This window comes from Pagrus major, chromosome 1 (genome assembly GCF_040436345.1).
Source record: "Pagrus major chromosome 1, Pma_NU_1.0".
Lineage (NCBI taxonomy): Eukaryota > Metazoa > Chordata > Actinopteri > Spariformes > Sparidae > Pagrus > Pagrus major.
In genome coordinates, this window is record NC_133215.1 from 4833112 (window position 1) to 4948555 (window position 115444).

Consider the following 115444-nt stretch of genomic DNA (forward strand, 5'->3'; position numbering starts at 1 on the left):
ATATGAACTATATATGCTGTATGTCTCTTCATAAAACAGCTATTTCTTAATTATTTGAGTTGTTTGTAGATATAATAACATGAGTCATTGTATTTACTGCTCACAAATAAAGAGGAAAAAAGAAAAAACAAAGAAAAAATGGTCATTAAAAGATTAATATTTGTATTTGTTAAAGTCATAAAATAAAATACTGAGCTTTAAATCCTTCAAATGTTTTGATTTTCATGTATTTTCTTCATATTTTCAGGATGAAGATGAAAAAAAGCAACAAAAAAAAAACCACTTGTCTGCAGTCTGCTGGCACAAACACCCGTCCAATCCCCTCTCGCTGTAATCCTGATAGACAGACAGCTGAACCAATCATAAACTACTGCCCCTACGCTCTGGACCAATCGCGTGTCGCGTTAGCTGAAGTGGGCGGGAACATTGCGGAAGCGACGGGGAAGACTCGGCGGCCATTGATGCGCTTTATCTCCAGAGGACACAGCGACATTAATTCGTGCGTATCTGCTGTTTCGTGCGGACTGAAAACATGGTGTCTCACTCTCTCGCCCTGCCGATGATCTGCTTCACCACGTTATGGGGGCTGGTGGGGGTCGTGGCTCCGTTTTTAGTGCCCAAAGGACCCAACCGGGGGTAGGTGCTCGAGCTGCCCGTTAATTGGCTGCAATTAACGGCGACTATTCTCCATTTCTTTACCTTTCATACACTCACACTCACATTCAGACATAAAGCTATTTCCTATTATTCAAATTCAGTGTTTAACTCGTGCTCAGCTGCACAGTGTCGTTATAAATACACGAGCTCAGGTGATGGAGGCCCTGCTGCACGTCCATCCCAGCATCCACACCACCCATCCATCCATCCATCCATCCATCACTGTAGTCAGGTTAAAGGGTCAATTCATCAATAGATAAGCAGGAAAAGATCATTACGTTGAATAATTTGACGACAGTTTTGTTAGTGTTTGTTTTTAATGTTGAAAAATGTCTCGTCTGTGTGATGCTGAGGCCATTAGAGTGGCTCACAGGCTGTGAAGCTAGCTGCAAAATAAAGGTTGCATTGGGTTTATAGATATATTATATCTTTAACATTGCTTTAACATTGCCCAAGTGGACCAGTTAGCCTTTACTTACTCTGCATAATAAAGCCTGTCACAGAGGGAAATATTATGTTATCTCACTGCATTTACCTTATTGTATCAGGAAACAGGCTGTAAGAGATAATCTCAAACAGTCTGTGCAATTTTATATTGAGAAAATGATTAATAAGTGTTCTGATATAGTAATTTTTTTGGGTTATTCATGGAAGTGTTTATAGATAAACTACCCAGACATAAAACATCAGTTTCGGGGGCTAATCCAGCTGAGAAAACATCTGGAAAATCAAGATACCTCATCACATTCATGTTTCGACAGTTTCTTCTAAATGCAGTATTTCCAAAACTGAACTGAAGTCTGTAAGGGTGTCACCTGATCGTCAATTGTAAATGTTGAAAAGATGTCTATAAAAGACTTCCACTCTGGCTCCTCAGGGAAAGTCTTTACAGCGTCAACAAAGATGTTGGATTGACGTCTTTTGAAGATGTTTTGCTCAGTGGGAATACAAACCCCCACAGTACAGACATACCGTGCTGCGTTATGTGCATTTATGATCATATAATACAATGAGTAATATATCTCAATATGAAAATACTGATAACATTACATGGAGATATGATTAATATTAATATTGAACTATGTGGACAGAAGTTCATAAATGTAACTCTGTTTTCTTTCACAGTGTGATTGTCACCAGTCTCATCCTCACAGCGGTCTGCTGTTACTTGTTGTAAGTACAAACTCTTCTTTTCTTCTTCTTCTTCTTCTTCTCCTTCTTCTTCTCCTCCTCCTCCTTCGTCTTCTCCTTCTTTCTTCTTCTTCTTCTCCTCCTCCTCCTCCTCCTCCTCCTCCTCATTCTCCTTCTTCTTCTTCTTCTTCTTCTCTTTCTTCTTCTTCTTCTCCTCCTCCTCCTCCTCCTCATTCTCCTTCTTCTTTTTCTTCTTCTCCTTCTTCTTCTTCTCCTCCTTCTCCTCCTCCTCCTCCTTCTCCTTCTTCTTCTTCTTCAGTGTGAAGCTGCTGTCATCTTGCATGTTGATGTGACTCTTCTATATCGACAGGCTGCTTTAAATAAACCTGCATAGTGAAACTTTTATGAACGACCTCTGAGTTGTAGACTTACATTTAAAAAAGTTTCCAGTGCTCGTGGTGAGGCCGTTGTGTCTGCCGGTAAACATTCTGTACTTACAAACTCTGCTTCAGTCAGTGTGCAGTAATGTTGTGCCTTGTGTAGAAATGAGAAATGACGATCAATAGCAAGTGAAAAGGTTTTAAAAAGGCAGTGAAATTAGCATTTTAAAAAGAGAACGGAGAGACGGAGACCTCAGAAAACAATCATTATGGGTTTCTTGCACGAGAAAATGCTGCAGGAAGACGAGGAGTGAGTTACTCCAGTATTCAACATCTCAAAGGATCTGAAAGAGTTCTGACAGGGCGTGCATACGGATCTGGCCGGATACACTGAAACAACATGTTAGTCAGAGGCTTACTGAGACTGTAACAGCCTTACAAGCTCAAGGCCGAGCTATCAGCCAAGCAAAAGAGCCGAGTATCAGAATGAAAAAAACAAAACTGAAACAACTAACTGAGAGTTAGCGACAGATCTGGACAGCGGAGGCACCAGAGCATACACAAGTTTTTTTTTATGCTTATGTGGTATAAATATCACTAAGTTCTGACTTCAGCAGACAGAAACACCGGGTCAGAACACAGAGATTTCAATGTTCGCATCATCCTTAATTAATGTGGAACAAGATGTATGTTGGTGACATTTTTTTTTGCGAGCGTGACCGTGCAGATAAAGGTGATGAAGAAACAGAGTGTGAGGAGAAGTAGGATGTGCTCACAGGATTATCATTTCTCCACCACTAGAGGGAGCTGCAGGTCCATCAGGGAGAGACTGAACCCTCACCAACAAACTGAAACCACAGACAAAAGATGCCCAAACTTTAAAAAGTCACCGTTGTTTTATCTTTAGTTTGAAAATGGTGAACGTAGTTGAGTTTGGGGATGCAGGGGGATGCAGAAGAAACACGTAATGTTGATAATCGGATTGATTTATTGAGCAGAATATGTGGAGTTTTAAGGATTACTGACTCTGACTAATATTAGGCTGCAAGCGACCTCATTCAAACCGTCTGCATGGTGTCTTATTATATGAGAATTGGCTGCGTTGATAGCCAGGTCCTTAAGAAAACATCTCTGCATCCAGGTCAGCCAGCAGGTTGGACTAGTATACTGTTATTATCTTGTCAAGGCAGGAGACAATCATGTTGGATTAATAGTGTAATAAAATCATGTTCACGACTGCTTTGAGAGTTGGTTAACACTGGACTTGTTTCAAAGCTGGCAGTGTCTCGTGTCCTTGGCCTCTTTGGACTTGTTGCAAAGCTGTTTCCTCGTTTGATATTTTTACAGTAATGGTGGTTGGATCGCCTAAAAGCCCCAGAATAAAAAAAAGCAGAACTTTTCTTTGAAGAGATGTATTATTGTTGCCTGTGTTGATGATCCCCCTCCCTTCTCTCTCTTTACTCAGTTGGTTGATAGCCATTCTGGCCCAGACCAACCCTCTGTTCGGCCCTCAGCTGAAGAACGAAACTATATGGTATCTGCGCTACTTCTGGGAGTAAACAAGGTGAGCAGAACATTCACTGTTTGTCTAAATCCACTAGAAACTACTACAGATATACTGTAGCTACTGAAAACATATTGAATACATTACTGTAAAGTAGTATCATGTCCCTAAAATACACAAATATCACGTCATATCGGTTCTGAATACTTCAAACGATTACAAGACTTGTTTTCCACATGATCTATCCTCTCCGACGACGACACTCACAGCGCTTTCATCTCTTCGTCACTTGTCTCATGCACTCCATTGTCTTGAGGTGCTATAGCTCATTAAAGGTGGCAAGTGCGACCGTTTTTGGTTGACAAGAGAACAGCAGGAGGGATACAAGCGTGCTTAGGTGTAAGAAATGCTACAGAGCAGAGCTAACACAACAAGTGAAGCAAAGCTCTTGACGGACCAACACGCCGACCTCCGTAAGGACTTTTTCTTCAGGTTGCTCCCTCTCAGATCTGTCAGACCTGAGGAATCGCAGAAGAGTTTCTGTTGATGGGGAAAATACTTTGATGCTGTTGTGCTGAACACACAAGCCCTGTTATATTTATGCCCTCAGTGTTGTGTACATTTTTTCCCCATGTATTTTTTAAAGTTACTATATCGAAGTTAGAAATTCCAGTACTGTGTCGACACTGCACGTAAAGCTCAACGGTCACCGCAGTGTTCCAGATCTTTAGCAGCACGAAGCCGATAATTTCATAGATTTAAAAATGAGAAGTTACAGCATCGATCCTCTCTCGCTCCTGCTTCACAGACTAATTAACTGTAACTGAGAGCCGTACGCCGTAACCTGAGAGTAACACATTTCAACACATTATATATGTGTGTAGTAGAATATGTACGATATCACAATATTTGTATCTTCATGTTGCTTTTACTCATTATGGCTCTTACACGTCTTTACAAGTCAATTAATACAAATATAATCGTACTTAAAGATAAACGTCATTTACACACACAGGACCTCCACTAAATCCTGAATATAATGACTTTTAATAAAAGGCCTGTCATCTGAATTACAGTAAATTAAGAAAAACACTTTGAAAGGCTTATCATATATAAATTAAGCTTTTCAGATGCTGCCACTTTCTGCACATTTCACCACGTTTGTGGATAAATTTATGTGATATCCCGATGAAACATCCAATTATGCCTTTATGATCAGTGTCTGACTTAATTATTGCTCATCACAGCTTTATTGCTCTTTGGTGTTATGTCAGTTTCCATAAATATTCACAGAGCAGCGAGAATAAACAAAAGGAGGCTGAATAGTGAGAGGAAACATGGAGGGATTTGAAAGGGAATGAGAACATTATACGTTTGTATATTTTCTTCTCTGCTGGCTTCTTTGTGCCAACACTTTCTGATCCTTCGAGCTGTGTACTGTACTTTGCGTATTTGCAAATTAAAAACCTCTTCATCTTCCTCTCTCAGAACTGCAGTTGGGGGGGAAAAAAAATCCCTGCCACTAAACTGCCTGCAGTGACAGAAGTGGCATTCGGGCCTGAATATTTATCAACTGCATGAAGTAAATGAGCTGGGTGAAATGCAAAGAAATGACACTTTGATGATTTTTCAAAGGCATGCTGGCTCTGAGACTCTCGTGCTTTTTGGACCACGCAGTACTCGAAATTACTGAGATGTTTTGCATCTTGCTTTGACCTCGCTTTGATTTTCCTTCCGGATACTGATTCTGATAGCTGAACTTTGTGTTGACATTATCCCTGTTTGTACAGATCTACTGTAAACTACACAGAGCCGATAAAAAAAACAAAAAAACTCGCAAATTTGACAAAGATGTGAGTCGACCGATCAGGGTTGCCAGGTCTGCGGTTTTCCCGGGGAAAAGAGCTACTTTTGAAGTGCCACATGTTGAAATGTTTGCCTGCAGGTTAGGTAGACTTATTTTTCATGCAAATACGGTACGTCAAGCACACACACACACACAGACACACACACACATTCAACAAGCAAACAACTTAACAACCAGCTAGCTTGCTAGAGACCCCTGAGAGAAATATGAATGACTGGAGAGGAGTTTCTCTTTTTCCTTTGTTCACTCTGAAGGGTTCACCTTCTGCAATTTAAACAGGAAACTAAGATGATTCAGCAAATACACAACCTTATAACAGTAACACACTATATATATGTATATATATATTGTTAAAAGTTGTGAATTAACAGGTTGAAATAAAGTAAAAAGACACACACAGCCAATTTACACATGTATTTACTTCAAGGATATGATTAAAATATGTGATGCAACATTTTAGGCTCTCAGTTGAAATAAGGTCTTAACTACAGTAACATGATGATGAAGTTAGGTTTGTGTTTTATAATCAAAAAGGACAAAACACGAGGTTAGTTTATGCCTCAGTGTTCACACAGCTGTATTTTATTTATGTAAATATACTGTACGTGCTTACATGAGGCCACTAAACGCATCATTATGTAACTTTTCCACCTTAAAATAACAGCTTCAAAATCATTTAGCTAATGTGTGACATGGTGACGTAGTGTGATGTCACGAAAAAATAGGAATTAAAGGCGGGACTACTGACGAGGCGTTTCAGGAGCAGTGTTTTCTGTGGGAGAGAGGAGCTTCTGTTGGTGCGGACTTTGACCGTTTTAACTTTCAAGACCTTTCACGTGCACAGGAAGAAACGAAGATTGCATAATAGGTCTCCTTAAAGATAAATGTGCTTGTTTCTCTGTGTTTCCAGGTCTGTGTGATGTGACGCCTCTCATCATTCCTATCCTGTGGTTGGCTGGACTTTATTTCAACGTAACTCCTGACTATCAAAACATTCCCACGCACACACACACACACACACACAATCTGAAGAATATGATAAGACAACAACTGAAAAAGTCAGCGTCAGTTATCTTTGGAAATATTTATGATAATGTACAGTACCTAGAGTTTATTAAGCTACATGATGTTGGTTTTGACCCGGTACACACACACACAGTTTGAAGTTACTGTCACTGATAAGAATGAAGGTCAGTTAGGAGTAGATATAATCTTCCATCTCTGAAATGTGCAATCCTTAGATATTTTTAGTTTATTCTGTGTTTGTTTACATTTTTTTGGTTTTGCTGCCATCAGGGAACATGAATTTTGAAAAAAGAAAAGAAAAAAAAAAGCGTTTTTATTTATTTAGCCTGCGGGCGCTGATGTAAGCAAACTGTAATTACCTCAGTGTCCGCAGGGTCTTGTTATATAACTGTTATAATCTGTGATGTAATGGTGTGTGTGTGAGCGTGTGTGAGTGTGTGTGTGTGTGTGTGTGAAGAGTTCATTACTGTGAGTGCTTGGACCGCGGCCATGAGAATCTCCCAAAAACCGTAAAAGTGAAGAGCGATTCCCTCCCACTTCAGACCTCTTCAGCATGAAACTCCCTCCCACATCCCCCCCCCACCCCTCTCGCTCTGCACCGCGGAGGTCCTCGTTGCCATGGTGATCTCATCGCTCAATTCAGTCCATTTCCACTCGACCCCCTTTTGATGAAATCCTGCCCATTCTCGCCTGCTTGTGTACAGATGTACCGTAGGTCGTACTGTAGGGACACGTTTTATTCGATTGAAGCTGCTGATGATATTCACTATCCGAACATTTAATTTCTTGCCAAAACTTCCTTTCTCCAGTATTTCTTCCTTTTAAAATCAGCCTTTTAAACAGGCGTGACACCAAACGCCTCCATTTAAACTTCAGCTAATTAATTCTATCAGGGTTAGGGGCTCTTCGAGGCGGAGTGATCCCTCACATCTCTTCAGTAGTAGATGAAAAGAGGACATTTAACACGAGAAAATTACATTTTCCAGACATTTTTAATGGCTGTAATCTGTTAGAAACCCTGGAAAGAGTCATATCAGTGAAGTCTATCTCTGCCTATTTAATGAAAGGCAGATCACAGTGCAGGAAACGCTGGTTTGAAGTTTGTTGTTTATTGGGCTGATTTGCCGTAGAGAAAAAAAAGTTGCAGGAAATGATGAATATGTCGGCTTCAAAAATCCCAAAATGCTGTAAATTAATCTTCCTAACCTGACGCGCCAGATGGTCCGTTAACACAGAACCATCTGGGAAGGAGCGGCTAGAAACTTTTTGGGAAAAGGGCAGGCACTTTCAAAAAAATACTTGGCAGGTGATTGGACGAACCATCTGTCTATCGCTTCAACCAATCAGAGCAACAGTAGAGGAGCGTTACCACCAGTGGAACCAAGTTGCAAAATCAAACTTTCAGTGAAGTCAGTTGAAAGAAAAGGCCTTCAACAGTCACTTTTCTTGCTGGTCTGCGATTAATCTTCTATTTAGATCTGGATACGATGGCACAGCTCAACCTAGCTTCCAATTTACCCAGTGGTCACTCGGAGTATTGCAGCTAAAGATTCCCATATTGTTTTTACCTCTGCGCCATCTTTGCCTTCAGTATCTACTTATATCGCTAACATCGATGGCCGCTTGTCACATCTAACCCACTGCTGTTGCTGCCAGTCATTCTGCAGTACACTAATTGGTTCAGCGCCACGAGCACATAGCCTGAAGTCTGACAAGATGGATGCGAAATCACGTGATCGCGATAGAGTACGCAGGTCAATCTGTACACATGCATTTGATCATGGAGCGAGCAACCTACTGGAAAAATCAAGTCGCCAAAGGTCAACAGGTTAAAGTTATTTCTGTTGACTGGTCCGCTCCAGCTGATCACCCACTGATAGCCAACAATATACTGCTGTCTTCGCGGCATGAGCCAGCTTGAAACAGTCAGTGGGCAGAGACACAGTATGGTTATGTGATACAGTTTTCATGATCAGAGGAAGTCGCCAACACCAACAAACAGTGTGGTTGTTTCTTGGCTACGTACGTACATCCGCATACCAGCATATATTAAGTTCCTTCTCTCAGCAGTCAGGCTTACATAACCCGGCAGAAAGATTGCCTGTTTTATTATTTTTAACATGTGTTTTTAAACATTTTCTGTGACTAAGATGCTGGTGTGTCTCACCTGCCTCTTCCTGATGCTTTAAGAGTCTGAGCTGCCAGCCACCACCATAACTACGTCTCCCCCCTTTCCACTCTCCACTCTCCCATCTCCAGCCCCTCCCTCCCTCCCTCCCTCCCTCCTTCCTTCCTTAACGCCGTCCCTGACCCCCAGTCCTCTTCCTCTCTCTAAAACCACTTTGCTTCAGCCAAAAAGAATCAAAATCAATATACAGCTACTTTTTAGAAAGACCAAATTGCGTTGTATCTTTTCCTCCAGCCCTCTTCGGTAGTTGTGGTGGTGGCGCCGTGCGTCTAAGAGTGGATACACAGCAGTGTGCTGTACAGGCAGTTACAGTGCGATCACACCTGAGCTCACCCAAAAAAAAAAAGTAAAAAGTGTGGCTGTCCTCGCCAGAATGCTGGTATTTAGTTTCTCTCTGTGCCAAGTTCCAAGTGAACCAGAGTCTGTAAACAAAAGTCACAGTTATTTTGGAGTTTGGTCACCTGTCAACCTGCCAACTCAGAGATGAATTTGCTGGTAGGGAGTCAAAACAAATCCTGTAACTTCAGCTCAGTGGTGTGTTTAGGTCCCTGTTGTTCATGCCAGCTGAGAAAAAAAAATAGCTGAATATGAGCATCAGTCCAGACTGCGGTTTGCTCTCACTTCATCTTCTTCTGTCAGGCTTTCCAACCATTAGCTTGCTTGGCTATCACACGTACCCATAAACCCTTGTGTTTTTGGGTTTGTTTTTCCGTCGATTGGTTTTGGATTACATCCTCTGATCCCACTCGTGATGAAATGTGCTACACTTAGCTCGCAAACAGGACAGAGGAACATTCTCAGTGTCAGTGAATCATCGGACAACAAATGGCATCGCTCTCACCCCGGCCGAACAAACTGAACCAAAGTAGTAAAACATTTCACACTTTCATTAAACCCCCTCCACACAAAGCCGGCTGTGAACCGGCCCGGAAAATGTCAAATTCTTTCTCTTTTCTTCTCCTTTTACTTGTGAATCTGTTCAGTTTCTTTTTAACTGGCTGCTGTCTATCTGTTAAATATTCTTGGCAACATGAATGGAGATAAAGATGGATTTTTTTTTTTTTTTTTTAAGTGTGTGAAGAGTCACCATGGTTACATAAATCTTCTTAATGGCATATCTGATTGTTGAAAGGAAATGAGATCCTACATGTGACCTTGTGTTAGTGTGAAGTAAATGCTTCTATGTGAGTGATGTTGTGTGTGAAACACCTAATAAAAAGATATATGTCTAGTGCTCTGTTGACATTATTAACGTTCCTCCTGAAAGTGGTAATGCTGTTTCCATTGTGAATGAAGGACACACACACACACACACACACACACAAACACTTAAATGAGCTAGATTCTCTGCGTGACTCAGCTCTCCACATATCTTAACCTTTTACCCGTAGCTCACAAGGATACAGCAACACACCCGACACAAACACATGCATCACCACAGTACCAAAACGACCTTCCCTGTTGCACGTGTGCCCGTGTTTCACTTCCCCGGTGAAATAATGAGGCGGTTTGTTCAAGTTACCTTGGCGATTCAAGGACAAGGATGACTCTCGCATAAGATTCTCACAGTGACAGGGAGGCGTGCACACATGATTCACATGTAATCATTTCAGCCACTTCATCAGGTGCAAGAGCCTTCAACACTGCAAGAAAGGACCTGAAAATAAATCCTCTGCACAGGGAACAAACTCAAAAACCAGTAAGGAGCTACGGGAAGATGTTCCCTAAATAAATGTACTTATTTCTGGATGGCAAACCCAGAGAGGCCGGAGAGTAGAAGACTAAAAGGTAGGGTACGTTTACCTACTTGTAAATACGATTATTTTATTTGAAGGCTGGCGCTGATGATGGGTGTTGCTGCTGGAGTGGAGAAGCCAATAAAAGCTGATAATTTGAGCAAATATTCATCAATGAATTTGACTGTTTCCATGACGAAACAAAACAAGGATTCAGTGTTTCATGTAGAAATTCTGAGAGAATCATTGCCGTCGTATGACACGAGGTCCTCACTGAAACTGTGAGCTGCATTTACATGAAAAACAGATCAGCCCACAGATGAAGAGTGAAAATCTTCTAAAGGAAAAATTAGCAGTTCTTCTCTGAGATATAGACGGATGACACTAACTTATTGGTATCAAATATTTAACAATGATACACTGTCAGTGCAAAGTACTCGAAACCAGGCCCACACAATGTTTTTTTCCAGTTGCAAAGCTCCAGTTCTGGACTAGTTCCAGTCCAACTTGCGCCACCTACAGGCAAAAAAAACCAAATATATGTATGATTTTACTTTTACTTGTACTGTTGATACTGAAGTACATTAATCTAATTTCATTTTAATTTCTACTTATCACATGATATCTGTACTTTAACTCAAGTATGACTTTTGGGCACTAAGTACAAAACACTGGTTTTGACGCAGTACTAAGTCAAAATTGTGTTGGTGAGAGTTGATATATCAATATGTCAGTTTTATTATCTACGGACTGGTTTACAGTTAACACTTTGGTTCAGCTGTCAGTCTGTGTGGTTTTCATTTATACAGTTACTATGCGTTAAAATGTGGTGTTTTCTGGTAGCGAGGTTGTTGTAATACCGCTACCAGCCACCGGTGGCAGCACTGAGCGCAGTGCAGCCGAGCAGAACTCCAGTCGCTAAACGAGGAAGAAATAACGCGGGCTCTTGAAATGTTTACCTTCAACATGATTACCCTTCACTTTATCAAAGTAAGTTGTGTGTTTTTTCTGTTGTTTCACTCGCTTACTGTCGACTTTATTTCTCCTAATTTGTCGCTGATAAGTTTCCTCATTTTCCATTAAATAACTTCTGAGCGCTGAACACTTGATATAGGACAGACAGCGCAACAGGACCATATTAGCTAACGTTGCTAACTAGCATGAGGAGTCCTCACCTGACATCATTTTTAACCCACAGGAGGACAAAACAGTGATTTTAAGGGTGTTAACTTTTATTTAAAATGCTCATTTTATCAGAGTGGATGGCTACATTGAATGAATGTCAAGTGCAGCCAGCAGCTGATGAATAAAGTTCAGAAAATGTTCCCTTAATGTCCCGGCAGTATTATGATTAGGTTATATGAAATGCATCTTATTTTCTTACCACCCAAGAGGACGAGCATTTATCTATAATTCACAGCTGTAAATAAATGAGTGCCGTGCTGCCGTCTCATTATGGATGCAGATTAATGAGTAAACAAACCGTTGTAATCTATGTGACATTTTGAGAAAAGCAGCAGTGTTATGTGACTGATTGACCGACAGAGTGACTGGTGTCACATCTGAGAAACAAAGATAAAGGAGTGAGCGAGTGAGGAGGACACTAATGTATTCACTCAGCTCCTCTTCAAGAGCTGCACAGAGCAACAACAAAAAAATGGCAGCATCGTCCTTTAAGTATGATATATCCATGCATTGGCCTACATTTCTGTTTGAGCGGATGCAAGCCAAATTAATATGCATTATTTCAGGGCACACACACACACAGAGCCTACAGGCCTACACATATGGGCTTTAACTGACAGATGCAGATAAACACAGACACCCCACAGCTTATCCTCTGTAATATTCATAAACTGTGGCTTAATGTGTTCGTGTACAACCTACTTTTCCTCCAACGGGACATAAAGATTTAACAATCCTCATGCGAACAGCTACACGAGCTGGCCTAAATAACGATATAGGCGGTTGTTACTTTTCATCACAAAGGAGCAGCTGAGAGGCTGTTAATGCATATTTTATTACTACATACAGACAAAGACAATGTTTTGTGTTTTTTTTTGGGTAAACAAATTACAAACATTCTGATCGGGTCCCTTAAATTTGGTTATTAAAGGATTGTGTCAAAGAAAAACAGTTGAAAAATGAACTTAAAAAGCAAAACGGCAAATATAACGACACTGGAAATATTGTGAATAACAACAAGGAGTGAGGAGGCACGTATAATTTCATGATGTATAAAATATGGAGCCTGAGTTATGCTAGATTTTTGGCGCCAATGCTGATACCGCTACTGGCGAAAAAATAAAATGTTGTATATAATGTATGTAATCAAATGCAACATCCAGTTAGACTTTCAGAATGAAGCTTTCTAACAAACAGTTCACATATTATGACATATTCTGACTTTTGCACTGTTATTAATGTTGTCAAACAGCTGCGGTTTGGTTAGGTTTAGGAAAACATTGTACTTTGGGTCAAAAGAACAAGTTACTACGGTAACGTATGATACTTATGTGATGTAACTCACATCACGTTACGTTTAACAATACAATGTATTGTCTACAATGACATCAGTGCACTGAAATGAGAATTGAATAGTTATAAATTACCCCAAGCATCTTCTTCTGTGTTATAATCAGTTATGAAATGTTTTCATACCGGTGTGTATCGGACTACACATCGCCAATAATGGCTGATAATGTCGATAACATTGTCAAAAATGGAAACTTGAAATATGGAATAATCGTTACTTAAGTCAAGATGAAATAAGATGAAGGCTGCCGTTAGTGATCCCCCAAAGGAAAAATTCAATTTGGGGGACCGAACAGTGTGCAAACAATACAAAAAGTGGCGGTGCGAGGTAGGAATTGATAAATAAATGAATAAATAGAATAAAAATATAATCAAATAAATAGACTAAGTAGAATAAATAATAAAATAATAAAAAAATACAAAAAAAATATAATCAAATTAAAAGATTAAGTAGAATAAATAATAATAAAAAATAAATAGAATAAAAATATGATCAAATAAATAGATTAAGTAGAATAAATATAAATAAATAAATATAATTCAAATATAATCAAATAAATAGATTAAGTTAAATAAACAAAAAAATACATCGAATAAAAATATAATAAAATAAATAGATTAAGTAGAATAAATAAAAAATAAAAAAAATAAAAATATAGTCAAATGAATAGATTAGGTAGAGTAGACATGGACAATGAAGTTAAAATGTTTAGTTTCTGTTATACTGGGAGGTGTTTCTGATATTTTGTCCACCCCTTTTTTATGAATGAGAATATATACTGGTCTAAAAGTAAACATTCAGCCCCACAGTGAGTCTTCAGCGGTGAGAGCGGTTGTAAAGCGGTGGTCGGGTTGTAGTTAGCCCGCTGTGGAGGCGGCCTGCCGGGGTCTGCTCCTCCGCTCAGCACGGCGGTGATCCAGCGGGGCTCCGCTCTGAAGATGCCCGGGCCCCTGCTGGGGTCAGCGGGTTCATAGCCCCGCTCCTCCCGGTGTCCTTAAAGACGGGTCGCCTGACCCCGCCCCTCTGACGGCGCTGTGTCGTCACACAAACCATATCCGTTTTCACTGCTTCGGCACGAGTCAAGCTAACGGCAGCCAGCAGGCACCAAGAACCGGAAACACGGTACTTGGCTTTTCACAATAAATGTTACACGGACCGTAAAAAATGGTCAAAACACAATACTGTTTTATGAAAGTTTGGAAATTAAAACATACAATCACATCATAATGTGCAAAAAACAATTTGTTATTATAATTGTTTTTTGTATCCATTATTTATATTGATTATAGTTTTTTAACTTGCTATTATTACTGTATTAAATTGATGCTCTCTATTTGTGCTGTTGTAAAGAAAATCTTACAGCTAAGGGTTATTTGTTAAAGATAAGCTTTTCGGTCATGGTTTTATTTTAATTATTATCTATTTATCGTCCCTTATTCCTTTTACTGCCCATAATCTTTTTATCTGTTCTCAATTCCTTGACGTGATGTCGTCTTCTAATCCTCCTTTATTGCTTTTATTCTTTTATTTATTTCTATTTTTCCTTTCTTTCTTCTTCTCTCTCTTCCTTCTCTGAGATTTTTGCCTGGTTCATCACTTGTATTCCTTTATTCACTTGTAATAACTCATTTTTTACTTATTGCGTTTTTACCTTTTTTTGTTCTGCTGGTAATTTGGTCTTCCTGAGTTTCCTGCTATTATTATCATTATGATTATTATTATTATTATTACGATTATTACTATTTTTACTATCAGAATCATTATTGCCTTTATTGCCAAGTAAGTTAACACATATGAACAACAAACAAAACTAAAAAATACTTAAAAGACATAATAAAAATATGAAAATATAAATAGTGTGACGAATTTTAAAGTAGGTGAAGATTGTCCAGATGTATTCAGTAGTGCAAAAAGTTTGACCTGGACTGTGTAAGGTCGCAGCAGAGATGGATATTGCAATGTATTATTAATAATATAATTATTATATTAATTACATATACTATTTCCATCAAACACACAGCTTTCATTTAAAATGGATTTCTCATCAAAATGTGTAATATTGTCGTCTAATATCAATGTACAACTCAAATTTTTGATTTGCTTCTTCAGACGCTCAACCGCGACCTTTATTTTGAAGGCCCCCCCCGGCCGGAAACCCTGCACGCTAATCTCTCGAGGCTTGACTGGTCGGTGCACGGGATTATTCGTGAACTCAAGTGCCCCCCCGACCCGCCGATCACAACTGTTTTTACAGCTGACACACTTCCCACTTCGATCAGGTCAGTCACTCGCAGCTCGCTTCTTCTTCTCTACCTTTTTACGCACCGTGAAACACACTCAACGACACCGGTACACAACAACAACAACAACAACAACAACAACAGGAACAACATCAACATCAACAACAACAACAAAGAGCACACAGCACACCGAGCCGCGCGGATCCACGCCCTCCATCACTCTCTGCGCGTACAAAAAAAAAAAAAAAGTGGTTTCAACGCGGAGAAAGTGTCCTGTTGTGTTGTTGTGTGAGCCAACATGGAGGAGGAGGAGGTGGAGGCGAGGGTGCAGCTGTGCGCGCCGGTTAAACTTTACTAATAAATGATTTGCTTCTGTGGGGAGATGACTGTTTCTATTCTCCCACCCGCTCATCTCCTAAACGGTAGGCTCCTCTACCAATGGAGGGGAGGGAGAGACATGAGGAGGAGGTGGTGGAGGAGGAGGAGGAGGAGGAGGGGGGTGTTCAACAGTCCTACAACCATATTCTCTGTCCCGTTTATCCGCCATGTAGGCCAGCTCGCTCGCTACTACTGTAAACTAACTTCCTGCATGTGGCTGTAGGTTGAACGGGATCTCCGGGGGGAGCCGGAGCTGAGCTGGTCGTCTCTCCATGCGGGCTCCTCTCCTCTCCGTGGATGGTGCGTAATAATATCATCTGGAGAGGGCCGAGGCCGACATTTTACCCCCGGTCCGGAGGAGCCTTAACTCCGAGGGGACATCCGAGGACACGCGATAAGGTAAAGCACACCTCCTCCGACGCTCGCTCTCCGCCTATAGGGGCAGATTAACGCGTTTTGCATGCGAGTTGAACGACTTGGAAGTTATTCACACATATGAAGAGTGAAGACAGGGACGGATATGAAGGCTTTTAACGGTCTTCTATGATTAAAAAAATGGCTACTTTCACACGGATTTACACACAGGAGCGTGCACGGCGCAGGAGAGCCACACTTCTTCCATGCACCATATTGGAGGATTTACGCGAGCTCCATGTCAACATTTGCAACATATTCACACGTTAAAAGCTGCGTTTTTTTCTCACATTTATGTTTATTACATTATTTTTTTTTGGCACACACTTCCCGTATTGTTGCGCACACGAAGGGAGATTAAACTCCAGCTCCGAGTGTGTGTTTTTTTTTTTTCTTTGCAAACTTTCCAGTTTTATTGTAATAAAAATCTTCTTCTAAGCGACTTGAACTTGTCCGGGCCTGTGCAGTAACGTTACCCACCGAGCGACCAGGCAGCAGCACCTGCAGGTGGACAAACAGCAGCCAAAACTTGTTCTGTGATTTTTTTTTATTTTTTTTTTAATTATCAACTTTAATATTTAACCGAAGTGTGAAGCAGCGTGGACAGAAGCCGACTTCACACCTGGATGCAGGACCACCCCCCCACCCCGGACCTTGTTAGACGTGTAGCCGATCCACATGCTGCAGAAATCGGCCGTATTAACAATTAATATTGGACATCCGGTGGCACTGCCAGCTGCGCCCCATTTTTTTTTTATTGTTGTCTTGCGCTGAAACGATCCCTGTTGTCTCGGCTGGATACTCCGCGACGCGTGGTGGCCCGCTCTTTGTGGTAGGACATTTACGCTTTTATTTTGTGCACGAATAAAAGAATGCATGAATTGTGAATGTGCGGGATGTGAGAAATGGGTGATAAATGTGGGAAGTGCGGGCTCCTCGGCTCGGCCGTGCCATGCGGGACACACTGCTGGCTGCTGGCTTGCCACCATGGCACCTTCTCTTCCCCTCAGCTCTGGCTCTGCTGCGTGTGCTGCTGTTGTTCTCTCCAGCTGTGCGGACACACGGCACCGTCATGCCCCGTCAGTTCTGCTGCTGCACTGATCGGTTCATCCGCACATTGATGTTTTTTTTTTTTTTGCGGGGAGAGCGGGACGCGCACCGGATGGACATGGAGCGAGGCGAGGCGAGGGGCGGCAGACGGGGGGCCACTTTGGCTCTCCATCGTTACGGGAAACGGAGCTCCAAGGACACGGAGAGGAGAGACAGGGGGCGCATCCAGGTCGTTCAGAGTGTTTGCTCTGTATTTCCCCTCTTTGCTGTGATTCAAGTCTCTTTTTTATAATTTAATGAGAGGAGAATTGGAGATATCCCAGGCGAGACGGAGCTTTTGTCCGCCGCCCAGATTTTTGGGAGCTTTAATTTGGCAAATTGGCCTCCCAGACAGCCAGACCGTCTCTCCCCCTCCTGTCTCTCCCGTCTCCTCCTCGCTGTTTTTCGGGCACACTCTCCGCCATCACAGCCTCTTTGTGGACTCCTGCCTAATTTACTTTTTTTCTCATCCACGTTCTCGTCTCTCCGTGCGTAACCTCCATCCATCCGTAGCCGTGCTGTCCTCTAATATACTGAAAGGTTTTTTTTTTTCTTTTCTTGCTGAAGAGGCCTCCAGCTGCTAAAGGTTCATTGTCTGGTCAGACTGCTCATGCTCTATATTTGCCTCATGGTCCTCTGTCACAGTGACTTGCTCTTTCTCTTAGTTTGGCACATGTTTGGATGAAAGGGATTGTGCGTTACTATCAGCTGTGTGTCTGTAATACTTTTATTTTGAAAGTTACTATATATTTAAAAAAACAAAAAACAAGTTTCATTGATACCATGAGGGATAAAAACAGCTCCAAGTATTGAAAGGTTGTTAGAAGCTGCACACACACGTCACAACACTGATATTAAAGTATAATAACTGACTTTTATAGACCTTTAACTGTTTATAGTGATGCCATATGACACAAATACTATAATAAAGACATTTTCTATCACAAATACATTATAATACACTTTGAAGACATAATACAGCTGAAATGATGAGAAATAAATCAGCAGCTGACTGATGAATTCATTGTTTTTAAGCCATTTTTTTCAGCAAAAATGTCAAACAGTTTCTTCAATTATGAAAATTTGCTGCTTTTCTTTAGTCTTACGTGATAATAAACTGAATGTATGTGGATTGTGGACAAAACAAGCGATTTGAAGACGTCACCGTGCACCGTGTAGGAACGCTCGATTGCTTTGTTTGTACCATTTTTTGGAGATTTTGTAACAATAAAGTAATATTCAGTTGCAGACCAAGAACATACGTATGTTACGGCATGATATAAATGTATTTGAATTTCCTGCCCACAACAAGCTGTTGCAAGAACATAGGGTCCTTTTTATACCGAGCGTTTTTTAAGGACGTAAACGGGAAGTTCAAACTCAGACTAGTCGACTCCTCCAAGAAGTTAGAAAACACTCACAGCAGTCAAAATTGAGCACAATTTAATCTATAAGGTTAAAAACTGCCCCAACAAATATTCTCAGGTGCAACAGGTAACAGTGGTGTTAACATTACTGTTTTTACCAGGAAGACATTTCAGTGCAATTTATGTCAATATGTCACTTAAATCTTTACATTAATGAAATACTGACAAGTTTATCCGACTAGTCGACTCATCATGCAGATCCTCCCCTTCCGGTTTCACTCGTGGGACCTTTTTTCAGAAACATTGGACACATAAGACATTTGATTCTGTTTCAGTCGTGCAATAAATTACACCTACGATGTTTGTCAACTTAAAAGATGATTTTGAAAGTCAAGAAAATCGCTGTTGGTTGTAAAGATGGAAAAGTATCCGTTGCTCGGTATTCATCACCAGCACCAAAATGGCCGTCACCTCGGCATCGAAGAAGTATGAAAACAAAGGTGTAAATCACAGTAAATCTGACAACATTGACGGCTGCAGCGCACTAGCTAATGTGCAGGACCGGCTCTACAAGGATTCTGTTTATGGTAAACAAGATAACGTCACCTACACGAATGTCGTAAAACCTGTCTGATTATGTACTTTCACAGTCTTACACTTGATTAGTTTTTATGACAGACATCGTATTGGTTGATTCTTGGCTCGATTCTTGACATATTTCTGGAATAGAGATCCTGTGGCGGTCAGCAGAAGAGCAGGGACTTCACCTCTCTACTGCTGGAAGAGGCCAAAGTTGCTGTGAGACTGAGATGGTGTTTAAATGGCCGTTGCCGATCGGTTTATGTAACAAGGAAAAGTAACTTCTGTCATGAACAGACTGCAACTATATGATCCACAGTCTCACCACACTGAGAATGTTGGCATACGTGTTTGTGTTGTCGCTATGTATTTGCTGTAGTTGTTACATAAGCCGCAGTAGTGTTGGCATCCACTTTGCCTGCGGAGCCTTGTTTACAGAGGTCTAAAAGGATCATTGGCTGGACGTAAAGCCAATGGTTATTGGTTGTTATTGACCCAGAGTGGTTTTGAGGTAAAGCAATTTCCTTTTGTTGCCTTTTCTGTGAACTCTTGTCTGTCGAGATTGTGTTTATGAGCACGGAGACTTTGGACCGAGCCTATGTTGAACCAACACACAATAAATGATCGCTGGATTTGTTATTGTGCGGAGGCACACCTTGGCCCCCTATACGAGCCGGAGCATGAACAAATATAAATAAGAATCTGTGCGCTGTGTCGGGTTTCACTGTGTAAATTTACCTTGTAAAAAAACAGCAAATTCCTAGAAGTGCAGTGTGGTCAGAAAACAGATTAAAGGAAGTATACGTCACTGAGGTGAATGTTTGCGTGTATGAGGATCTTTTTATTATTATTATTATTCTGCGTAGGGAAACAAACTGTCATAATCGGCGCCTGGACAAGCTAAACTGTCGTACAAGCAAGCTACTGACATAAAATGTACATAATCTTAATCCTTATGTCAACTCACGGCACTTTGTATCTCAAATACTCTACTTGCCGGAGCTCCATGACAAAGATGTGTATACCTTGTACTTTTGCGAGGCTTGCTGGGTTTATTACATTTCTTCCACCAGTTTGTTATCTACTTCAAAACACTGCATGTGTCTGATAAGTGTTTGTGTACGCAGCATGTTGGTAGCTGGCTTTGCCCTGTGTGCCAAATACCAGTTTTCCATGTGGCGTGCCAAGGCAGTGTCATAACCGCCCAGCCAATCCTCATTTCCTCATTCTTGTGTGCCTGAGGTCAATCCACAGAGAGCGTATTATGGCATTGTTCTTGAATCAGTGAACCCGGGTCAGTGTGAGCCGCTTTCTCCTGGTTTTTCTACAGGTACTGAACAGTAGGTCTGCATTGTTCCCTCAGTGTGTGTGTGTGTGTGTGTGTGTGTGTGTGTTAGTGTTGCTCGGTGTTTCATCATGTCCCCGTCTGAAAGGAGCTCGGTTTGATCAGTCGTTTGCACTGTGGCCTCCTCGCTAATGGAGAATTGGGAGTTTTGGTTACACAAACATTAACTGACGCAGGCAGGCAGAAAACGATCCCATTGGTCGAGTTTAACCGTATTGGGTGGAGTCGAAGGAGCAGTTTCTTTAGAGGACAAGTTAGCTAAATTAAAAAGGACAAGATGGGCAATATTCTGTGTTTTTTTCCCTTTTGTCAAGTGTTACCATGAAAAGACCCTGAACCAACAGTAGTTGATGGCCAAAGCCAGTTAAATCTCTCTGTGCCATAGAAAAACTGAGACACACTGTTGCAATGGTGACATGATCACACACACACACACACTCAGTAGTTTATTTTGTCTCAGTCCCACACACACACCGTCCTGCTGTCTGAAATGCTCACAAGAGCACGGTGCCTGTACCAACCGAGCGCTGCAGGGAGGACGTATTGTTGTTGGCAAAACCCGGAAGTCAGCGTCGCCCCGGTTCCCCTTGACAAAAAGCCAGTGGAATTTTTTTCCTATTCGATTCTGGATTATTGCAGAAAAATAAGCTCTGTGGCAAAACACAAGTTTCCGACACTTAACAAGATTTTGTTCTGCAGGATAATCTTCACAGATGAACACCACTTCTGTGATTTTGTAAATGCAATCGTCTGAAGTAAATAGCTGACGTTAGGGTATAAATGTTGTCGCATGACTTCCCATCACCGGCACTTTAACTTCCTACTATACTATACACACTTTAGTGTAAATTGATCAATCTACAAGTTGGAAAGATCGAATTGTTCGCAAGATGATGACGTTAAATGTGCCCGACAAGCTCCGTAGTCTCGCTTAGCCACCTGCTAGCAGCTGCCTTTTTTCAACCTTCGCTTCCGTCATGCAATAAATAAAACGGCACAGTCAAGAAGTAGGGAGAACTCGAAAGAGTCTTTTGTACTGTACAACACAGTTATAATGACATATATCATGAAAAAGAAAAAAATGCAAGTTGATTTACTTGGATAATTTATCCTACAAACACTCAAACATCGTCAGCAAATAGATGTACATTTTTTTCTATGCATTCACAGGTATGAGCGATATTGGAAACATTTAATACAATGTTTAAAATGTAATTAAACAAATGTAATGTTATATTTCCAGGATCTGTCATGATGGTGCAAATGGTTTGTTTTTGGCCAAATTGTCGCACATGATTCGTACCTCTGATGATAATTTCTATTTTAACTGTTTTTGGCAACAATAAAAGGTAAACATACAGAACTTTCCAAGCTTTCGGCGTGTTGTAATGGGCTCAGAGCGTTGAGACATATAAAAGTTGACACATGCTAACTAATTTCCGGGTTGTCTTGATGGATAGGAAAGTTACAAAGTCTTGAGAGATGGATAAACACATCGTTGGCATTTGGACTTAACGCAGGGTAATTATTTTATAATAAAAAGATAAAATGGTACCAGGTTTGTTCTATGAAACTGTGTAGCAAAGAAGGAAGGGAAAGTATGAACTTTTCTTTTGGTTCAGTCATGATTGAAGCTAATGCTGCAAAATTCAACTCAGTCACTCAGCTGACCTGGTTAGCTTCCAGTTAGCTGGAGGATTGCTGATGTTTAGCCTCAAGTGTATCGGCTCCCTCCTCTCTTTTCCCCTTTAAATCGACTCCACTACAAAATGTGACATGTTATTCCCCCCATTGAGGTTTAACTTCAATAGTGACATAATGTTTGCCACTGTTTAACTCTTATCTGTTTTTATCTTCGTCCTTATCTTTTCTAAAGTCTCCTCCTCTGTCCGGCTCACTCATTGTTCGTTCATTTCCTCCTGCACAGGTTGTTTAATTTTTAACCAAAATACATCAAAGTTAGTCTTTTTGTCGCAGCTCGTGATAACACATAGTACTGAAATGACAAATGCTGGTTGGTAATTATCCACATATTCATCTACAAATGTTACATGAACACTTTTGCTACACTAGACAGTGAACATTCAACCTTTATCTGGCACATGAAAGCTCCTGCGTTTGCTATTTTAACTGCTGATGCTTGGCAGGTCTTTCTCAGGAAATGATATGTCCTACATTTCTGGAAGCAGCATGTTTTTTTTCATGTTGAATAAATAGATGTATTAATAGAAAAAAGTAGCCAGGGAATGTAAGAAACAATAGTCGGCATGGCTGAACAGACAAAAAAAAAAAGAGCTCAAGCCTCATTAATGTTTAACTTCATAAACACGGGAAACAAGAAAAAACACATCACGGTAAACAAACAAAAGACGACCGACGCTTTCTGTTGAAAGGTTAAAAAAGGTGCATTAATCTAAGGAAGATTTGCAGGTTTGCTTTTTGAAATGACACATTTAAACCTGTATTTAATCTTCTTTACTGCTGTCATCTCTTCTTATTGTGCCCAACCAGACAAACTGAATTCAATGACAGCTGACTCACTCGTGCTGTATCGTATCAAGAAAACAATAAAACTGTGAAACTCTGAATGTCCACACTGTGCTCGCTCTCAAGACTCTCCACAGACACACACTCACATCGTCATACATCTTTATGGTTTGGCTCGATGTGTTTACTTTCACTGCTTTATTGCTATATAATTTGCAGCGTGACCTCCGTTGAACTCGTGTCTGATTTCCCTCCTCGCTGTCCCTCCTTTCCTTTTCTCTTTCCCCTCTCCAGGCTGGGAGGCTGAGAGCTGCAGGGCTGCGACATGTGAAAAGAGCTCCACCCCTTGACCCTCTCAACTCTCAACCTTAGGTAAATGACATCCTCGCCTCCTCTTCCTCTTCCTGCTCTTCTTTTATTTCCGTGTTTCATTTTTGATGTTCAGATCTGAACCCGGTTTTGTTTCCCGCAGCAGAACTCACTTGAACCGACGTTGTGACCGCGACCTGACACCCTCCCGCCTTGGGCATGCCTCAGGTAAAGTAGGAGTGCCGCCGAAAAAACTGCAGTCGTTGTCACCCCGTCACCTCTGAATGATTTCTCACTTTGTGTGTGTGTTTGTGTGTGTGTGTGTTTCCTCCCTTTCAGCCGGGTATGAATGGGATGGAGCCTGCGTTTGGCGAGGCCTACGGAGGACACAGGGGTCTGCTGAGCCCCTACCCTCTGGCCATGTCGCCACAAGGGGGCAGGACCGAGTACGACCAGGTGAGACGACACGCGATGGAGAGAGCCTGAAATTTCACATGGCTGATAGTCGACTTCCGGATGGCTTTGTCTGTCCTAGAAATATTTTGAGTGAAGCAAAGAACGCCCTTCAGTGGTTCGGGGAAATGAGCTCATGCCTTTTTAATAATTATTTTAATTCACCAGCTTGAGAATAGTCTGTGTATTTCACCAAACATGACGGTAAAAGGGATTGAAAATCCAAAATGGTGCCCAGCAGATGTTTTTGCCCCAGACAACCCTGAGCTGGGTCAGAGTACAGTAACACATACAGGAAATCAGTGGCGAATATCCACCTCCTGTTCACTTCTATTCTGTGCAAACGATGGGGGAAATAAAACATTCACAATCGGTGGTGAAGCAAATTTGCATCTTGGCGTCCCGTCGAGTTTAACATTGATGAACTTGAACGGCACAGTTGTCGGCCACAAACAATAGCAAAGGTGTACAGTACGTGTGGTTGGACTACAAACAGCGATTTTTTTTTTATTTGTCTGCATTGTGACCGTGCCGTAATCCACCAGTGGTTGGCTAACTGCATTCACCGGGCATCTTAGGTTTGAATCAGTCTACAAAGGAGGAGTGAATTATTACAACATTATCTGCTTGGATCAAAGTTAATTTATAAATCCTGAGTACGTCACAAAACTGGGGGTTATAATTTTGTCACAGACTTGTTTATGATCATCGATGCAAAAGTGAGTCTAATTTTAGATCACACTTATCAAGACCTTGAATGTGACGGATATTTCAGACAGTAGATGTTTGCCACAGACTCCCCAGACTAAAGTAGGGAAAACAGATTTTTAAAAATTCAGGTGATTCTGTCTTCGCCAGCCTGCTTTTGTAAAGTCGTACTGAGCCACACATTCTTAGCGATGTCTCGATCGTATTTATTTATTTATTTAGTTGTTGTTTTTTTGATAATGAATGTGTAAAAATAAGGTGTTGTTAACACGCCGGATTTTAGCAAGAATGCTAGTTTACACCTGTAGTCCCTAGACAGGTAACAAAAACAGGATCACCAAGTAACCATATGCAGATACAACTGTTAGAGCGTATCAGGTTTCAGACAGAGCTGTCTGTGTCGACAATTAAATTATACATTAAAAGATAATGATGATTTAAAGTAAACAATTTTAAACGCCCTCCTGTGATGAAGAACAAGCTTCTGGAGTGACTGAACTGCTGCCTGGAACGACGAGTTTAATTACAAAACAGCAGGCAAATATTTTATAACTCACCTCCCTCTGTAATATTATATATAATTACGAGCACCTGCTGACACATGATACAGGAGTATCAAGCTGCCCTTGAACGTCTGCATCTATTTTTTTGTTCCTAATCAGTTCGTATTTAATCAAATCTCTATCCTCTCTTTAGAGCGTGCTCCTCATGCTGGGCTCTCCAGCATCGCCAAGGAAACGGCCCTTTGAGTTGCTAAGCGACCTGGTGGACGACGGTGGCTTTGGCGAGGACCTGCACCCCGAGCGCTGGGATGTGTCTGCGCTGGACGAGATGGCTCGCTACACCAAGCTGGGTCTCGGGGTGGGAGGGGAGCTGCTGGCCTGCTCCGAGGAGGCCGTCCTGATGGGCCGCTGGGGGAGGAGCCGGGAGGAGCAGGAGGAGGAAGAGGAAGAGGAGAGGAGGAGGAGGAACAGACACTCGGCACCGCCCGTCACCCAGGAAGTTCAGGCCACCGCCGCAGGGAGGGAGGAGGGGCGTATCTCTGTTGCCACGACAACAGAGAGGGAGTTATGTGTTGCAGGAAGAGCAGCCGGGGGAGGACAAGATGGGGGGATGTCACGGGAGCGTACGGTGGAGGTGTATCAGGTGGCGCAGGAGGAGGAGGTGGTGGCGGCAGCGGCGGCGGCAGGTTTGGCCCTGGAGCACTGCAGCGAGGAGCACAACTACTCCCTGAGCCAGGGAGAGGAGCTTGGGCCGGGGCCCGGTCACAACTCCCAGACAGAGGGGGTGCGGGTGGGGGAGACGCAGCAGGAGGCGCGGGGCAGGGAGGAGAGCCAGGCAAAGACTGAGCTAGATCCGGAGGACGAGGAGCAGGAGGAAGATGAGGACGACGAAGAGGAGGAGGAGGACGGAGAGGAGGGAGCGGAGGAGACTGCGGCGGAGGCTGAACTCTCCAGCTCCTCAGAAACTGAATGTGGTGAGTTGTGCTTTTAAAGTTTGTATCTGTGCTGCGAGGACATCTCAGCTCATCGCGGCGCTGCCAGCAGCCCGTCTGCCCACACGGAAACCATTTGAATCTGTCTCAGGTCCAGACGAGACCTCAGACTTGGTTGGCTGAGCAGAGGCACATTAAATACCAAAGTTGCGGGTGTAATTCCCGGACAGCATACCGCTTCAGTGGCTACAGTTTTTTACTGTTATGAAACCAGCTTTGAGGGATGGAGCCTCTTCATGTATTCAAAAACCATCTGTAACCGCCACGCTGCTCTGTCTTTGTCAGGGGGAGCGGGGGGCTTGTAGTTGAACTTGTTAAATAGGGTATGAAAGTTGGAACACATTGTTAAATGACCGTTACAGTTGAACTGGATTTTTTTAAAGTAGCTTCAAAGGCAACGCAAACACGACTGCAGCGTTCAGCTGGTGTCTCATTACCCAAAATATATTTATTTTCTTGCCTCATTATTTCTTTACACCTCTCAGTCACAGAAGCTGTAGGTAGGTACACAGTAGAACTGAAAACAAATGCCCGATGTGTTAAACCTGCAGCTATTTTCATAAATGATCAATCATTTTAAGCATTTTTTAGTTGTTTTAGCTTCTTAAATGTGAGGATTTGCTGCTTCCCTGCGGCTCATATCACAGTAAGCTGTTTATCTTGGAGGTTTAGACTGTTGGTCAGAATAAAACAAGACGTTTAAAGTCGTCAGCTTGGTTCATATAATTGGACAATTTCAGTATTTTTGCCATTTTATAGACGGACAATTAATCAGTTAAAATAATTTGCAAATTAATTGATAATGAACATAATCAAACACAGTTATTGTCCCGCTGCTGCTGCTGCTTTAATCTTTCACCTCTCTACATACTGTATGTTTACATGCTGCCAAAACACATTTCATTCATACGTTTGGATGGAAAGTAAAATATTGATGATTAATATTAAACAAACATAGACTGATTAATTGACTTACAGTACTTGCTGACTTTATTCCTTCCCAGAGAGACATTTGTTGAGTGCATGTGAACATGTCTGTATATCGTCATTATTTCGTGATACGTCATAATTGTTATAAATATAGAGATATATATCGTATATCATATCACAATATTATTTTAAGGCCTTATCGCCCTGGTGACTGACTACAAACTAGTAATAAAAAAAAAGGATTTACACAAAAGTGAATAATTAATTCAGCCACAATGAGAACCAAACTTTTCAGTGAGTCATGCTGTTACCTCAGACCTCTCCCTCACTCTGCCCACGCTTTGATTCACTCTCACCAAATCACATCCCAGTTTGAAAGATTTTATTTTAAATCTTAAAAACAAGGTTGATGGTAATCCGGATTATTTACACAAAGTCCTTTTAAAAATGTACAGCAACAATTCAAAACAGCAAAACTGCTAAAGAAACAAGCGTTTATTTGGATTTTTGAAGATGAGTTATTAACAGGTCTGGACAGAGTTACAACAAAGACGCTGATTTGACTGATTTCTTTCATTACCGTGACTCTGATCCACAACCTGGGTTTTTTGTTTTTTTGTGATATTTCATGGAAACCTGACTGAATTAAAAACACAGTTCAGCTCGGCTCAACTGTGTTTGGATCATCAAAACTCTTGTTATAACTACAATATACAAGATGCAATATACAGAATAATAAACGATGTATAAAAACCAATGGGAATCAATTCACCAAAGCTGACATATAAAATAAAAACGACTACCTTCCATTGAGGACTTGCTGGGAGTAGTTTGACCTTCTACGATTGCATCCCTGTATCTTTAGACTCAGTAAATCTAAAGTGTGGCTGCTTTCAAAGTGGACAAAAATAAATAAATCCTTCAGTATTTATCTACCAGAATTTAATTCTCGCCATTGTGCACAAGCTGTTTACATAATCATAACCTCTGTGTTTCTAAAATCCTGGCTGTGGCCCAGTGAATGAATGAATGGCTCCTTTTTTTAATGCTTTTTAGTCGTGGAAAATATTTAGACATTTTTAATCTGCGTAAAAAGAAAATCATTTGATTGGTATATGCTTTTTTGCACATTATTTATTTTTTCATACCAGTAAATGCAGAAATCCTTGGAAAAATTCCTGGATCTGCACCCAAAAGAACAGTTATTGCTTGAACCCATACGTACCCATCACTGTGGGCTGATTCTTAAATGGACTTGAGTTACTAGTCTGTGAATACAGTTGTATAAATCCCTCTGTGGCTCTAGAGGACTACAAACTTTTGAAAACCCTGCATTATAATGTTAGAAAGATGGGTTTTTTGCCAGGCATGTAGGGTTTAATAAAAGATGATGTTCAGTTGCATTAAGGGAACTGAAGGATCAAGTGCTTCTGCTGCTTAAAGCTCACACCAAAATCAAAAATACATATTTTTACTCCTGTCTGTAGCATTTTGGAGATATCGGCCACAGCGATGTCCGCCCTCTCTCCAATACAAGGGAACTAGATGGCACTCGGCTTGCGGTGCTCAAAGCAGCAAAAATAATTGTGGAAAAACTGGACAGCAATGTCTTATTTTAGAAATTCTGATCTGGTTACTCCAGATTATCACACAGATGTTGTTGTGAGCAGTTTCATGTAGGAATTTTGTGAACGAAGCATGCCGGTGCTCACGGATGAGAGGCTCGAGCTCGGGACAGCCCCGGGATGTAAAACATTAATGGAAGTCCTCCTCCGCTGTAACATAAGCTAGCCTTGTTAGCTGAGTTAGCTAGCCTCTCATCCATGAGTAGATGCTTCTGCGCGGTGATACAGAAAGTAAAAAAATAGTTCCCACATGAAACTGACCAGGTCATAATTTCTGGAAAGAAATTTTGTTGAGTTGAGTTGAGTATCTTTTGGCGCTTAAAGCACAACAAGCCAGGAGCCGTCTAGTTCCAGTGTACTGGAGAGAAGGCAGCTGATATCTGCAAAAAATTAGCCACTCACAACAAAACAATCTGGATGGATTAATAGCACCACAGGTCAGACGAAAAATATGTATATTTAATGTTGTGGTGAACTGTCTCTTTAACTCACAGAGCTGTAAGTCAGGATATCTCAGCCTCTGCTCCTCTTTTGAGTCTTCAAACTTTATGGGAAAACAAAAATAAATCACTGGAGTTTCCTTTAATTAAATTATGTTTAAGTTACTGTGTGATTCAACACACAGACATAAAACATGGCTTCTTGTCAGAGTTAATACAACATCCATCCGGACATTAAAGCAGCCTCCCTCCACATGAACAAACTGAACTTTGATCTTTACATGAATTTGCTGCTTGCTGTTCGGTCAGACAGCATCAGCTGGAGGGCTTAAATGTCAGGCGGTGACTTCATGTCCAGACCACAGGATACAAAATATAAACATGCATATTAGATAACATACACGTAAACTCACTTGACTTAAGATAAGCATCTTTTTCCCAGGCTCTCTCCGTCTCTGATCGTCCCTGCGTTAGATAAACAAATCTCAGGCGTCTTGTTGCAAGGTAATGGAGAGGTCGCTGGCTCGCTGTCAAAGAGCGGCCTGGCTCACATTTCCACTGTCGCGAGACAACCATTGTCGCCCTCTATTGTTGTGTCAGTGTGTGTGTGTGTGTGTGTGTGTGTGCCCGGTTGAGCTATTCTTACCATTAGCCCAATGGCGATCGCAAAGGGCTGTGTGATGTATGGAAGAAGTATGTCGCAAAGAGATGTGTAGGTCGAGTGAGTTCAGGAGATCAGATCTTTAGGAGCATTGGTGTGTATGTGCATGTGTGTGTTTGTGTGTCTATGTGTATTAAATTATAAAAACCATAAGAGCCGTGGAGCGAAAAGATCGTGTTGAGGGGAGAGTGCAGACAATGGCGCTCTCTGCACACCGGACCAGACGGCATGATGTTACATAAGCCATCTGTGAGTGTGTTAGTGTGTGTGTGAGAAACGGACAGCCCTGGCGAGGACAGGACTTCATGGTTATTAACTTTCAGTTGGATTTTAATCCGGCTACTCTTTCATTATCTGTGGCATGTTTTCTTCTTCTTTTTTTGGGTGGATTTGTAGAAGCGTCTCCTCTCTGCTCCTGCCGGTGGAGCTTTTGCATGTTGTATTATTTATGATACCATTATTCATGGCTCTGCGCGCCCGAGGCTAATCTTGTGTGACGTCTGTGTGCTGGTTGTAGGTGTCTGCCTCTGAAGCAGCATACATGTGCACAGTTCCAGCTGGTGGGGGCTTTGTCATTAGGACATACAGCATGTGGATTAGGGCTCATACCACGCAAACACAAACGTTAATACCTGTCAGTTATGATTAGGGTTCATCTGTCATATTAACTTGAAGTGCATTTCTCTTTCGATTAAATATCTTACACATGGCTGTCAATGTTGTCCACCTCCGTAATGATGGATGGGAATTAGTTTTCTTCATTATATATTAATAAAACAGCCTACAGCCTATTGAATCTTTATTTTGCATCACTGCTTCTCTGTTGCAGGTCCCAAAATTGATCCTGATGCAACATCTGAACCAGATTACATTTAATAATTGTTAACATAAGAATATATTTTGGAATCAATAATGAAGAAATTGCTTGAATTTTGGCAGATTCAGGCAAAAAAATATGGATATTAAAAGCTGTATCCTGTTGGACTGCTGTGATTGCAGCAGATGAAACAAAAAGTTGCACCAGAGTCAGGCGCTCTCTGAGGGAGAGGTTATGAAATGTGTTATCTCAGGTCAATCAGAGTTTAAAACAAACTCTTTGATGGTCAGCAGTTCTCTCACTTACATATATACTGCTGCACACAGATCATTGTGATTCAGTGCAGTGTGCTCCACTGTGAAAATATAAACAGAGGATACGATCAGACCAGAGAAATCGAGCAAAAAGAGAAACTGACATTTGTAAACTTCCTGAAAAGTCACAGGGTTCACTTAGTTTTTGTCACCTTCAATTGTGCCGACACCACAACGAAACATCTCAAACACTATTCGATAGATTTCCATTAACTTGACAGAAACATAGTGGTGGTATCCAAAGGATGAGTTCGGTGTTGATGAACACAGTTCTTAGAGGGTAAATCCTAATGAACTGGATCTCCTGCCACTTCTTCTCACCTTTCCTGACCTGACAAATTAGGGAGGACCGCCACTCGAGTCCTAGGATACTTGGCTGCTATTTTGAAAAGCTAGATAGCCATGAAGTTTATTTTTTGACGATCACAACCATTAGAAGGTAAATCTTAATGGATCTCCTGCCATTCCTTCTCACCTTTACTGACCGTCTGGACAAATTAGGGAGGAGTGCCACTGAAGTCCCAGAATACTTGGCTGTTATTATGAAAAGCCAGATAGCCATGAAGTTTTTTTTTTTTTTGACGATCACAACCATTAGAAGGTAAATCTTAATGGTTTGGATCTCCTGCCATTTCTACTCATTCCTGACTGTGTAGCTAAACGAGGGAGGACTGCCACTGAACACTTTGCTGCTCTCTTTTGTTTTGTTTCCTCTGCTTTCATCCACAGCTATCTTAAATCAGACTTCACATTGTTGACCCACTTTTGCTGAGCATCTAAGAATAGCAAAGTTGTCTACTTTTTATCCACGGAGTAATTGTTTCTTGTGAGAACTGAGATTCATGGGGCAGCTATAGACGTGTAATCTTGTTTCATTAATGTCTTACTCATGTTTTAGATGAGATTAAGGGGAGTTTCCCCTGTTTGTTGTTTGTTGTCTGAATTTATTTTCACATCATGAAATTACAGTCAATCCACAACAAATCTTCCACTTTGTTACTTGATGATAAGCGACACAACTGCAAAGCTTTTTCAAATTCTGAATTCTTTGTGCATGTGTTCATGTTTTTTCATCAGAGGTGGAGGCCGAGCCAGTGAGGCAGCCAGGCGAGCGCCCAGCGAAGCGTCGCTGTTTCTGGGAGTACCGACGAGCTCGAGAGACGGCCACGAAGAAGAAACTGGGCGGAGACGTCCACTGGTCTTTGTCCTGGAGCTCCAGCACTCTACCCAGCACACTGTACCGCAGAGAGGGTGAGAAACAACACAGGACCGACTCGTTCACTATCCTTGTGCTGAAACATTAATGGGTCAGAACACTGTTCCTTTTCGACTGTTGGTCAGACCACGAAGCTCTGTGATTTGGCATCCTGATGAACCATAAAGATAATTGATCGATTAATTGTTAGTTGCAGTCGTCATCGTGCAGAGATGAAGCTGAAAACGATAAAGACCCTCTGAGTTAAAGCCTTTTCACAGCAGGAGTCATTAACACGAACGTTCACGCTGCAGCTGAATGTGTCCCATTTCTTTTCTCTCATGTGACACGAATCGGATCGGGACCCTCAGGCGTGTGCCCTACATACAACTTTTATGTCAAAATCTAAATTTTTCAGCATTTTCCTGATAAGTGAATCTTACGTCAGGCACGACTGGAGCCGAGCAGCAGCCTGTGTTCTTCAGAAGGATGCAGCGCAACACAATGAAACCACAAAGGACGACATTAAAGTTAACATGGTCGCATATTTATATATTTTTGGCTGCTTCTCATGTCACTTCATTGAGATATTAAAAGCTAGGATGCCATTTTGGTTGCTGCTGCATCCGGATGTCTCACTGTACATCCATTTAAAAACATTTCTTGGTGACAGATCGACATTTATAACTATTTTTTTTTTCTTAACGGCTCAAAATGAAGTCTGCGGAACGAAATGGAACCGGTTTCATGTCGAGCTGTGATGAGCTGTGATCGATTAGTTGATTGAAAGAAAACTAGTTGCAATCTATTGTGATAATCAATGAATCGTCTGTCACTTCTCAAGCAGCTTCTAACTTCTTAGATGTGAAGATTTTCTGCTTTCTTTGTCATTTATGACTGTAAATGAAGAGTCTTTGGGTTCTGGACGGAAGAGGCAATTTGAAGACGTCACTTTGGGCTCTGGGAAATTGTGATGAACATTTTTTCACAATTTTTTTGCCATTTTATAGACGAAAGAATTAATTGATTAATCTGGAAAATCAGCTAATTAATCAGTGATGAAAATAATCATTAAATGAAGCTCTGTTCTTGGTGACAGAGCTTTGTTTAGATTTGGCATTTTGATAAGAATTTAAAGACAAAGTTAGGTCGATCTGATAAATGTTTGACTGCACAGCATACTTTGGATTTATGGGCCACACTGGTGGGTTTATGAGTGTCGTAAAGATGAAACCAAAGAGGTTTGAAAGACTTTAACAGGAATTGAATTCCTTCTATTTTCCTTTTGTTCAGGCAAAAAAGGGCGGCGCAAAGCTCGCAAGACCGATGCCAGCGACCTGACACCAAACCCCCAGAAGCTCCACAACATCGGGGAGCAGCTACAGAAGCTCAACGCTGCCATCGACGGCATGGGTCCGGTCAACGACCTCCCCGCCGTGGCCCGAGCCCGGTCCCGTAAAGAGAAGAACAAGCTGGCCTCCAGGTACAAGACTTCCACTTACTGCCCTCCTACATCCTCTGCACCAAGTCAGTGCCCAGGAGACCGTTCTGTATCGATCGGTCAGGCGTGTGCAGGCATTTCTGAGAGGTTTTCAGTGTTTTGTAAATCGTTTGCAGAAAAAGAAAAAAAAAATAGAGAAGAATCCTGCAGGGCTCTGTGGTTTGGTGTGTGCAATCTATAGCCTTGTCAAGATCAGGTTTTCAAACATGTGGTGCATTTCAGTAGTTGACCTTCGAGTGCTGCTTCTGGAGGACATGGAGGGAGAAGAATACGCTGAGAAAAACATCTAATCTAAGTGGAAGTTAAGGCTCGGTTGATTTGACTTGATGGAAAACGCTCTTGATTCCAGAGTGCATTCATTTTTAGTCTGAAGTGTCAGGAAGCATTTGAGCGCTTCGCCAGTGGAACACAGTGTACCACCGCACAGAAGATGACCTTTTTAAAACCCATCCTCCGAGAATACTGTACACAACACAAATGGTTTTAAAAAATGTGGGCCATGAGTGTATTTTTGACTTGATTGTCCCTTTTTTTAATGAGTTTACTTTGGACATGGAATAAATTAAGGGAAGATGGAGGGAAGCAGAGGAAAACAACAGAGGAGATGAGACGGAGGGAAGCAGGATGAAAGGCTGAATAGGAGGAAATCAGGGCAGCATTGAGGAGGCAGACGAAGAGTTAGATGTGGAGGGAGAGGAGGGTCACAGAGAGTTCATCTGTGGAGAGACGGAGGGAGGAGACGACGGAGGAAAGGACATTATTACAGGCTGTTTAAAGAGAAGAGGGACTCTGGGAATATCTTTATTATTCTAAACATACAATATATTAAACACAACACAAACACACCATCAGAGAGAAAAGTTGAGGGTATGTAGGGAGTGCACAGTTAAAGTCAGTGTGTACCTCACTCATCCTGTAATGTGACTGAGTTCATGTGTTCATTTAATATGCAGGAATTTCCTCTGAAGAGACTCTTTTTATAGTGTCATACTTGTGGCTGCCTCAGAACAGATCAGAGTTAGCAGTGGGTTTATCACAGCCGCCTCCAGTCGCTCCCATTCCTTCTCAATCCTGTCAGAAACCACCTGCCCGGGGCGGTGGTACAGGAAACACACTCGACCTAGCTGTGTTGCCTCTCCAGCTCGTCCGGATGCTCAAATACAAGCACAGTTCGTGCTTTTAGCCTCCGACCTAGTGACCAGACTTGTAAGAATGCACCATCATCGTGGAAAATATGATTGTTTACTTGCCTGCCGGGAGTTACGTGAGGTGACTGATACCAGTTTAAGCTGTGTGTGCTCAGGACAGAGTCTGATTCAAGAAGTGTTTAGCTTAGCTTCGCTCAAAGACCCTCAGACCCTGTCCACACATACAGTACGCATGGATACGTATTACTTAAAACAAAGCGTTTGCTGTGCATTTTGGCCTTTTGTACATACGTAAGCAGCATTTTAGGACGCAGACCTGATAAATGTGATTTGGTGCGATTACAGTAAAAATCTCTATATTAGCGTTGTTACACTGTATTAGCGATGTGTATACCTAAACTGGCTAATGCTTGAAATCTTGCATGCAAACACTAAGTTGGAAAAGCTGTTTTTAGAAACATATTTTACAAAATAGATTACGATTGTGCCTTTAGGTTAATTTAAAACCATGAACGCAAACTACTAACTGCGTGTACACAATATTCTGTTGTTTGTCTTCTCGTTGTAGTAAGTGTTTTTCACGACATCATTGAAAATCATTCCTCAGTGATTCCTTGAGATTTAAATAAAAGTATGACGCGGTATGTTTTCGGTCATGAGACAGGAGTTGATGGTGACAGAAGTCCGTTGGCTTATTGTCCGACTGGGAATTGAGAGTGCAAGTCGGCGCTGCGTCACCAAACTTTCAGCTCCAGTGATTTTAAAGTTGCACAAATGAGATCTGCTGGTGTAAACTCTCGTTAAGATGGCGGATAACCATGTTTCCTAAAATGTTGCTGTGCTTCTTTTAAAGTTAATGAATCAAATAGTTAGTCACAGAGCTCCTGACTGACTCATCAAATAGCTGCTGAGTCATTCCTTCCCTGAAGACACAGTTACCTCTCATCACATGATTGGTTGCCAGGTTTGATCTCAAAAACAGGTAAAACCCCAGGTTTGGATATACAGCTCCAAGTGTCTTAGAGACAAACCACAGCCGCCATTTTTCCAAACCCATCCAAACACCAGAAGCTTTTAATTTAGAGAATATGTTTTTCCTACCTTCAGGCAGCCACTGGCTTCTTCTCCTCAGCCAGCATGCCACTTGAATCAGTTTACAGCTGGAGGTGAACCTTCTCGACGAACAGCATTTCTTCCTCTGGGGCTGTTTTTGGCTTTGAATTTGAGAGCAGGAACTCTTTAAGAAAACTTGACTTTGTGTTCAGGGGCTTGTGGGAAGGTAGAGAGTTGAATAAACCTGTGGTACATATTGGAACATCCTCTGTACTTTATCAGTCCCATCCTAGCAATGATTGGGAGCAGCTAAATTGTGGTGTGGTTGTCTGCATCCTCCCCCAAACCAGCAGGGACTGTGGTACAAATTGGAGACTTGGAAGAGTAAAACGTGGCTGAGAGGCAAAATGCAACATTTCAGCTTGCAGAGAAACACCACCGGCCTGCGTGTGCTTTGTTTTCTAAAGTTTCATTCAGCTGACTCACAGCTGCAAGAAAATAAGAGATTCACTGCAAGCTGCAAGAGAATAGTCCCCCTGAGACGCATTAATATTTAACGTGCATTGATTGATTCATTCCTCGCTGCCATTTTTCAACCCCCCAAATAATCTGAAACCAAAAGCGTCCGTTTCACTTCAGAGCCGTGGTGTCAGATGGTTACTGGAGGAGTGGAGGGATGAGGGGAGATAAATCTCCCTCACAGTTTGGAAATACATCCTCCTCTCATCGCTCGCCAGCTGCTCTCAGCGTGAAACTCAGCAGACACGCTAACGGGGTCGCGTGGAGATACGGGAATACTCGGAACAGAGTTTTCTGGTTCCAGAGAATGACGACGCTCTCTTTTTTCCCGTCTGTTTCCAGGGCCTGCCGGCTGAAGAAGAAGGCCCAGCACGAAGCCAACAAGATCAAGCTGTGGGGGCTCAACCAGGAGTATGGTCAGTACTGAGCACAAAGCATACACACAGCCATACAAAGTCCTAATGTAATGATGAACATGTTGAAACTCCTGCTGACGGATGACATTCCTATTTCTTTTATTGGTTAATTGGATAAACTCAGAAAACAAAGTTGTGTTTGTTTTTTCGTTACAAGTTGGAGGTTTTCAGTGTTTTTCTTGACGGTGGTGAGGTTTATGATTCAGAGTCATCACCCTGAAGGGAAATAAGGTTAGCCATGAGAGAACAGATGCAGGTCAGAGACTAGGACCTCAATGTACACAGCCCCGACCCCCTCAAATCTCATCAAGGCCCAACAGTAAGGATTCCTCGGGGGAGGAATCCTTACTGTTGAGTAAGTCATTGAGTAAGTCATAAAAAAGATCTTTTTTTCTCCTGCTGATGATGGAAGTAGCTCCGGAGTGAGACATCTCACTATCTCTCTCATCTCTGTTGAGAGTCGCACATGTGCAGCACCCATCAGACACTCGATAGAAAATGGTGGCAGGTAAAGCAAACGTTTTAATTATCCTGGAAACGGGAGTTTAGTTGGATGGTGTTGAGGGATGTGGGCAAAACTCAAAATATGTGTTGCTCAGTCTGCTGCAAGTTTGGAAGCAAGATGGATCAGATGAAACATCAGAATTAGATAAAGTCTTTGTTGTTATTTGATAACCGCTGATAAATGAAAGAAAATGGTATAGGGTCAACTGAAAAATTTATTTCGGGCACATTTCTGGCCGACTTGCCTGATCAGACAAAAACATCAGCACAAACCCAAACCACCTGACCTTTATCTTTGTTCAGTGTATTAATTATTTCTTCATGAAGCATTTAAACTGATGTCAAAGCCGGCTGTTTTATCAGGAAGCTGGACTTTGGTTCTTTTAACTAACTTCAGCTCGACTCGGTTGCGTCCAGCAGGTGATAATCAAACAAAGTGTGGCTGCTGCAGAGCTGCTTGTGTCTCTGCTGGTTCAGTAGAAGTGTTTTATTAACTAGATGAAAATGTGATTGAGCTGTTTGTCTCTCCTTGATCTTTAACTTTAAGAGGTTTTTTCTTTCTGATCGAGTTTCACCATCATTTCCTGCACTGAGTCACACACATCCTGATGCTTTGTCTCATCGTCGGTGTAGTTACTTGATAAATATTTGAAGTTTGCTGTATGACGCAGCATTTCTGCTCTTTCCCCTTTAGGTTACTGTCATTTTCGTGTGTTTATATTTCTTCTGACAGCAGGAATGCTGCTCTTTGATTTCAGATAACACGACGTGCCTCCAATATAGAAATAAAAGAACGGGCTCTGTAGGAAGAGAGCACCCGTTTTTTTACTTACTGTGTGAATTTGTCTAAATTTTACAATTAAGCTCGTGTTCAGCTGTGGACATGTGACTTAATCCTGTACTATGCTCCTTTTACATTAGACAACAAACCCACTAACACCTGTCTGGTACGATCAGCCTTCATTATCAGGCCAAATGACTCTGCAGTAGTCAAAGTAGGAGTGTAAATCGGATCGTACCTCCGATCAACGTGACATCCGGGTGGACACACTAATTTTTGCCCCTTTTTCCGTTGCGATGCCGTAGTAGAAGTAAAAGATATTTATTGTTCCCTCACCAGAAGAAACACAGAAAGACTTGTCTACTGTTTAGCCTGTTCACGCTCATTTTGGTGTAAAAGTGACTTAATTACCCTTTAAGTTTATGTCGTGTCGTGTAGCTGTATTAATGACTTCTTCAGTGAAGGAAACTAAGTTGACTTTAACGTTTAACTGAGATTTATTTCACACACAGCAGCAGTTAAAAAATCATTGACGGCTCATTTCCACTGCGGTCCTTCTCCAACGTACAGCAGAAAAAAACCAAACCACACCGTGAAGTGGTGCAGCTGACATAAAAGAAATCAAATGCAGATGAAGCTACAAATGACTGAGAAAACATCTTCTTCAAGGCCGCTTTGAAGACGCCACCGTTTCTAGAAATCAGGTTACTGCAGAGCGCCGATGATAACAAGATCACCGAGGAGCGTGTAAACAGTCTGATCGAGGAAAAAACCCGAGAAGGGTGACTTCACCTCCTCCCCGATAATCAACACCTCTCCTCTGCCAGATCTGTCAGCCCGCTCCTGCCTCCTCCTCCTCCTCCTCCTCCTCCTCGTCTGGTTGGCTTCGACTTCTTTGAATTCAACCCCCGTGCAGCGTCCAACTTCCTTTGTCCCTTTTTTTTCCTCCCATTTTTTTACATTCCAGTCATTCCTGATCCCGAAACCGGCATTTCATTGCAAAGGCTTTAGTTGTGGCTCCCGCAAATTTTTTGTTCGAGTGGCAGGAAGCCAAAACACACAGGGCTTAACCTCACACATCGCCTCGCTTCCTCCTCTGCCTCCTCTCCCTCCTTTTCTCTTTTTTGTTTAAATTCTCTCATTCACCCACTTTCTCCGTCCTCTCTCTCTCTCTCTCTCTCTCTCTCTCCTTCACTGTCAGTAGCAGCTATACAAAATACACTTTACAGACTTGAGCAGCAGATTCAACAGAAAACTTCAAAAAAAGCAGGACTTTGGAGCCGTGCCAGTGCCGGGAAGCCTCCTGACTTCAGTTACAGTGTGTGTGTCTGTGTGTGTGTGTTTGTGTGTGTGTGTGTGTGTGTGTGTGTGTGTGTGTGTGTGTGTGTGTGTGTGTGTGACAGAGATACAGAAAATAAAAAATAGTAAAAAATGTAGTGCATCACTTCAGACCCACCGTGGTCCTTCGCCCACACACACACTCCCCGCTGAGACGAGCGCCGGACTAAAGAGGAATCAGATCCATGAGAGAATAATACACACTGACAGGAGGGGTGTCATGGCGCCATCGGGTCACATGACCCCCACGGTGGGTGGGGGAGGGGGGAGGAGCCAGAAATCACAGAAGGTGCTGATGATTCACACCATCAGCAGCAGCAGCAGAGATGAGCCTCCAGCAAATCCTGTTTCTGGAGTGAGAATAGACAGCTGATCTGGCACTACCGTACAGTAGCTGCCACGTTAGAAAATATCCCGTAAGAAGTGTTTATCAAACGTTGTGTGCTCCACATCTCAGCCCCTTAAAATGCACAATGTTAATATTTTTTTAGTATCGATTTAAAATATGAAACGACTACTAGAAAATGTCCAGCTTCCAAGAGCCGAAGGTCACGTCAGCTCCCCTCGTCCACTAGTCGAAATATATAAAGAATCGACGTTTGACTCAAATCGTTCAGCTGATATTATCGTTCGTAATGAAAGAAACAGTATTCTCACTAGCGGTCTCAGACATTTTGATGACCTCCTGTATATATAATAAAAAACAGTCCATCTTCACCGCGAGAAACTGGACCCGGAGAGCACTCAGAGCTTTGGACTGAAAAAAAGACTGAAACCATTAATCAATAAAGTTCAGCTCTGGTGTCGGAGAGTGTTGCCGGGCTTTGATGGAAGGAAATCTGCCGGAGGAGGAAGAAAGGAAGCAACACGAAGACCTGATTTTAAATCTAGATTCTTAATTATAATTGCTGCAACTCTTTTATTTCCTTGGTTGATTTTTCTATAAAATGTCAGAAAGCGGGATAGATATAGATATAAGATATTCAGTTTACTGTCATAGAGGAGAGAAACCAGAAAATATTCACATTTAAGAAGCTGGAATCAGAGAATAATGACTTTTTTTCATCGATTAAACGCAACTCTAGTTTGTAGTTTATCGGTACTTGTGCCTCTCCACCGCTCACGAGATCTTTGAATCAGAAGAACAGCAGAGAAGAAAAAGTACAGCTGATTGTCAGAAGAGCTGAACCTGCAAACCATCACGGCCGTTCACACTCGACTTCTGCGTCGACCTCGTTCTGCTCTGGTCACAAGCTCTCAGCCACGACTTCCCTCATTTCACTTTCACTACTGTTTGTTTGTTTTAACTGAAGATCACTTTTGTTTTTTCTTGTTCTTTCCCTTTTGCTCTTCAAAACAAACATCCTCTCTGTCCCACAAGGCGCCTGCTTCTTGCTGGTTATCAGACCTCATTACTTTGTGTTCTGCTTCGTCAGAATCATCTATTGAGTCATACTTGATTTAATAGAAGATTGGTTGATGATTTTTGCGTATTTTATTTTGGCAAGATTCTTGTGAGGCTGCTTTGTGTAAAGACAACAATAAACATTGATGGTTTGCCAGAAAAATGAGCCAATAATCGTCAGATTAAGCATTAATTTTGCCACAATATTGTCTAAGATCAATTAATCAGTCAGTCAGTGACTTCAACAACAGTTTTCTGTGCTGATTTGTTATTTCTGAGATGAAAATGATTGTTTTTTATTTTGTGTTCGGCTGCACAGAGAACCTGTTGGGCGCTCTGCTGCGGATCAAGGAGGTGATCCGACTGCGGGTGGAGAGCAGCGAGGAAGAGGACACGGACGAGCGAGGGATGACCCAGCGCCTGGAAGACATCCTGCGAGAGTCGAGCGGTGAGAGAACACAGAAACACAGCAACAGGCGTTATCTTAAAGAAATGCGTACGGTTACGTCTTACTCACCCTCCTTTTTTTTTTGTGGACCATTTTCGTGGTCCACAAAACATTTCTGGAGCTTCACAGCAAAAGCCGGCGACATAAAGAAACAACGGCAGAAAACAACAACATAAATAAAATGGCTCCGTACAGCCTCGAGATCCCAAATTGACTTGAACGAGACATTATTTGCACCCTCGACACGCTTTAGACGGGTGTAAATAACATCTCCGCAAATCACTTTGGATAACACTTGGACTTGGATAACACCGGAGGAGCTGTATGGAGCAGTTTTATGTATGTTTGTTTGTTTGTTTGTATGTTTATTTATGTCTTTAAAGTCACCAGCTACTTTGTGTGAAGCTCCAGAAATGTTTTGTGTACGAAAAAAAACTTTCTGTTGACATGTGGGTGAGTAGATAACGACTGAATGTTCATTTTCTTGATGTGAATCTCCAAGAACTTTAAATGAGTCAAAAAACAGAGTTTAACTTTTGGTTACGGTTTTGGTTTTCTCTTTGTGATGATCTATTTCCTGTCTTGTCCTTTTTCTTTCCGTCACACCTTCCTAATTTATCTCCATGACGGCTGCAGGTCCTTTAGTCGCTGGGCGGACCAAAGACTTTGTACAGAGGATTTTGGCGGCCAGCGCCAGCGGTCAGAACCAGCGCAAAGAGCCCCCGGAAGGAGATGATGAGGCGGCGGGCTAAACTCACCCAGCCTCGCCCCTCCTCCTCCTCCCTCCACCTTCCCCGTCCCAGCACCACCAACCAACCTGAATCGACCAAGCCTCTCTGCACCGCCGCCACTCTCACATTGTACACTTTCGAAGTAAGAGATGAAGAGGTGGGAGATGCTGGGAAAGAGGGAGAGGACGAGGAAGGAGTAGCCTAAACAAAAATGGGAGTAAATTGCCACCCTGCTCCTGCTGCTCTCCTGTCGGTCCTCCAAACAGCAGCCGCGTTCACCGCTCTGACTCTGCAGGCTGCAACACCACCACCACCACCGGGCCGGAGCTGCTGCTGCCGCTGCTGACGTCTCTGTGTTCTGTCTGTGCGTATGTGTGTGTGTGTCTGTATGTGTGTGTGTGTGCATGTCGGACATGTAACATACTGTATGAGTGTGTATAGTGTTTCCTCTCTCCCTCTGTGTGCTGTATTTGTATCCCAGTGTGCCTATGAATAGACATTGCACTGTTTTGTAGATGGTCGTAGTTGCCGGCAGGGGACCGGTAGTGAGCCGAGGGCGAGGGGGCATTTGAGGATAGAGGAAGTGCTAAAATAAGGAAGTGGGAGGAGCCCAGGCCTGGAAGACAAAGAAACTGGTGTGTGTGCGTGTGTATGTGTGTGTGTGTGTGTTTTTTTGTGTTTGGCCGGGCTCCTATAGAAGCACTGCATACCATTCGGATTGCATCGGCCGTCTGAAATGTCAGTAAATGTTGTGACACACAACAAGTGATGGAGTCCTGATGCCAGAGCAGCTGTTGATGGAAACAACAGCCTGATTGTTGTGGAAAAGTCCTTGGAGCTTTAATACCCCCCCCACACCACCACTCCTCCCCCCTCCCCTCCCTCTTTAACACTCCTTCACCCCATCAAAACGTAAGCAGAGTCAAAACTGAACGAGAAAAAAAACAAAACTGCACCTTAATTCAAACTGACCAAAGATAAGTGATACTGCTGAAAACCACTCGGACACCAAAACCGCTTCAGATGCTGCCAACCATTAACACATCGTTTTGTTCTGGGAGGTGGAGGGAAAAGTGACTGAAACATTCTGATTGTTGTCATGTTTACCCGCACGCGTCCTCAGAGGATGACGTCACCGAACGGACTTTAATCCCCCCTTTCACCTAAATGCACTATATCATGGACCTGAGAGAGCGCGAGTGGCGTGACGGACAGGAAAGGACTGACACTTTATGAATCCGTCACCCTGTTAGCTCTGCAGCCTGGTGCTCCTTCAGCTTTTCTGCAGTGGCTTTTATTTTTACCCACAAAAGGGAAGTGTCCTCAATGCCTTCCCCGAGCCCTCTCCTCAACCCCTGACCTAATTATGTAGCGCACCTTCCTGAATTGCAATGACAAATAGAGAAAAACACTTGTAGATCTAGGAAGCAAATACATTTGATTTGTTTTTTGTTTGTTTTTTTTTTATTCTGATTTTTGTTGTTATCTGGCGATGCCACAGCCCACAGAGTGGGCGTCAGTCTTGAGAAATCTGCCTTTCTTCTGCGGTCTTTGCTGAAGCTGAAGACCGATCTGTCCAAGGTCTCTAAATGTTGTTGGACATAAAAAAAAAAAAAAAATGTCAAGGACCCTTTGAATTGCACTGTGGTAAAAGCAACCAAGCACCTTTGAAGAGGGCTTCAGATCCTCCAAAAGAGAAGAGAAAAAAAAGACTCATGGCACCTTTTGTCTGAAGACAGATATTGATTGAGAGACTCGTTGTGGGCGCTCAGCGCTTCCACAGGTGGTCTCGGTTTGTCTCAGCAGTGCTGCTGTTCGATGGAAAAGTGAAAAAAAGCAATGCAAACCTGAGCGGAGGCATCAGGCGGTAACTGCTGACTGGGTTTTGGCCTGCGAGCACGAACTGTTGTAATAGGCAGTTTGTTTGCATAATGACGCCTTTCTGAAGTGCCTGGAGCTTACAGCCACAGGGACCTGTGTTATTATGCCTGATCTTGAACCCTATTACAAGGTAAAACGTAACCCATGACTACTGCTCCCAGCTTGGCCTCACTTGACTTTACTTAGTGGAAAAAAACCTGCAGGCCTGTGTCGGGTCCTATCTCACATTCAGCCAAAAAAAAAAAAAAAGTCAACCAAAATGTTTTTCTTTCAGATTAAAACCTATACGTGGATCAGTAGCTGGCACTGCTCTCTGTGAACATCATCTCTGGGAAATGTAAGCAGAGGAGTGGCTGTTAGCGAGGCATTCCTCTTTTTGTTTTTCAACCTTGACGAGCTCCTGACTGGGCTGCGTTCCAAAGCTGCTGCGATATAACATACGACTCTCCTCTTATGGAAACTCCATTTCCTGTCTGAACCAGGAGAGGAGCAGTTAACCTTCACCTCCTCGAGGTCTCGCTCGTGATCATATTGAAAGCCAGAGCAGTTTGTCTCGCTCCTGTTTAGGTTTGTGTTTCCCTCTCATTCTGGGAAATGTTGCTCGTGGTCGTATGAGTATAGACATGTACTGTAAACAGAGGATTCCTGGCGTTTAGCTGGAAAGGTTTCCTCCTGCATTTCTGCCGCCGGTGTGCAGAGCTTTTAAGCTCTGATGCTAAAGACGGATATCTTGCCTGTCGCTTTGCAAAAAAAAAATGATGCCTGATGCAGCAGCGAGAGGCTCTGATGTCACATTAAACATCACCACAGAAACCTGCTCAGGTTTCCATGTGATCATTTTACTGTAAATGAGGATCCAGGACACGGTCATCGCAGCCAGTAGAATAAAAATGATTTGTTAAAGGTGCACTCTGCACTTGCTTGTGCTGCGGAGAAGTGGTTCCTCCCTCCTCCCACTTTCTCTCGAGGCTTGGGAAGTCACAGGATCTGATGCTGGCAGCAGCTTCCTTCACATGCCCTCGCACAACAGCAAACAAAAAAAGAGGGAACGGCTGAAAACAACTGTACACACCGACAGAGTTTAAAATGTTGTGCGAACCATCTGTCGCGTCGGAGGAGGACAAGTTCTTTGGGTTTAAGAGGGATTTCCACTCTGAATGCTCAAGTTTGTCCTGATGTTTTCCTTCCTCCGAAAGTGGCGTTATGTAACGCGACGCACCATCTGTTGTGTACATTCACGTATATGCCAAAAACTGAACTGAACAGAAAACTGTTGTAACGCAGCGAATTCCTGCCACAGATCCAAACAACAAACAAGACATGACGCCGGATTTTCCACAACTAGTGAGCTCGTAGAAAAGGGCTTAAAATGACACTGTAGCATCATTCCTCTCCTGCGGAATATCCCTTTAACTGTATAGCTTTAACGCAGAGCGGCCTCTTTTTGGCAAGGCCTCTTGTCTGTGCTCACATTCCTGACTCAGTTTCCCAGAAAGCTTCTGTTTATGAGTACCTGGAAGCGGGAGGCAGATCCGCGCGGGGGGAACTGGAACGACCCAAAGATGGCTGCTGTGGGGTCACGTTTCTGTGGCTGTCTTCGTGAGCTCGGCCCGGGTCGACTCGAGGAAACAGCTGGGACCTTTAAAAAACAGAACCGATGCTCTCAGCTCACAGATATAACCGGCTGTGACCTAATATGGACAATGACTTTGCATAAATTGGGACGATTCTTATCTGAATCACTTCCTTGTTCGGTGTCACAAGAGACAGGGAGAAGTAAACAGTCCTGAAACTGTCTGTCGCTGACGTTTCTCTGCCTGAGAAAGAGAAACTTTTCTGTCCTCGTAGTGAAACAACCACCTCAGCTGTCGGGGGGGCAGCGACAGCTTGAAACCCCTCAGAGCAGATTCACACAGACAGAAGAGATCGAGCTCCTCAGATGTCGAGTCTTTAAGTGGAACTGCTAATGAAGAAATCTGTTTTTTAATGCGGGTCCGGTCGCATTAGGCTGCGATCGACTGTCAGTCACTTCTGTGAATATCTGGACTTTCTTCTATATTTGGCTGAAGTGCTGGAAGAGAGCAGTTGAATAATTAAATAGACCAGATGTCCACCGACACAACGGCTGAGTCGTGTCGCGGCTGCAGCCAGCGTCCATCAGTTCACCCCATCATTAAACAAATACAGAGGATTAACTACCATGAATTTAATATTTAAAGGAATAGTTTCAGAAATTACGCTTGTTTGCTTTCTTGCTGAGAGTCGGATGAAAAGACGCCACGCTAACGGTTGTTTACGGTAAATATGCAGCTACAGGCAGCTGTTAGTTAGCTTAGCATAAAGAGCTAATCCTGGCTCTGTCCACAGGTAACATTATCCTCCTCTACAGCTCACTGACTCACACACATATTTATGGTTCAGGGTGGTCACGTGCAGGACTTTTCTGTTGGCCGGGTCCATTGACTTCCTCGAGTCTCGGCTGGTTGCCCGGCAACCTCACAGTAATGGCTGCCGGTGGAATCAGAAGAGCTTTTGAGGTGCTGGTGGGCAGATTTAGTTAAATTTGGATAGAGCAGGCCAGATATTTCCAGCAGTTTCCAGTGAAAATGCTGAGCCCTGAGTCTTCAACAGGAGCTCCTCAAGACTTCCTCCAGCGAGGCCTCCAAACGATTGTTGATAACATCTGGAAGTTTTTGTTGTTTTAAAAACCGAATCACTTAATTCCAACATGTTACAGAAGCACAAAAACATTTAATTTATGTAACATTGATGCAACACCAGATTGTTTTGTAAGGAGGAAGAGACTCTGACATACCGTCCATCTGGAGACGGTGCAGATGGTGATGCTAACATGCTAACATTAGCCATGCTACAACTGACAACACTGTTTATACGTGTCACTACAGGCCGCCCTGCATGTTGTCGTAGGTCCAGTTTAATACGCAACAGAATTTTATACAGACATGTCGAAGGGAGTCTCTGCGCCGCCTGTCACGACACTGGTTTTAATCTCAACTCAAGGCAAGAATGAAAATAAGTGGATCCCCCAAAAATGGTGGAAATACTCCTTGAATAAATTACCTTCCTTTGCTACGATGGATACAAATTTTTAGACAATCGTCGGCTGCATTAACAATTGCTTGTCAGTAACAATAAAATGTGTTTTTCCATTATAAAACTGTTTTAACCACTGATATATGATATATGATGTAATATTTACATTAGAAGTTAGAAGAACAAATAATAAACATCAACTTGTTGAGTGACGAGTTAAATAACACAAGATAGTGACCTCATTTTAATCGCAGAGCGCCCGTCTGTCGCTATTCTACGAAATACAACCTGCACTGAGGCTCAAATACAATTTATTTTTGTGCTTCTTTAATATAAAGTGTATTTTATTTTGATGTATTTGCACAACAAGTATTTGTAATTTGTAACAAGACTCTTTGATATATTTGTGCCGTCTCTGATTGTCGATTAATGACATTTTCAATCCTTAACGGCGATTTCTCCATTTATAATCATACATGAACACCTCTATATGCTGCTGACAGTTTATTCACGTCACTGCGTCTCTAAAGTCTGTGAAGCAGGATGCAATTATTTTTCCTTCAGCTCGTTCAGTGCGATTCAATTTCAAATAACTTTATCCGTCTCTGAGGTGCGACTGCAGACGCACGTTGAGAAATTTAAAAATACATAAAAAGAAGAAAAACACAGCAGAAATAAAAGCGACTGTACACATTGTGATACTGATCTGATGCTAATAATAGTGTGATTATGGCACAATGAACTGTGCACACAGACACAAAGTAAAGGAAAACCACAAAGTATCGCTCAGCATATTGATCGTAAACGAGCTGCAGCTGTGAGCAGCTTCTTGAAACGCTTCTGATGGACGTTTGAACTGTGACGGAGACGTGACGGACACATCTGGTGGACATCTGGTGTCAGTCCATCAACTCAAAATCAAGACCAAACAACCATTTTGATAATTTGAGTGATTATTAAAGGAACTCAGAGAGAACATTAGCAGTTTCCAGCCTCTGTTGTGTGAGGATTTGCTGTATTTCTGCTTCATATCACTCTAAATTTAATATATTTTGGTATGAAACCACACCGGCAGTTCGATCTCTGGGAACGTGTGATTTCACTTTTAATTGGCTAAACTATTAAAAGATGAATTGATCATAAGTTGCACCCTCATTGGCTGTAAAGGTTTGACGCTGAAGAGCTGCTCTGTGTTAAATCCTTCTGTTTGTGCTCAGTCTGATGTAGTCCCTGTTTGGAAAAACACTAAGTCGAGTCGAGTTGAGACAAATGGAGGAGCAGCGTCGGAGTGACGAGGGCCGGGGAGAAGCCTCCTGCCTCCCTCCCTCAGCACCTCTCATGTGAGCGGAGGTGTCGTGGAGCGGCGGGCTGAATAGAGCCATCAGTAAGCCTACACTGGTGGGACGCTGCTGACCTCCGGGTGCCCGTCCCCACTCTGCCCCAGCGCTCACATTGTGGGAGACACTCAGGCTTCTCCGGTTTCAAAGGCGACTGGGGGAAGCAGCACTTAGCCGGGGCCTCAGAATAGCTTATCCCAAACTTTTTAATCCCCTCCATCACCTCCGCCCTCTTTCACACTCTGACAGCTGCGGAGGAGAAGGAGGAGGAGAGGGATTGTGGCCGCTCGCCGTGGCGACCTGCATCTTGATGCCCCCGTCTCCTTTTTTCACTGACCTGGAAACCTCCGTCTGGGATGGAGCCAGATGGAGTGAAGGTGTCAGATTAGACCTGCAGGTCAACGTGACGCCTTTTTTAAAAACTGAAGCGGAGTTGCTGGACGCCGGCTGAAAGCTAGCTCCAGTTTGTGCCTCTCAATGTCCGACATTCAAATCACAGAGCCGAGCGTCTGTTTTTATAAAAGTGTAAATCTCTGGTGATGTTTCAAAGACACAGAAGGTCGTTTAAAGACCCTGAAAACCCTGTTTCCTGCCTCAGTTTTATAACATGAGCGATGAGATTCTACATGACGACACAATGTTCTGTCAGAGTTCGAACACTTGGTGGAGCTCAGTTGGAAAAAGGTGATGTTACATACTTGCATGCATAAATCAGGACACTAACAAGAGACTTAAACTGTCTACACACACGTTTGTTTTTGCTTTAACTCATCGTTACAAAGTAGATTAACGACTGTAAAATAATGACACCAGCAGCGTTTAGATCGGTTCCCGGTAAATCCTCGTTTTCACAAAGCATACTCCTCTGCCACCAGCTCTCCCGGGGAAAGTCGAGGCTGACTGCCAACCCAGTCCACCATTTTATCTGCTTTTATGTCTCCATTTTAGACTAAATGAGTGAATGAACTCTTTTCTTTGTCCTGTATTGTTGTTAGTAGCTAAATGTGAGGAAAAACGGTAATATCACTTTAAACTTCGGTCCTCACCAAGAGGAAAATATCTCGTCTGCTGCGTCGACCTGTTTTCCAAACGTAATCTAAGAAATGACGATAGCTTGAATCGACACGTCTGCTCTGTGCGACCATAGTTCTGATCCACCTGTGTCAGCCTGAAATGAATATGGGTCTATCAGAAGTTGTTACATTTATTATTTATGAGAAAACTATTTACACGACAGCCTCAGAACTGAGCTTCAGATCAATGTTCTGATCCCAGTCCACTACCCAGCAGTGACTTTCCTTCATCACAGCGACAGATACTGACACATTTATACTCAGTCCAAGTCCTAAAAAGTACATTTTCTGTACTGAATACTCATTTCAGACGAGTACTCGCTCAACACTAATAAAATAATATTGTATCAGTACTTCAGATCAGCAGACGTCTGGGTTGAGATATCTGCAATGACACTGGCTGAGAAAACGTTGAATCTTTACAGCTTTAAAAATCTGTTTTCATACATGTATAAACTGCAGTGGACAGAAAAGCTTTAAATTCAAACAGAAGAGTTACTGACCATCAAAACACCTTAAGATCTGTGAGACGTGTTGCTCACCCTCTAACAGCCACCACTGTTTTCAGGATCGAGCTGACCCAAATCATCAGACCGTCGCATTTGCCCCTTTTAAGGACGTGTTACACTGTCGGTCCGCCTGACTGCTTTGAATTCAGGCGAGGAGATGCCCAGGTTAAAAAGGTTTAAAGGAATAGTTTGAGATATTTGGAAAAACACGTGCGCTTGCACTCATTTTGCACAGGCAGATGATTAGCTTAGCTTAGCTTAGTGTAAAGAATGGAAACGGGAGAATCAGGTAGCCTGGCTCTGTCCTTTGTGGAAGTAATGTGATTTTACACGTGTGACTCTGGACTTGTATAACTTGTATCGTACCATCAGTCTGCACGGTGAACACTCAGGAGGGTAAAAGGTTTTTAAAACATCACCAGAGATTTGAATCGCAGGCGCTGAGCTCTGCGTCTCAACGGTGACGTGTGAGCGGCACGTCGCGGCTTTAACCAAAACCAAGTCAGTCGTTTCTGTCGGGGTCGACGAGTCGAGGTCGAAGGTTCGGCTGCGGATGTGAGGGCGAAAAAAGACACGACGTCCGGATGCTTTGACATCCGACGAAAGACGTCGTTTTGTAGAGTGAAGACTGAGCGATCACATCCCTGCCGGTTCTTTAAATCCATGTGAAAACACGTTGAACGACGGGAGGAAAAGGAGGATCGAGAGACGAGCAAACATTCCACGATGCCATGTCATATACTGTACAGCAACCCTTACTTCTCTTCTTCCCTTTTTCCTCCCTCCTCCCCCCGTCTGTCTTTCAGTAATCACATTACTACAGTGATACTTCGGACCTGTTAACACATTAACACATCTTTATGTACAACTCCTTCGTCAGTAAGTAACCTTTAAGAAAATAGTACAAAAAAAAAACAACACAAAAAGAAAAAAAAAATACAAGAAGTGCCGTACAAATAGAAGCCTAATATTTTTTGTTTTTGGTTTTGTGTGAGTGTACTGTACACCTGTATAATGTATATTTTAATATTTATATGCAGCTGTTGTATTAAAGTATATTTTTAAAATAAAACTGCATCCGTGTGACTTTTTAATGTAATCAGCGGGTCTCTGAGGACGCTGAGGTTTTTCCTGCTAATTGATTTGTTTCTGGTGTTAACTGATAACGGCAGCCGGGTGTCGGTGAGTTTAATTAAAGGTGTTGTTCTTTGTCTCCTCAAAGTCAGGATGTGTTTCCACTGTGGGACCGAGCGGCTCATGGATGCTGCGCAGCACCACCAGCAGGTCGGACAGACTCACTGCTTCAGTTATGAAAGAGGGGTTGTTGCTTTTTACATAATTTGATCCTGAAGGTATAAAGAGGAGGATCGAGCCTTTTATGAGTTCTGACGTGTTCTGACAGCGACCCCGGGATCCAGCTCGTACCGCTTTAATGTTGACGAGCGCCAGCTTCTGTTTTCTTCTCATCGAAACGCACAAAACAAGTTTAGAGTTTAAATCTAAACATCTCATGATACAACATTTGAGTTCTGACCTGGAAATGTAATATTAAATAATGATGTGACTTAATATGGTGCATTTATAGTTAATTGAACTCAAGTTTTAAAGTTGTTTCACTGTCAGAACTTTTGTTACTCAGTGTGAAGGGTTAATAAACATCAGCTGCAACTTTATAATCAGAGCCGGGTCAATATAAAGGTCGGCTGATATTAAGATATCACAGATATAATCGGTATCGGCGTATATGTTATCGGTTAAACGTGGATATGGACACTTGTTTTAGAGATTATGACTCCATTACGTTCATATCTTTTCTTTTTATCTTATGTTTGTGAAGGATCATTGCAAAAGAAGTTTGTGAAAATAAACATCGCCCGATATATCAGTGTCAGAATCCTTTTACTCCCTAATATCGGTGTTGATCCGGGCCCCCAAAAACCTGTTATGTGTTGTTCATGCTCATCAGTATTTCCCAGAGCCCAAAGTGACGTCTTCAAATCACTTCTTTAATCTAAACAACAGCCCAGAAACCCAAAGACTTCTTCTTTCACTGTTAGAAATGTCAAAGAAAAGCAGGAAGTCGTCACACTGAAGCAGCTGGAACCAACAAATGTTTGACTTTTCTTTCAGAAGACTAATCAGTTAATGGCTGCAGCTCTTATACTGCCATATAAAAATATTTATATGGTAGTATAGTGGATTACTTCCTCTTGCAACACGATTATTAATTTCCACTCTGACATTTAATAATTTACTTCACGGCACTTTAAATACCTGAAGCACAAATACGTGACGTTTACTGAACACGTCTCTGCTCACAAAAGATCACATGGTTACAGTTACCTCAATTGTTTTCACAGAATATTATATTTAAATGTGTAACTGCGTATATATTTTTCTGTATCTTGACATCAGGCATAAATAAAAGGTTTGAATTCAATTAAATGTGACTATCAGAACAACTTAAAGTACTTTGATTCAGTGTAAGTCTGATATTAAGCGTGTTAAATGAATGTTGAACTTATTTTCTGTGATTTTTTGTGTCAAATTTGCGTCCAGGCACGATGAATATGTGAAATTTCATATTCTTCAGACAGATACAACATCAGATAGTTGTCATGTGATGTATTTGTTCTGGCAGAATCACTGTAGTGTGACACCATCCAGTGAATTTCTGTGATTCCCGCCCCCTAGTGTTGTTTTCACCACAAGACCCGAGAGAGATTCTGACTCGGTAACCCAGATTGTACTTGTGTCTTCAAACTGATCAGAATGACGGAACCGGACAAGTCCAAACTGTTTCATTACAAAAGGATCCTTTATTGGATTGGAAATGTTTTCTATTCAGGTACCTTAATTAAAAACATCGAAGTCAAGTTGTGAGAATTCAGTGAATTACAGTTCAACATTGCACAATACCCGGCGCTGCACACACACACACACACACACTCACACACACACACAACCACTGGTCCCGTGTCAGGAGTGAAAACACGAGCGGAGCAGCAGAAACAACATCAGGATGAATCAGAACGAGGTCAGAAGTCAAACAGAAATCACTCTGTAAGCGTTCAGGCTGACGTTTCTGACGCTCCTCTCACAGACTCGGGATTCAAAGTGTTTCTGAAGCTCAGACGAGCAGACGAAGGTTACAAACACACACTGACAGTTTGACGAGGACGTGTCACAGCTCATCTGCGTCAGGACGGATAGCACAGAAAGGAGAACGAGTGTGTACACGGCCTGTGAACAGTTTCCTCCTCTCTTTATATTCACATCAGCACCAAAACAAGCTTTTCTTCTTATACAACAATGGAGTCGTCATCGTTCACTTTGATGAATCATGTCCCACGAATCTGAGTTAAATTACAACTGAGAATTTGTGGACATGAAAGGACCTCCCACTGTGGGATCAACACGTTATTAAACTTCTCAGTGGAGTGTCACCAGATGCTGCTCAGACACATCCGCATCGTCATGGTTCGCTGCTCACCTGTGTCCGTCTGTCAGCACGTTACACACAACGCCAAGAAAAACACATAACAGTGGTTTCATGTACAGCTATGACATACAGTGGAGGTAAAACCTGGATTAAAACACACCCTCGGGGTAAGGTAAGGCTTGGCTCCTCAGAAATGGCTTTAAAGAAGTTAATTCTTGTCCTGGCATCATTATTTTGGCCAGCAGCGTTACAGTTTCGTCCCTTTTGTGGAGTTATTGCGTCAGAAATCAGATGATATCTGTTTGAATCAGGCCTCCGGGGTTGTCGTCTGCTGTCAGCGTCTTCATCCGAACACTGAGCAGATCTCGCCGCTCTTTTCAGCTAAAAACGCCTCCTGGCTCCGTCTGTCCGCCGATACAAATCTGTGCTGGACTGGACTGGGGGTCTTGGCAGGACAACAGTGGCATTCAAGTATCAAAGCACAATCTGAGCTCTGCAGCTGACATCATCGCTCTGTCAGGAATCGCTTTCAAGGAAATGGTCCCGTCGGGACGGAGAGAGGTGCGGATGAAACGGTATCTTTGATGGCAGGAAAGTTCTGCCGCACTCATGACGATAGCTGCTGTGATATCACTTCACTGAAGTGCAGAGCTGAGTCCCTCTCTGGGTGTGAACATTTTTAACATTTTAACATTTTTAGATTTAAAGTAAAACAAAAAACAGTCCCCATCTTCTTCACTTTTATGTCTCTGTGTGTGTACGTGCTAATGTCACGCTCAAATCTGTTAGCTGATATTTAAAGGTCACATGTACTCAGGGCCCAGACACACTGAACCGACATCAATGACCTAGTGGATGCCTGTTGCGTCGCCTCACGTCACCTGTGTCTCGGCCAAAAAGCTGCACATGAACAGCCCACGAAGGCGACAGCTGACGGCCCACTAGCTCACCAATCAGCTCTCACGTTTGCTTTGACGCTGCTATTGCCAAATATAGCCGCTTCTAACGAGAGCACGTCTGGTAAACAGTTGCAAACAGCACTGACGAAGAACAACGCCGATTCTATGGACTCACTGCAACAACTAGAGCCACAGACGGTCAGCGACGGTCCGACATCGGCTAACGGCCGACTGTCAGCCTGGTGTGTCAGGGTGAAATCAGATGTTAGTGGTGCAAGGTGATGTTTAGGAATTTATACAAACTCTGGCGGGTAATTAATTTCAATCCAGAGTGAAAACTTCAGATCTTCACTACTAAAAAATGTGAAGTTTGGCCTCAGCTGAAAGGTTAAGCTGATCACCTGTGCGGCGGCCATTTTGGGATATTTCAGACTCTGCTTGTCAGGCTCAGCTCTACATGATCAGATTCAGCTCAGCTTGCTCCATTTTGACATCGATGCAGCTTATTGTCTCGGTAACAAGCTAATAATCAGCATATCCGATATCACAGATGATCGACATCGATAGATATATCTGTCAGAAGTTGATAAGTTACGCCTCGTGTCAGCCAGAGTTGTCACATTAATGAGTGTGATACTGTCGGTGTTGTATTCTTAACCTTCAAACGATCGACTGTAATTATACAAACAGGACTCAGGAGCCAAATGCTGATAAAAAATGCAAGTGGCTGGTAGATTTGTCTGACCAGCAGAAACAATGATAATCTAATGAGCGGCTCGTTGACACTCACGGACGCAGAGAGGTTTTAAAGTACAGCTGATGAGAGCGTGATTAGTTTTGGAGGCATCCTGTTATGAACTGAGTTGCAGGACAGGTGTAAGGTCCTGGGTCATTAGGATTCACTCTCCTGTGAAGATGATTGGCTGTTGGATTGGTTCTGACATAGTTTCACTGTGGACAGACAGACGGACAGATGTTTACTGCCTTCAGTAGAGCCGAGCTGCGAGCGTTTCCTTCTTCTCTCTCTTTTGTTGCTTTCACACAGCTCCTCCTAAATAGATCTCCAATGATCTTCAAAGTCTTCGACAAATCCATAATCCCGCGTTAAATATCCTCTGCTGGAGATCATCACCACCTCTGTCTTCTCTCTCTGACAGTGATCAACCCACCGGATCAAGGCCGGCTGTCCAGACTGCCTTTCAGAATAAGCTGAAACACGGGGCTTTTGGATCTTTGGAGAAATGGGGGCAAACTAATGATAGTTGTTCAATCCTGTTATGTCGAGTTGATTCTTTTCTTCCAAAATAAAGAGGTGAACTCAGAGAACATATTTCCAGTCTCTCTGTTTGAAGCTGCACGATCAAAGTTTATACAGCGCAGTTTGATTCCAGGCTCATTAAACCGTCTCTGTGCTGTGATGTCTTTCCACAAAATAAAATCTCGGCTCTTCTCTTTCATCCTCACTGGCCAAGTCGCACCCTTTGGCTGGTTTGAGCAGCGTCCAGGTTCCCTTATCTGTCCTCCACACTCACATTGTTTAGTCGCGGTTTGGTTTCCAATAAGTCAAACATGTGGCAGAGGACACGAAACCCTGCAGGTCATCGGGACGCGTCCCTCAGGGGAGGAGGGCCTCTCCCTCTTCGACCCAGAGGAGGTTCAGGGCCTCGGCCTGCCGCTGCTCCCGCTGGTGGATCCTCCTCAGGCGCAGGATGTAGAGCAGGATGGCGAGCACCACGACCAGGATGCAGAGCGAGAACAGGTGGTGGTTGTAGACGAAGGAGGAGCGCAGCCAGCTGGAGTGGCTCTGACGCAGCGTTTCCTGCTGCAGATCCCTGGAGACGACAGCAACATCACACGTTACACAAAAGTTGCTGTCTTTAAGATCAACTGTTGTCTTTGGAAAGCAACGAGTTATGCTTTTAATAATTCAATAGTGGTGGAAGTAGCTCTGAAACTGTCCAATTTAAGAAATACGTTTTACAATTTTTTTGTCCAATACAAAGAAAAACAAAATTCGAATCCCTGAATCCCTCCTGGTTCACAGAACAGTGCAGCGCTGCTCTGTGTGTTTGTGTGAGTTTACCTGAGAGGCAGGAAGCGGGTTTTAAACAGGATGGCTCCCAGAGTCCACTGGACCTCCTTGTCGTAAACCAGCTGGGCTGTTTTCAGACTCGGGTAGTCGGCGGGGAAACGGAAGCCGGAGTGCAGTACCTCGTACATCCAGGCTGACTTGAAGCACTGATATCTGTGTGAACGAGAGCAGGATGACGAGTCAGGGCGGGACAAATGACCAGGTGTTAACTCTGCGGTCAGTTGCACCTCAAGCAGTTTCAGTTTCAAAAATAATAACATGGACACCTGCCTCATGCAGGAGCTGAGCGTTACATGTTGTCCTTTCCCCCAAGCTGCTGTTTGTGTTTGATGATAAAATTCTCATTTTTAAGGCTGTAGACTGTTAAAATATTAACCAGAGCACGTTTTCTGATGAACACCGAGACGTTTGCTCTGTCAGGTGTCGATTCATGCAGCTCTGCCTCTGGTGCTAAACATCTGAGCTGTAAACTCGACTGTTACTGAAACCATTTACATTTCTTTGTTCGTTAGTGGAACAGTTGGCTCCGACTGCCTCTCCAGATAATTAACACGTTGGCTCAGTTGTCAGCCTCAGTGTTAATTGTCTAAAAGTCAAGTCTCTGCTGAAGCTTTCTGTCAGGCTGGTTTATATTTAGAGGGAGGAAGAAATTATAAATCCATTTACAAAATCCTCAATCATCATCTTCAGTGTTTTAAAGTCACGAGCTAAAATGAATTTCTGAGTATTTCACATCTAGTGGAGGTTTGAGAGTCCATTTTTTTACTTCTGTTTTTTGCTGACAGGAGACACACGAACATTAACATAAATCATTTGTATACAAAAAAAGCTGCAGCTACACAAAAAGCTTTCTTTGCATGTAGGTGGTGAAATTAACATGTCTTCATGTGCAGGTCTGAACTGCTGACGCTACATTCCCCTCATGTTGGTGGTGCAGGTGAAGAAAAAGTCCAACAGTGACTGAACAGCACCTCCTTCTGGATAATCTGCAGCCTCCTAAATGTGTGTGTGTGAGTGTGTGACTAAATTACATATTTAACATCTGAAAACAAATGTGTATACACATCATATATATATATACATATACATATATACATATATACATACATACATACATACATATACATATATATATACATACATACATACATACATATACATATATATATACATATATATATACATATATATATACATACATATATATATACATACATATATACATACATATATACATACATACATACATACATACATACATATATATATATATATATATATATATATATATATATATATATATATATATATATATGCAGAGGATAGAGGATAGAGGGATCAAGGGCCAGTTGCACAAAAATTAACAACACCCTGACCTAAATCTAACTTTAAGTCAGACATGCTAAAGAAGCTTAAATTTGACCTGTTGTATAAATAATACACTTAATAATAATACACTTTATGTATAGAGCACTTATCAGACCAAAGTACAAAGTGCTTTACACGGATAAACTGAAATAAAATACCAAAAGTATACAAGAAAAACTAAATTAAAATCTAACATCAAAGCCAATTAAATGCACCTGCAAATAAGATAAAAACAGGATACACTTTCCGATAAAAGTCTGTTTTTAAAAAGAGATTTAAAGACGCAGACTTATTTTTCTCAGGCAGGTTGTTCATGAGCCTCTGGGCCCTGAGAGCTAAAGCTCTGTCCAGACAGGAGACTACAGCCCGAAGATCTCAAACCGTGCACAGGTTCATAAGGAGTTAAAAGGTCTGAAATATAATCTGGAGCCAAGTAATCAATACGATCTTCAGATCAACAAACATGGAGCCAGTGTAAAGAGGCTTCAACAGGTGTGGTGTGATCGTACTTCTTCGCTCTGGTTAAAAGTTACAGCCTGTAATGTTTTTTGAGTGTGGTGAGATAAAAACATGTACAACAGAGCTGAACTCACTTGAGTCTGCTGATGTCTGCCTGCTGAGAGAACAGCTTGTTGTCCAGACGCTGTTTCAGTGTCGACCACTTGGTGGAGCAGTAGTCCTGCAGAGAAAACCAAAACAAACACAACCCGTCAGCTTTCTACGAACAAAAATAAATTGTATTATTCTTCCGGCTTACTAATGAAGAGACTGTATCTGGATACCATAGCAGCTCGGGAGTACTTCCCGCTGTCGTACTGTCCTCCCAACCTCAGCACGTCCTCGGTGCAGTAAAAGAACTCGGAGAAACCGTAGAACTCGCTGTTGCTGAAGTTGATGGGAGCCTGAAAAAAAACAAGGAATTAAAAGTTATCTCAGCTCCTCTTTCACGACAGGATATTAAATCGTAATGAACCAGTGTCGTGTTGACTGAAGTTACCTGATAGACGCCCCCTGGCGACATGGTGCCGTTGTGGAGGCCCAGGAAGGGTCGGACGGCCTCTTGACAGCGAGTCCAGTCACCCTGACCCCTCAGGTACAGAGTGCGGTTGTCCCTCACGACAGTGTCTGACAGACCGCCCGGCAGACAGGGGTCCAGCCACGGTTTGTCTTCACTCAGGCCCGTCTGTGTGGTCAGAAACCTGGAAAACAATATCTCTAATTATACGAGCACTGTGAAGGACGAGGCTCAGCATTTAAATCTTCAACAGTTTTGCATCTCTACAATGTTTAATAGCCAAATTAATCCAGAGATATTAGCATAATTACAGCATAAACAACAGACTGCCACGACTGACCAGCTTGTAAACTGTATTTTACATCATGTACCACCTGGTTGGATCTCACAGAAAATATGCAGTGTGCTTCATGGCAGAAGCAATATTCACTGCAAAAACACAGCTAAAGGCTCGAGGTGTTGGGAGACGTAAACGTTTTCAAATGCTTCATTAAAGCCTGAAAGAAAGGTTCTGACTGGAAACGTAAATACTGACAGCAGTTGTGAGAAATGTGGTGTCGATATTGAATAATAAATAATAAGAATTAGAATAAAAGGGAGATAAAGAGGCTACCAGTCATTGATACAATTGCTTCTCCTTTGATAAATTGTGAGACAATAATTGCAGGACGTTTTGGTAAAACAAGCAGTTTGGATGAACTTTGAGCATCAGAGATCAGTTTTCAGGACTTTTTTAGAAACATATTATTTATTATCATTTATTAGTCCGTATTATATATAACTGTATATATTCAATAAACATTTTGCCATTGTTATTATCTATTTAGTTGTTTAACCTGCATACTGTTTCAACGCAGGACAAGTCAGAAAGGCAGAAAGTGAAGTGACGGCTCTGTGACGATAGTTTGTTTTCAGTTCTTCACACTGCCTTTATCTGGTGAGAGTTTTTCTATAGTTCAATGTTCAATAATAATCTTAACTTTAAAAATAATTTCATTTAGTTTTGTTCACAGACATGAATGCAATGACTGGATCTAGGCCTTTTTTTTTTTTTTCACCTGTTAAAATCAAGCGGCCAGTGAAGGTTTGGTGACCCTCGGGGGGATTCAGGACCCAAAACACTGGGATCCACTGATCTAAGTAGTCGTTTAAAAAAAACATTTATAGCAACTATAACACATATTAAGTATACATAGCAGCCCCAAAGTCCTGATGTGAACAGGGACTTCTCAATATCTAGGTTACCACAGGTAATCAGAAGCTATTGGGTGCACCTGTGACGTTCTCCCTCAGCTGGCTGCAGTCAGACTATATAAGAGGGCTGCAGTTCCTCTGCTCAGTTGGTTGTGTGTCTTCAGGGAGTCAACACCTTCAGTTGGCTCTCTGTGTTTTCTGTTTGGGTGAAAATCTGAGTTGAGTGTGTTTGAGATTTCTTTCTTTTGGGCGGCTGTGGGTTTTATTCCACCGCCACCTTTTAGACACCATGGAACCAGTTTGCTTTGACCCTTTTGTGATTTGTGCAGTGCTTTGTTAGTCTCCCAACTTGCGACTCTGGTCCTTCAGGTTTTGTTTTCTGGGGAAACGTAACACAGCCCCCCGAAAAAATACACCATTGTGTGTGAATGTGCAAGTCCGAACCTGTTCTTGGACAGCGTGTTGTTGACCAGCTGGTCCTCGTAGCGCTGCCTGGCCATGTTTCCTCCGAAGCCAAGGAAGGTGGTGACGTAGACTCTGTAAACGTGTTGCGTGTGCTCGACATCACAGCCCAGATTAAACTCTGCGAGGACAGTCTTCCCTGCCTCCTCCTGAAAGACACAGAAACATCAGATTACTGCAGATCAACACACAGGCAACACATGAACAAGGATGTTTTTTAATGTTAATAATAGAGCCTTAGTTGTTATAATTATTACTTCATCTTGCCCTTACTCTTCTGCGCTGATAATTGATGGTTCCTAGCACTCAAATGTGAATATTTGCTGCTTCTCTTGGTCTTACATCACCATAAACTGAGTATTTGGGGAGATTAACTGAGAATGAAACCAAGTGTTTAACTGCACTTCCTTACTTCTTCTGGTGAAGTGAAGGTGATGGAGCTGGGAACCTCATAGGCAATCTGCAGTGAAGCTCCACCCATATCCATGATGCCCACTGTGCGCCGCCTGCTGATTGGCCGCTGGTTCTGTGACCCTGTTGTCACCTCGACTGTGGCGTCCTCTGAGAAAACATGAAGGAATTACAGTTTTATTCTCTCCGTCCAAAGAAAGATGAATCAAACAAACCCGAAGAAACATTAGTGACAGTTTCAGACACGTCTTCTTCACACTCACCCTCATCAGCATGATCAAAGCGGCCCAACACAAAATTAATGCCAATCCATGCATACACTCCTTCAGGGTTGAGTCAACAGGAACACGTCATCACAAGCACGATGGGGAGAAAAACAGGCAGGCGGCAGTTAGAAAGAAATGTCTTCATTCAGTAAATATACACTCGAACCAGTAATTGTAAGTAACAGCGTCACCGTAGGCGGCTTGTCATCTCACCTTCCTGTTTCCCAGAGATGACCTCAGCATGGGAACGGGAAAACAGGAAGTCAAACTCCAGGGGAACGTCAGTGACCAGGTCCTCCAAGATGGCCGCCTGCACACTACACACACACAGAGACGAGAGATGTGATTATTTTTGTTTAGACCAAATAAAGTTTAACAATAACGCTGTAGTGAATTGTTTATTTTATTAAAATTATAAAATAGCAAGACAGACGACTTTTCAGCAGTGAACCAAATCGACATGTCAGAGTGTCTGTAGTGAGCTGACTGTATTTAATTCAATGTTTCAAAACCACAAAAAAATGCTACGTTGTAAACTTTAGCAGTGCTAACAAAGAACTTACATTAGTGCTAACCAAACATAAACAAAGTCTACGGCCGTTACTGTTTCTGTCCTAGTGTTGTATTAGACTTTGTAAGTTTTCTCTGGCTATTGAGTGTATATATTGTAGAATCATTGGAATTTATTTGTATGTTATTGGAGCAATTAAAGACAAATTAAAAGACTGAAAATGATCAAAAACTGATTAAAATGTTACCATGCAGGATCACAGAATAGTTTAATCACACCATGATTTAGTTGAAAAATAAAAAACACGATCGGATGCCGTTTGGTGCGTCTACCTCTCGGGCAGCAGCCTCATGCCGGCAGTACAGAGGATGTAGAGTGGCGTCTCTTTGTGTTTGTTCTTCGGGACGTGAGCGGCAGCGAAGCTGAGGAGAGGGTGGAGGTAGTCGCTGGCCTGAACTGGTGTCTTCGCCAGGGTGGAGATACCTGAGAGAAACCATCAAAACACACATTTTAGCACAAATCAGGTACAAAACTAAACAGAATTATAACATCCACACGGAAATGACTTCTCTCTTTAATGCTGTCAAGATAGGATGATGCTGATAAAGATGTCATTAAGTATTTTAGGTCATAAACTGACTCACTGAGCTTGATTGTTCAGTGAGGCAAAGTGCCTCACTGAAGTGTCTGTGCAGAGACACCAGCACACACTTCTATTGGTTCACAAGTGATGATGAGAGGGATTACTTTTGCATGAGTTTATACATTGTTGTTTTTTTTTTTGGAAAATCCTGCATAGTATACCTTTTTAAAGATTTGGAAATATCAACTTATAGCTGCTCTCTGGTGGACAAACTGCTGAACTATTTAAATGAACTTAAACATGTATAATATATTGTACACTTGGCTGACTCAGAAATATCTGTTATTACACAGCAGGTAGCTCTGATCAAGCAATGTGACCGGTCACCTAGACATTGTTTTTTAAATGTTTTATTCATGAAGATAAATCATGAACTACAGTGATCCTATAGAGACCACGGCATCATGTTATACCGGCTATTTTCTGGCAGCTGCACAATCGTCTCACCCCTGACCACATCACTGTCATGCCTATAGTAACAGAAAAACACACTCTCTCTTGTAATATTGATTAATTGAGTTAATATATTAGGCAATACCATCAGCCAGGCCAATTTATCGATTGGGCTCTGCTTGAAATAAAAAGGGCAAAATGTACAGTAAATAATTATAAATGAATTCAGATTCTTAAATTAAGAAAACAATGACCATGATTTGAATATATCTGATTAATGAGGTTCACACATGTGCAGCACACAGTGTCATTCCTGACATACAGGCTGTTGCATCATGTCCTAGTGTTCAAAGTGCCACGTAGCCTTTAGCTGCAGCTCCTGGAACAAACCCAGCGTATCTAATCTGTCGACTGTAACTGAGATAAAACAAAGCAGTGAATGGCCTTTTCTGCTGGAATAACTAACGTCATCAGAAATACTCAATCTGACACACTCCTCAGCTCACGTGTTAGTTTACAATGCAAGGAAAACCAGCTTCACAGTAATGTTTTCTCTTGTTTTAAACTTCCAATATTTTTCTTTCCTTCTACGTTCTACTTTCCATGGACGCCGTCTTCTATCTCTTTCACACACTCCGTCTTACACTTTTTTGACCGCGAGCCAAAAGACAGACGATGTGAGTAACGATCCTCAAGCTGGCGCCAAAATGCTCAACAACACTGGATGAACCAGTCTGCGGCCCAATGGCACCATTGTGAAATCAGAGAAATAGGAGATTGTTCCAACAAGTTCAGGAGATGATGTTTGACCAAATATCTGGAGATTTTTTTGTCCCTCTCTCCACCACTTTTGCTGCATTTGCACCACATATAGATATGGTTTTAGCTTGCTTTTAAATGATTAAAAACACTGAAATTAAATAGAGACACTGAGATTTACAGCTTTTGACTTGGCTGATTCCTGATGAAAAACTGTTCCCATAATGCACTGGAAAGAGTCTGCAATGCACAAAGGAACTACAGTTGTCCATGAAACACAGTAGAAACATTCATGCATGAATATACAGACTCAAGCCCGCACCAAGCAGCTTCGTCTGCGTACTGGTTTGTTGGTGTGCATGACTTTTTTAAATCAGCTATAGCTGGACTCCACTTCCTCACCGGGTTTGATCTTCTTGACGACTGGTTTGCGATCACGGTCCTTCATCTGCCTGATGTCGAGCAGCGTGTGAGGGTTCCCGTTGTGAGGCGGCCAGTAGTACACAAAGACCCGGGAACCACTGCTGCCACAGTCCACCACGATCCCATAATTCAGAGCAGGGTTGAGGACGTCAGTGGCCTCCATGGACTCTGCGATGGAGAGGTACCTGGGGGGAAAGGACACAGAAACATTATGAGGAACAGTGTTTATATCCTGTATTTATAAGAAGCATGGGAATTCATGTTTTATTGGAAATACATGTTCACAGAAATATTTACACACATTCATCAACAACAAACAAAACATTCCAGCATGTAAACTGACCAGCATCGAACAACACAACATAAGTGACCATATACAAACATGAACAGCTTACACATAACGTCCCAGGAGACATTAAATACATATATACACTAAGGTTATCTATGAGAACTTTTTTTTTTGCTCAGTCACATTCATCTTTAACTTGTGTGTTTTGTCTTTGTTTTCCTTGTTTTTGGCACTCAAGTGCTGGGAGGTGGACAGAGTCTGTAACCACTGCTGTGAAAAAGTGTACCAAGCACCTGCAGTCAGTCTCACACAGTGAGCTCACATCTCCTCAAAAACAAGTGTGATAACTGTTCTCACAGCTGGTTATCAGCTGGGACTGTTTGCCAAGAATTTTCCAGTCTTGATACAAACTGTCACATGTGAGAGGGGAGGCTTGTATCAATCAGCCAATCACATGCAAAGAAGAAAATCTGACCTGTATTAGAGTTAAAACAGCACACGTCAACATGCTTATGTTTTTTTAATCGATGAGGAATATTTCTTGAATATAAAAATGTGTAATTAGTATTTGGATCAGTATTTTGATGCATCTCCTGTGTTTTCCCATCATAGGTCTTATGGTTGATTATGAAATGCGATTACAGTTACATCAAGTTAAAGACATCACAATCCTTTGAGGTGACATTAGCCCTGGAGTTAGTCCTTTCCTTTTACCTGGCTTTAAAAAATATATATAACCAGTAGACAGATATGTTTTGATTTGCAACATTAACTTGCTGGCCTCATCCTCTTGTTGATATTACACAAAACCTCTGTGTTCAGCTCCAGTGCCACAGGGCCTACGGATCATGTCTGTGCAGAACCCCTCCAGCTCGTCCTAACATTGTTCACCTCTAAATAAACCGCGTATGTGTCTACTCACATGTTGACTCGGGCCCCGGGCCGCCGCTGCGGGCCCCACAGCTGCCTCTGGTAGGTTCCCAGGAGGAGGATGGCAGAAGTGATGAAGAGCAGCACCAGCAGCAGCAGCCTCTGCCTGGAAGCACAGCCCAGAGACAGCAGGGACACGCTGCAGTACCAGGAGGCCGGCAGGCAGGAGAACGTGATCCTGCGGAGGAAACGAAATAACCATCTTAATACCTGTATCTTATATTCTGTACAAACAGCTCAGGGGCATATTTAAAGCAAAGACTTGAATCTTGAAACACTGCTTTAAAAACTGTGCAGTGTGACTGAGTAAAATCAGTTATAAACATGTTATAGTGCACGTTATGAGGCACCAAACATCTCCTCAAGTGTACTCTCATACAGGCTGTTATCAGTGTGTTACCTTGCCATATGTCCACGTAGGCAAAAATACAAGTTGTCACAGTCGTCACCTCATGGTGCCCGCAGTCTGATCAGGATCCTGTCCAGAGCCCTCTGCCTGGAGGAAATAAGGGAGAAGAAGAGGCTCATTACTGCTTAATAAAGCTGACATCTCTCTGAAATGCTGTTTATTCTAGTATTAACCCAACTGTTTTCCATCAGAAGAGGAGTAACTGGCTTGTTCCCCCAGTTATATAAGATCAACTGTTGCATAAAAAAACAGAACAGCTCGTAAAAACAAACAACACACACAGAATACATTAAATATGCTCCAATGTTTAGCTAAGACATGCTATTATTGTTACATTTAAGCTAGCTGTGCAGATACGAGCCGGCTAACGCTACAGATAACGTTACAGTTCATCCATAACTCCGGTTCAAACTCACTTAGCTAAATGTTCCGACCGCCGCCATGACAGCGCGGCTACAGTCCGTTAGAGAAATGTCTCTTCCTTCGACGGACGCGATTATAAAACGATTTCTTCTCTCGCTGGACTTCACGGAGATTAGTTTTAAAACGGGACGACGAGCCGAAGAAGAGGAAATGACCGAAAAACCCCAGGAGACTTCCGGTCGGCCCGCGTGATACGTCATCACATACGTAACTGGGAGGCGGACAACTGCTGCGTTCACGGGCTGTGGGAAATATCACAACTTCGCATAAGAGCTGCATAACGAAGTGGTGACCGAGAACGGAGGGAGAATAAAATACACGACTTTTCAAGCTTTTGTTTAAAGTATTAATCCAGATTGTATTCCACTGACTTCTGATTATTTTTATTATTTTTATATTAAGTGTCATTTCTTTTCCTGTGCCCTTCTTATTGTAAAGCGTCCTTGGGTCTCTTGATAGGCACTATATAAAACCAAGATATTATTATGGTTATTATCATCATCATCATTGCTGATAAAGGTGGCATTTTTTTTTAAAGCTTTTCAGAGGCTACAACTAGTGAGATTGGGGGGATTTTGGGAAAATGTGGACATTTGTTGGATCAGGTGTGATGAGACATCTAAATAAACCCCACATTTTAAATGGGTAAATATTAATTTACATCATATTAAGCGGTAGCCTAAGCATTGTTAAAAAACAACATAGCAAGCATATATGAACTGCCACATATGACCAACAGCTTACATAATAGCCTGTATAGACATTCCAAGAATTCGGAGGGATATTGAAGGCAACATATGCCACCACGTCCACATGTGAACATGCTGTAGATAAAAATAAACCAAAACAAAACATGCTGTAGATAATTTGCCAACTTGTAGAGTTTATGATTGTCAGCATTCCCTTCTTTCAGCCCGACCCTCAGTCTGCTTTTGTTATTGTAGGTTTACCGGGTACTAGTTTGTTTTGGACTGAACCAGACAGATTGAAATGTCTTTAGGTCTTGTGGGCTAATGATGAAATATTAGCTCATTGTCAGAAAATATTTTTCTCTTAGCAGATTAAGAGTATTCTGGCTAAAACTTCATGATAAAAACAATAAAATAAAGAAAAAGACATATGCTATTTACCGTTCTGTCAAATGTACATCACAAATTTAAATAACTACGCTCTTGTCTCTGCTATTGATGCATTTCTATTTTAATTTATTTGAAATGTACTTCCTTATTCGAAAAAATTGCAGCTCGTCCTTAAATCTCGTCTTGATTTTTGTTTAACACAAAGATTTATACTGTGCGTCACGTTCTCATAATTAAGCGGCCACTGCAGGTTATATGCTCACCCTTACAAAACCCGTCACCGCCCACTTGACTCCGAAACTCCGCCCACTGTCATGCGCCCGCCTCGTTTTAGGACCGTATCGGCCAATTGGAAGGACTTGACGGTGATTGACAGCCGACCTGTCGAATCAGCTTCGACTTCTAGCGTGACTCACTGACAAACCCACCGAGGTCCCATCCGGCTGGACTCCCGGTTCCCGGACTCGCCACAGCTGCTTACCGCGCAGTACCAGCGACCCGCCAAGACTCTCTCTCTCTCTCTCCGGGCCGGCTGGGACACACATCAAACTGCCGAGGAGACTTCACCAACGAGGCGGGTCGCTAGGAGTCGTCGATCTGAGCAGACGCAGCGGACTCAACTCTTTTCCCATCTTGAATGGAAGCGGACGGTTTCGTGTCCCGGCGAACGTCCGTGGAAACACCGGGCGTGGAGAGCCGATGGCTGGGCGGCAGGCTGATGGACGCCACGGGGGGATTCGTCGGGTCCCTGTCACCGCGGATGTCCGGGGAGCAGGACTTTGCCCCGATGTTGCATCGAGCGCCTCCGGAGCCCTCGACCTCCGCGGAGCCCGAAATAGACTACGAGGGGCTGCCTCAGGGAGCAGCCACCAGCACACACATGCTGGCAGGATCCGTGGCTGGAATCATGGAGCACTGCCTCATGTACCCCATCGACTGCGTCAAGGTATCAAAAGCGAATGAATTGGGGGGGGGAAAAAGATGCTTTCGGGCCCCAGTTTCTGTCACACTGGTTGCGTAAAACCTCGAGCTAACGTAGGCCTCAACACAAGCCTGAGCTCGAGTTACGTCAGGCTAGCCGGGGTCCTGCTCGCAGAGGTCAGCTAACTAACGTCGTATAAGCAGGAAATAAGGAAACGCGAGGTGTGCCAGTTGAAAATATAAACGCGAATGGGTGTGTTTGACTGAGTTCAGCTTCTGTTTTGGATATTTGTGCGAGAACAGACGGTTTGTTTTGACAGTTGCGTCTCCTCTCGCCTAGCTAGCACGCTACACACACACTAGCCTACTAGCTTAAAGCAGCAATTGCCCTTCCCTGCTAGCGTGATTCCATTATCGGACGCATCTTAAAATGACCATTTCTCCCTTTTTTTATTTAAGTGGCATTAATCAATGTTATGCCTCGTCACGTCCCGTTTTATAACTCAAAAGTTCTAATTGAATAAGTCCAGTAATTTTAACACGACAGCGTGTTAGCGACGTTGTCATTGCTTGTGTTATTAACTTCCTGTTGATCGCTGTAAGCTAGCTCACTCTTGGAGACAATCAACGCTGGCTAGTTGATGAGGAGCACAGAACAAAGGCTGAAATAAACAATCATTTAGCACAGCTGCGTGTCCGAAAGTGGTAGAAAAAGTTCGTCAGTGGTCCAACCCAGCAAACCAATTAGCATGTGTTACATAACCCAAAGATGGAAACTTGGTTTGAAACTCGTGTAGGAGGTCGTGGAGACACTATAGAGGATTTAATGCAGACTGCACTGTGTGAGGAGGTCATGTGAAGAGATAGTAGTAGTAGATTATTAACACAGGTGGGTCATCAGTCACTAGACCAACGGTCGATAGATTAAACAATCAGTCATCTTTTTTTTATTAAAGATTATATTGGTTTATTTATTATAAACCCATATGATAGTAGGTTACATAACTGGACAGGTTTATGATTACCCAACCACCTCAGAGCACGTAAAGGTAAAATGACACTTGGACTCATACCAACAGTGGAGTAGACACAGTCATAAGTCACATTAACGCCTCTGTAGTTTCTCTGATCTCTGAAACTTGACCTCAACCTCTCCCTATATTCCCGTTACACATGGTATACTAGTTCTAACCAGGTAGTATGAAGCGCGCGTAAACAGGAAACGAGACTCAAGAAAGTGCGTTCAAAGATGCTGCTTTGCATTTGAATTCACTTTATTCAGAGTCGACAGAAACTGCGGAGCTAATGTCTCATGCCAGTGCTGAGAACAGGAACATCCACACGGGGGGAAAAAAGAGGTTTGCTTACATCTATTGGTTTATGTTTATTATTTCCTGCCGAACAAAACAAAATGGAAACGAACATTAATTTCCTGTTATGAAAGCAGTTTACTGTGGAGATAAGCCTCAAAGCACAGACTGTACAGTATTAGGTTTTTGTTTGAACATTCAACACAGATTCTCTGTATCAAAAGAGGAAACATGAACCGGGTCTGAAAACGAGCAGACCGAACTAACCACACGCTCTTCCCAGACCAAACCCATAAATTAAAATGAGAAATATCTTGTCAGAACGATCAACTTGACTAGATAAGTGGCAGTTGTTGACATCAAGAGCAAATGAGTCCTGATGTCTGTGGCCGGTCATTGTTTATGTCTGTCGTTAAGTTCTTCGTGTTGTATAAGAAGATAAAGAACAAACAGTTCTCCGCTCAATCAAACAAACTCTTGTTCATGACAAATTCCTGGATGATTAACTCCTCCAGTTCGTGGCATTTCTTGGTAAATCGGCCTCGACTTGAACTTTCTTGTTTACAAGATCCATTTCAAAGCGTTGCATCAGATTCACATGGTGCTCAGTAGACGGACTTGTTAGGAATCAGATGTCAGAAATAACTAAAATTATATCCTGTTGAGTCGAGAAAATATTTATACCTTTCATCCACAGTTCCTTTGCCTCATAATGTTTTGACGAGCAGCAGCGTGAATGTTTTGTATATAAAGAAACATTGAATTGTTGTTATTTGTGATATTATAGTAGGCAGATAGTTATTTTAATTAGGCACACTGCTCTCATAACTTGTAAAAGCATGAATGCTTATTAAAGATGGTCAAGAAAGTTCGTCATTGTTCTTTCTAAGAATGAGGAACAAAAAATGATGCAAGATTAAATAATCTGACACTGATTAGCTTTGTTTGTAAGTCCTGTTGACCTTACAACCCGGGTACCATGGACCTGAATGAGATGAGGTACAAGATGAGAGTAAAATGTAGGTGTGATTGTAACTTAAAAGAAGATGTTCTTGGTACTTTTGTACCTTTTCTGTTCTGACCGTGGCCGACTGTTTCAGCCTCAACATCGACGCAGAAGGAGGAAGTGTGTTACACATTTTTGTGGCTGAAAATCTTTGAGCTCAAGGAAGTCGGGTTGGTTTTACATGACAGTAATGTTTTGCGTACGACTTCCTCAATCCCAAGATTTCTCTCTTTTCACAATCTTAGTTTCCTGTTACCGTCACTGCAGGTCGGCCTTTGAGTTCATTCTGTCATGATTGTCTGACTCTGTTTCCTCATTGCTGGAAGGTCTTAAACCAAGCACAGTCTTCCCGATCGGCAGGACTTCAACCACTTCATGAAAGCAAACTGATTCTCAGCTGGTGTTAAGTTGCCCTTTAAAGTAGTCCACTGATTCGGCTTTGCTCTCCTATAACATTGTCATTGTTGCACAAAAATAATAATAATAAAACTAATCTATGCAGCAGAGTCAGAGATATGATGCTCTGACCTGTTGTTTACAGAGCTTGAGAGTCCATTTCGTTTACGGTTTAAGTAGTGTGCTTGCATTTTTATCTTATTTTTTATATTTACCAAGGAGGTGATGTTTTCACCCGTGTCCGTTTGTTATTTGGTTGGTTTGTCGGCGGGATTACACAAAGTGTAATAAGGCTTCTAAAGCCTTAAAAGTCCATCGCTCTTTGAAAGGGTGGACATGTGTCATTATGCTGTTATCTCATCAATGTATCGGTGGCAGATAATGGTCATAAAATGAGAGTAGATAGTGTGACAGACCTTATAGTAGATGTAAACAAGCACTCCTGTCACATTTGAAGCTGCAGTTAAAACGCAACCATGTATGTTTAACCTGTCCTCCTCCACTTCCCCTTACATCCTTATGAGTAATACACAACACCATACGTCAGGAGTGAGTCAGTGACTGTCTCGATGTCGTTAGGTGGCTGTTTGTATGACTGAGGTCCTCATGATTTTCATTTCTTGACAAATGCAGCTTTAAAATAGAACTAGTTGTCTTGTTTGCACTCAAGCTTCAACTGCTGTACTTCCCCAGAGCCCAGATAAGGTCCAGTACATGTCAAGATACTCAGGTCCACCACATGAACTATTGTTTGTAGTATCTACATTCAGAACAGTCATAGTGGCTTCATTCAGCCACTCTGTTGGGAAACTTTGTGAGAAAGTGACATGAACACAAAGCTCTTTATTGTTTTTTTGTTCACTGACACCTGATTCTGTGTGTGGTCAACCTGCCTGGTGCTGTCTCAGTCGTGGGTTGGGCAGTTGCCAATTTGCGCTCCGAAAACTAAAAAGGGAAAACCCACCAGACTTGAATAAACTGGATGACTGGGCACATTCCTTGTGAGTTACCATTTCCCAGAAACCGGGAGCGGGAATGTCCGTGTCAAGCCTCCAGGAGGCGGCCGTGTTCCTTCCCAGCCTCTTGTAAATATTTACCCCTGAGGGAAAGGCGTCAACCGAGGCATTTCTCTTATTGCACGTTATGAGAACATTGAGGATTTCACCATCTTGGTCTGAAACTTTGGAATTTGTTCGTTGGTGCTTTATTGACCCGTGTCCACAGACGGCAGCAGAGCAAACAGTGCTGCTTATCTGAGCTGCGAGTGGAAGGCTGAGGGTTTGTTTGCACCACTTCCTGAGCTGCATGCTCTACTGATTGGTGGTTTGTGGTTGGTGATTTGAACGCAGCCGTTTCCGTCTGATATCAAAGTCGAGGCGCAGCCATGAACATTTTAACTGAAGAAATGTAGACCCCGCGAGGACATACATGAACACACACTGCTGTGAAACTGCTGCCTGTCTCGCCAACCCACGCTTGTTTTGGCTCAGTGTTTTATTGCAATATGAGTTCTGTATGTCTCAGGACCGGAAACCTGCACCGTCAGTACTTGCAAGTGGAGCCTTTTTAAAATAAGAAAAGTTCAAGTTGAAGGCTTCGACAACGTGTGAGATTATCTCTCGTCATGTTTGCTTTCCCACACACGTTTACAGCAAGTGTGTGAGCCCAGGTAGCTCACCGGGTTGAATCGGTTGGTCCACGTATGAATGCTGAGTCCTCGGCAGCGGCCCGGGTTCATCCCCCCTCTCACTCCCCCCTTCCCTGTGCTACTCTACAAGCTGTCGTGCCTAAATAAAGATGAAACGGCCTCAAAATAAACCCTAAAATAAAATCCCTGTGCAGAAGTAGACCTTTCAAATTTATCTTACAATATCACTGTCTTGTGATTTTAAAATTGAGGCATAATTTTTACTAATCAGTTTGTGTTTCATTTAAAATGTCTACCTCTTTTCTGACACTAAATACAAAAGTGTTTTTTGGACCCCTCTCTCAGGTGGCGTCTCAAATCGGTTTGACTTTGGACTCTAAGGTCACGATTTGTTTTTTTGTTTTCAGCACATTTTCTTTTCGGCTCTGACGGTTGTGCCATTTGACCATCACATCTGGATTTGTAAAGATCAACAGTTCATTGGTTTAAAGCGCTGACAACATTTCAGATTCTTCTTTTAAAAGGAAAAGGGGTATTTTACAACTGCTTGACTTTATCCCGTTGGCTTCTTGCAGGTTTGGTTAGGGAAATTCAAAATACAACCACTAACAGTTAAACAAGAAATACCAACCTTCAGTGATTCAGCAGTAAAGAACAAAAGATAGAAATTCAGTTTGTGACAACGTTCAAGTTAATGCTCACCCCAAACAAATCGATCTCTGACAAACCTCTGGGAAATAAGAACAAAATAATTTGGACTGATATCTAAATTATCCACGTTTGTTCCTCTCACTCCAGACTCGTATGCAGAGCCTGCACCCCGAGCCGGGAGCGCGCTACAGGAACGTGATGGACGCCCTGAGACAGATTGTGCGGACCGAGGGCCTGTGGCGGCCAATCAGAGGCGTGAACGTGCTGGCGGTGGGGGCGGGGCCTGCCCACGCTCTCTACTTCGCCTGCTACGAGAAGATCAAGTTCACGCTCAGTGACGCCATTCATCCTGGCACCAACAGCCACTTCGCTAATGGTGAGATGAATGAAAATATTAGTTTTCAGTCATGATGATCGAATTTATTTTAAGTACCACAATTTAACCTAATAGAAAATGAATAAAAAGCGAGAGGGAACTGGACAGATGGGAGCAAGCTAAAGGGTAAAATACCAACAGATATGAATGTTAATTAAGTGTTCCTTAATGCTGTCACATAATAACGGAAATTATTTTGGCTCATGGCAAATAAACGCCTCATTTCAAGGCATTTGCTTTAAACAAAGATGTCAGTGTGGTGATAATGAAGGAAGGAGGAAACTGCATCTCCTCTAACTTCCTCCTCACTCTTTTCTCTGCAGGAGTGGCGGGCTGCATGGCCACGGTGCTGCACGACGCCATCATGAACCCAGCCGAAGGTAAAACCCACTTCTTAAATCAGCTCACCTGACTCACACACACACACACACCTGTGCTGTACCTTCTCCACAGTGAAGACTTACTCTTGGTCTAATTATAGAAGCTCTGCACCTCCTTCTAAGACCTTTATAGAAATGCCTCTGATGGTGTAATTCACCATCAGGACACTTGGGGGAGCTACAGACTCAGCTGTGTTACTTAAGAAACGCTGTGAACTGAGAGCAGAAATGACACTGCGACAAACTTCTTGTTTGTTTTGAGTCACATAATAATAATCAGTTCTTCTTCTCTGTCTCATTATGACATCATCTAAAATGTGCTCCCGGTGTTTTTCCTTGCTGATTTCCTCTTTCTCCCCTCTACAGTTGTGAAACAGCGAATGCAGATGTTCAACTCTCCTTACCGTGGCGTGGTTGACTGCATGGGCTCCTTGTTGAGGCAGGAAGGCACTGCTGCTTTCTACCGCAGCTACACCACCCAGCTGACCATGAACGTGCCCTTCCAGGCGCTCCACTTCATGACATACGAGTACCTCCAGGAGCTCCTCAACCCCCACAGACAGTACAACCCTTCCTCCCACGTTGTGTCTGGTGCTCTGGCCGGAGCCCTGGCCGCCGCTGCCACCACCCCCCTCGACGTCTGCAAGACCCTCCTGAACACGCAGGAGGCTCAGGCCATACATGTGATCCAGGCCGAAGCAACGACGGCAGCCGGAGCGGTTGGAGCGGCCTCAGCCGCAGGCAGCCGCCACATCTCCGGCCTTGGCGAGGCGTTTCGGACTGTGTACAGGATGGGAGGCATGCCGGCCTTCTTTAAAGGCGTCCAAGCTCGGGTCATCTACCAGATGCCCTCCACAGCCATCAGCTGGTCCGTCTACGAGTTCTTCAAATACATCATCACCAAGCGCCAGCACGAGAGACGGCTGCGTGGAGATCGTGACGGAGACAAATAAACACCCGGCAGTAGGATTGGGTATCAGCAACACAAAGGTTTATCGCACCGTACCGATCACTGTCGTCGGTATTGAATTCTAAACATCTGACGGGTTGAACGGCTCAAGAATCTTCGATTCTTCGAGCAAAATGTCAACTTTTATTTTGTTTACCGAGATGTATTAAGCGCAGGCGGTCTGATCTAGTTCATAGCAGGTGAGAAAACGTACAACTGTTAGGAGACAACTTGTCCTTAAAACTGTAATAATACATTATTACTGACGGAAAAGGACGTGAAAGTTACAGACAGGAAGTCGTAGTTCCCTAAACTCGCCCCACTAAATTCAGATGCTTTAACTATTTTTCATGTTAGTGTTCAACTTGACAAACTCTTGTATTGGCTTTCAAAAAGCTCATTATTTATGGAGGGTAACGCACAGTCGAAGTAAAGTTGAATCTAAAAAGAAAACCTCACTTCCCCTTCAGCCGCCTACAGAGCAGTTTTGTTTCGGCCCAGAACTAAAAAAAGAGCTATGACTCCGAGGTTGAAGTGCTGACTTTGAGCTTTAATTCGAAGGTGTTTACACTCACTTCCACTGAACTGTGTAGAAATTGTAGCATTTTTTTATATTAACTTACCTCCCAGAAGGATTAAACAGGCTAGAAGTTCTACACTAATGACAAAGCTGTTAGTCAGCACTTTAGCCTCCGTAGTTACAACCCAGTGTGTCTGAGAAAATGTCATTCTTTCAAGTACTTCAGAACTGCTCTGTAAACCGGGTGCACAGCCCCTCTCTCAACCGCACATGTTGCACTTCTTGAAAGTATTACTACCATATTTACCTTTTGACCACAGGGGGGCGCACAGCTCAGCTGCTCCTCTCGAGGAAAAACAACTGGAGGTAACAGATTGAGCAGAATAAAGTTAGTTTGAATACCTGTGCTGGTGTACAGAAAAATAGATCATGAAAAAAACAAAACAGTGAAGACAGCCGGTTTTAAATGAAACTCAAAGCCGTCTGTCTCGAAGGTGACAGCCTGTCATTCATTCAGTCTTTTTAGAAAATCAGATTTGGGTTTGGATGGAAAATACTGAAATGTTCAACCCTTGAGTGAAGCAGGCGTATGAGTGAGTGTGTGTTTGAGAGTGCGTGTGTGTGTGTGTTGTGACCAGATTTGATCTCTGCACATCATAACTGAGCTCGATCTACTTTGTGTTGCCCTTCAAAGGGAAATGCAGTAACATAAAAGTAAAGGTTGAGCTTTGACCACAGTGAGCTCACTATGAATGACGTTATGAAACAGGTTGTAGCATTAACGGCTTCTCTTGGTCACTTCAGTCTCTTTGTACCGAACGCTTTCAAATCCACGCACACCCGAAGGCTGCAGATCGTCTCCGGACGGAGCCGGATGCTAGAACATTTTGACATTTTTGAGATACTGCAGCTTAAAAACATTCAGTGCTGCAAGAAACAAAAGGATTTTTGTTTTTCTCTCCATAGTTCATATGTAGACTGTTGGAACAAGCATCTTTTATTACAGACAGAACTAAAACTGCATTCAGCCGTATTCACCTTAGACAATCACTCTTTTGTTTAGTTTTCTTGTGTCCGAGCACTTAAAAGTAGCCTCTTTTATTAATGTTAGGACAATAATAGCAACTTTGACGTTAAAACGAGTGCAGAGAATAAAGTTAAGTAACTTCTACACATGCCTTCAGTTAGCCGCCATATATCCAACGCACAACTACTACGAAGAGTTCCTCAGATAAATATATAATATTGTGTTATGAAGCCATAAAACAGGATGAAATTGTACATAATATATATATAAATATGGACAAATATAGATAAACCCAGACTCTCTAACCAGCTGAGTTTCAAAGCTAACATGTATGTTGAATTATACGAATATGAAACCATAAGTTTTATCAAGATAGCGCTGTAAAAGTTCAGGTTTTTGTAGAAAGCGCACAAAAGGAAGCAACAAAGGAAAAACCTGGATTATTTTAAATTCAGAATTATGTGTGAGGAAACAATTGAATGGGTCAAGAATATTTAAAAAAAAACTGATTGTAGGAGTGGTCCTCACGCGAAGCCAAGTTTCAAGATTGGGAAACCAAAGACTGAGAGCAATAGAGGAAGAGGAAGTGGTGGTTTTGTCGGCAGACGACACTAATGTGAAATGCTTAAACACTGTTTTGAGAGCGACACCTGTATTTTGTGAAATTGTAAATAAACTTGCTAAGGCAGCTCCTCGCAGAAGCAGGGTCTTCTCTTGGTGCTGGCTCTCCAAGCGCTCTGAGAACTTCAACACGTCTCCGTGTCTTGTTTTCTTCTTTCCTTCCTTTATGTCAGAATGATGCAAACAAACCCCAAGTCACAAGAGATTTAAGCTGGAACTTTTGTCATTAGACGGTTTTTATTTTAACACACGAGTCCAAATCATCAGTGTTGGTTCACCTTTTAATATGGAATAATGAAGGCGATCTGCAGGGCTGTACCTGGACGTTTATGTGTATTTTTTCTTTCCAAGCCTTCTAGTTTTGTTTTGACTTTTTCAAAATCTCAGAGGTAACTCACTAGCTTAGCTTGCCGTTATTTGTCTGCACGAGAAGCTGTAATATGGGACAAATTAAAGTTATAAATGACAGTAGTGGTGTTTTGAATAATAATGCTGTTAAAGGCTGAAAGCGTTAGTCAATTAATCGGCAGCCATTTTAGAGAAGGTTTAATATTTATCAAGGAAAAAATGCCAAACGTTACAAAGCCGTGTTGCAAAAGTGTATGGACTGAATGATCCATCGGTGTCCAAACTAAAATGACACCTTTTTAGATACCGTGCAGAACGTGATGCTAAAATGATTCACAAAACCTGTTTTCTCCATTTATAGTTTAATATGAAAAACCATCAGCTGTACACAAACATTCATAACTGTCTAAAATGTTTGATTTAAAGGTGCTATTTGTAAGAAAAGTTGATTTTTGAGTCTCATTCCCACCTCGTCAAATACTGACGCAGTGGGATGAGACTCAAAAATCAACTTTTCTTACAAATAGCACCTTTAAATCGAACATTAAACTGTGTGATGTAATAAAAGGTAAACACTGATACAAGTCTGACCAGAGCTGTCACGCCAGCTGTCAGTACTTTAGTATAATCGTGAAAAACATCTACAGATGTTTAACAGACAATGTGCAGGATGCACATGTACAACAACCAACCAGCAGGTGTCGCTAACACACAGAAGACCCTCACTGGACACAAACACAAACCTGTTAGCTTGTATGCAAAGATCTCAGCAATGTTAAGACAACTAATATGAGTGATGGCCAGTACTAAAAAGATAAGAAACAAAAACACTTAGCTTTTCTATGAAGACGTACAGTAGCTGAGGCCGCTGTGAAAAGTGTGTGTGTGTTTTGCTAAAGACAGAAAAAGAAGGAACTACGGAGAGCCAGACGTGACATTTAATTATTATTATTTGGCAGAGAGTTGACAACACTTTTGATAATTGTTCAGTTGTTTAAGGTGTCCATTGAGCAAAAATCCTTAAAAAAAAAATAATCAAATGTGATCTGTTTTGTATAAATGTTTACTGAATATCTTCTCAACTGTTGTTCAGACATAAATAAGTTTGAGACGTCATTTTCAGCTTCGAACTGAATTTTTTAAATAATTTCATTGGCCAAAGTAATAAATTGATGGCTGAAAATAAACGCTAGATTAAAATAATGTAACAAAAGTCATTAGTTTTGTCCTTAAAAACAAAAACAAAATGTTTTACATGCTTATTGCTTAACATATTGCGATTATTTTTGAATACGAGTCACAATTTTAGTGGAAATGGTCATTTTTATGTTTTATTTTCACTGTAAAATATATAAGAAATTATGAAGATGTAATTTTTGCAGGCGTTTGTACCAAACAAGCGTGTTTCTTTACGTCTGGAGATCATGATGTGTAGGCCGGGACGTCTCAGTATCACCAGTGTTTCATTTATAACCATCATGTTGTGACACAAAAAAAAAATCAGCTCCTGCGATATATTTGGATATCGCAAGTGATTCCGATAATATATCGATTAATAGCGAAGCCCTAGATGCTGTTGCTCAAAAGCTTTAGTTTTTTGAAATACAATATAATTATTTAATGTCCTCTGTGGCTCTCCATAGTTAACCTGGCTGGCAGACATTGAGCTGCCTGGTTGAAAGCCGACAGGCCGACTGACAGAAAGCAGCACCTCCACCTTCCCTCCGCAGCGGATCCTGTTTCACTCGAGGCCCCGTGTTTGTTGTCATTCCCCGCGGCCTACAAGCTAAAATGTTGTCTTTCATGTCTCTCGTCTAACTTTACCCCCCCCTGCCATCCCTTCTTTCCTCCCCTCTGTTGTTCCCTTTTCAGCGTCCGTGCTCTGAAACGTAAGATGATCCATTTAGTCCGACAGGAAGGGTCTTGGCACGAGAGGTCAGGCCTCCTTCGGCTGGAGGGCACACGGCAGCAGGTCTGGTCAGAGCCAAGGTCAACATCAGGCGTGTGCGTGTCGATGAAACACAAAGACAAATGAGACGACGGAAACCCGACTGACACTCTGCTCATCTGTCTAACAACTACCCAGAGATTATACGTGTGTGTGTGTGTGTGTTTAGCTGGAAAAGACAGAAGAAGAGATTTGAAACCAACACTCTCCCCTGCTGTCCTCTCCGTTTGATAAATGGTGTTTCTTGGTGTTTAAATGTGGGATGAGTTTCTAATCTCTACATCGGTGACGCTTCGCCTGCAGGCCACACAAATATAGACGATACCGCACTTCATAAAACTGTAGAGATTAGTATAAACAGCATTAATCATAATTCAGTTTAGTCACGTGGCATGTGGCAGCGTTAGTGCCCCCACGTGCCAGCATGTTTTACAGTCGGACCACTCCAGAGGAACACACCCTGAACCCCACCGAGGATGATGAATGTGTTCCTGTGCAGTGATATATTTCACTCCACAGACAACGTCCACCATGAAAAACTAGAGTACAACTTACACAAGTTTTTATTTTGTACTTTTAGCCCCATTATTGATCTGTAAGTCTGTGATTCATTGGTCGATCCGTCCGGAGCAAAAATATGCCACCAATTACTGTCTTTATGAAATGTACTGTTAATATTCGTGATCCCCAGAGGAACGAATCCCAACACTTTTGGGTCTGCTGCCATCAGACCAAAATGGTTTCACGTGTACACGAGATATATTAAAATTTAATGGTTCAGTAAGGATATCTGACTCTCCAGAGGATGAACACTTTTGATTTTATTTCCTCCTACCGACACCCGCCGGTAAAACATTACATTTTTGACTTTTCGCCCCACCTGCAGGATGCCATTATTGATTGGTCAGTCTGGGGTTCACTGGTCGATCTGTCCAGTGCAAAATACCCCACCAGTTACTGGCCACCTCTTTATGAGATTGAGTGTGGATATTCATGATCCCCAGAGGACGAATCCCAATAATTTTTGGTCATTCCCGCTCTGTCTGTCACCATCAGACCAAAATAGTTTCACGTGTACACGAGATCTAAAAAAATCAAATAGTTCAATTGCACTCTGACTCTCCAGAGGATGGACACTTTTGATTTGTTCGCTCTACCAAAAAAAACGTTGTTAGCATGTTGAAGTTTACCATCTTTAGCCGAATTATGTAGTTTAGTGTTTTGGTAAAGCAACATTTGCTCATTAGTATTTAATAAAATGTACAAGATAAATGTTTGTTGAGGGAGTTTGTTAGGAACACCAAAGTCATCGGGATTCATCCTCTGGGGACCTTAAATATCTTAACTGTTAAAGGTAATTCGTCCAATAAGTGTTGAGATATTTCAGTCCGGACCAAAGTGGTAGCTAGCTTTCAAGTTCACAACTTGTGAACTTGAAAGCTTCCCAAGCCTACAAAGAAAATACAATTGAGCAGCAGCGGCCTCCAACAACCGCACCTACTGGATGTTTTTTCCTTTGATCTGTTGTGTTGATTGCTGTCGAGACGTTTCCACAAATACGTGATCAACAACAGCTTTAATCAGATCGTGATGTTGTGTTTCTGGCCTGATCGCACATTCCCTTATAAGTAGTATCGGATAAGACGTGGATCTGCGTGCACGAGATTGTGATTCTTGAATACGAACCAGATGTGTACAACAAGGTGCTTCAGTGCCAGCCTGTTATGAGAGGAAAGAATGGTTCCATGTATTTGGGTGTGGCATTAAAAATCCAGGCACTCAACTGGATGGAAGCAGGCTATTAATCAATTTGAGCTACAATATAAAAAAACGAGATCGCATTGTCTCCTCAGAGCGTCTGTCAGCACGTATTTACTAAAGGCTTTTTATTCTTAACCAACCACTTGAGCGCCATGAGGTGGATTTTTATGCCACACCCTGCCCGTGGACGACGGCCCGATTATTTCCTCTTAAAAGCGGCTAGAAGCACCATTCTTCTTCATACCACAGTTGAGTTTTTCCTTGTAAGAACCGTGATCTTACTGTAAGTTAATCAGCTTCATCAGCTTTATTTTTAAGTGCCTTGCTCAAGAGCACGTGGATATCAACTGCTGATAGAAGCAAAAAAGCCTTACTCATTCACCTCTCCTGCCCAGATTTTCCCAGCTGGTGCAGGACTCAAATTAATGATGCTAATGATTTTTAGTGAGACACACACCACAATTTATGGGTGTTATTGTAAACCCTGACAGTTTAGGATAAATCTCTGTGGGTAGCATCGGATAAACACTGTACGCTCGTGTATCTTCCCAGAAACATAACGTTTTCGACCCAGAAAGCTGCACCAGTGAATGGATAAATGTGGATCACCGGATAAATATTTAGATATCCGGGGCTGATGGACGAGCTGGAGTCGTCCTCTTGGCTGGCCTTCCTCCCGTCTCCCATCCCTGGACACGGGAAACCAGTTAAAAAGACATTTCCAAACATCCACGTCCATTGCAAAATCTATTACGCTGACGTCAGGGAGCATTACATGTGAGCTGACCAAGAAGACACTGTGCAGTGTATGAAGAGCACTTTACACTAAAGCTTGTAGGTGTCAAATTCTCAATTGCTGGATTTCTCATTTAGGAGCCAAACTCCCACAGGCTGCGATCCAGCAGTGATATTTAGCAGAGTTTTGACTAATGTGGATGTTAAATTTGACCATTTATTAGTGCAGCCTGGTGCAGAGAAACAGCATCGGGCTACTAAATTCACATTCACAACGTAAATACACACATTTTTTGTTGCATTTAGCTGTGGTCAACTTTGACACGCACGCTTGACAGTGTTGACCTTTGCTGAGACGGAGAGCTGGAAAGTCCAAAATGGAGGAAGCTGTCGGTTATTTGCTGTGTTATGAGACTCCTGTCTCATAAATGTCTGCAAACCATCGCTCTCTTGTAGAGAAGTTTATACTGCGACAGAAAAGGTCAAAATAAAAGTGGGTGGTGCAACACAGCGGATAAGCTACGAGCGCTTCCGCCATTTTGAACTCTACGACTGTCGGCTCTGTTAAAGGAGCGATATGTAAAATATGTTCTGATTAGTTAAGTTTGGATCATTTAAACAATAAACTAACAGAGTGTGAAGAATGAACAGTGTCTTTATGTCAAAGACGTTTATGTACTGAAGTCAAAGCTGCTGTAAATCGCCTCCATACTGTATCCCCTGTCTTCAAACTGACCTCTGCTGGTCTAGGAGGCTGTGTTCAGTCCCATGTTCACTGTCATGTGGTTGAGTTGGGTCCCGTCGCCTGCGGTAACTCCACCTGTGATCTGACGGCTAACTGAGCCATGAGCTAATTCGCTAATGGTAGCTAGCTACAGCCAAGGATATCTAGCAAAGAGCAGCAGTTGTTGGTTACTCTGGTGATATGCTGCCCTCCGATGTTTTTAAAGCAACCTTAGATTTCTAACCATATTCTACAAATTACACCTTCAAAGGTCAGCAAAGGTCAATGATGTCATTTATTAATTACTGGAATTACATCATCCCAGCAGGAGTCCACTGATGGCAAAGGTCAGAATTAATTTATAGCTAAGTACGTGTCTGCAAAAGTTAAAACTGTTTCTTTATGTTGCAACTTTACGTTTGTTCAGGGTTGAATTTTCTTTTTTCTCTCTCGTCACAATTCTGTGTTTATTCTCTGGTTAGGTTTAGGCACAAACACCACGTGGCCAGGGTTAGGAAAACATCATGATTTACCTCAAAATACCTGTTTTGGTCGCCACGATCACGGATGGAGATGGTCCGACTCCCCCCCTGAAAAATAGCTGTCTTCTTCTTCAAAAAGCGGCTTGAAATGTCCGCAGGTGTCCTTGGCAGCCTCGTCAGGTTGTAGTAACGCCGCGACCATCCCCTCCACCTCCTGATGTCAAAGTCAGCTAATAAGCTCATAATGTGAATGTGACACGGCACATTTGGTACAAATGTCAACCTCAGACGTATCTGTGGTTTGCAGGAACGTTGACTGCTAACATTTTATCCTGGCTAAGAGGGGTGTCCTAACCCGCTTTGCCAGAATTAATGTTGTTTTTTTCACATTTCTGCAGATCACGTATACGTTGTGAACTACTTGCTGTGGTTTGGTTATGGTTTATGAACAAGGGTTAGGGTTAGGAAAAGATGTTTTGGTCACCTGGTCCTCTGGCAGGTTATCAAGCCATGAATAGCAAAATAATTAAATATTATACTACTTTTTTTAAAAATCTGATGGCAGCAACATGTTTCAAACAGGTTGGGACAGCGGCAACAAAAGTCTGGAAAAGTTGTGGTACACACCTGTTTGGAGCCTACCACAGGTACACAGGTTCATTGGTAACAGCTGATAAGAACATGATTGGATATGAAGGTGCCGTCCTCGAAAGGCTCCGTCGTTCACAAGCAGGACTTGGGCGAGGTTCAACACTTTTTGAGACACATGATTGTATAAAGGATGTGACTACGTGGGCTCAGGAACACTTTGGAAAACTGTTGTCAGTAAACGCAGTTCGGTTGCAAATCTGTTTTTATTTATGTTTGACACAGCGTCCCAACTGTAGAGTCTGTTTCAGCTGCAGTTATACTAGTACTGGCTGTAGTGGCAGTGATACTGCAGTGGTATCCGTGTCGTGAGGCCTCTGCTGGGAGTTGTCTCTGTGTGTGAACGCAGCCTGTCCGGGCCTGTTCAGTACTCGGCGCTGCAGCCCGAGCAGCTCATTTGATGTCCTCTGATAGGCGGAGCGTTGCTCCATTGGTAAAGAGCCGTGTGAGTGGAGGCAGCAGCGTATTCAGCACAGCAACTTCTGCAACAACATGTGGGTGTTGTGACAGAAACAGAGCGAGCCAAGAAACACTCTCCAATCTGGTCGTGAAAGAGGAGACATTAACACGAAACACTGGAGTTTTATTGGTCTCATCAGAGCTCTGAATCCTGTCCTGAGATACTGAGTGTGATTTAACTGAGGCGTTAATGTCATTACTGGAGTAAAGACATGATTCAAGCTGATACTGCAGGAGGTTTAAGGTCATTAAACATTTAAGCTTTGTGGCACTTTCTCATGGATGTTACATATTTTGGCATCAACATTTCAGCGCTGCGACGATTAATCGATTAGTGGTCAATTATTAAATCAGTCACCACAGTTTATTTAATCTGTTTATTGGTTTGAGTAGTTTTTAAGAATAAAAGGTCAAAGTTATCTGATTCCAGCTTCTTAAATGTGAATATTTTCCGGTTTCTTTCCTCTCTGACACGAAACTGAACGTCTTTTGGGTTGTGGACTGAAAAAACAAGACACTTGAGGACGTCGTCTTGGACTTTGAGAAACACTGATTGACATTTTTCTCCATTTTTCTGGAAAAACAATTTATAGACAATCTATAGACCAAACAACAGATCGATTAATTGAGAACATTGATCGCAGATCTTCTACTCCACGTGTTGATAAAGAGTCCCAGCAGCAGTGAGAGGGTTAAGTGTGGTGATAAAAACATGTGATGTGCTGACATCCAGTGTTAAAATACCCAAAAGTCATCTTTGAGTAAAAATAAAGATATTGTGCTGAAATATTACTTGTGTCTGATATTAAAACTTAAATATTAAAAGTAATTTTCTGGCAGTAATGTAACTTAAGTATCAAAAGTACAAGTAAAAGTAAATTACACATATATTGACATGTATGTTTACTGACATTACGGGTCGACAGATGATCAAATACTATATTCAACATTTTTCTGATTATTGGAATCATTTTTTTATTTATTTTTTGGTTGTTTGTTTGTTTTTGTCCGATAAAATACATAAATTCAAAAATGTGCCACTTGGGCTCTGATGCAGCAAGAAATCTGCAAAATAACTATTGCAAAGTAGCAGAAAATTTAAATACTCAAGTAAAGTTCAAATACCTCAAAAAAGTACTGTACTTAGGTACCAATACTCCGATGTCAATATGAGGGAGAAAACGTTCTGATGTTGATATATTGGCCGATAAACATGTTTTTTTTTGTTTGTTTATTAGTTTTGTTATTTTACAATGATTCCTCTAATTATCAAACACTTTGAAAAATCTGACAAAGTAACTTTATTTTAAAGAAAATGGAAGTAACCGATTACTTCAGAATGACTGAGTAAAGTAGAACTTTAAGTTAAAACGTTTTAGCGAGTACAACTTAAATTTAACAGTCTACCTCGGTAATTCTGAGGTAATCGGTTTCCTGAGACAAAATATTTTACAGCTGATACCGGTAGACCAGTGAGAGGCCAGTATCGGCCGATAATATCAGCCAGCTGATACACCGGTCGGGCTCTTGTACTTAGTTACATTCCATCACTGGTAACTTCATACGCTGTAAACAAGACTGGTTCAAACAGATGACTGATAAGTTTTGGGACTTTTCCACTGAACGTTCTTCGATGTTGAATATTTACTGTGGTGGTGCACAAAAAGGAAGACAGAATCTAGAAATGGTTTCTGACTGTTCGATAGATGAATAAAGAATCAAACTCTGGTGTTTGTTTGTTTGTTTGTAAAGTGTGAACTTTGGTTTGTAATGTTTTCTTCTGTTCCCACAAAATATGAAACCAGCTGGTGCACCGAAAATCTGACAAAGAGACTTTACATCCGATGACCTCAGATGTTGAGTAGACTAATTATTTATAAGTTGTTAAAACTCTTGCAACTTAAATGTAATCGTCTACGTGACGTGGGTCTGAGGTCATCTGTTTCCTGACTTTTTTAAAGTAAAGTCCATTTTTAAAGTTTACAGTGTACAAGATGATTTTTTACTTTAAAACACACGTGATAATAAACATAATGTTTCAGATCTGGTAGGTGAATCAGAAAGTGAAGTTTTCTGTCAAAAGAATTTAAATATTTTGTTTATAAGAAGCATTTATTTTGTTTTCTTTTAAAAAATTACACTGTAAAAATCAAAATTAAGAAAATCAAAGAAATCCATTACTTCAAAAAAATTTAAGCAGACCGGTAGTTTTAAAATCGTTGAAACATTTTAGCTCGCACAGTCCACTCATCGGCTTCCTGACTAACATTTGCAGTGTTCGAGGGTCAGTGTTTAAACGTTTAAGGAGAAGCTGTGAGTTGTGTCACTTTGTGTGTCCTTGTTTGTAGGAATGTGACTATCAGCCGGGTTGGATCTGCCTCAGGGTGTGTGGAGGTGCTGCTTACTAACTGATGTGGGTGAAAAAAATGCCAGCGATGACCATGAATGACACAGAGACTTTTATATGTTTTGAAACTTAAAAAAATATTTTGAATTGCTGATAAACATTTAGAGACATCCTCAGAAAACAGATTTCTTGTGACAATCTGTGTTTGTTGAAGAGCCTGTGCTCGTGTAAATCAAAACCAAAACTCACATTGTTGTGCAAACTTGTATTAAAGGTCAATCTGAGATTCAACAGAAATCACACATCTGCGCACACCCACATGTGCACACACAGCTCCTGCTGCAGGCCGCTGACTGGCGTGTGTCTGACGGGGCAGCTGTTGGATCAACAAAGCTACCAGATGGAGCAAATAATGAAAAACTGTTACGCATGTTTGTGTGTGTGAGTCAGAATAAATGGCCTTCAGGCATCTTAATGTGGTTTTCTATTTACCACCATTCATTTAGGGATCATCAGTGTTACTAAAGAAGTAACAGAAGCAGCACGACTCATGGAGGAGATATTAGCAGTGGCTGAACGTCACCAGTACGTTTACTCATGTACTTTGAGGTACATATACTCCTAATAAGGTGCTTCCACTATCTGATACTTTATACTTTGTTTACAGGAAGATATTTTTTACTTTTTCCAGTATAACTTCTGATGATAACGCTGATTTATTGTGGTGGTTTTTTATTTCTAATGAAATCCAAATCAGTTCAATGCAGCAAGCACCATTTTTATTTTTGCTACTTTCTACTTTGAGATAAGAGGAAAATATTTTGTACTTTTTATAAACAGGAGTGATTTTAAAAAATACCCAAAAGTCATCAAAGATATCGTGTTAGAATATTACTGTAGTGACAGTGAAAGTCACCTGTAGGAGTAGTACTCGGGTTAAAGCCTGTAAGGTGTCTGATATTAAATGTACTCAAGTATCAAAAGTACAAGTTAAAGTACTGTAAATTATACATATATTTACATACGTATGTTAGATGCTGTATACTGGAGGTTGGTTTATTAGTAAATCTAATAATTGTACAGTTATCACAATCATTATTCTTTTTATTTGATTGCCAAGAAAGTAAATAATTTAAAAAAATAACAAACAGTACTGCAAAAAAAGTACTGCAGTAAATGTACTTTCATCACTGCTTGCTTGTTGAGGCTGTTAGAAAGTTTTATTTCCAGCTTTTTCACTGACTGAATATTGTTGCTTTGGTTTGATTTAATTATTCCAGAAAATAATTTGTCCGTTTTTTTGGTGCCATACAGAAGAAAAACAAAAGTACAACATTTATCTAAAAAAATGTAGTGGAGTGGAAGGATAAAGTAGCCGAAAGTGGAAATACTCGAGTAAAGTACAAATACCTCAAAACTGTACTTCAGTGAGTAAATGTATTTAGTCACATTCCATCACTGCTGCGTCTGAAGGCTGTAAGAAAGTTTTATTTCCAACTTTATCAGGTGAATGTTTGAGTTTGTACTTTGAAATATTGTCGCTTTGATTTGATTTAATGTGTTTGTAACTTTTTTCTTTTTTTTCGTAAAACATTTTAAGAATTATTCCAGAAAATAATTTGTCAGTTTTTTTTGTCCCATAAAGGCAGAAACGAAAGTTTAGGGGCGAGTTTTGGTGTAAAATTGAACCCTGTGCGTAATTCTTTAGCCCCTCGTTTGTGCGTAATGGCTAATTAACAGCGCCAATTAGGCTGCACGGATTCTAACCGGCTGAACGTCTCCAAGTTTTGGCTCTGATGCAGCAATCTGCAAAGTACTTAGTAACTAAAGTCATCAAATACATGTAATGGAGTAGAAATTAAAATATTTAGTTACATTCCATCACTGTTCGCTTGATGAGGCTGTTAGAAAGATTTATTTTCAACTTTTTCAGTGAATTTTTGAGGTTGTAGTTTGAAATATTTTTGCTTTTTTGGTTTTAGTTTAATGTCAAGATGGAAAAAAAATCTAAATTTGTATTATTATTATTATTAGCAGCACGTCGAGGCTGTTTACCTGCCGGACGCCTCTCTGTCTCGTCTTTATTTGCGCCCATCAGTCTCTGTCCTGCGGCCGGCGGGCAGCAGCAGCGCCTCAGGGCGCGCAGCTTATCAGCTTTCTGTTTACCTCTCAATTAATCCCCCATTAGTAAAGAGGAGGCATCAGGCCGCTGCGGCTCGACTTTAACGCTGTTTTGTTCCAAACAGGAGATCAAGCTGGTTAACAGCTCAGACTGACAGATCTCAGTCTGAGCGCAGAGACTGACTGTCTGGTCCGGAGAGGAGCCGGAGAGACGCGCTGATCTCTGCAGATAGCAGCGATACTTGTTAGTGCGAGTTTGTTCTATCAGGGCTTAAAATTTAAATTAGTTTAGAGGAAGAGATGTGCGTAAAAGTGGCTAAATACTTTATGGAGTAAAAGGGTCAGGAATAATTTAATCTTAAAGCCATATCTAAGGAATATTGCCCCATAATGAGCGTTTGAAACAGAAGAATGTGTCTCCTGTCAGACTCCAGAGCTGCCTCACCAGTCTGATTCAGGACAAACGAGGTCTGGAGGGTTTCGGTGGGAGATGTTTGAGTAAAAAGTGGCTCCCGCTGTTTGCTCTCAGTCTTGGCTGCTGCCTCACATTAGGACATGAGTGCGGGGTGTAATTATACAAGAAATGGGTTTGGGAAACAACTGTTCTCAGGCCGGAGGAACAATTACGCGCAGAGGAAAAACAGCAATTGATGCTTCCCCTCCCTCATTTTCACACAAACCTCCGTGATCATTTATGTTCTGAGGAATTATTCCAGCAAATAAGTTGTCAGGTTTTTTTTTTTTGTCCCATACAGGCGGAAACAAAAAGTTTGAGGCGAGTTTGGTGTGAAGTTGAACCCTGCGTGTGATTTTTTAGCCCTCATTTGTGCGTAATGGCTAATTAACAGCGCCAATTAGGCTGCACGGATTCTACCCGGCTGAACAGCTCCCATTTATAACCACGTTAGGTCTTTGACTGTAGTTTAACCTGCTTTATATTTGTTCATTATTTCATGGCATGATCAATGACTCGTTTAGTTCAGTCTAAAAGTAGTGAAAATACTTCTAGGAGTTTCAAGAAATCTGAAAAAAATACTTGATTTTGACGGACAAACAGTCCAAAACCCCTAAAATGTTGAATTTAAATTAATAGAAACATTTTTCGCATTTTTCGAAGTTGGATTTAAATCCAGTTTTGGTGTTTTCGCTTCATGAATGACTCAAATTATTCTCCGCAATTAATCGAGTAATTAAAACCTAACTTCCATTTGATTTTGGGATCATTAAGAGAATTATGTGCGCTTTTTAAACCAAGAGCCGACAAACACTGAATCCATAACCCGACCAGAACATGTAGAACATCTCTGTCAGAGCTTTACTTTCTTCTGTGGTGCGTAAAAGGACTTTTTAGACACAAATATCTCCTAAATTCCCTCCTACGCTCCAGTTTGTCTTTGATATTTGTTAGATTTCCTTCTAGATATTTATTACAGGATCACTGGAGTCGTTTTCTCGTCCAGGATCAGACTGTTACCTGTGAGAATCAGGTCGCTGTGAGCTGAAATAACACCCTTAAACTGAAATAATAGCCTACAGGACGCGACCCTCGCTCCCTCCCTCCTCATCGGGCTCTCCCCCTCTTACAATTCTCCCGTCCATTTTCCTCATCGGGATAAATGGTGAAACTTGTAGCAATAATACCCCCTTCTTTCACACAAACGCCTCCCCGCTGCCATCACCTCCAGCCCGGCTGCCCCCGAACCCTCGCGGCTGGGGATCTCGGAGAGCCTTTCTCCACGAACAAAAAAAGCCTCCTGAAGGGGAACAAAAGTGACCACATTTTTCCTCCGTGTCCCCTTCTCCGCGCAGAATAACCCGCTGCCTGTCCTTCAAATGGGAATATTAGGACGTCAATCTCACGGCCCCTGTGCGCTTTTGTCTTTGCTGAGTGCCCGGCTCTGCCTACCACACACCTTTTGTCCGACAATCCAATAAGAGCCATTATTCCCGCTCCTCGGCCCCGGCTGCAGCTCGCTCTTTTAGGTGCTTAATCGCGTCCTTTAAAGGACCTCAAATGGAGAATAACTTCCTCCTTTCACGTCGCCTGGCACCGGGACAAAGAGTTCCTGTGGCCCCGGCCTCTTCCAGCAGCTCTCCCCTTAATATGTTTCATGAGCAAAAATTTGCCTCCGTGCATCTGATTCATTTTATGGGCACAGTGGGAGCTATAGTGGGCTATATTAATCATAATTACTCTTTCTTTTCATTATTTAGGGAGAAAAAACAGTTTCAGTTTTGTGATATTTCAATGTATTTTCCAGCACACTGAAAGTTTGACATCTAAAAAAGGAGAAAACCTTTTTATCTTTTTTTTTTTTGTATTCCTGAATACAGAATCAAACGCACCTTTTCTCATTTCTCTGATTTATTTGAATAGATGTGAAATAGACTAAAACAATTCTCTGTTGAACCAAAAAACAATTTAAAGCAATTCAATCTCTCCACAGCCTAAAATATACCAGGTTAAAAACAAACATTTAAAAAAAAAACGAGTTCAGTTTTGGAGAAATGCGCAAACTTTGTGCGTAATCTCTCCTCTGTGCTTCAGTCCCACCAGTGCCAAACTGGAGCACCAACAAATACTGAGATCACCAAAATGAATTTCACCCTATCACTGTTCAGATGTCATCCAGCCTTTACGCACACTAACATCGGCTCTGATACACCTGAAGAACCGGAAGTATGAGTGAAATTTCATCTCATCTGGCAGCTGAATCCAAACTCTCATCCGTTATATAAGCAAATACTGTGTTCTGGGGCGTTTGGACCGAGTTAATACACACACTTCTATACGGTTGTGGGTTGACCAAAATAAAAGAGCTCCATTAAAAAAAAAGAAAAAAGAAAAGAGACTAGTTCTGTCGTGGTGAGGCTACCAGGCCCGGATCCCCTGCAGGGAGCCCTGGCAGGATGTGACCGCTGTCCCTTGGTGTGTTTGGGCCTGTGGGGAGCCGCCGAGGCCGCTCACGTTCCCCAAGTTCATGTTCATGAAGGCGTTGGAGGTGCTGGACGGGGGCAGGGCAGGGATGCTGGTGTATGTGCAGCTGTAGTTGGTGTTGTAAGCGGGGCTGTTGTATGTGTACGCCTGGTATCCGTTATAACTGTACGGGTTGGAGCCGTACGGAGCAGCAGCCGCGTAGCTCTGCGCGCCGCCCAGACACGGCTTCCCATCCCGGACCAGCACCGGCACGGCGACGCGCCGAGGCGGGGGAGGGTGGTGCTGCCCCGCCGCCTCCAGAGACTTGTCCTGCCGCTGCCGTTTGCACTTGTAGCGGCGGTTCTGGAACCAGATCTTCACCTGGTTCGAGGTGAGTTTGAGGGTGGTCGCCAGGTGCTCGCGCTCAGGGGCGGACAGGTAGCGCTGCTGCTTGAAGCGCCGCTCCAGCTCGAAGACCTGCGCCTGGGAGAAGAGCACCCTGGGTCTCCGCCGGCTCCTCTGCTTCTGCACCGGCCGCTCCGAGTCGCCCTGCCCGCCTTCCACTGCCTCCTCCCGGGACACCAACCCACAGCTCTCTGGGTGGATTGGAAAGTCACATGCAAAGTGTTAAAATCTCGTGAAATGTTATTTTTATTTTACGCTTAGAAAAGAAACATTGTGCTGATTCTTTCAGTCTACAATAAAAAGAAGTTACAGCAGCCTGAAACTTTAGAAAATGTCCGTCCACTGCAAGAAAGCAGACAACAGTCAAACATGAGACATTTCCTTTGTTTCCTTTAACATTTCCTGTAAAATCACAAATGTTTTGAGCGAGAAGCAACAAAATAATCTGTTAAATTATTCTAAAAACTAGAAAATAAGATATAAAACAGAAGAGAGGCTGTAGAAGATAAAATAACATACTTTTTCTACACAGTTACAGTTTTGGGGCAAAAAGTGAAAATATCTGAGACTTTCTGAACTCAAACCTTTTTTATTTGAACTGTTTCTGTGTGATGAATAATCCTGTGTGCCATGTGAGGACGGTGTGTCTGCCCGGGACTGTTTATCAGCGCTACTTCGCGGTGTCATTTCTTTTTTTTTTACAAGCCTCTTTAAACTAATTGTCGGTTTATGGTCCACACATCATAACAGACTCGGCAGAACAGGGCGCGCAGCTGAACCACTACAGAGTGTTTGACATTTACAGACTTCACTGGATCCGTCTCAGGCCCCGAAAACTGACTTCCACCATTTGATAGCTCTTTATTGGGATAACGTGTCTGCAGGTGGAGCAGGCCACGACAGGCCTCTGAGGACGGATACTGTCCAAAACCCGACCGGTCCACACTTTATTACACTTTTTAATTTAATTTTTAATGTTATAGTTTCTGCACAGTTTATATTTTGAGCTCTGGGAGTGTTTTTTTTTTTTGGACTGGAATATTGAGCCACAAAACAGCTGCAGGAAATGACATGAAGCATGTTTTCTTTTTCCAGTTGGCTCACGTTGTGTTTGACGCTTCAATAACCAGAAACAACATATTAAATGTCTGTTAATCTGCAGCAATTAATTAGATTTTAAATAGTGTAGAAATATAAACTACATTGTGCGGAACAGAAGAGACATTTCTACAGCTGTGCCATGACGGCAGGTTGGTTCAGGTCAAGTTGTTTTTGTGTCTAAACATGCAAATTATTTTGAAGCCACTTAAAATGTGAGATTTAACATTAAAATCAGCTGCTTGTATTTATGATCGATGTTGTAGCACTCTGATATTTTCTCTGTAAATCGTTAAAATTGTTTTTCACTGTGATAATTATTGTTACACGTGTCCTTTGTTGCCTTTTGTCTGGCCTGTAGCAGCTCAACTCACTGCTCTCCTGCTCCTCCAGCTCGGCGGCTTCCAGCTTGGCTCCCTGCAGCCCGGGATGCACGTACATGTCCGGGGACAGGCTGGTCTCCCCGCGGTCCTCCTCCCGCACCGCCAGCGCGCTGAGGTACGCCAGGTTGTCCTCTCCGTCTGAGAAGGGGGGACTGTCCCGGGCCCCGGCGAGCATGCAGGACGGCGGGGTTTGGAAATGCTGCTGCTGCTGCTGGGGAGGAGAGCCGGCCAGCTGCTGCTGAGTGTGTGACCGGTGCTGGAGCTCCAGGGCTCCTGACTGCTGCTGCTGCTGCTGCTGCTGCTCCAGCTTGAGGATATCCTTGACAGAAAACGGCGTGGAGGTGAGCGGGCTCTGCAGCATCATGTCATCCAGCTCCTGCTGTGCAGCACCGAGGAAATGAAGCCCGCCGAGTAACATGCACACCCCTTCTCCTTTCCCACTCTTTACCTAACAAATAATTGAGCTTAATAGCCCCTTCTTTGGTAATTGGAGGTGCGTTAAGCCTCTGGAATCCCTCATCGCCGTAAATCGCCCGAAAAGATGGGTATTAGTCCCGGTTTTGTCCATGCAGGTCTCCTCTCTGACAGATATAATGTCGGGCTTTGTAAGTGGAGTTTGGACCGGGGCGAAGGAGCGCCTCTGCCTCCTCTGATGTCAGGGGGAGGGGTGTGTGTGTGAAATGGAAAGTCCGTGTGGGCTGGAAGGGAAGCGTTTGGGAGAGAGAGAGACAGAGAGAGAGAGAGAGAGAGAGAGAGAGAGAGAGAGAGAGAGAGAGGAGGTGGAGCGTATGACGTGTGTTCACGTACTGGGTTTGTTTTGTGTGAATATGGTGGACAGAGAAATTTCACTGAGACCGTCCTGCTCCTCCACTGTCCTCTGTGTTTACCCAACTGCTGCATTTCCTTCAAACGCATCTTTACGCACAGATGTTGTTAAAGGAAGCTCGTTGAAACCTTCACTCTGACAGTAAATATGTGGCCTGCACATGTTTCTTTATTTTATAGCACGTTATTAGCAGTTTTCATTCCTCCACAGTCGGTCCCCACGTTGGGGTTTAGTGTTGGTTCGTGCGTAAATCTGTGCGCCCTTTGGAGAGGCGCTCCATGCGGCCCGCTGGCTGAAAAGAACAGTGGCACGTCAAGGTCAACGGTCAGGTCAAGGTCCTCTTAGACTTGTAGTTTAACTTCACGCGGTGATTGAACGGTGAACCCAAAAGTGGAGTTTCCATCATCACGCGCTGACCATCAGGACAAAACAAGCGTGGTTGTTTAGGAGAGGTGAGGTTAACCTGCTCCACATTCCCCCTGGCCTTTAGCTGAGAGCTTTACATATTTTAATTTGGCTTAAAATGTTCAAAATTGATTTTAAAAATGCGGGAAATGTTGGATTTTCCAGGTTCTGTGGCAGTATGAGGCTGGGTGATGACCAAACTCCGGATTCAGAACATCCATTTATATCTTCAGAATCATTTTGCTAAGTGTGGAGGCCGCCTCTTAGTTTAACAGGAGATGACAAAGTTTCCAAAGACAACAAATGTGTCAGACTGCAGAAAAGGGAGAAAAATAAAATAAATAAATAAATAAAAACAGACAGAATTTATCATTTTATGTAACAGCAAAGTCATTCAAATGTCTGCCTGAGCTCGCAAATCCTGCAGCCCCAGTAAACAATAAAACCCACTGCTCCCTGCAGCCCGGCCTGGCCCGGCCAGCAGCAGCTGCTCTCGGTGTCTCTCCGTCCTCTTTATCGCGGGTGTTGTATTAATAACCGCCCTGGGCCGATAAGCAGGGCCCCCCGGGGCAATTAAGATTCCTCCAGGAAAACTAACTGACGTTTTTAGCTCGGCCTTATCTGCTCCTATCAGCTCCCCTTTCCGTTTTTCCAGCGGGACCCCTCGCCTCTGTCACCCCGCTCCCTGCGCTCCTCCTGCGGCTTCTGCCACAACAAAACACCGCCTCAGAAAGTTTATAGTTAAAACCCAGAGAAATACACAACGTACATTTCATATTGTATTATTATTATTATTATTATTATTATTATTATTATTATTATTATTATTATTATCATTATTATTATTATTATTATTATTATTATTATTATTAATAAGACATTTTCAGACAAACATGAGTTGAATTAATCAACCAAACTCCATATAACTTTCTAATTATTTTTACAAAATCACAAAAATTCACTGATTTCTCTTCTTTCATTAAAAACACTGGATCACACTTCATCTCTTCACTTCATCGGCTCAGTCTATTGTCTGAAGGTTGCTTCCCTTCACTCCTGTGCAGGAATCTAATTCATACTATAACAGCTGTATTTCAATTCATCATCTTTGAGAGTAAAAATGTGTCTTTTCAGTTTGTGTACGTGTATTTCCTGCTGTTAAACCTGCACAGCTCCCAGGAATAAGACTGAGGATGTGACCCTCAGTAGCTGCAGCCATGATGCCACTTTCATTTCCAACATGTACCTTCAGTTACAGCAGCCACAGTGTTGTGTGACGCTCACTGAGGCTCCTCAGAAACTCTCCTCCTCACATAAAACAATTTAATTCCCAACTCAGGGCGATATGGAAAACTTTTCCATCATTAGAGTTTAAACCAGAGCTTTTCTGAGAGTGTAATATATTTATTTGTTGGTTAAAACGTCTTTCTAAACAGCTGAAGTTTGACAGAAGCAGTTTGTGGTTATGATGTGGACCTTAAACCAAACTCCAGCCAGATTAACGACATTTTGAGGGAGACAATAATAATAAAGTATATGAGTGGAGGAGGGTTTAAAGGTCAGTGCAGAGACTAACACTGTTCTGTTCACGATATCTGACAGTTTGATATCAGATATCTTTTACTAAACTTTCTATTTTCCCCTAAAAACTTTTGTCAGCATGACAAAGCCTCTGACACAGAATTTAGGGGCGCACAAACTTTTTCTCTTGGAGGGCCGAAGCTGAAATTTATGATAGATCGCCTCTTGTGTTGAGAACTACGGGAGCCTTGAGAGGCCAAAATGAGGGGAAAAAAATAATTCTGGTGTTTCATTTTCTAAATCCGATCTCACTTGTTTTCACTCCTACGTTTATGACTCAAGAGATAAAATAGCATCATAATAAAATATAATATTTTGATATTCCTGTTCATTGTCCTCTCAGGGCTTCCGTAGTATCTGATGTTATTCTGCCAATTCTGCTCATTATAGAAAATAAAAATAATTCAGCATCCTGTGTGTCAAACCTGAACCTCATGATTTAGAGCCTGAACAAACAATACAAGTCTCAGCTGGAACGTTAAAGCCGGATAGCTTTCATCTGATTTTCTTTTTTTACAGTGTTTTCATGCTCTAATAGATAATAAAGTTGCAGATTTTAAAGCTTTCTGTCAAACTTTTTAAACACACCTGAACCATTTATATATTAAAAAGATCATAACTGTGTCTAAAGTGGGTTCAGAGCTGTCTCAGGTCCAAATGAAATGAAAACGTGAACTCAGTTGAAGCTCCTCTGTTGTGTTTTTTGTTCGTCTTCTTTAGTTTTAAAGTCTATCGTGTTGTCATGGTGCTCGATCGAGGCCTTAAATCCTCCAGTTTTGTTGGGTTGGGAGGACATTTAAGGGAATAAAGTTGCCAAGTATACACACAGGCATAAACCTGCCGTCAGTGATCAGTTTCTATCTTCATCATCCTTTTGTGTTTTGAGTCAGAACCGGTGCTGTTCAGGGATCAACAGTTTCCTCTGTGATATCATAAAAATCTGAATTGTGAACAATTGTAAGCCAGATGTGTGGAGGCCTCTGGTTGTCCATCCACTGTGTCCCTGTGTGCGACCCAGCAGGTAGTAAATATCCTGATGTGCAGCTCTATCTATGGAAGCTACAAACAGACAGATATATGTGCGGCCGTCGCCGCAGACTCCCCGGCGACTCTCTCCAATTCACGCTATATCATCATCAGCGCGTCCTCGTAAGAAAGTGCCAAACAAGGCAGGATAGTGTTTAGACTGGCACCCGGCCGCCTCCATTTACTTTAAATAAGCATTAAATCCAACGACGCCAGGCTGAGCGCTGTGTTTTCTGCGTGTCACATGGAGCAACACTCTGAAGCAGCTATTGGAAAGAAATTAAAACTGTTTTGGTTTAAAGTTAAGTGACGGGGCGTTTGTTTTTTTTCGTTGGATAGTTATTCCAGCCCAAACTGAAGGTTCAGGATCTCCAGGAGTCCTTGGGAAGGTTTCCAGGGTTGATTTCCAGAAGGATGAACACATCATGTTACACCTGACCTCAGCCGAGATTCGTAACTGTAACTGTAAACTCCCCAAAATAAAGCAAAACTGGTGGCAGGTTCCTCTGTTGTCTCTTTCTGGAGTTCTCTGTCCTGATTGGATGAAGTGTGCAGGGACGCCAGAACATTTCTCTTCTCTTTTACTGCACAAGTTACTGACCAAACACTCTATAACAGTGATTGCAGTTGGAATATAGAGCTATTTAACACTTGTTTTAATAAAAATAATCACTTACAGCAGCTTTAATTTCTTATTTCTAAGGAACTCTGATCAAAAAGACTTAAAAGAACCTCTAAAGCAGCTGAAACCCAGAAATCTGTCACATGAAACCATTTTTCCCCCCAAATTACACAACAAAATACACAATTAATACCTTAACACATACCATAGGGATGATGCGTTTTTGTAGCGAAACTGGAAGTTAGCATCGCCGCGGTTCCCTCCACAAAAAGTGTTTTGTTCAACACCGATTTTGTGATTTTTGAAGCATAAATTAAATGTGTAGCAGTAAAAAGCTAATGTGAGGCTACAAACAGGCGACATCACGGTCACATGACTCAAACGTCACCATCACTGAGCGTCTTACTGCACAATTACTATCCAGGTTTTCTATAAACTGATCGGTGTACAAGTTGTAAAGTCAGAGTCAGAACAGTGTGTAACTAAAGTGGGCCTGTAAAGACGGACTAGTGAGCAGATGAGTCTCCGTGTTCGCTGTGAGGACGTTTAATGTCCCCGACAACCTCTGTAGTCTCATTCAGACACTTGTTAGCAACCGCTAACTTTTTTTAACACACGGAAGAGCTTTATAATTAAACTGTGGGACATTTAATGATGGATTTTATGTTGGAGAACAAAACGTGTAAATATTGTAGAAGTTTAACGAAAAACCAGGCGTAGGAACGGGATGTGCAAAAAGACCGACTGGTTTTTCAGGACTACAAACTACAGCACTCTATAGGCAGGACGACATCATTTGTCTGTGCCTTCCAAAACTCTTAGAAATTAGTGTTATAACGTGAATATGCTATTGCTAAGGTTTGGTTAGGTTTAGACACAAAAAACGACTCAGGCCGGGTTTAGGGAAACCTCACAGTTGGGGTTAAATGTACTGTACATTTGTACTGGGACGAGCAGATCCATCCATCCGTCTGTCCATCCGTCCGTTGTCCAGTTATGATGTCTGTGTTTTGTGTTGCAGCGATGTCGACTAAAGCTAGCATGCTAACCAGCTAGCCCCGGCCCATCCTGGTCCAAGGCTCCTGCGCTAGTGGTGTAAACACCAGCACCTCCCGAGCTCCCAGTCTGGACCGCTAGCTGCACGGCTAACTGAGCTAACTTGCTAATGGCAGCCCCAGTTAGTAGATTTGTTTTAAATTGACTGATGGAAGATGTTTCAGACGAGCAGACTTCCTCCACCTCACGCAGGCTCGTAGATACGTGCTCATATTTTTGCGTTTTGAATGTTTTTGCCCACTGATCCCTGCAGCTTTATAGAGCTTTCAGCCTCTTTTAGCTCACTGTTTTGGTTTTTACAACACACGTGGCTACAATCTCACCACTCTCATCAGCGAGTGTTGGATCTTCTGATTGCTCGACATCTAAGACCCTCTGAGGTTTTTGTCCTCGTGTGTGGAGCGATGTAGGGAAGCCGGTAGAGGACTGTGAGCTTCATCCAACACACTGCATATAAACATCCATCAGGGGGGAGGAGGAGGGTTTCCAGCTCGTACAACCTGCCCGGTGCTGACAGAGCTGGAAGGAAAGACTGTGACCTTTTGTGGAGCTTCTGTTTGGGCCTTTATCTTCCACACAAACTGAGATTAGACATTCAGTGACAAGTTATCTGAAGGGTTAACTTACCTCCATAAAGCACTGAGCTCTTCTTCTATTTACTGGACATTTACAACAATGACCAGCTTTATGTTAAGAGATAAAACTTAAACTAAAAGACCTCATGTTGCAAAAGCAGCTTCAGAGTCTCAAAGACAATAAAAATCTTAAGTTAAAGTTAAAGTAATGAAGAGAATAATAAGCAGAATATCCCAAGAAACACTGATCCTAGTCAGGTATTCTCTTAGTACAGACTAAAGATAAAATAATGCTTCAGTTTTCCCAGGAAAGGAAATTGTTTTTGGGGAGTTAGAGGTTTAAGGCCTTTGTGTGTGTGTGTGTGTGTGTGTGTGTGTGTGTGTGTGTGTGTGTGTGTGACGGTGGTAACAATAGGAAATGCTACACCTCTTGTCTGCTGTCATTTGCGGCCCAGCGGAGGCGCCAGGCGGCTCTGAATGGTTGGATGGAGAGAGAGGAGAGATAATCTCAAGCCAGCGTGTGTGTGTGTGTGTGTGTGTGTGTGTGTGTGTGTGCGTGTGTGTGTGTGTGTGTGTGTGTGTGTGTGTGTGTGTGTGTGTGCTGTATGAACGCATGTCAGCCACCTGAAGAAAACACTCAAACTTTATTAGGATGTTAAACGTTACACACACACACTTAGGATGTGTATGTTGGAACAAACGCACATTATATGTTGTATTTTTTGTTCTTTTATGGTTTATGATATAAAAACACAGTTTATTATAAACATGCAAAGGCGGAATTTAAAAAAGTGAAAAAATAAACGACGGAAAACTCAATAAAGTTTCATATTAAAAAAGATAAATTAAACCAAGAAAGCATCGAGTTCAGCTTCTATTTCTAAATAAATGTTAAATATAAATAATTAAACGTGACTTGAGTAAAGCGTTTGGAGACGTGAAGCACAAGAGAAATGACAAAATGTAAATTAAACAGGACATGTGAAAGAGTTTATTCAGAGTTTTAAATTAAAGATGTTTTTTTAAAAGCGCAGTTTTAAGTCAAATGTTCCAACAAGAAGAAATTGGGACATTTGGTAACTTTTCTTTTTCTTTTTACGCATTTTTCTCACATTTCCAACATGCGAAAAAGACACAATTCTGTTTCCTGAGCTGAATTAAACAAACGTGATGTTTTAACAAACTAATTTATATTTCTGATACTTTTTAAATTAATCGTCATCCTGCTCGTCTGAACAATTTACACCAGAATAATCACAGAAATTCAGATTTAATTTTCCTCGATCGCTCGGTTCGTTAGAATGTTTTCATCTAAATGTGTTTTTCCCCACAAATAAATTGCTGCTTTATTTTCTATATCCTGACATAAAAACTCTCCATAGAACTAAATGAAAACTGTTATTGTATCATTAAAACCTTCAACGCGCAACATTTCATTTATTTTAAGAGAGCTCTGATGGAAACACTGGAATAAAACCAAACACTCCTCGAAAAAGAGTTTTCATATGTTTAAAAAACGTCAATAATAAACTTTATTATCATTTTTCACACAAGCAAAATTCACGTTAACATAAAAAAATATTTATTTTTTAAAAAAACACTTTGAATCTTCATCAGAGCTGCTCTGATTCTCCGCTTCTCCTCTCCGACAGCCGTGCGTAAAAAGTTTCGCGCGTCCCGGTTGCCCACGGGCTTAAAGGCTTGCTCGTGCACGGGTTCAATCGCGCGTGCGTGCGTGCGTGTGTGTTTAGATAGCAGAGGCCTGCAGCCAGTAATAGCTCCATTAAGCAGAGTGGGAAGACGCTATCTCAGTGATCCGTAACGTCTATGTCCGCCCGGCAGGACACGACCGGCGGCCACACGCCTCTCCAACAACTGCGGCTCAATTTACCAACAAAAACAAAACCAAAAGGCCTGGATTTATCCTGTTACCATGGAAACCGACTACTGTGTAAATTAAAGCAACTATGACCTTTTCTGACACCATTTTTGTCCAACATTAATGCGTAAAAACCCCAAGAAACCCCAAGAAAAGGCGCACGTTTTTCGCCAGAAGCTCAGAAAAAGCTCAGGCCTCCTCTCCTCTCCTGCTCGTGTATTCCGCTCATTCAGACCTCTGCGTCGTTAAATTTTTGGGGACAGGCCCTCTACATCTCTCACACACACAACCCCCAAATACACCGCATGACGCAACCGGCTCTGTTTATGAACCCGCCCGGCCCGCTGTATAAATTGTGGCGTTGAATGGTTTACCTAATGGGACTTCTGTTTCTCGTTTTCTGTCACCCGGCACGCCAGACTCCGCTGACAAACGACCGACTTTTACCGGCAGAGGAATTCCTGATTTATGTGGGAAATGAAACGAGAAGCGAAGCGGTGTTTTTTTTCTCTCCTCCTTCTTAACCATGCAAATAAAGTAAATGATCTCCACCCCTGTGAGCATTAAGACCGGGAGATTTGTATATAAACGCGCCAGAGGAGAGGAGGCGATGTCTTCCAGAGTGATAGATGCGTGTTTTGTTATTTTGTTTCTCATATTGTGGCGCGATGGAGGGGGAATAAACTCGAGCTGGACGCGGGGAGGGAGACCCGCCGCCCTTTTGCGTATCGACTCCTAAAGCCTCCACTTCCATTGTTATTACTGCAGAGGAAACAAGTCGTTACAGCCACGGCGCTCTGATTTATGACCGTGTTGTTTCTCTCAACTCAAGTAGAAATTTCCAGAGAGGCTTGTTGCTCTAATTTGATGAGAGAACCGCGCAGAGGCGTCTCCGCAAGTTAAAAAAGAACAAATGAGCTTTCAGCCTTATCACACCGCAGGGATTAATTTTCTCAGAGCTTTCGAGGACTGGAGCGTTTTTATGATGAATAATTTCCCCAGATAAACTCAGGCGGTGTGATGATGTGACTCCCGTCTCCTCCGAGAAGAAGTCTGTCTGTCTGTGTATAAACTGGGGGGCATTAGTGCCTCCAGGGTGGAGACAGACCACTCCATCACGGCGCAGACAGTCCGGATTCCCCCTCCTGCACCATTAGAGCCCCTCTTTTTTTCCCTCTCTCTCCTTTATCAGCTCTCTATCTCCTAAACAGCGTCCAGCCTGGCTGCTTTACAACCTGCAGAGGGTTTCTACCATCAATCACTGCGGGGCAGGCTGAGCGCTGCCAGGCCCCGGACCGAGTCTCCCTGTCCGGGTGTCAGGACGCTTCTCTGGAGCGTCTCACCACGAAACACCAAGACCCGACAGGGAAGCGACTCACTGAGGAAGCAACACGCGTAAAGACGAAGAGAATAAAGGCTTCAAGAAAATGATTATTTCTCAGATTACTAACTATTTTTTTATATATATAAAAAAGGAAATTAAGACGAAAAAGAAGAATTATTGTGCAAAGAGGAAACTCTGCTTCATTTGGGAATCATAAAACTTTTAATCCACACAAATCGACTCAATATCGACTGAAACTCTTAATATCACATGCCTTATTGTTCACATCTTTATATCTTTTATCTTTTATTTTAACTGGTTTTCAAATATTATAATTATTATTAATACACACACGAGCAACAGAAGATGTGGTGGAGAGGTGGAAAAAACCCCTGAAGGCTCTTCTCTAAATCAGAAAGATGAATTTGGTATTTTGCTTTGTTGTTGGATACATTTTCATCCAACATCATATTATTCAAGAGATGGTATATGAGCTCATCCCGCGGAGACAGACTGTATTTCTTTAAGGCCAAACAAGGAAAAAAGAATGAAGACATTAAAAGCCACTTTGGTGGTTTTTTTTAGTTAAACACAGGCTGCTGAAGCGCTTTTGTGCTTTCTTTATCTCTGATGCATTATCCATCAGAATAAATGCTTTTAAACTTTTCTGAGTAGCTTCAACTTTTTAGCTTCTTTTTTTTCTCCTCTGGTCTCAAATATCAAACATTCAAAGAGGAACCTTGAAGGAGTTTGTAGACGAGCACAATTCCTCCTCTTTCTCTTTATGATTTGCCCTCCAAAGCCATCCTTTCAGACGAAAAAACATTACAAGAAGAGGGATATCTATATATTCTCCAGCCTGGACACTCCACCTCCCCCTCCTCCTCCCAAACTGCTCTGCTGTCCTGCAGGAACTCACTTGTTCAGAAAACGCAGAGAAAGTTCCCACTCACACGACCTCTGTCAGCCCTGATGAATTAACTCTGAATGAAGGCGGAAAAAGATTCCCTCAAACTTTTAAACCACAGTCGGCGCAGAAACAGAAGCAAACTGCGCGCAAAATCTGACTGTTGATTCATGTAAAACAAAAAACTAGAAAGTGTCTGAGGTTAAAGGTCTCCATGCCATCTTAATATCAAACACAATTCCAAAATCTCCTTTTAACCTTTAACTTCCTTTATTATAATTGTTAAAAAAAAAAATCTAATTTGTTGTTTAAAATATTTTCCAATATAAAAATAAAAGAGCATCGGTGTGTCTTTCTGTTTTCGCGCTTGGTTCGCTTTTACGCACGGGTTTGGGGTTTACGCACGGGATGCCAAGCGTCGACTACTGCGCGTACACGTCAAACCATGCGCGTCCTCGTTGACCTGCCAGTCACCCCTGCCTCTGCCGGAGGACGCAGAGCCGAGCTGCGGCGTGCCGCTGCCGGTCCCCGAGCGGCTCTCCGTGTTTAGGCGGAGGAAGGGCCTGTTTCCTGGATCAGGCTAAACACGGGCCTCCGGAGCGCCGCGCTCAGGCGGGACCGGCCCGCTTCTGGCCGGACGGACACCGGCAATAGATCACTTCGACCACCGGGGCCCCCGGAGGGCCAGGCGGGCAGAGGCTCACAGCTGGGAAGCCTCCGGACCAGAAGGGGGGTCAAGGGCCCCCTGCACCGCCGCTGCTCGGGAGTTTGTCATCCTTACGCCCGCGGGATGACAGCAGGGCGGACGGGTGGAGGATGTTTATTGCTGCTTCTCAGGGAAGTTTCCTGCCATTAACTTTCACTTTCACTTCCAGAGTGAAGACATTTACAAGGTCTCACTACAACCTGAGCTCAGGTCCCTGCAGCAGCTGTATGTGATGCTGTTAATACAACAGGTTCCTCTCTGACGGCTGGGAGGTGATGGGTCACTGACAGATCACTGATTTATAGTTTCATTACAGCACAGTGAACAGTGATGTGTCATAGATGTTTTACTGGAACATCATTTACCACCAGAACCTTTAAAAATGTGGGTGTTCATGATGACATCATCAGGTGCTCAGAGTTCACAGGTGGTATATTAAGATCTTTAGGTTTTGGCATCCTGTGATGTTGACTGGATTCTTCATTCAACTGAAATCTACATCGTTCTCTCAGCTTCCTCCTCCTCTTCCTCTCTCTCCATCCAGGCTCCCTCCTGATGGACCACGGCCCCCCGGGAACATCTCTCTCTCTCCTGGGTCCTGCTGCCTCACATATTGACGGATCTGGGTCAGCTCCCATGGATCATTGCTCTCTTACTATCTTTTTATACGTCTGTAGAATTTAAACCCTTTTACATTCTGGTGTGTTTTTGTGCTAATCATCTTGTGTTGGCCCGTCCTCTTCGTCGTCTCCTGGATCCACACTCTCCACATGTGTCTTATATGATTTGGATCAGATATTCTGTCGACGATATATTTAAACTGTGATTTTTTTGTGTCTTTTGTGGCTCCAGAAGAAGCTGCATGTTATCTGATAAACTGACCAGTGATGTCACTCACTGGGTGATTTGCATTGTGAAGCTGATGGAGCAGCACAGGAACACAGGAGGGAACCAGAACAGTGGGAACACAGGTGAGCAGGAAGTGACACCTACACTGTAGACACAAGAGGATATAACTTCAAAATAAAACAGGAAATCAACAAACAACGACAGATACTGAAACATACTGTCTGAAATGAACGTATGAATCACTTTATGTGAGCAGATTGTAACATGACGTGAAAATGACCTTCCCTTCTCTCTCGGCTGCCGATACGAGCCTGAGGAAGACTCGTCTGAGTTGTTTAATGCTGCTGGACTGTGGATTTCTTTGTGAAGGACACGATACGTCTGATATGAAATTCAACACATCCTCGGTTTGCAGAAAACATTTATCCAGGCGGATGTGTGGAGGCCTGAGACAGATCTCCAAACCTGGACGAACAATACATGAAGAGCAAAATATTTTTTGTAATTTTACATGAACTGACCCTTTAAAATCATTTTCAATGCACACAAGCAGGAAGTTTGTTTTTGCTCAACGGGTTCAGATCAGTAAGAAGAAGGAGGAAACGTTTTGAGCTGATGTGAAATCATCTGTGGTGTCGACAGGAAGTGGACCAGCAGGTTCATCTGAACGTCTCCACTCTGCATCCACTCATCAGCTCCCGGAGCTATCTGAGAAGTGTGTGTTTACATATGTGTGTGTGGAGGTTCACCTGTGTGTGATGGGTGTACAGTACATGTGTCAGTACCTGTGTGTGTGTGTGTGTGTGTGTGTGTGTGTGTGTGTGTGTGTGTGTGTGTGTCAGGTGCTGTGGGGTCGAGTTTCCTCTGAACTGAACTTGATGCTGTAACTCAGTCCAGTGAATCAGTTAATGAGCCTGTTGGACATGTAATTAGCCGGAGAGACGTGTAATGATGATGGCGGCCCTCCATCTGACACTTCATTAATGTGTGTGTGTGTGTGTGTGTGTGTGTGTGTGTGTGTGTGTCAGGTACATTGTGAGTGTTTTACGCTGCAGGGGTGAGACACTGCTCACAGCCCCGTCCATCCTGTGTGTTCTGTCTTTACACAATTATTCATAACAGATTTCCTAAAAAAGTTAAGTTCATGATTTCATTTCTGCAGCAGCTCACAACTTCTTAGTTCCTCCACAAACATGTTGTCTAATATTTATATTTGTAGAATATAATGTGGGAAACAGGACTCAAGATGGAGTCTGTTGTGCAGAGAAATTACAACATCAAAGTGGCTGAAACAACAAATATTTCAAAGTAACTGACAATTTCTTTTTTACATTTCAAATTAAACTGACAGTATTTCTTGAAAGTTTGTAAAATGAAAACATTAAGATTCAGCTGATGGTGTAAATCTAAATCTAAAGTAAAAATCAAAGAATATTAGTGTTTCCTGAGCGAATTTGTTTTGTTATCTTGACCCTTATTTTCCTTAATCTAAGTTTATATCTGGGAAATATAAATATAATAAATAAATAAATATTTAGGGAAAAAAACTGCAAAAAAAAAACATGAAATGGATAGAATACAGATACATGATATGCAGCCTGTCCTGAAAATCCAAGTCTCTGGAAGCTCTGAGATCAGAAATGTTGAAGACGTTACTTAAACCCTTTTTTTTTTAAGCTGAAATCTTCACTGCAGCACGAGCTCGACCTCACACTGAGGGAGAAAATAAAAGTGTCAGACAGCAGAAGGAAAATGTGTCAACACAGAAATAAACTTCTCATTACTTGAACAAACTTTAACCTGAGTTGTTGAAAGTGTCAGACAGACGGAAAAAACGGGGCACATGATTCATTTTATTCACAATATTAAAGTAAGTTTTGTCTGTAACCTGCATTTTAACTAGAGAAAAGAGAGTTCATGTTCTCTCTGGAAGCTCTGAGATCAGACATTTTGAACTCTTCACTGCAGCACGAGACTCGACCGCACACTGAGGGGGAAAATAATGTCTTTTCAAATCAATATGACACAACTGGATTCAGCTGGACCAGCTATATTCAGGCATTTTACGTTTTCTTGGCTGTTTTTTCACATTTTAAAACAAGTCTCCAGCTACTTCAGTTGTTCAGGAGAATGCTGCGATGCTTTTTCACTGTGAAGCTCCAGAAATGTTTTGTGGACTACGAAACTTCACCTGACTTTCTACCAGCATGGAGGGAGGAGATGACTAAAGTTTTGTTTTTGGGTGAACTTGTCCTTTAATGTTAACACGTCACATGTGAAACTGTTGTTCTGCACGAATGACATGTATAAAATCACATGAAGGGATGATCTGTCAGACTCTACATACGTGTGGCGTGTGTGGTGTGTGTCATATATGTGCATACACACTGTGGTGTGTGTGTGTGTGTGTGTGTGTGTGTTCATCAGGCAGCAGGTTGTGTGTGACCTTGTTGACCTGCGCTGGATTAAGCAGCTAATATATCTGTGGAATGATTCTGCAGGTCTAATCATAGCAGAGGTAAGGTGTCTGCACACACACACACACACACACACACACACACACACACACACACACAAACACACACACACAGCCTTGACAGGAGCCAGTAGTCTTGCAGTGCTGATGGTTTGATTGACATGTTTGTCAGTGTGCAGTGGGCGGAGCTTATTGCTCACCCACACACACACACACAGTCTCCATGCCATAAGTTTTTTTGTCCACACCCTGAAATAGTCCTCGGCCTAACAGAGAAAGAATGACACACACACACACACTCGAACACAAACCTCAGCAATGCAGGAGTGCTCACGTCATGTACAGGCCTGTCCTCTGCTCTTTGTGTGCCAGTGTGTGTGTGTGTGTGTGTGTGTGTATGTGTGTGCTGGCCAAAAAAGATCAGAGAGCTGGAAACATGACAGTGTTTCTCTCTCTCTCCCTGCATCTGAGCGGCGACAGGAATGTTAGGAAGCGTCGGCCATGTTCTGACGCTCTGATGTGACGGTATGTAACGCCCCGAGTCACATTTCATTCTCCCGCCCCTCCGTCATCAATCTGCATGTGAATAAAACCTTTTTTCAGATTTTCATCACAGTGGCGGTCGTTCAATGCTGTGTTCATCACCAGCGAAGCGAGTTTGACTGCAGGATGTTTGGTGTTTATTTGCCCCCCGAACAACCAGACTGCTAACATTAGCTGTGAGCTAGCGAGCAGCAGCAGCAGCAGCACACATTGAGGGTGTGTGTGTTTGTTTGAATTCAGGTCAAACCTCTGACTGAACTCAGCACTCACCAGAGACTCCGGTTCTCGCTCTTCTTCCTCCCCTCTCCGAACGTTACGTTCATGAAGTAAGGTACACTCCCCCTCCAGCTCCAGTCAGCAGTCGACGTTACAGAACATAAACACCCGACGATGGAGGTCACCTCCTCGGATCACTGCGGCAGTCAGGTTGATAAACAGGAGTGAAGATAAATCCCAAAAGTTAAAAAGTAATCTCTGAGCTCTCCTCCTGTTTGTATCCAGCTCCAGGTCAGAGCAGAATCTGATGTGACTGCGGGTGATGAGGATTTATTACTATTTTCTGATAGATAATTGACCAAATGAGTGAAACACTGCAGACAAATGAGATAATTTGTCATTTGCAGCTCTATACTTTAACCTCTTCTTGTGTTTTCTGTACATAAATCATTCTGTACCACCAAAATTCACTTCAAAGAACAAAATGCAGCATGTGAGACTGGATGAAATGAAATTCCTCTGCTTGATCTCAAGAGCAGCAGCACAAACACTCTGACGACTATCAACACTGCAGCCCTCCTGACTGCTACACACACACCTGCTGTGTGTCTGGTAGATCCTGAGGGAGTCCTGCGGTTTTTCCCACATCCTGCGACAGCTGAGCTCCCAGGTGCCCCGAGCTCGGTCCAGGAGAGCAGGAAGCGTGGGGACATTTTTCTCCCCCCGGCAGGAGAGTCAACAGGGAAATGATCCATTAAACAGGAGGAAGAGCTGAGAGAGGCCGACTCAGAGGATGGAGGAGAGGTGTGTTGGTTTAATATTTTATTGATTCACAACGAGGGAAGTTTGTACATGTCAGAGGTCAAGGTCAGGTATAGAACAACAATCCAGGAAGAGGAAGAGGTTTAGCCTCAGCCGGGTGGCTGCATGTTGTCTCTGGCACACGACTGCAGACTGTGGGACTGGAAACTGGAGTTTTAAGTTGACATTTAGGGAAAGGAAACTTCTGTTTAAAGTCTTAAGTTACCTAACATGACTGTCGACCTCTGAACTAATGATAAACACCTCTTTTGACCAGTTAGGAGCTTCTATGCCCGTCCCGTGGTCTGAAACAACAAATGGCCAACCAGCATTCGGGAAGACAGGACACCAACTCGCTCTACTTTCTGCTCTCTCCTGAGCCACTTACGTATCAGACACCAGAAGACTGACGCGTCATGTAGCCAATGAGAGGCCAATGAGGCCTGAACACGGAAATTATGCAATTTTATGAACATCTTAATGCAGAATTAAGAATCATATCTTTAAATTTGTGAAGAAATGCACTGTGTAAAGAATCTGACCATGCGACAATTTCATAATGCACAATGTCACAAAATACTTGAATGTCATGAAACTACACTTTATACAAATCAAGTTTTTGGATGTGAAATGTAGTTTTATTTCGCCTGTATTCACCTGTAACATTTTATTTTTACTTTTGCAACTGTCACATCTGTGCAACGTAAGAAGCCTTCAGCTTCAGTTTTTTCATAATGCATATGTGCATTTTGTGCACATAATTTATTTGATACACAAAAACTAACTGAGAAAAATAGAAAATGACAACACATACGGTAACATTAGTTTTTAAAAACAGTTTATTACCATACAAGAGACACTGAAGTCGACTGCAGACTTGCAGCGTGTTGTTAAAGCTCAGCCTGTTTGACTCCCACTTGCGGTTTCATTTCAGGCTTTTGAGGGCAAAATAGTGTTTATGGTGACTCCAGCTTCTTTACAGAGGATGAGTTAAGTTCCCAGTTTATCACTTATTATTCCACACTGAAAGAAACGTTAATCCCAGATTCACCGTCACTGTCATTCAGGATTTTAATGGAAAATCCTCATTGATCTGAGCATAAAGAAGAGAACTAAGCTCCAAACTCTCATCAATTATGAACTCACTTACGATTGTGTGGTAAGCGTCCGGATAAATCTGGTTCTTCTGAGGATTGTTTTGGGACATGAAAGAATAAATAACTAGTGATGTAACTCCGGAGCTGTTGGGTGGTTCTGGATTATTTTTTGTATGTTTATGTAGCAGCGACATGTTTAGCTGAATATTTGTGTATCAACTGGTGATATTAGGTTTGTTATTAATATTTATTCAACACGATACATTACAAAACGATTATATTCAAATCCCGTGCAAATCCTCTTGCTTTCTGGGCACCGTGGCTGTATGAGAAGGTTATTTGTGATGGTTTTATTGTTTATAACCATCAGCTTTGAGCTCACTTTGGTACAATACATCAAATGGTAATATTTGTATTCTTCTGGTGCATGGTCTCTTGCAAATAAGTAAAATAAAATACATACATTTCATCTAGAAGATGTGACACAGGGAGGCCTTTAGCCTGTTAGAAACAGGACTGAGTTGTTGTTTAAAGGCTCAATATGTAATTTCTGCTCTCAATCAAGACAAAAGCAGAAGTAGTGTGGGTTTATGGGAGTTGTTAAACAGCCACTGTTACTGAAGAAAAAGTATCTGCGTGACTCAGACAAAGTTTTATTCATGTTACATTTATTCTCGTTCGCCAGCTTCCTTCCTGCCTACATTACCCACAATGCAATCTGTAGTACTCCCCAAGACCTGTAAACACACTTTAATGTGTAAAATTGGTGGAGTTACCCTTTAAACCAGGTCTTGTTGTAGTTGCAGTTCATTGCATCAACATCTCTGAAGTACCTAAAATGTTTTCTGGGTTATTTATCTCAGATAATCGCTCTTTTTTCTTCTTCACTTGCCCAAACCGGTGGCGCCCTGCAGCGTCTCTGCAGGACAAACACTGTCCCGTCCGGCTTTTAAAACCTCCTTAACGCTCCGTCTGTTTACTGCCTCGCTGGTATGAATGAAACCAGAAGCGACGTCGAGCGCCCCCCACGACCAGAACCGAAAGGTCGGGGAGGGGTCGCCGCTGTCATCGGCGCAGAGATGGGAAACTATTATTGGAGCTATTGTGGAGTGGCTATAACTCATGTGAAAGGAAGTTGTCTTGTTGTGTATATGTGTGTATCTGCATGTTCTGATGACTGTACGTTTACACAAATCTATCTATAGTCTGCATGGTTGCTTCTGATTGATTGTGCTGCAGTGGCACTTTAAAAAACTCCCATGAATCCTCGCTGCTGCGAGCTGATGTACACGGGATAATGAGCTGAGACAGCAAATGATGATTGATCGCTCACATTTCCTTTCAGTGGGATATTTCACTTGATTCATGAATACAGTTAGAAGCTGTTATTTAATGAGAGCGATAAGCAGTCAGCTCAGAGCATGATAATGAATCTGCATATAGAAAATATAACGTTTTTAATGCGAGTGTGTGTATGTGCATGTGTGCATGGAAGTGTGTGTCCCTGTGCTCTGATGCGGCCTTGTGACCTTCCAGGGAGTAAACAGTGTTTCAGAGGGATGGACTCAGGCTGTTGCTCTCTCCCCCTGTGGCGTCGCCGTCAAAATGACAATCTGTTATTGGGAGAGACCGCGTGGCTCCTCCATCACACGCCAACGCTGTAAATAAAAGAGCTGCAGAGGGCTGGACGCTGCGGTTTTTTGGACAAGAAATGCTTCTCCCCCCCAAAAAAATGCTCAGGGGCAGTAAACTACACATAAAAATACATGAAGTCTGGAGCCAACGTGTTTCTCATAAACACACACATACAAATGATGGCACACACACACACACACACACACACACACACACACACACACACACACACACACACACACACACACACACACACACATGCAGCTGCAGCACAGCAGGCTCCAAGGTCTCTGAGGCAAAAACACAACGCTCACCTTCGACTCCAGCAGGACACCATCACTCTCCACACGCTGGCGCTGGTCCCACATTAACAGTTTAATATCTTTATGTGCTTTCTACACGTTGAACATACGGACGGATGAAGCCCTCCCTTCTGTTCTCAAATAGGTTGAAAGATGATCTCATTCTCAGCCCATTTTATGTTTCTTTTACTTTTGTGTGTTTCCATAGTATATGTCGTATCACGTTCACGTCTGCATGAGCCATCATGTCAGGATGTGGAGCGGGTGATTGTGGCGTCACAGCCGGGCGACACGGCTGCTAGGTTGAGATGACGTTTCCACATTTAAAAACTCGAAAACGCTGCATTTTCCTTAATGAGGCGACATTTTCTCAGCCTCATTTGTGGCAACATAAAAGTATTTTTCGACCAAAAAGGTATTTTAAGTGGAAACATGATCTTTTTCAAGTGTTTTTTGTGCTCAAACCTAAACAGAAGATAAGTGCCGCGTCGTCACATCATAAAATTGAAAATGAAACCTAAAGAAACATAAAGTTGTTACATAATGACATGTGGTTTTATCATATCGGTGGTTTGCAGAAATATAAATTGCCGACATTTATTCTGGCGCTCGGGTCGCTCATTCCACACTGTCTGTCTGACATATTGTGTATCAGCTTGTTCCAGCTCTTCACTGAAGCCGGATGATGTTCGCACTGAAAAATTCAAACACAAGACTCCATGTTTTTTGACGTTATCATTAATCTTCTGCCAGAATTCAGCTTGACATGTTTATTGTCATGTGAAAGTGGATCATCTCTAGATTCTTTAAAAAAAATAAAAGTGTTTCCTTTCCAGATTAGACTAGAGTTAACTTTACTGTCATTCATCGAGTTCTGAGCAACAGGATAAATGTTGGCATCCTCTTTCTGCAAACCACCGATATGTTGAAACTTTATATTTCTCTTGAGCGTATCTGTGATTGCCGAAATGTAAAATGCTGACATTTTATTCTGGTGACGGGGCTGGTGGTAAGACAACAACAGTAAAGTGAATATTAAAAAAAATGGTAAGAGAAATACAGGATTTTGTAGGTTATATGTTTATATTATTTCTTTCTTTCTTTCTTTCTTTCTTATTGCAAATATTGCATTAAAATGACTTTTGAGATGACTTTTCCCAACTGTTTTAATATATGTTTTATCCTGATTTTAATTTTTCATGAAGAAAATGCACTAAATTGATGTTATAGTCATATAATGTAGCGCTCTTGTGACACTGAATCTTCTACATCAGTTGTAGAATGAAGGCTCCATCTTCTTCCAGTGTTTAACCTCTTTTAATTCTTGTTCAGTGTCAGAAGTTTTCATATTCACCTTCTGCAATCTTCTTCTGTCTCATCTGCTGCTCTGTGTTTTGAGGAGAGACGCCCTCTAGTGGAGACAATCTGCAGAATCCTCCTGACACTGAATGAGACGGAGATGTTTGCTGCTTTTGCTGCGTCTCAGAGTTGCATGCCAAGTTTAGGGTACACACATTGACATGCACATGAACACACACCCACACCCACACACACACACACACACACACACACACACACTCGATCCAGTTCCCATCAGCTGCTGGCGAGGCCTTGTCAGTTCCCCTAAGAAAGTGGCCCTGAAGACCCAAAAATAGGAGCTGGCTGTTCCCTGAGCCGGGCCCATCTTGTAGCTCAGTAGCCTTGACAGCAACCGGCTGGCATGGCAACAATGAAGCTATTAGTCAGCCGAGGGGACGCCGCCCATTGGACAGTTCAGGGACCAGCGTGCATGGACGAGGTATCACTGTATGTTCAGTAAAGCATCTGGTCTGGATTCAATGCAGAGATAAATATGATTTAACAGAGAATATGTAACGTTTCATCACATGATGGATATGATTCTTGTTTTAAAAGAATAATTTCTTTTATAAAAACCTTCTGAAGCTTTGTAAGAGAGACTTTTAATGTACCTTTGAAGAGGTAATCAGTACAGTGAATGGAAAAAACCTCCAAAGGGCTTCATTTCTGAAAGGAGATAATTCAATTTCCCAAATAAAACTGTTATCGCCTGTCAGGAGATTCAATCTGGCAACCTTCAATTAACCACCTCTCTTTTACCTCCCCACCAATCAGCCCACCTCTGTGTCGTCTTCAGGCGCTCCTCTTCCCGTCTCATCTCCTCTGTCGGGGTGAGGCCCCGATGACAGGACAGGCCTCTGGTCAAACAAACAGCAGACACGCTGCTGCTAAAGGCCGTCAGTCAACGGGCTCCTCCCGCTTTGACCTCTGACCCTGTCCTCCACGTCCTCCTTTACCTCCACCACCATCTCCTCACAGAACCCAGGTCCTTGTTTGTTGATGTGTACGCAGCGACACGGATCACTTCCTGTCAGAGATCACCAGACTCAACACAGACGAGAAGGCAGCGAGGGAGTGCTGGGTGTTCGTGGACTGAAACATACAGTACACACACACACACACACACACACACACACACAACACGACCTACACTTTCCGTAAGGTCTTGATCCCGACTCAGCAGCGTAAATTACCGTGTTGACAAGTTGTTGTGCGCACACGTTTGACAGAGGAGGAAACGGGACCTAAAGCTCGCTGACAAACCACAGCCCATTAACTGTCAATGGTAAACCACATCCACAGACACACAGAGACACGGAGACAGAGACAAACCAGGGAGGTGACGACCAACGACGCTTCCAGGGACACTCAGAGACCATGTGGACCCTGAGAGCTTCCCTTCAATAACTGGTTGGGAACAGTTTTACCATCTTTCACGTCATTTTAATGATGTTTATAGTCTGTGTGTAGGTGAATGAATGTTTCAGTGCAGTCTATGGTATGTGTGCAGCCCATTTGTTCTGTCTTTCCAGGTCACATCCCTCACATGGTGGATTTAACCTAAATGAAACAAGTTCCAGCACGACGACAACTGTCGGCCCCATTCATCAAACTGAGGCTCCAGTGATTTCTGTGCACGAGGTTTCCTATCGTCCAATGAGCATCTCGCTGAGCTGAAGAATATTTAAACCAGCGTACCTATCTTGGGTACATCGCAGCTCATAACCGTCACTTGAACTGGAAGTTGTTCTGGTCCGCCATTTAGCAGACCGCCCCCCCCCCCCCAAAGCTCATATTTCTGCTGCGTGATGTTCAAACACTCAGCCCTGAACAAGATGGCGGACGTCGCACCACGTGACGGTTCAGAGGACAGGACGTCTCATTCGTCTCAGAATACTTGTTTCCTCTCCCCTCTCTTGGTTTCTTCTTTGCGTCTCTCCGTACATCCTCAGTGGGAAATGTGGATGCAATTTAAGAGTCTTGGGATTTACCTACTGTCCGTCTCTGCTGTCATCGTGCCACTTCATAGCCCCTCCGCCACGACCAGTGTCAAGGCCCCTCCCTACGGGGGATCTCTGATTGGCTGCTATTTATAAGGCTCTGTTTCTATAGGCCTACAGCTTTTTAATAAACGGTACCAACACCTTAAAATAAAGCTTCTTCATGCATGTTGACTAGTCTTTCCTGACTTAACAAATAACTTCTGCAGCCCCAGTGTTTCTAGCTGGTATTATGTTTGGTGCCGCTGTTGCAAAGAGATTTCAGACCCAGTGGAACCATCTCAACACCAGTGGTACCAGTCAACATCTACTTCATAATGACAAGTTAAAGCAAAAACTTGTCTAATGTCAACTTAACTTAACTTAACTTAACTTAACTTAACCTGTAGACCTGCCCAGGGACGGCAGATGGACATTAGCTTATATATAATCTTTGTACATTACATTTTTTCACTTTGTATGACATTAATGTTTTTTATACATGCAGTAAACTATACACTT

The 115444-nt window shown here is 42.4% G+C and overlaps 5 protein-coding genes across 10 annotated transcripts; 3 read left to right on the forward strand and 2 right to left on the reverse strand.

The window, feature by feature from the left end:
* The first annotated feature begins 471 nt into the window (after positions 1–471).
* On the forward strand, positions 472–9984 carry atpv0e2 (ATPase H+ transporting V0 subunit e2). The gene is made up of 4 exons (XM_073482237.1): positions 472–636; positions 1783–1830; positions 3634–3732; positions 6450–9984. Exons 1-3 carry the CDS (start codon positions 533–535, stop codon positions 3725–3727), a joined length of 246 nt encoding a protein of 81 aa, XP_073338338.1. The 5' UTR covers positions 472–532; the 3' UTR covers positions 3728–3732; positions 6450–9984.
* Positions 9985–15214: 5230 nt separating this feature from the next.
* Positions 15215–43828, forward strand: LOC140993494 (uncharacterized). 6 transcript variants are annotated; one of them, XM_073462968.1, is made up of 11 exons: positions 15215–15304; positions 15867–16042; positions 23219–23296; positions 23400–23461; positions 23573–23689; positions 25091–25871; positions 31754–31927; positions 33165–33354; positions 36435–36508; positions 40856–40984; positions 41621–43826. In XM_073462968.1, exons 4-11 carry the CDS (start codon positions 23453–23455, stop codon positions 41734–41736), a joined length of 1590 nt encoding a protein of 529 aa, XP_073319069.1. In that variant the 5' UTR covers positions 15215–15304; positions 15867–16042; positions 23219–23296; positions 23400–23452; the 3' UTR covers positions 41737–43826. The 6 variants fall into 6 exon arrangements, with proteins under 6 accessions (XP_073319069.1, XP_073319085.1, XP_073319063.1 ...); XM_073462984.1 differs by lacking the exon at positions 15867–16042 and having other exon boundaries at positions 15264–15304; positions 41621–43828; XM_073462962.1 differs by lacking the exon at positions 15867–16042 and having other exon boundaries at positions 15264–15304; positions 23397–23461.
* Positions 43829–52363: 8535 nt separating this feature from the next.
* Positions 52364–65625, reverse strand: LOC140997288 (ectonucleoside triphosphate diphosphohydrolase 7-like). Its single transcript, XM_073467356.1, has 14 exons — positions 65492–65625; positions 65067–65162; positions 64659–64844; positions 63427–63632; positions 61562–61712; positions 60932–61035; positions 60716–60775; positions 60454–60602; positions 60024–60190; positions 58368–58569; positions 58153–58272; positions 57964–58049; positions 55994–56155; positions 52364–55742 (listed from the first exon to the last, which is right to left on the reverse strand). The coding sequence occupies exons 2-14, from the start codon at positions 65072–65074 to the stop codon at positions 55526–55528; spliced, it is 1818 nt and encodes a 605-aa protein (XP_073323457.1). The 5' UTR covers positions 65075–65162; positions 65492–65625; the 3' UTR covers positions 52364–55525.
* A 1398-nt stretch (positions 65626–67023) lies between these two features.
* Positions 67024–76511, forward strand: LOC140993533 (mitoferrin-2-like). The gene is made up of 4 exons (XM_073463010.1): positions 67024–67523; positions 72657–72885; positions 73209–73265; positions 73632–76511. The coding sequence occupies exons 1-4, from the start codon at positions 67215–67217 to the stop codon at positions 74216–74218; spliced, it is 1182 nt and encodes a 393-aa protein (XP_073319111.1). The 5' UTR covers positions 67024–67214; the 3' UTR covers positions 74219–76511.
* A 14316-nt stretch (positions 76512–90827) lies between these two features.
* On the reverse strand, positions 90828–93176 carry LOC141005769 (homeobox protein Nkx-2.5-like). The gene is made up of 2 exons (XM_073477796.1): positions 92750–93176; positions 90828–91468 (listed from the first exon to the last, which is right to left on the reverse strand). Exons 1-2 carry the CDS (start codon positions 93174–93176, stop codon positions 90828–90830), a joined length of 1068 nt encoding a protein of 355 aa, XP_073333897.1.
* Positions 93177–115444: the final 22268 nt, after the last annotated feature.

What these genes read in the sequence shown, in the direction of transcription:
- LOC140993494 (XM_073462968.1), top strand. An exon ending in GGGGCTCAACCAGGAGTATG is followed by an intron (nt 36,509 to 40,855) that starts GTCAGTACTGAG and finishes TCGGCTGCACAG; the next exon opens with AGAACCTGTTGGGCGCTCTG. An exon ending in CATCCTGCGAGAGTCGAGCG is followed by an intron (nt 40,985 to 41,620) that starts GTGAGAGAACAC and finishes TGACGGCTGCAG; the next exon opens with GTCCTTTAGTCGCTGGGCGG.
- LOC140997288 (XM_073467356.1), bottom strand. An exon ending in CTTTGATCATGCTGATGAGG is followed by an intron (nt 60,603 to 60,715) that starts GTGAGTGTGAAG and finishes ATGTTTTCTCAG; the next exon opens with AGGACGCCACAGTCGAGGTG. An exon ending in CCTTCACTTCACCAGAAGAA is followed by an intron (nt 60,191 to 60,453) that starts GTAAGGAAGTGC and finishes TGTGTCTTTCAG; the next exon opens with GAGGAGGCAGGGAAGACTGT.
- atpv0e2 (XM_073482237.1), top strand. Translation starts at nt 533, where the DNA reads ATGGTGTCTCACTCTCTCGCCCTGCCGATGATCTGCTTCACCACGTTA. An exon ending in CCCAAAGGACCCAACCGGGG is followed by an intron (nt 637 to 1,782) that starts GTAGGTGCTCGA and finishes TTTCTTTCACAG; the next exon opens with TGTGATTGTCACCAGTCTCA. An exon ending in GCGGTCTGCTGTTACTTGTT is followed by an intron (nt 1,831 to 3,633) that starts GTAAGTACAAAC and finishes CTCTTTACTCAG; the next exon opens with TTGGTTGATAGCCATTCTGG.
- LOC141005769 (XM_073477796.1), bottom strand. Translation starts at nt 93,176, where the DNA reads ATGTTACTCGGCGGGCTTCATTTCCTCGGTGCTGCACAGCAGGAGCTG. An exon ending in GCTGGAGGAGCAGGAGAGCA is followed by an intron (nt 91,469 to 92,749) that starts GTGAGTTGAGCT and finishes CAATCCACCCAG; the next exon opens with AGAGCTGTGGGTTGGTGTCC.
- LOC140993533 (XM_073463010.1), top strand. Translation starts at nt 67,215, where the DNA reads ATGGAAGCGGACGGTTTCGTGTCCCGGCGAACGTCCGTGGAAACACCG. An exon ending in CAACAGCCACTTCGCTAATG is followed by an intron (nt 72,886 to 73,208) that starts GTGAGATGAATG and finishes TTTTCTCTGCAG; the next exon opens with GAGTGGCGGGCTGCATGGCC. An exon ending in CATCATGAACCCAGCCGAAG is followed by an intron (nt 73,266 to 73,631) that starts GTAAAACCCACT and finishes TCCCCTCTACAG; the next exon opens with TTGTGAAACAGCGAATGCAG.